This window comes from Diadema antillarum, unplaced genomic scaffold (assembly GCF_040938485.1).
Source record: "Diadema antillarum isolate AM-2024a unplaced genomic scaffold, OU_Dant_1.0 seq00000920_RagTag, whole genome shotgun sequence".
Taxonomy (NCBI): domain Eukaryota; kingdom Metazoa; phylum Echinodermata; class Echinoidea; order Diadematoida; family Diadematidae; genus Diadema; species Diadema antillarum.
The window spans coordinates 920,091-1,064,269 of NW_027271772.1; the positions used below are offsets into that span (position 1 = coordinate 920,091).

Sequence of the window (144,179 nt, forward strand, 5' to 3'; positions counted from 1 at the left end):
ATTAACAAAGATGTTTCTGGAATGAAAACCGAAATTAACCAAAATGCAGAAACTACAAATGATACACAATAATTAGTATACAATAACACAAGGAGGATTTGAAATGTTAAGAAAGAAAGAAGAAACAAGTGCATAGCTACTTTGCCACAAAACCTCTGATAAACCACATCCAAAACTGTGTTGTCTTTGTCTTGAAGGTATCATTTTTTTATCAGTGCACACATTCTCATAGCAAAACTGCAAACATGCAAGATAAGATTCTGATATTAAGAACTATCTTTTTTATAAGAGTTTCCTCTGTCGCAAAAATACCACTCAATTTGTGTTCACATAGTAACTTTGTATGAAAATATTATGTAGTACTGTTTTAACATTGTAAGGATTGTGCATGGCCTCTCCATGTGAGCTGGTTTTGGTCTGGCTCTTGTTATTTCGTCCAAATGTGCTCTTATACATTTGTATGCAAAGCCATTGCCTTCTCTCATCTGCCCTTGTGATTTTTGCAAGCACTGATCAGTGCATGAGAACTAGAATAATTAATTGTAGGGATAGCAAGCTTCAAGGTTTAGACCAGACTACATGTCCCAGTTTTGTGACTGATGTTCAAAGGATTATCAGTCTTGTTTCACTTAACGCGTTGAGGACGGTTTGATTTTGCTACAACATGCATTTCCCATAGACACCTGCCCGAGTATACTCGGGACTCGTCCTCAACGGGTTAAAATGTCAGCACTGCTACAGAAGGCCTCCTGTTCGCATCATATCCTTCTTAGGGGCCGTTCACAATTATCAACATTTTCACAAGCGAACAAACTGTACCCAGGGGTGAGTGGGTAAACATCCGGCGTACGCACTTTAATGGGGGGTCTTGTAAAGTGTATGGTTTGTACACTTGTGAAAGTGTTGATAATTGTGAACGGCCCCTTATATTGTAGCTGCACTTCAGCCTGTAGGGCTCATGTAATTATTGCTGATTATTATTATGCCATTCATTTTTCTGGTGCTTTCCACCTAGCAAGAGCACTGCGAGTGGTAATGATGATGATGATTATGCCAGCAAGATCTCCCTTTCAAAATGTCAGAGCTTTATCAACAACGCATGTGTGCTCCCACTGCTGAAAGAAATGAAAGAAGTTTATATTCACCTCACAAGATACACAATGTGGTCATTGGTGAGGGCATCTTTGATGACCTTGGCCACAAGGTCAAACTGGAGATGGGTGGATCCTGGGTGGACCAGGCATGGTGTGAGTGCGCCCTCTATGGTTGGCTTTGGAAATGCCCGGGTGAAATCGGACAGGGACGTCAAAAGAGATCTGGGAGCTGTCTGAGTGAGATCTTTCACCTACACATAATAGGGAAAAGGACACAAGAAAAAAGGGACATTAAAGGAAACGCAAACCCAAAGAGCAATGTGAATTGAGTGAAAGCAGTAACGTTAGTAGAACACATCGGTGAAAGTTTGAGGGAAATCGGGCAATCAATGCAAAAGTTATGAATTGGTAAAGTTTTGGTGTTGGAACTGCTGGGAAAGGAGACTACTAGAGGTTATGACGTATGAGTGGACTACAATATAAAGAAAATATAAAGGGAATTCAATAAAAATTCATTTTTCATAAAAATTACACATTCCATCAACTTGATACTGTCAAATGTTACGGGTAGCAATTATTCCCCCTGCTTTCTGAAAGCGATTAGTCAAGTACTTTTTCATTTTGCCAGAAAAGTGAATTTTTGTGGAATTCCTTTTATATTTTCTTTATATTGTTGTCCACTCATACGTCATAGCCTCTAGTATTCTCCTCATCCAGCGGTTCCAACCTCAAAACTTTTAAAAATTCATAATTTTTGAATGGATTGTCCGATTTTCCTCAAACTTTCACTGATGTGTTCTACTAATGTTAATGCTTTTACTCAATCCACATTGCTCTTTGGGTTTGGTTCCCTTTAACACTCTGGGTACCATAGTATTTCCTGTCCATAGGTACACTGTAGAGCAGTATGAGCATGAAATTGTGCACATTTCACTCATTGGCATGAGCGTCAAGAAGATTCAAGGCTTGAAAAGTGTTCTTTTTTCTCTCTCTCCTGTTCTTTATTTAGACATGGGCTTTTGGAGGCATGAACATTACACCTTCATGTGCACTGAATTGACAACACATTATACACTTATGATGGCAATATGCTCCATATTTCTGATAAACATACACCGTAGGCCCAAATTCCATTGTTGATACAATGGCTGAAGATTTTGTGGAAAAATGTGAAAGTCACCATCTTCTAATCTGCTGTTATCTAGTGACTATACCGCTGTATACTATCAAAATATTCCTCAGAAGCAGAAATGCTATTCAGGGGCCCGTTTCATAAAACTTGTCATCAGTGACAACTGCCACATTTTTATGACAAATTTTCACCCAGCCAATCAGATGCAAGGATTTCAGTAGCTTGTCACATCTACATGTATGACAACTTGTCACTGATGACAAGTTTTATGAAGACTCGAATGCACATGCTTCTTTGTACTAAACCAGCTGTAATGTTATTCAACACAGTAAATCATCATCTACAATGTACACATGTAGCTACACATTGCATGAAGTTGCTTTACTGGAGATTCTACACAATAACTTGCTGTACAGTGGACTCCTATTATGACAAAGTCCTTGAGATCAGCAGTTTTCCTTCGTTTTATCTAAATTTCTTTATAACCGAGCAAATAAACAATAAGAATATATAGAGTGGATATGTTGCAGCCTGAATTTAGACTTCGTTGTAACCGGAATTTTTGTTATAACCTTGTTCGTCATAACGGGATTGCACTTTACAATGTATAGAAGTTGGACAAGACCCACCGGGTTCCCATACATATGTAAGCACTCAGTTTATATTTGTGTAAGATATTCTGAATCAGCCTTGAACATCATCTACAAGGAGAAATGAAAATAGAACTATCGCAATGCGCACCTTCTTCAGATAAAGTTGCTCTGCCAGGACGGTTGCTGACGTAAGGCTGAACTGGGTTGATAGTGGAATCAAGAGCTGGCAAATGGCTGGTAAATCGGCCACAGATACAGCTGCAGTTCCGATGTAGTCGCAAATATCTGCAAGCTGGCGTTGCATATCATGCAAGCGAGTTGGGAGGGGGGAGAGAGGGCGAGAAGAAAAAATAAATTGTGGTTCAAATTGAAGAGCAGACTGCCTGACAACAATCTCCTAGAATGGTAGGGAGGCAAAAGTCAACGTACAAAGTGATGAAAGCTGTGATCTATAGACCCCATCGACCTCGTATATACTGACCAATTGTGGTAAAGGATTGGCAACATCCAACAAATGGTATCAACAGAGCACATACTTTCATAAAAGTAAATAAATTCATTAACATAATACATTACGTGAGTTACATTTTGTACATGGATCTCACCTGAGCCGGAGTGCAGCTAGCCATGTATTGGAGGGCTTCAATGCATGACTCAGATTGTCTCGAGGCACCATCATGCCAACTTCCCTTCAGGAGGTCAAGCTGTGTCTGTTTCAGAGAGGAAGAAGACTCGAATGTTTTCTGCCTTGTATGAACAGGATTCAATCTCTATTATCTCTGGAGAAACACACTTTTATTGTTACTGTGGTTTATCCCTCCCTAGCAAATCATCATTTCTGACATCCCCTCAACAAACCAAGCAAATACAAAAACCAAAGTACCTCAGGACATATTGTTTCTATAACCATGTCCTCTATGCAAATTTCTGTGTCCGTCAGTGGTGTGTAATGTTGCCCCAACAGTCCACAACTATAATCAAATGTGTGTCTATCTACATACCTATTCATAAAATATGACATAGTTCAATTACAGTGAAAAAGAAATTAAATAGACTGATCCATAATAAATTGTTATCAAAGGAAATACAAAGTTAGGTAAAAAAATAATAATTTAATAAACTGAAATAAAAAGAAATGAGTTAAAATAAAATGCATTTAAAACAGAAGAAAAGGAATTGATATCGATGGAAGTACACACACACACACACACCTTTATGTCACTTCCGAGGCTACACATGAAAGATTTCTCTGAGGCGCTTTTACTAGGTGGCTCTTGTGTATCATCTTTCTTTGTCACTAGGTCCTCATCAGTGTGGACTTCTTCAACTGAAAAGACATCATCACTACTACTACTGTCAGCCCTTCCACCATTGCTTTGTACCCCCTCTGGCAAGAGCACATCCAATGCAATCACATCAAGGGCTTTCCCATCAATTTCAGGGGGAGGTGCAACCAACACTACATCATCATCACTGAGAGCATCTTCCCCAATCTTTGTTCTCTTCGCTTCCGGCTCCGCCCCAGAGAATATCGGTCCATCCAAGATGCGCTTTTCACCTCTCTTGGAGCAACTTGGCACTCTTTCGCTACTTATAAGTGGGCTTGTCCGACTTGGATGCTCCTCTGCCTTCTGAAAGAGCTTTACAAAACTGTGGAAACCTCCAAATTGCGGGAAGGAAATGTTCGCTGAAGGAGTTTTCTGCTGATTTTCTACAGTTTTCTTTATCTGGATGGCTTTGCAGACGTCTTCAAACAGTGGCAGTGATCTGCTCGAGATGAAACCAGCACAGGGAGCCGATCCGAGCTCTGAACTTTGACCCTGCCTGGACGGGATGTGTGTCGCGACGTAATTCTGAAGGTTGTGGACATGATGGAGGCTCCAGTGGTCAGTCAGTTGTGCGTCCTGCAGGCATCTCGTCAACTTCTGGAGCAATGGAAGAGGGACTTCAATGGCATGGTGCGATATGACTGCAAGAAGAACTTGTCTGATGTGGAGTGGCAAGCAAAAGATGTGAGCCTTTTCACTGCAAAGACAGAGAGAGAGAGAGAGAGAGAGAGAATAACAGACAGACAGACAAAAAGAGATAGACAGAGACAGATGCAGAAAGCAAGTATGAGAGAAAGAAAAGACAAACATAAAAATTAACCTCCTTTTCATAACATAACATATTAAAAGGAAAAATAGTTGTTTTCATCAAATTATTTTGCTGTGTAGCAGTAGCCTATTTAACAAGGTTGGCTAAAATGATCAGATTGTAGAAAACTTATTAAATAAAGACATGGCTTGGTATTTTCATGTACAAACCGATTGGAGAGATGTGTCAAGGACATCATCACAATACCTGAGCTAATTTGCACACAATATCATGCTTGCCATTAAAATGACTTCTTAATAGTGGAATCATGCGAAACTTTTCATGAACTTTAGTTATAACTGTTTTTCCAAGTCTGATTTTGACAGAATTTTGCAATTCTGTTCACAGATCTCATTATTAATTTACTGCAATACTGGGTATATCATACCATGATCGCGTTGGTTTTAATGGATTATATCAAAGTCAATGTGATCACAATGTAGATAATACTGTGAGCAACATATCAGCCAACCAAAAAAAAAAAAAAATGAACAGTAAACACAAGAGCTGGTTGAAATGACTGCAATCGCACAGGTTGATGGTGCTGGCAACATTAGTATCTACCTCTTTCCTTCTGAATGTGTCTCTTCATTTGGTGATGCACAAACTTTCTCCTCCAGCAGGGCATCGATCAACTGTATCCAATCTGGATGATGTTGCCGGTCATGTGATGATACTCGGTTACCATGGAAACCATTGTCACTTCCCATCCCCAACAGTGATCGTTCCACAATCTCTGTGGAGCCCAGGAGAAGATCTGGAACTTGTTCTTTCGTGAATAGTTCGTGCCACGTTGTGGGGAGTTTTGATAATACTTCCTCTCCATCCATTGTAGGCACCTACAGGAGATTGGGTCTAAAGACAGGGTGTTGAAAATACAAATCATAGACTTTACCTTGGTAGTTGAAAGTGTTGAAGGAGCATATCTCTAGACTCTCATGTGTACAGGTGTAGATACTATTATTCTTGATATAGCTTTACCACTGGTACAGCTTAATTGTCCATTAAGGAACTCTTATCTGCATTTGTTACATGCCCTCGCCAATACAAACAGATGATGCTAAACATTGGAATTTTGATTTGAAAGAAGTATTCTGTATACGCCGTTATTTTTGCGTACAGACATTTTCGCAAATGACGAGGCCATAGACATTTTCGCGAGATGTGGTTTTCGCGAACCGACGCTTACGTTAATGCACTATTTAGTATTATTAACAGGGCACATGGAGACATTTTCGCGTTTTTAAATTCGCGATCCAACTGTGATTCGCGAAATTCACGAAAATTAAACCCTCGCGAAAATAACAGTGTATAGGGCCTACAGTATATCTATCAAGCATTCTTATATTTTCTTTACATATCATCGTGCACATATCTACGTAGCTATACGTGACTCACAAACTGCCTGTATCCTCTACAATAGTTTTCATCCAGCAGAGAAGGCTGCACTGCCACAGAAACTTTAAATACCCATTTGTACTTTTGAACAGATTACTGCAGATTGTGTAGTGCCACATGCCACGTACATCATCACTTAACCCCGGGACGGGGCGCTGTAAACCCGACTCAGTACGGGTCAAAGAGGTTTTATATATCAGTTCGGGAAACCCACTCACAAGGGGGGCCTCTCCTTATAAGTAACCCGTCCCCCTTATAAGTAACCCCGTCCCCCTTATAAGTAACCCCCCGGGCACCCCTTATAAGGAGTCTCCACGCTTTTTTGCAATGCAACGCGAAAATGAAAGGACTGCGGCAATTCGCTTGATTATGTCCATAAAGCTTCACAAGTTTCCTAGTTACTCACGAAATTTGAGCAAAATCGGTTTGAGGCATCATATCTAAAATCATGGATTTAAATGCGATGTCAAACGACCCATGCGAATGTTGAAATGCGAGCGATTACTGGCGTGAGTGTCGCCAGGCGCGGCGGCGCGGCAATGCTTGAGTGCAGACGTGGCGACTGAGTACCGTACGAAAGTCTCCGTACTCAGTCGCCACGTCTGCACTCAAGCATTGCCGCGCCGCCGTGCCTGGCGACACTCACGCCAGTAATCGCTCGCATTTCAGCATTCGCATGGGTCGTTTGACATCGCATTTAAATCCATGATTTTAGATATGATGCCTCAAACCGATTTTGCTCAAATTTCGTGAGTAACTAGGAAACTTGTGAAGCTTTATGGACATAATCAAGCGAATTGTCGCAGTCCTTTCATTTCCGCGTTGCATTGCAAAAAAGCGTGGAGACTCCTTATAAGGGGTGCCCCGGGGGTTACTTATAAGGGGGACGGGGTTACTTATAAGGGGGACGGGTTACTTATAAGGAGGGGCCCCCCTTGTGAGTGGGTTTCCCGAACTGATATATAGAACCTCTTTGGTATGGGTATGGGTTGGGGTCGCTGGTGCGTGTGCGGTTAGGCCCTTATCATCAACATCACCATCTTCTTCTCCTCCTCCTCCTTCTTCTTCTTCAACTTCTTCTTCTTCAAGCCTGTCTCCTTCAATTAGCTGAAGTCACAAGATTCTTGCAGACTGAGTAATTTAGTACAAATATGAAATAGTGGCAACAGCAGCTCATACTAACACAGCTCCATGCATGCCCACATCAAGCGACACAGATGCAGTGCGCTCATGAATGGAATGCATAGTCATCATGATCTGCACACCCATCCCTACTACTACTTTGTACTAGTACTAGTATACTGACTACGGCCTACAACAGTAAATTTACAAGTACAATGCGAAAAACATGGAGAACGAACAAGGCTGCAAATGAACAAACCACACACACAACCACGCAATATGCAACCGGGCTGACATGTGACGATTGTGAGATACCGACATGCGACACAACGTCAACAGCAAAAGAATCGCATACAGTTTTACCGACACTTTGCCGCAGTTAATACGAGAAGTATTGGTCAATGGTACCTGCAATGAAATACTGTGTAGTAAAGCAATGAGCCACGTGCATGTGGATACGTGATTCGGGGATCCGACGTCCACCCTGGCCCTGCCTAGCGCCTTGAATGGCCCGCGCCCTTTTACTAGCATTGGCGCCGCTGGATATGGATAGTAGTGTGGTCGCCCACGCTGTCGGGAACGTCCCCAGAGACACCTGCCAGGGGTGCGGATGCCGCAGCCGTTCTCGATCAGCTGCAAACAAGTGTTCGGCGTAGTCTACACCTTAGTCGTTTGTGTGTGTGCAAGAACTAAAGTGATGCAAGAAAACTACAAAACTTTTTTTTTCTGCATAATATTGTATGCATTAATTGTCGATTTCAAAGTATGCTGATGTTCAGTCCAAATATATCATTGTTCGAGAAAACAGTGGGTCTTTTTTTTCCTCCCATGCATGACTGTTTAAAGGGACTGTACAGTACTGGTTGAGGTAGGGATTCATGTTTTGAACATTCCTAGGTGAGATAATGAAAAGCCTCTTATGAAATATGAAAGAGCATGTAATTTTAAGAAGGATTCACCGTTTATTTGATGAAAATTGGTTTTCAAATGGCTGAGATATCCAAAAAAAAGTGCTAATAATAAAAGCTAGGCGACATGCCCCAACTTTATTAGTATCTCTTTGTTTCACCTTATTTTTGGATATCTCAGCCATTTCAAAACCGATTTTCATCGAATAAACTTTTGATACCCCTTAGAACTGCATGCTCTTTGACATCTCATAGAGTGGTTTCTGAATATCTCACAAAACGTTAAAAGCTAAATCTTCACCCCGACCAGAACTGTGCACACCCTTTAACTAGTATTGAGCTGGGTACTCAGTACATTTTGACCTTTGTCCTACGTACTGGGGGAATGCAGTAGTGTAGTGTTACTTTCAGTTTATAGACGTACGGTACGTACGTACGTACGTGTACGTACAATGCACGTGTGTTGCGGAGCGGATCAGCGACAGTGGTCAGGATTTCTTTGCTGGAACTTTCTATAATTCCTCTTTTAGACTCAAGCAACTCAGTAAGAGCAATGGAAGCAAGCACAAGACTGTATAACTTGCTCTCATCCCGACACATAAATTTCTTTCTCTCAGGAACGAGATGGCGAAAGCTGCACTTTGCTTCTTCAGACTCAGTGGCTGTTTCACGGTACGTTAGGTGTAAGGTGCGCCGGAGATTCGGTGGACATACGACGCTCCGTTTGCCTGGGGCAGCTGAATCACCGGCATCAGGAGTGACTTGTAATAACAGACGGCCAACTTCACAACTGGCTGTAAGAACAGCATTCTCATGCGATCATTCGGTCTCGTATTCAACGTCGGCACTCTATACACCACCGGCTGAAGGCGAAAACTTCCCATTTGTATTAAAACCTGAGCTAGACTTTGATGTTCTCTTGCATCAGCGAACGCAACTCGAGGAGAGTGCACAAGCCAGGAATATGTCAGGAATTGATATTTCACAAATGGTAAAATGAGCCAGCGAACACACAGACACAAGTAATTGTACAAGGTTAAAATGTTAAGATTAAGTGAAAGGGAGAGAATAGACGAATGATATATTCAAGAATGAATGCATTGCCATGGGGCATTGCAACTGTATGTGAGATTAGTCTGTGTAGAATCTACACTAGTGACTGTCCCTGGGCTGTATCACTATCAGTTTATGGTGTATGATTTAAATGTGTTCAGTTGTGAGTCAGCAGTACATCATGTCTGTAATTTGAGTCTACAACAATATGCCCTTCATAATCTTGTGATTTCAGCACTCTAGGCTAGCTGCAGCTGTGTAATAGTTTTACTTGTGGTCCACTTGATGAAATGTAGCAGAACATTAAGTGCAGAATGCGATATCTTGATCTTGTCAAAGGTTTGAAATAGAAAAGGTTACTTAGTAATTTGTGTTTCTGAGACATAATGAAATTTCTGTAAAATCTGTTTTTCAACCATTTTACACTGCCATTTCTTGGTTTGTTTGTTTGTTTTGTCATCCCATCTGTCAGTCATCATCTTCACCATTCATTCTTGGAATGCGTTTCATTTGTAGTTCAGCCTGTGGCAAGATGTCCGCCAGCTGGAAGAACGAAAGAAGGCGATGGAGATGGAGAGAAAATCTCTCAACTCGAGAGCAAAGGAGCTCAGCAAACAGGTAGATTTGTGAAAAGGGAAATTTAATATTAAAGGATGGCCTGTCATCAAGAATAACTAAAAAGTTGCCTAATAATACAGGGAACCTACTAACAAGCTCACTTACATCAAGGTACTGCTTTTAATAAGATAAATTTGGTGGTCCTGATTTTCTGTAGATCTCTTTAATAGTGTGTTTACAGGGATGTACTGGTTATATCGGGGCAAAATTGTCATTCTCGGTGAACTGTTCATACTATAGCTGGGTTTCCCTGTAAGCTTGATAATGAATGAAGACTTCCTCTATTATAGCAGAGTGATACAGATCTTTGAAGTCTTTCTAATTTTGACATTCTTGTTTAATGTATTTTTTGTGGCATATGCATATTATTTTCCTTTTTTTTTTTCAAACAGAAAGGAGCTGATCAAACAGAGAAAGAGGAGATAAAGCACAAAGGACGACAACTCAGAGAGGACTTGAAGGGTCTGAATGTAAGACTACAGGTCTCTATGATGATCGGTTTGCTCACCGTAATATATTGCCATGCTGTGAAATATAGAAATACCGTAAGGCAAATTCCTATGGGATACATGAAAACTCATTCTCTTGGAAGTGTGAGAATCACAACTTCATGCTTTTGAAAATTGTCAGAATATACTTTTTCATTGTACAAATTTCTTTTGATGACATTTCTGTGATCAGAGACAGAAAAGCCATTTTTCAGATAATTTTTTTTTTGAAGTACTGTTTCATGCTCTAAATTAGACTTGCAAACATACCTATTGTTTCAGGAGTATTCAAACTGTTGATGGTGTAAATGTGACCTCTATCTAAAGGAAACTATTTTTTAACATAGTCAAATATTGTATTATTTTCCACATGTAAAAGTGCCCTTCCCCATAAAGTTTTCAAACACTTTTTGAGAGCCAACATAAGGTTTCATTTCCATAGTCCCAAATCTGTAGCCTAGCTTGCTTATAAAACTTATTCACTCTTCACTAGCCTATAACAGATATGTCTGTGATGTGACTTTCCTTGTGAAATGTTCAACAATTTGGGATTTGTTCCACCTGCAGAGCTCCCTGTCTGACCTGATGAACAGCCTTTACCCGCTTGCCCTGGCCCTGCCGAACCACCTTCACCCAGATGTTGTGAGTTCCAATCTGTTGAAGACATGGTGAATCTCAAACATAGTTCACTCTGATGATTGATCGATTGATTGTTTGGTTGATTGATTGATTGATTGATTGATTATTGATTGATAGATAGATTGATTGATTCATTCTTTCTTTCATTTATTCAGTCATTCATTTATTCATTCATTCATTCCCTAATGATAATTTCTCATTCATTCATTCATTTGATGTGTCATTTGATGTTGTTTCTTTCTTCTACTTTTTCTACCCAGCCTCGTGGGAGTGAGGACAGAGTGATCGAAACAGTAGGAGGTGAACTGAGGCATGCATCAAGTGCTGACATAAAGCATAGTGGTGTTTCCTCAGAGTGAGTATGCATGGATAGTTTATACACAGAAACGAGGAAACCAGTGTTTTCACATTGCATTCAAGTAATGTTTTCAAAGCTGGTCTTCATAATTATTTCCCCTGGTCGATTCATGTTTTCTTACATGATGAGTTTCCTCTGTGTCATTACTATGTTTGATGATTTAGCAAAATGTTCATGTTTGATGTTTTGGTACTAGTATTTGTAAGCAAATTGCTGCTGTTATCTGTACATATTAACATATGAAGAACATTGCAATAAACTGTGCTGTATTGCTGATAGTATTTCATGATCACCTCTCAAAAATAAACCTTTTACTGTACTGTGTCTGTTAAAATTGTTGAAGAAATTCAGTTATAAATTTCAAACTTGTGCTTTTACGACTGTTTGGCTGTTCAGTGTAGAGTTGTTGCAAGATGGACAACAAGTGCACAGTCTTTTCTTATGAGTCAGGTAACCAAAGAACATGAGAGCATGATGAGCAATGAATGTATGATACACTGTAAGATATTGATAAACTACTAACATGCCAGTTTCATTGCATCCTCTCTTAACATGTTATGGACGAGTCGCGAGTGAACTCGGGCAGGTGTCTATGGGAAATGCGTATTGCAGCAAAATCAGTCCGTCCTCAACGGGTTAAGTTTTAACAAGTCATCTCGAGTCATTGTATCATCTCTTGATGCGCCACGGAGAAAACCCCCTGTGTGCCACATTATTCTGAGACAGCAACATAGTCTTGCTTTTGGGAAACATTCTGTTCTTCAAATCAATGTAACTTTTATAGATTTTTGTTACCCTGTACATGTGATGAGAAAAGTTGTAGAGGAAATGCCAAGCTTTGCTTTGATGTAAATTGTATGACGAATTTATGATAGTTTCTCTTTCAAATGACAAGTAGTTATAATATTGTGTAGAGGTATGACTTCTGCACACAAAACAGTGACAGAAACATAGAATTTACTCGCAAATTAGTAGGAAACACCACTTGAAAGTCAACTCACCACATAAAATGTAAGCTGTACATGTGACAGGAATGGAATCGCAAGAAACGCTTTCATTGTACTTTGGCATTTGGCGATTTATCGATCGGTATCGGCGGGTTTGTGCATTTGAGTAGAATATGCGAAGTTGGCACGTCGTCGACTGAGTCGGGCATGCGAACTTGGCACATGAAGAGTTAAACAATTGTGAATTAGAACATTCACTTCTGGTGCAGTATACCAAACACTTCTGGTATCGATGCCTTTGTTCCAGCCATTCACAGTTGTCAAAAGTGATGTTTCATGATTTTTTTTTTACATTTTATTATTATTATAATTTGTGTTCCTCCAGTCACCCTCTGGTCCACAAAGGCTATGCCTACACTGAGGGAGACCTGGTCTTGAGAGAGATGGACCTGGTCTCCCTTGTCTCAAGACAGCTCAGCAATGAGGGCTTCTCCAGGTTCTCCCTGCCAGACATGTACAAGCCAGTTGCCCTCGTGAGTGGTGAATTGGCGAATTACTATAAAACGTGATATATTCGCGGCATGAAATTTTCGCGAATTGGAGCCAATGGCCTTTTTTTGTGGCATGAAATTTTTTCGCGAATTGTCACTGGCATTCAATGCATATAGTGTAGTCAAGAACTTTTGTGTGCATTTTAATTTCGCGAATCTTGGCTCTCGCATAATTCACGAAATTTCAATACACATGAACATTCCTCATTTTACAGTACCGGTACTTGTGTTCAGCTCCCTTTCCTGCAGAGAGCGTTCCTTACACTGCATTTACAAAAATATCATCAAACTGTTGAGTTAAAGCAATCATTTTGCATGTTTATAGCAGAATTATTATTATTATGATTTTTTTAAATACCAGACAAAGTCTACTTCAAGGAGACTGCTTTTTTTTTTATGAGTGTGCATATTTTGTTTGTTTTTCAAACTTATCATAGAAAAGCCTCTGTTCATGCATTCTCCAGTCATCTCACATCTGTTTACAAGCTTGACAAATTCTGTGTCAACAAAGACGGACTTGAATGCGATTCAAGTAATCGTTGGCTATGGCATGTCGTTTTAAAACAGCCGCCTGAAGAAAACAAGTCTGAGTCATCATGTAGTGTAGACTGCAAGGCTGTATCACTCAGTAAAAACCAGCTCCCCTTTACAAGGTTACCTCGAGAAAGTAGAGAGTTATATCAAAAGAACAGATGAGTGAAAATTTTGTTCAGCTTAGAAACTATGAGACTGATATGGACTATGGAATGTGAGAGTTTCACACATTTTCCCAGAACAGTGATCTCTGTTATATCCTTGTGATATTATTCCAGACTTGACACTATTGTAGCACTGATGAATTGGTGGATGATTGCTGACAAAAATATATTTTGTGATCTTTTGAAGTATGATGCAATAAGAGACTTTTGAGGCAGTGACTTAATCTCCTCCTCTAATTTGCATAAATCTGCATATAAATATGGGGAAGGGAAATTGTTTTGTGTAAATGTGAAGAATTTCAAAATTTCCATGACTTTCTTTTTTATGTCCAATTTCAATTGAGACTTTGCCATATTTTGCGTTCGGTTACTCTGTCTTTGGGTAATAGTGAAATGCAGTATTTAAATCATCCGAATCACACTATGAAACATTTGAATGTATCTAACGTCACTGAATTAACTGTACAAACTGTATACTGTAGCTTTGAATATTTTTCCCCAGGCCCTTTTTTGTCAGTGGATGATATAAACCATAGCGTGCCATTGATACTTACTTCATAATCATCACATCATAACAAACAAGAAGGGAAAGAAATGCTGCCAGCATTTGATGAATCACTGAAAGTACAGCAATTAGGGAAAGAAACATCTTGTGTTAAAGTTACAATATGATTTTTTTACAAGTACATATTATCCATGTCCAATATATGATTTGCCAAAATAAGTTCGTGCACTATATTGATCTACAGATTGTGCACAAGTTTACCATTTTTATTGTCCCACCCATATGATTTGTTGTTCTTGCAGGAAGCCCTAGGAATGAGTCCAGAAAATGTTGATCAGGTGAGATGGTCAATTTCCATTTTAGATATCAGCTTTCAAAAGCACTCTGGACATTTATTGCATTTATTATTACTATAATTGTTATTTATTTATTTAGTGATTATCTTTAATGTGCACACAAACTCCATTTCCCCTAAGTGTACGATGTATTTGCTCTGTTTGTTACCACTGTTGTTTTCTGTTTGGCATAAGTTGTGATACCTCTGCATCCTGTGACAACTTGGTCAAGGAAAATATTACGAGTCACTATCCGTCAGCCTAAGGTGATAACTATTCCTGTATCCTATCCATTTTTTTTTTTTTTTTGGGGGGGGGGGGGCAAAGGAAGCTACTGCATATAAGCAACACAGTTCAGCTCATCACACACAATTGTGATTTTATTCAGTGATGGCTCCAATCAACAACACACTGACAAAAGTAATGAAGAAGAAAAAAAGAAACAAAGCAAACAGTTTCTAAGAAAAGAAGCAAACAAACAACAACAACAGCAAAGCCCACACACACTCCTTCACAAAAACCTCAAAATAAACCAATACACCAAGGACTTGCTAAAGATTATTCAATCTTATCACTGGAAATGATTACTTAAACAGTTCAATATTAAAAATCTTGCTCCTCTTTTATGTACAGTTGTAATAATGATTTTAAAAAGCTCACATAATTTGTATGTTAATACGTCACACGTCTTTATGACTTGAAACTCCAGGCAGTGACGCAGTTCAACATGGTCCCCAATTTTGGCCTGTTAAGTGAGTTTTGTATTTACTTTACTTTACTTTGAAAGCTTTACAAGAAAGATATACAGTATATGATTTCACCTATCATAAATCTCTCCTGCAGACATATGCCATAGAAACGAGTGAGAACGTCATGCACCTGTCTGGGACGACCGCTGTGGGGTTTTATGGTGAGCAAACTTTACTCAATGTTTAGATCCTCATAAAGCAATAAATCTCAATGCAAACTGCTTCAGACATTCGAGGCCTCTTAAAGACTAAAAGTAAACAAAGGATCTTCATTAAACTGAAAGACTTTAGAAAAGGTCAACACAGAATTCCTTGAAAATATAAAGACTTTTGAAACATGCAAACAAATGACGCATATGTTTGAATTGTGACATACATGTATTACCACTTTTATTCTTTCACTGTTTTTGCTGAAAAAAACAACAATGACAATATCATAACATGTGATGCTTTATTGTACAAGGCAACAATATGTAATGTATATGACTGTACCCCCACCCCCCTCAAAAAAAAAAAAAAAAGACAGCTAAGATTTTTACGTACATGAATCGATTTTCCACTTGTGATAATGAAGTGCTAATTTCTCTCTCTTCAATAGCTAAATAATAGTCTAGACCCTTGTTGCATTTTAACAGATTTGAAGCCGACAACAGCAAGAGATCTGGCTTGAAATTTTCAAGACTAGTATGCATGTGATATTTCAGCAGCAAATATATTATGTAATTTGAAAACTTGTCATGTGACAAGTTTCGCATTGTTTCTCTGACAAACTACATGTACCTCACCCTTTTACCTCTTTTCTCTAAAGCCTATTACATGATGACTGTGCTTGAGATGTCGGACTTGCCACAAAGGTAAGTCAACCTTTGTATTGATCTGTCACTTTACTGGAAGTAATGATGATGTAAATAATATTATGTAATTAGACTACGAGTGAACATCTTGGCTGTAAATCGTTGAAGTGAATGTCTGAAAAGAGCAGTAAGGAGATGTAAAAAAAAAAAAAAATGTGGGATGAATTGAGCCAACAAAAGTATTGTTACAGTCGATGTCCTTTCCTAATGTGACTTTTTCAAGAGTGTTCATTATCTTTTAGGATCAGGTATTAACTCTTTATTTGCCATGGTGGAAACCCCCTGTGTGCCACGTTATTGTGAGACCCGAAGGTAGTCATGCTTTGAGAAAGAATTCTGATTTTCCAATCTATATAACTTCTACAAATATCTGTTAAGCTGGAAATAATGGTGAGCAAAGTTGAAGAGGAATGCCAAGCTTTGCTTTGATATAGATTCTATGACAAATTTATTTCTATTTACCAGTTGCTACATTGCTGTAAAGGCATGGCTTTTGCACATGAAACCGTGAGAGAAACTTAGAATTTACACGCAAATTTAGTTGGGAACGCCGCTTGATAGTCAATCACCACTTAGAATGCAAGCTGTATGTAAAAGGAACAAAAGCGCGAGAAAAGCTTTCATTGTACCGCGGGATTAGGCGATTTATCGATCGGTTTAAGCGGATTAGTGCGTTTGAGCGGAATATGCGAAGTTGGCACGCCGTCGACTGAGTGGGACGTGCGAACGTGGCACATAAAGAGTTAAAGAGATCAGCAGCTGTAAAGCAGCAATCTCCCATTTATGATCATGTATGACCAAGAAATAGCATTGCACAGAAATACGGTGCCAGATTTATGGAAAATGTAGGGCATCTGCATGATATGTCACAAAATTATCATATCTGAAACCACTTTCTCGGACTTTGGAAGAATGTATTGCATGTTCACTTTTTACTGTGCATCATGAAGCTGGACCGATTTTTGCATCACAATGCGTATCAGGAATGCTGTGTTCACACTCAAGAATTAAATATCATTAGAGAGCATAGTGTATTGAAAGTGTAATGATATCATAACCTCAAGATGTTTGTTGACTTTACTAGGGTCTCAATAGTGATATATCACTGGACAGTAGTAACAAAGCACCAAAAGTTTGAATGACAAAAAGATATATGAAATGCTTTCATCACATTAAGCTCACCAAAATATTATCTACAAATCTTACTACCGGTATGTCTGTGAGTCATTAAATAGCACGTCGGCCAAAGATATCTTGGAAGTTGTTAGAGGAGCAAATGCCAGTGAGATAAATTTCATTTTGTTGTACTTATTTGATTCTGTATTTGTGTGTTTCTTTTCACTAGGTGTTTCGCAGTAGGAAGAACTTACGACCCATCAGAAGGTACGACATAATTTGCACGAAATCCTTTACTATGAAAAGTCTGGAATTTTTAAACATAAGATATTCTTTTGCTTGTTGTGATGAACCCATTAAAGTCGTGGGGAATTTCCTTCAGAAATTATCATTTTGTCATTCATCATTATTATAAAAGGGATGATATAACTTTGACTAAGATGAGGATTGAGCTTTTAACTCTCTTTCAAGATACTAAGAAACCACTTTAATGTGAAATATTACAGAGCATACAATTTTAAGAGGACTTCAAAGTTTATTTAATGAAAATCGGTTTTGAAACAGCTGAGATATCCAAAAACAAAGTAAAACCGTGTGATCCTAATAAAAGGCACTGATTCATTCTTTCATCCAATCCACAGAATCTCTAACCTTCCATGGTTTACATCATCAGTTCCAACAATCCCAGGTGAGCACTACCAATGGCCATGATAAATGTAGCAGACATTAAAGGTGCATGGTCCCAGTGTTTTAGTCAAATGCGTACGCAGGCGCACGGCGCAAGTTTCCTATAAAGACCTACGCTATCGACTCCTCTGTAGTGCTTACGCTTTGGCCCACTTCCCCCGAGTCCGAAGAAGTCAGATTCACTGTAGTCAGTGGTTGGTTCACAGTTTGGCTCATGATTCGGCTGAGGGGGATGACAGCTTTAGCAAACTTCTTTTGTGATGTCATAATAACAAGCACATATGCACGCACCCTGGCATTACTACAGACTGCGCGATGCGCAGAGAAGACAACGAAGGCAACGTTACTTAGCAACACCTACGCACTTTACTCTTGATGACAGCTCAACTTCGGTAATCTTCGTATCAATGCTAATGGTGATCGGCAGTATCATCAACAGCGCCCTCTACACTGCCGGGACTATGCACCTTTAAAGAAGGCTAAAACATATATCTCCCTCTCTACCTCTGTCTGTCGCTTTCTGTCTTGTGTCTGTTGACAATCTCTCTGCTCATTGCTGTAGGTCATGAGAATTAGCCTCATTCAAGACCAAAGCAGTAGAAACTAGATCCAGATGGTTTATCATGCTTTTGATTGAAATGTGCATGGAGCGTAGAAGGCAAAGTATATAAACCCTTGACTAAGGCTTAGTCTCACAATTCTCCATGCAATGATGTGGCTTTCTACCCACAAAACTTTTGCACATACTTGCTAAAAAAATTCTATCACGTATGCTCTTGTTGTTCTTGTTGTTGTTGTTGTTGTCGTTGTTGTTGTAGTCGTCGTCGTCGTCGTCGTCGTTGTGGTGGTGGTGGTTGTTGTGGTTGTGGTTGTGATTGTGACGGTGGTGATGGTTGTTGTTATTATTATTGCAGTTGTTATTATTATTATGTCATGGCATTTGCATTATGTTTCAAGAGCTCTTGGGCTGTAGTATTGTCAGTTACCATTCGATTAGATATTGAACTCTGATTCAGGATGGGATAATTGCTCCTTTCCATCAAGGCAAGCCAATAAAAAACACAGCAAAAGTAGAGAGAGCCTAGACCCTGTGTAATTTCAAGAATGTCTACGGAAAACGTGATTATTTTCTAAATGTTAGTGAAGCTACATGAATCACAAATGGTGGCTTAGCTTTGTTCACCTGATGGCAGTCATAAGTCGTGTGGTATTCTGCTTTGGAGGTGTTGGAGGAATCTTTCATGCTTTCCAGTGACTGGGCAGTAATGTACGTATGTAATTCTCATTTATGCTTTAGGGGGACCTCGTTATAACAAGGACCTGAAAACAATGACAATTACCTTGTTATGTAGCGAGGTTCCGTGACGCCAAATGACGTGTTGCCCGAGGGGCAAAAACAAATCACATGTGTTTGAATAAAGGGACTGTACAGTACTGGTTGAGGTGAAGATTCAGGTTTATAACATTCCTAAGTGAGATAATGAGAAACTTCTTATGAAATACAAAAGAGCAATGTAATTTTAAGAAGGATTCAACATTTATTTGATGAAAATTGGTTTTCAAATGGCTGAGATATCCAAAAATGTGATAATAAAAAAAGGCGACAGGCCACGACTTTTATTAGGATCTCTTTGTTTCACCTTTCACCTTGGATATCTCAGCCATTTCAAAACCGAATTTCATCAAATAACCTGTTGATTCCCCTTAGAATTGCATGCTCTTTGACATCTCATAGAGTGGTTTCTGAATATCTCGCAAAACGTTAAAAGCTAAATCCTCACCTCAACCAGAACTGTACACACCCTTTAACAGAAATCTCTAGATAAATTTACAAGATACCACTGTGTTATCATTATTTCATTATAAACCAGGTGGAGATGTTTGGTCTGTGCGAGGGATCTGAATCATCAAGTAGTGCAGTCTTCTCGCAGTATGCCCAGATTCTGCGGCGAGCTTTCAACGACTTCGGCGTACCCTTCAGGTAAACACAGAATTTAGCTTCAACAGCCCATGTGTGAACTAATAGTGTTGAGCCCCGACGTGATTTTTGTGTATAATCTTTGTATGTGAAATAAGTTGTTGTTGTTGTTGTTTTTTCTAAGCATTAAGACGATGACACTAGAAAGCAATCGTAGTATGTTACACCTTTCAGATATGTGTAATTTTGTTTCAAGAAGGACCACAAACCATGAGGTATTGTGTTCTCTCTCGTATATTGCTAAAGATAAAATATGTAATGACAACAAACCAACCATTCAATTATGCTGAATATTTGGTGTTTTTATTTTCACGAATTTCGCGAGTCAGGTGCTATTCGTGAATTTCAAAATGCACAAATATATTAACTCTGATTCCGACATTTGAAAGTGATGTGAAGGCATGAAATTTCTCTGTTCAGTACTGTACTCCACAATCATGGATTTAACCACCTGCGAAATTGTTGGGAAGACCAGATTCACGAAAAATTAAACTAGGTATTATGGCGTATACAGTACTACTTCACAAAATGGGGGAGGGGGGTGTCTTGCCTCTTTCTTGCAATACCATAATGATGTGTTGGGGGAGGTTGTCCAGTGGTGTATCAACTCTTATCAACTCTCATTTCTACACTAGACTTTCTGTAACACATTTTTTAGGCGTTTATGTCTGATTTGGGGAAATTATTGCCTCTTATCTCATTTTTTTGATCATTCCTGTGTTGAATCTGATTTTGCCGCTTATGTATAGTACTTCTGTGTCTGACAGGTGAATATGAAAATTGATATTAACTCGTGATAAAGTCACACATACTTTGATATGTACCAAATGTAATTAAAGTTTATTTATTCTGTCTTTTCTCCCCCCTCCCCCCAAGGATTGTGGATGTCTGTGGTGCTAAGTTACTGCCCAGTATGCACAGAAAGCAAGCATTCCAGGTGTGGATACCCAGTCAAGGAGGCTACGTTGAAGTGAGTACTTATCCTACAGAGCTACTTGCTGAAGTGTACACTCCTCCGGATGCAGTGCCATTTGTTTGTTTACCCAATGAGGATGAAGTGATTTTGCTGTAACACAGATTTCCCATAGACACCTGCCTGAGTATTCTGGGGATTAGTCTTCTGTGGGTTAAAAGCTCATTTCATTTGTCATCATCGAAGGTCTTTTTGCCCTCGATGTAAACTTTCCAAACCAACATCTCGCATAAATATCTAACCACTACAAATGTATACCAACAATCAACTATTGATGCTAACTGTTTCCTAAATGCAAAATTCTTTAGAAAAAAAGGACATTTAATTTGTGTTTTGGTGAAAAATTGAATAAATTTTGAATCATATTGAATTGAAAATAGTTATTTGTGCCTGTGTTCATCAATGCTGTATTAGTTGAGTTTGAAAAGAAAAACAAAACAATATGAAAATTATTCAAATTCATGAAATTCTTCCGTCGAGATGTTTTCATTGCAACTGATTGACAATGTCGATGTAGGGCAATTTGTCAATCAGTTGCAATATGAAAATTGGTGTCAGCTGAGTTTTAGTATACATAACAGCAATGCCACATTTTGATGATGGCGATGATTATAATACAAATGATAATGGTTGTGATGATTGTGGAAGTGATTATCATTGATGATGATGATGGTGATGATGATGATAATGGTGATGACAGTGCTGGTTGTAAAGAAAATAAGTATAATGATTTTAATGCTAATGATGACCATGTTACCATAAATAGTCGATGTTCTTTGTTTTATATTTGGTTCCAGTGCAAGTGGGCAATATCTTGCCAGCTGTCTTATAACAACACCACATTTTCATCATTGAGATATAATGATGATAATAATTTATCCAGTAATGGCTATAACCACAATCTTTTGGTCATATCCGATCCCAATGCAGGCTGGCAGTGTGTGCAGCTGCACGGATTACGTGAGCCGACGGCTGAAGATCCGCTACCCGGCCAACCCCAGGGAGAGCGCAGCACAGAGCCGACGGCGCAAATTTGTTCACACGGTAAGAGTGACCGCCACTAGCTGTGTAAATTTGGAATCCACCCAATTTTTACTTACAGTGGCACATTCAGGCGGGGTTGCACCAGGCGCATTCCCCCTTAAGTTTTTGTTGAAACAAAAGAAATAAAAAGAAGAATGGGGAATGCGTGCATCCCCTCGTCCTTACTTTTGTAAAGGCACCCCTCCTTTACTGAATTCCTGGATCCACCCCTGCTATGGTGTCAAAACACTACATGCTTTTTCCGGATCATAATGCAAATTTTTGGATGCATAACCACAGGCCATAATATTTTGCCTGTACAATTGTACGTGCATAAGCTTCTGTAGATGTTTGGATAGGTAGACCCTTTTAAAACAAGCTGCTCTCTTTACAAGAGGTACAGTGCACTCCCATTACAACGAACGCAGCTATAACAAAATTTAGGCTGCAATAAAGTAAAATTCCTGGCCCAAAATTATCATGTGGATATCTTTATATACTTAATTTGTTCGAAAACAAAATTTTGATATACCAAAAGAAAACTGCCAGTCCCTGAGGACTTCATTATAACGGGAGTCGCCTGTACTTCTTTTAACGAGGTGAATTCTGTGATCCCAATTTTCCATCTATAACAACTACCTCAAAACCATGACAACAGCCTGTGTAATATCATGTGTCTCACTCTATGGGGATACTAAAACAAGGAAATATATTAAAAGAGTTTGGTCCTGCAAAGTGACATTGTTATAAGAGGATTTTGTTACATCCAACCTGTTTTTAATGAGATTCCACTGTAATGGTGTGTGTACACCTGGCCAAGATGCAGCAGCTATGGCATTAATCCACTGAGGACGAACTAATTTTGCTTTAACACACATTTCCCGTAGACACCTATGCGAGTATTGTGACTACTGTTCAACAGGTTAATCCTGACATATGGGTAACAAGTGCAGTGCCTATTAGTGGAAGAAAGAATGCACTCCAACCCACGCTAATGTATGTGTCCCTGTGTCTTTGTGAAATCACAATCATTGTGTGCAGACATGGCATACTTTCAGTGAACTTTCTTTTCACCAAGATCAAGAAATCCAATTTCATATATGGTGGTCTCTCAATGTAAAGAATGCTCATATGGCCAACTCTTTTTATAACAAAGTAATATAGATATTTTCTACCCTGAAGTTTTAAAGTTTCTTTTTATATCCTTTTTTTTTTTTGTCTAGATTCATGGCTCAGCCTTGAAGACGTCCGTTGTACTGTCTTCAATCTTGGAGCACGAGGCACTGGGGGCAGTGAGGTGTGGACAACCATGACAAACACTATAGCCAGTATGTGGGACTATTTGAACCATTCTGGAAAACCTCAGGGACCTCCATGCATGCAGTGTGTCAACATCTTGGCTACACCGATTGAATCATGTTCATCATATTTGGGCAACCCGCCGAGTCACATGTTGGACAATCCTGAAGATCACAAGCGATTTTATAAGTCACTTCAATGCAGCTCGAAGCGTCTTGAATTGTGGGCGGCAGTATGAATGGTGTATACAAGGTGTAACTGGATTTCTGATACCAGTAACAAGAAGATGATGAGGCTTTATCACTTCCTTTAATAGAGCAAGGGTTACACTTGTATGTAGCATTTGTTGCTTTCTGTTGACATGAAGATGGGTAACCTTCACAATCATTCTCGAGTGGACGTACACTGCTGATACATACATGTATGCCAGAATATCCCACAAGCAATTTACTCAAGTTCTTAGATGTGGCTACACAGGTACGCACATCACCATCATTATAATTGTATCATTATCGGTTGAAGAAACAAATGTAGGAGTTGTGAATGTCAAAACTCACAAGTTGTATTTTTCATTAACTGGACAGAGGCAAAAAATAAACAACATAAAAAAAAAAAAAACACTGAATGGTCAGTGTGAAGAGTTTCGATTTAAAAATGGCGGTACGGTGGAACCTATTTGAAAGGGTAGTTATAATAGAAAAAAATAATAGCAAAGTGGTTTCTTTCAAGTACCACTTAATATTTCTCTGTATTTTGTACCCTGATATAGTAATACACAGTGATTGTCATGGTTTGTGGGTCTGCTGTAAAGCAAGGTACCCATGTATTGTTGGGTTGTTGAGATACTCCTGGGTCAAAATGTCATCAGCCAAAATATGTCCTAGAGGGTGAAGATATCAATGCGTCGAGGTCATTATTCCAGTTTGGATTATTGAACTTTGGCATTCTGTGCTATAACAATGTGTGATGGCATTCACATTGATAAAGAACTATAAAGAGCTTTTTCCAGGTTGTCATGAAAGTGTAGGAATACCACACTTTTCTTTTCTATGAATGACTGTTCATTCTGTGTTTGAGAGAGGTACATTGTACTATGTACAAAAGTACGTGGCCACTGCATGCATTGCCCAAGTACATGTACAGTGCAATCACTATGCAAAAGTGCCTGATGGTCACAATGTGTAAACTGGCTAGTGCAGTCGCGATTGACCAAGTTCGATTTCACTTTACTTTTGTTCAGTATATAAAACAGATAAAGACTGATTTTATTTGGGGCATGGTTGATACATATATTATTGCCCCTCGGGATCTCAACTCCATGCTTTGACTGTCAGAGCAATCTCCTCGGGTCATACCATGGAGTTGACATCCCTTGGGGCAATAATATGAACCATGCCCCGAAAAGCAGTCTATGTTTGTATATTTTAGTTCCTGGTTACTGGAATCAGAAAAACGTTTACCAACATTACACAAATTTAAACTCAAAGCATATTGAGTGGATATGAACACTGCATTTACATGGAAAAGCATTTACCTATAAGCGAATATTTTTGTGTGTGTGTACTATGTACTAATAAAAAAAATATACCATCTCTGCTATATTGTTTGTTCTGCTGTTATGAAGTGGTTATTGTGTTTGGGCATCATATTTATAGCCTTCAGACTATCTTGCTCTGGTTTACTTCTGTGGGTTTATTTTAGTTTATAGAGGAAGATAGCTGTATGTGTGTGTGTGTGTGTGTGTCCGCCTTCATGTTAAATGCGCATGGTAAGAACCGTCATCCACACATGAAACAAGATGAAAACACAATACAAACTGGTCACTTCTTTGCTCTTCTGTGTAATTTTGTTTTGAAAAATACATACATCTGATAACTTTTACAATCTTGCTTGCATTCAAAATGTCCACACAACAACAAAAGAACTCAAGACTGCCCTCATTCCCTGCAATATCACTGCATCATTCTCATTTCCCCTTTTTAAAAAACAAACAAACAACAAACTGCCATTTCTCATCATTTGCAAACACTGCTATGATTAATAAATAAGGTTATTAGGATGTACACTGTACAACATTGGTCATAAAGAAGTGTTTTTCATATACATGTACAATCACAAAAATGTGACACATTATTTAAGAGACCAAACACATATGTGTAAATATAGCTAAGATATTGATCTTGAACCACACAAGGAATAATACTAGTAATTTATATATATAAAAAAAGGTTGTTCATAAGTAAAGGATTGCTACACTGTGCCTGGTGAGTCCTTGAATAAAAACAAGATATGCTTAACTCCATGGTGTGAACAGGGCACGGGGAACAGTGAGGAGAATAGATTGAAGCCCTGCTTTTCCTCACCATAATGTCAAGTTGGATTATTTTAGCATTAAGGATAAGCCGTAACACAAAAATCCTGATGAAAGTTTGAACAATGTGATGGTACTAGCAGCAGCTTTTTTTCTGGGTAGATGCTGTACCTTCCATTAAAGAAACAGAAATGTTAATTACTTTCTAAACTTTTTAATAAATAAAGAAAGAAGAAAGATATTTTCATTAATGATTTCAGTAATTCAAATTAATCAATAGAGGTTAATTTTGAGACTAGCCATTCTCAAATAAATACTCCTAGGGAACTTAACGGCAGCAAACACAGGAATAGGCCAGCACTGTTTTTCAGCATGAATGAAAAATTTCAAAATGGGTACAATTTCTCACACTTTGGCAAGCGTTTTCTTCTGCTCAGGCACAAAGTTTTGTTCGTATTTCTTGTTGGCAAGCATGAGTGGCTTATGTACAAACAAACAAACAAAAGTTTGGCATCACCTTCAGTTACTTGCAGCCCTTTTTTTTGGGGGGGGGGGGGAATGAAAGTCAAACAATGTTTTCATTATCTTGGCATATGAAAAAGTACATGACTTGCTTCTTCCAGAAGGCAGGGGAGAGTAATATTACCATAAACATAATGTCAGTAATAATATCAATTCTTTTATTTTCTTTACTATCATTACACGCATGTGACAAACTGTTAGTAGCCTTTCCATCCAACGATCCATGTGGATTAATCCAAACCTTTAAGAATGCTTTTTTTTGTCCAATTCCCTCAAAATTCAGTGATACATTCACTAGATTCACATACATTTTTTAGAAAAAAAAATCCCTTTCACGCTGATAGATAACTTGTGCTCAAGAGGGATGGCTTATTTCAAACGACATATTTTCAGAAGCAGATATGTGAAAACATGAGAAAGCGGTCGAGTAATTTAAAAAATCAATTAGTGTGATTATTCATATTTCATGTTATTTGGATTCTTATTGGCTGTTGACATCAGCTGACCTTGGTAACATGATAAATGACTTCTGCATAGTTATCAATTTATTTGTCTGAAAATGAGGGGAAAAAAGTACATGAATGTTCATACAATTTTGATAAAAAAGTGAACTCCTCCATTTTTTGAAGATGCAAACATCCTGAGCACTGAATATTCTACCGAGTGTATTTCTTTCAAGAAAAAATAAAATTATGATTTCAGTGCACCCTAAAGAAGAATCAAACGAATAAAAATTTTGAAAGAAGAATTTGTACTTGCAAACCATACAGTGGTTGGTATGAAATCAAATTAACACTTTCCCAATTACATGGCTATCAAATAATAAAAATGAAAACCATTAGACATCAAAGCAGTGTAAAGAATGATTAATGGGAGGCTATTTTTGGTTTTGTGTGATTTCTTGCATTATATCACTTTGGTGAAATTGATTTATCACCGTTCGGAAGTCATCGGCTATTTTTTTCTTTTTGATCATCCTTGGTGGAGGTATTCCTATATCAAAAAGTTTGAACCTGTTTCAGATCTCGTGGGGCCTTCTTCTCATCTGGTAAGACCATGCCTGAATACAGCTTTGTTGGGGCAGATTCAGACACTCTTTCTCTTATTATACTTCTTGTTTTGAGATCTGATCGCGTGTAATAATTGACTTAGACTTAGCACATTTCAGCAGATTTTTAAGAGCTTATTGTGGGGTCATGTATGAATTATTACAGTATCTCCCTGCAATTATGAATCATTTATTATTCATCATTAATTATCAATCATCATTTCCCTGTTTTTTGAAGGGATTGTATAGTTTTGGTGGAGACCTAATTTCAGGTTTCTAACATTTTTGGTGAGATAATGAGAAACCTCTTATGAAATATGAAAGAGCATGTAATTTCATGAAGAATTCAACATTTATTTGATGAAAATTGGTTTTGAAATGGCTGAGATATCCAAAACAGAACAATTCTAATGAAGTGTGAGACCCACTTCTTACTATGATTGCTTTGTTTTACTTTGTTTTACTTTGTTTTTTTTATGTTTCAGTCATTCCAAACTTGATTTTTATCAAATAAACTTTGAATTGCTCTTAAAATGGTATGCTCTGTGCTATTTCAAAAGTGTTTTCTTGGTATCTCAGAAAAAGTTAAAAGCCCAATTCTCATCTCCACAATACTGCCCGTGGAATGGGTACGGTTCACATAGCCACACCTCTTCAGTGAGTTAAAATACACATTGTTTTTAATTCTTGACATTGCACAGAATAAAGTCATTGCCAACACGCCACAAGTGCTTTCACATAACAACGGTGAAGTATTTGTGCCAATAAAAAGAACGGGATTATAGCACATTTTGCCTCTCCAAGGGAATCTTATTTTGTAGGCCTGTCTGTTGCATGCACTTCTAGAAATTGCACTGAGAGAAAAAAGCTGCTAGTATTGCCTTAAATAAAAAAAGAAAAAAAATATTTTGGAATGCATCCTTCACTTTAAAAACTATGCACTTTAAGCACAGCAAAAACTTGACACTTTATGGATTTCCATCTTTCAAATGAACAGCGATCTGATTAGGCAAGATAGGCGATTGTCATTTGCTGATTTTTTTCTCCCTAAATGATAGAATTTTTTAAAAATTCCTTGGCAACGAGAAATAAATAAATACAGCCCTCTGTGGTAAACTGTACCTGCCTCCTACATTTTGGCATTGGCGCAGTTCAATATAGTACACAGATTTTATATTTCACTTGGGCATTAAAAATGTGATTCAAATCACACTTAACCCTTTTATTAACGTCAAGTGCCTAAAACTACGAGGAATGGAACGGATTATACTGGCAAGAAAAATTGTGGAATTCCAGTCGGGGAAACTCAAGGAAATACAGGAAGTTACAAGTCCTGTAACTCACAAATGCAAGGCGTAATACATTCTTCAAAATGACAGGGGAAGGAGTTCTTGTACACTGACATCATACAAGTTGTACCTGCAGAAGCAGAATATGTCTTCTGTCTGTTAACCTTTTGAGTGCTTCGAGTGCTGACTGGCACACACAAGTTTGAATTTCCCTTTAGCAAATGGGTTTCAAATAACGAAGGTGGGATTTTAGGAGCGAAAAGCCGGAAACATTGGTGGCATGAAGCTTTTGCGAAACATAGCTGATGGCTTTTTTCGCAGCACGAAACTTTGCGGATTGTCACTGGCATTCAATGCACTGTGCAGACAAAAACATTTTTGCCTGCATTTTACTTTCACAAATCTTGGCTCGAGAAATTTGCGAAAGTTTCTGCTTTTACAGTACACGCCTCAAGAGGAGGACAGCGCTTGGACCACATTGTCGATGATAGTAAGAGAGAAAAGCTAACAGGCCGAAGTCTTCATACTAGTACACTCTCCTCCCCGTCTCCCATACGTCGGGTAAGCCGAATTAGTTCCTCGCGCACTGCGTTCGTCACCTGGGGTGAGTACTGCCCAGTTGGGTACCTCAAGTTGCTTGATACGTCCAGCTCATCGTAAAACTTGTCCACCGCCTTCCCGACTCCGTGCTCGCGGCTGCTGAGCATCGCTCTGACTTTCCCCTCGCTTGGTGGCGTGGCTTCCGAACTGAGCGATCTCTCCGTCCGAGGAGGCTTGGCGACGTTGGCGACGCTCGCCTCTGGCTTGCGGGCCGCTGGCTTGGAACCGCGACCCCGTGACCCAGTCACGCTGCGGTCGAATGACCACTCGTAGTCGGGCTCACCCTCCAGCAGAGCCACGCTGCGCTTCCGCAAGGGCGCCCTCGTCGAGACTTCGGGGCTCGGCTGCTGCTCCGTGTTCTGCGTGTCTAACATGTCCTTCAGCATGTCTGCGTAGCGCTCCACCGCCCCCTGTCTCCCCCTCAGACTGTCCCCATCAGGACGACGCTCCTGGGCCGTCGCCGATCCAAACTGATGACCTGGCAACGACCTCGGGGACTCTGGAGACGGGTTGACCCCGCCCGGTATGGAAGCCTGCAAGTGAAAATGACAAGAAAAAAACAAATAAATTCTGCATGCGCTCTTTAACACAGAAATTATTTTCTTGTAATAGAAGCAGAAATACAACAGTACAGTGTCATAAAACAAGTAAGACCAACATCTTCCAAGCAGGCAAAAGAAAGGATATCAGTCATAATGCAGCTCATTCAGATGATGTTCCACTCCTGCCCACTGAGTCACATTGCAACAGCAACATGCTACTTAGTACTGACAAATGCATTTCTTTTACATTAGCAGGTCTGCCAACATTCCCACATCCAAATCAGGGGGATGCCACACAGCAATCCGGGAGATATCTGTGTGTTACATGCATTTCAATGGGTGAAAATAATTCCCAACTGATCGTGAGGGAGATTTTAATATTCTCTTATTCAGACATGAACAGATTTTGACATTTTCAGGGAGACTCCTGCAGAATCAGGGAGACTTGGCAGCTCTGTATTAGAGCAAGAGGGAGACACAGCAATACAAGAGCCAAGAAAGTTCTGATTTAAAAAAAAAAAATAGCAATGCTTTTTACCTACTCTTGTTTTGTTTGTTCCACTTCTCTTGTTTTTCTTTGATCTCCTCTGATCAAAAGTGATTAAAGCTAACCTTTGATACATGGACAGGCGTACATAATACCTTTAACAGATTTTAAAATTTGGTGTGAACTGGAAGGAAGAGAGAGCGAGGAAATAGCCTGTAAAAAATGATTGAACTTTACACAGGAAGCTTCCAGTACTTGCACCTCGTTCACACTCCTATCTTAAACCCTAACTAGGCCGGGGGGGTCTAGGCCGGGGGGGGGGGGGGCCTCCGAGGCCCCCCCCCCCTCGACGTTCCGTGCGGTGTATCGCAATCGCAAAAAGCTATCATGACGTTTCATGACTTTTTTCTTTCGAGTCTCCCGCATCTTTTGACACCAAATTTGCGACGCCCGGGCGCACGGTTCCGAAGTTACGCATAAATATGTACATGCATGTCAGACCAAAAATTGCTCAAAAACGTGAATTCGTGTACAATTTCAATGCAAACTGTGCTTACAGGCAAATTTCATAAAAGCATGATTATTTGGGGGTTTTATTGATTAAAATCAATGAATAACATATTTTCTTGTTTGGAGCGATGTCGCGGACAAATTTCATCGAAAAAACAATGAAAAACATAAAGTTGAAAAAACAACGAAATACATAAGAAATTGAAAAAACCAATAAAATACTTAAGAATTTTTTCTCACATCACAATTTCTTTTTATTACATTTGCTAAGGACACTAAAAAGAATATTTACACAAAAAATGTGCCTGTTTTGAGCTTTATTTTGTGATTTATACCAAATAGTCTGATTTCATGCATCATTATGCATAAATTAGCATAATTTAGCAAAAAACTATAGTTTTTTGAAAAATTAACTTCATGGTATTTTAGATTACATCATAGGCAATGTGTGTGCCAATTTTTGTCGCGATCGCGCAGTCGACGGCGGAGATCTAGAGGCTGGGAGGCCCCCCCCCCCCGGCTCTTTCAACTACCTAAATAGCCCGGCCTAGTTAGGGTTAATGCTGTGAACCCACCGGTTCCTGTGATGGAGAGAGTCTGGCCACCTCATCGCCGGCCTGGTAGGGACTCCAGACTAGTCTGCTGCCCTCCTGAGGTGGTTTGCTGACAGGGACCACCACCACTCGACTGGTGTTGCTCAGGTCCGAAGTTTGCGTCATTCCGTCTGTGGGATTGGACAGACATGGATTAAATAAAAACCAAAAAATCAGGGGTACCTCTTTAAGAGTGGATGACAGTGAACAGGCCACAAAACTACATGTACCGGTACCAATGGCAAGTTAAAGGGCTAGAGATAGATCCTGACTAATGTTGAATATAAAGACATCTTTGCTAGAGCTGTACTTCAACCAATCGAGTCCAAAAAATCACACATCTGGTGTCTTTTTTGTTGTTATCTTTTTTGTATAATCTTTTTTCACATTCATTGCACGAGTGCAAATCTTTAATTTTAGCCCTAATTCACTAGCTTACCACTAGTAACATCCATTGCAGAATTATTAAAATCCTCAGAGTTGCTTAATTTGCATCTGACCTTTAATTTGGCAACATATTTTTTAATACTAAAGTTAACATTGTCTTTTTGTCTTAAACTGGCAAATTTTTGGAATTTTTGGTTTCTAAGTTATTGTGTAGACATACTGACTCTACCCAGTCCAATCTACTGGTCTAACTTCTCAAATATAAAGTATTAGGACACGCAGTAAAATTTGTTGAGTTGGAAAGACAATGATTGGGTTATGGTGACGTACCATAGTTATGGGTGAACTCGACATAACGGGTAAACTCGGCCCCCAGCACGCGCATTACAACTAGCTGTAATGCGCGCGCTGGGGGCCGAGTTTTACCTGCTAGGCTGAGTCCACCCATAACTACGGTATAGGCTTCAACTCCAAACTTACTGCTTTTAAATTTCTAGAAGAAATATAGTGTGGCCGTCTTGCTTGCAAGTACAGTATTCTAACTAACCATCTGTCCCCTACTTAACCCAATGTCTGTTGGCGTCTGCTGGGCACTGTACAAAACCTATGGGGATTTCAGGAATTTTGCAAGGAACAGGTTAATGTGGCCCTACTACATAGTTTGCTTCCATAATGATGCACGAGACTGAAAACAGCTACTGCTCTTACTACAGTGTAGGTCTACCTACCTCTTAGCACATCTTTCTGTTTCCGTTTTGCGCTTGTTGGCACCACGTAGTCGCTGGCCTGCCTGCAGATGGGGAAAAAAACAACAACAAGCAAACCTTTAAAACAGGAAGAAAACCCTGCATAAAAGCACAGCTAGATGAGCTATTTGATCAGCCCACTCAAAATCGTACCAATTGTTTCTCATTTTAATTTGGCACGTATAAGCAGAGTTATGGTTATTCAACATCCCAATTTACCACATTGTTTTCCTACAGACCTTGCACATATCTCATTGTCAAGGCCATATGCCTTTGAATAAAATGACTCCTAATGGCTTTAGAACAATGATCAATCCTCTGTGTGATTTGAGTGCTGATTGACACAGAAAACCCCATAGTGATGTACACACTGTTCAAAGTCCCCTGGTACAGATAGGGTTAAAATCCATCAGGTCCATGAAACCAGGTTTATGTGGTTTGACACCGTTTCTTTTTGCTTCATCTTTGTCATTCACTGTTGATAATTCATAAATTATACTAAAAACCTATATTTCATTGAGGTCTCATCTTGTCCACATATCACTGTTCATTGTTCAAATTCTGATATCAAAAAATGTCTAAAATGTTAAATTCATAATTGATCTTCAAATTGGCAACAAATTTTAGAAGAGTAGCAGTAATGTTTCTGACTCACATTGGCAGATATTTGTATACATTTTTTCTGGATTTTGTCCACATTTATCGAGTTAACCAGCCCATCTCTTCTCTATCCAAAGTAGGGTAACAGTACGGTATATTCAGAATTGATAAGTCAATTTCTGAAGGAAAAAATCCCTCAATTCCTGGTCATTACATAATAAAATGCTGAAGAGAGAATTCAACTCAAACACCAAAGGAGGACGAAAGAAGACACTTTCTCCAAAACATGGTAAAAATCATATGGTATTTGAAAACTACCTTTTTTCTCACTTCAGTTAACCCGTTGAGGACGGTTTGATTTTGCTGCAACACGCATATCCCATAGACATCTGCCAGAGCATACTCGGGACTCGTCCTCAGCGGGTTAACGTTGACAAAGAAAATCTAAACTTATGCATGTGACTAGATAGTACTAAGTTGACTAAATCATAGTATTGTATTTTAACTTTTTTTTTTTGGTTAGATTTTAGTTTTTCCTGCAAATTTGCATTGTAGGTATGAACAATTTCAGAAACTTCTGATACTTTGCAAAAGCTTTGAATAAAGTGAAAATGATATTCTTTTTAGCTTTTTATATACAATACATTCAAAGAATTCATTCTGACTACAATGTGAATTCCAATCCCACTCCTCCAAACTCATCTTTTGTGTGCCATTGATGAAAAACTCTCTTGTGTTTCACATTATTCTGAGTGAAGGGTACTGAGACCACAATGCATGAGCGCTTTGAGAAAACATTCTATTTTTCAGAGCCATGTAACTTTAATACCATATTTTATAATCGCTCATGCTAGATGTGCACTCCATCAAAGTTGTAGAGAAAACTGCAAGCTTAGTTGTGATGTGAATTTCATGACAGAACGATGGCTATGATACCAGTACTACCATGTTTGGCGGCATAATTGCGATTTATCAATCGATTTGTGCATTTGAGCATATCTACTCAAAGTTAGCAAGCCATTGACAAAGTCATGCACGCCAATGTGGCACATACAGAGTTAAAATCAAACTATGAGGTTTTCTTACTCTACATGATTCTGTTCTCTGCTGGAGATCCAGCCTTCGCTTCTGCTGCTGTTAGGTTCCTGAGGTTTAGAGGAGAAATGAATTGGAGAACAAACATATAAAAAACAGTGACAGCAAAATTGTGACAGCTGAAGACGCCACTGATCCACAGACTATGACTTGCTTATGATCCGCTTATCGACCATCACATGATCAAGGCGAACACTGGTCATTCAGCAGATGAAGGCCGTAGCACTGACAGTTGAAAATTTTGAAGGTTAATAATCCGTATTGAGATCAAAAGTTTAACACCACTTTCAGAATAAATTTCCAAATACGAATGAGTTTCTACTCTAAAAAAAAAACTATTCAAAATAAGTTTTTCATCGTAATACACAACATAAACATATTCAACATGTATGAAAACTACTGACATTAGTTAGGTACACATGTTTAGCATAACGTTATCTCTTTTTTTTTCTGACGAGGGGAAGAATAAGGTATGACACTGTATTATCACAGTAGAATACATATCCACAGTGATAAATCTACTTATATCTATTCAAACTGAAGATACTATACAGAGTTCGCATCAACCTGCATCTGCGCCAGTTTGGCCCTGGTGGGTGCCACCGCGTTTTTCGACGGACTGGTCTTCCCGACCAATGAGAAGGCCTCGTCGATGAGGGCGTGCATCTTTTGTTTCGTCTCCTGGAGCGGCTCCATTTGGATGTCCTCTTCTTCCTACGTAAACAACAGAAAATATATGATTTGACTTGATTGATTGATTGGATTGGATTGGATTGGATTTGACCTAATTTATTCCCAAACACATTACATACATATATACACAAAAATATGTAGCTGGTTTGCTCATGGAATAATTATGTTATGTAATATGCATTTTTGTTTGGGCCGTCATAAGCTTTTCTATGCTTGACTGGGACGTCCAGTAGATATAGCTTATGTCTCTAGGTACACAAACACTTTACAAAAACAAAAAATGTAAAAAAAAAATAATAATAATTACACACAGTGGGCATTCAAACCAACACTGACAGCTAAAGGGACTGTATCTTGGGGAGACTGACAGTATGAATTGCAAAAATTGGCCCGACTCAAAATGTATTGGGGAATCCCTCTAATTCTGTGGAAAACGCACACACAGAGCCCTTTCTGTCTCTTGCAAGCAGCCCCATTCGGAGAAGATGTTGAGGGGCTACAAACTTCTTATTGCCCAACTTCATCTCTGTGAGGGATTTCTGCTGTAATTCGCTACATTGCACATATTTGTTGACAGACAATTGTATTCTATAGCAGGTCTGTGCGAGTCAAGGTATTTGAATGTGCCTGACATGGCAGGCAGCGATTGAGAATCAATTCAATCGGACAACCACAATACATTGTACCGTCTAATCAGCTTCCTTTCAGAAGAAATCATTAGTTCGGAAGAACATTAAGCATATCATCATTAATTGCTGGGGATGGGAAGGATTTGCATTTTCATGACATAATAAATTCCGTGATCGTGGGCACTGTTGCATGAAAAGCTGCAATGAGCAGCAATTCAAAGTTTCACACAGCAGGGCCCTGTCTATTTGTTTGTTTTTTTCTTATCTTTTTTTTAAGCTGTTCTGCCTTGAAACTATAAAGCTATTTCATAATATAATCAAATGTACTCAATGTTCAACAAAATGCACAATTTCTCTGACAGATTAAGAGTGCAAGCAGCAGGTCTGGTTCATTCCCTGTATAGTCATACAAATACATCGCTGACTAACACAGAGCTATCATAGCAACAATGTTGCACATCAAATAAAAAAAAAAGACATAAGAAATGCAAAGAAGCCATGTGTCCTATTCACTTGGCATAAAAACTCATGATTTATGACCAAATTTGGGGTTGTATACAACATATAGAAATGTTTGCGTCAGAGTTATGTTCAGGAAGAGGCGTAATGAGATCAAAACTGATTGCCCGCTCTTTTGGAACAAACAATTGGGAAATGTAGGTCATCAGAAATGTAGGTTACCGCAAGGCCCCTAGAGCGATATTCTACATCTCATTTGAGGTGGCTCCGCAATAAAAGATATATACATGTAAGTAGTACTAATAGTCAAAACCCCCATATACACCAAATACATGTGCATGAGTTTCCGATGAGGTGGGGGTTTCATCAGAACAATAACAACCCCTCCCGATGGTTTTGTCCGTCAAAAGTATCATAAAAATCAAGTTTCTTGGCTGATGATTTGGCAACAACTAACCCTTCCCCCCTAAAACTCGCGAGAGAAAAGTTATGGCCGAGCAACCAAGATGTTATGCAAAGGATGTACAAGTTTCCCTTTTTTCTATTTCTAATCTCGGAAAATCTCATGAAGATCAGTGTTGTGTAGTTCCTCAGAAGACTTGTGAGGCCATGACATCATAGCCTCATCTAATTACCTCCGCCAAGGGAGGAGGTTACATTCATTACCGATGGTTTGTTTGTTTGTTTGTTTGTCTGTGTGCAAAATAACTCAAAAAGTTGTGGACGGGTTGGATGAAACTTGCAGGAAGGTTTGAGAATGACAGAAGGAACAGATGATTAAATTTTGGTAGTGATCCGGACATTTTTACAGATTTTACGAAGAATTTTCAATATTTTGGCAGGTAGGGCAATGAACTTGTGAGGTCAAGCTGCACATTTTTTGAGGTTTTCATACGCGCACTAAAGTGTGTGCTCTAGTTTCTGCATTAGAGTGAGGCGTGCCGCGCAGCTGAGGGTTTATGACGTACAAAAGGCTTCTATACTGGGAAATCGGGCGATTTTTCAGCATGCATAGGCCTACTTATGGGTGGAAATCACTGATCTCTATGGAAGAACAAGATCATCGGTGGAAAGTAGCTGCTTGGCGGAGGTCTGCACTCTCAGAGTGCTTTTCTAGTTTGCACTATATGAAGAATTTGATTGCAGGATGGGTTAAGCACCTTTTTGAAACATTTTGAAGTAAGTCCATCATCAGATGGAGCAAAATAAGACCTTTCCAATGATACATAATGTACCTCACTTGTCACATTTAAAGGAATATTCTTGAAGTCATTATAGTACGAAAATCCCATATTTTCTTTATTTTTACGTACTTTGGGTCTTTTTTTTTTTTTGCAGCTTTAAAAGCAAATATCTCAACTTAACAAGAATGGAGTTTTTTGGTTTTTTTATTGCCAATATAAGATATGCAATAAAATTCAAACTTGCACACTATTTTATTGACAACAAGATGAAGATATATGTGAAAAAAAAAAAAATCCCCATGGATATGACATTTACAATTCAAGAAGAAAAGGGAGGGGGAGAGAGACATAGGTGATGGTAAATTCATTGGTAAACACAGTCAACTGCCTACCTTCAACATTTTGCAATCATAAGGCACATGTCTAGACATCAGTGCAATTCCTCACATTCTCTCCCTCTCTCTCTCTCTGTCCCTTTCACATACACACATCTTTACACATGTGTGTATAAACACAGACACTCATGCATATTCATGATGATGAGGCTTTGCCATACCTTCCCCTGATTGGCTGCTCTGTCAGCAGACAATTTCCATCACAACAGTTTGACACCAAGTGCAGACCAAAACACTACATTAGTCTTCACTACCAGACCCTGCATTTGCCAACATACATGTAGTGGTCTTTTCTGATTGGATGCATGCATGCTTGTGAGGTGTGTTTGGACATTTGCTTTTCATGTCATAGCGTAAAGAGCAACTGTCTTGGCACATTGTTCATGCTACCATAACAAAAATCTGACTGAAAGTCAAACCACAAACAGCAGTCAAAAGTTGCACAAGAACTTGCTATTCTTTTTTCTTTCTTTTTTTTTTTTCTGGTAAATCATAATACCACGCAAACTTCTGCTACGAGCTTGAACCACCCGAGAATTCAGTAGCACAATATGACAAGTTAAAAGTAAATATATCTATCTTTGTTTCCATGACTATTTCGGGCATCGTCTCGTCCACAGAGACAATGGGGTCTGATTCATTGAGACTATTCCCAAAGTGACCTCTGGTGAACTCTTGTACAATGATGTGCTTTGTTCCTACATTGATGCAATCATCTTAACTCTTTGCATGCCATTATATATATTGACATGCCATTGCCGCTGGGCATATCTAGGTTTCTGGCAGAAGCGAAAGACATAGGCTCCAGTAAGGGATGATTGTTGAGCTCTGGTGCTGATTAGCAAATCATCACAAGTTGCAAAGAACATCAATCAGCTTTTACAAAACATATTTTTCTCTCTGCATAGATTAATTACGGCATGCCCTAGCTCTCATCAGGGCTCCATTCCCCACGAAGCTGCTATGGAGCTACCAAGTTTAATGCAGGAGGGGTGAGTCTCCCACCTCACAGGGGTCTCTCTCATGCTCACACTCCTAAAAAGCTTTTCCTTGCACCGCACAAGGTCAACATTGCCACCCCCCAAAAAAAAACAACAAAAAAACAAAAAACCAACAACAACAACACACAAACAAACAAACACATTACTAAGCCTACCAGTATACACACAAAAAAAAAAAAATCAACCACCCAAAAAAAAAAATTACATCTGAATAAATACATTTTTGTTTTTAAATCAGACTAAACAAAAATATTACATTTAGTATGCACCAGATCGCATAATTTACAGCTTAAATATCTTAAAGCTCCTTAAAACTCTCAGAGGGGACACCCACCCACACCCACTCGCACCCTCACCCATCTGGCCGATACACTACAAAATTCTCACATGTACAAATGTACCTGTTTTCTGACCTTGCCGTCTCTTTGACTATGATAGCAACTCTGGCTGCGATGGCAAGTGTCATGGTTAACGACAAGAACGACTGCTGCCTGATTGGCTGTTACTACAAGAAGATGCCAATCTTAAACAAGAAGTGTTATCATAGTTGCATCTTTTACGAAATGAGACCCATGACAGTTGAGTGAATCTGTGTGAGCCACTGGATCACAAATGATGGAAGAACGAGCGCAACAACGGCAAGCACGATGACAGATTGTGCAATGAATGTACGCTAGTGCATTATGAGATCATCAAGGGGGGTAGTGTCAACATACATTGCATTTAAAATTTGGCTATGAAACAAAACAAAATGAAAAACAGAACTAAAAAAACTTTCGGTTGGAGAGCATCACCTGCATAAAAGGCAGAGCTGTAGGCAGACTGGTAGATTAAAGAATGAACATAATCAACATCTATAAAAGATAATATATAAATACTTAACTTTACCTCTCACTTTCTCCCCCCGCCCCCATGTATACCCCTTCTTTCTCTATGTGTGTGTGTGTGTGTGTTGAGTGCATGCAGTATAGAAATACCAAGAAAGGTTAACAGGTGGCTAGAAACAGACAAAGTATAAATTCATTGAAGATTATACACGTCTAAATTTATGTACAGACACACAAAGGAAGATAGGGTGGAGAGAGATCTAGAAGGGGGAGAATTACAGGAGAACAATTTGAAAGAAAATGAATGGTAGATAAATGGGAATATACTCTAACTGGAATAATATTCTCAGCCTGCAGAAATGAAGAGGGGGGCGGGGAAGAGAGATTCTTTTGAAAGGAAAATTATCAAAAGTAACTCGATACATCTGTGGTGGGATACTGGGTACCTCAGTCTCAATTCTGTTTCGGTATAAACAAGCAAGAAGAGGCTGAAAATTCAAGACTAGCAGCCAGCCAAACGAGAACATATGACGGACTTTTGCCCCCACTGATGACGGCGGCGACGGCTGTAATGGTTGTAGCACACATTCTGCATCAAAAGATCTACATTGTACCTGGGGACTTTAAACCCAGTCATCAGACAGAGCTCCACACACAAATACCAGTCCCCCCTCGACGAATCTCTAGCTGTCAAGGCGCATCCAACAACGACTGGGGCGTGCTCGCCGTGCCTGGGTATGCAGCCTCTGTGGATGATGGCAGGAAATTAATTTGGCAAACAAAAAGAAAAATGCAACATTCTTTTCAATTCTCTGATTTCTTCATCCTCTGCATTGGTTCAACGGAAGAGTCCGACTATTGAGCAACTTTGCTGCTCTCTGTGGTTTACACAAACTGCAACAACAACAACAACAAGAAAAACTCATCCATTGATGGTGACTACTGATGCGGACGCACGGCCGAGGCGAGTCAAATAAATAGGACCGGTCGCTCGCACGAGATTCCACTTCAGCATCCGACACTGAGAGGACGAGGGTCGACGCTGCAGCTTCAGCGCGGTGGAGAACTCCAACCAAGCATTGTGAAGCAGTGTCTGCATCGTACGGTGACTGTCGTCCATCCATCAATGGGCTGTCGGGTTCTTCTTCATCACAGATTGACCCATCGCATGTACAGTGCTCAAATCATCACCAAACAAATTGAAAAGAGATTCCTACCCTTTCACGGTAAGATGCTTGGATGAGTATTTCACGAACCATGTAGCATCCATAATTTAGTCACACTTGTACTGATATTGATGTATACTATGTACATGCATTTGCCAACGAGCACTGTGTGCAGAGTTTAGGAACAACCAAGTACGTTTCATGCGGGTGAGTGTGTTTATAGTATGTACCGAGGACATGCATTAATTATTTCACTGGAGTATCATTTCTTTACCACAGCATGATGTCAGGAATTCTGCATGTACGTGCGCATGGATAACCAACATACTGGTGGGCATCGCAGAATAAATTTTCACACACTTTGTGATCAGGGAGGTGCTCTCACACCTCCCTGGTGTGATGACGTAATAATCCTGTCTCTAGGTGGTTGTCATATTATGTAGTATTGAAATGCATATTATGTGTACACAGTAGCTACCAACATTCACACATTGTAATCAGGGAGACACAGTCAACCTTGCTTAAAGGGATCATATATAGTTTTGGTTGAGACCTAATTTCAGGTTTCTAACATTTTTTGGTGAGACAATGAGAAACCTCTTATAAAATATGAAAGAGCATGTAATTCTACGAGGAATTCAGCATTTATTTGATGAAAATTGGTTTTGAAATGGCTGAGATATCCAAAATAGAGTGATTCTAATAAAGTGTGGGACCCACATTTATTACGATCGCTTTGTTTTACTTTGTTTTTGGATGTTTCAGTCATTCCAAACCCGATTATCATCAAATAAACTTTGAATTCCTCTTAAAATGGTATGCTCTGAACTATATCATATGTGTTTTCTTGGTATCTTGCAAAAATGTAAATGGGCATGTCCATGAAAAAAGTTACCTCAGGGTGAAAAAATAAATTTCACAGACATTAACTGAATTTATGTTCAAAGTATTCAAAAAAGTCTATATTTAGATAAATATAAAGAAAATTTGGGGAAAATCTAGCGAAATTGATTTTTTCACCATGTCAAATTAAATTTAGCTTCATTTTGAATGTAGTGTTCAAAAGCACTGTTTTGCACATATTTTATTAATGAGAGAAAAATTAGAATGTTTAAACCCATCTTGGCTGCATTTTATTTTTTTTCTATTGTCCATGGAATGAACTACATGAAACAAAAAGAATTTTTCAAAAATATATTATATTAAGAAAATCACAGCGTATTGAAATTTGGTGATTTCTACCTTTTTGAAAGTGTAATGTCCGTGACGTTTTAGGTATAAAAGTTTTTTATACAGAGATTAAAATTGATCCAAGTAAGTTAAAATTTGGTTTGCAAAGCTAGAATATGGTGTTACACAAGATTACAAATTACATTTTGAAACACATGAATACTTTTCCAGTTAAATGCGACACGGACATTACAATGTTATAAATCCCATAGACGTCACGGACATTACCAAGTATAAAAAATTTAGAAATACTTTTTTAAAAATGCTGAAGTTTTGCAATTACACAATGTTTTTCTGATTATTAATCAATCTGTTACACAAGACTATCAATTAAATTTTGAAACACATGAATACTTTTCCAGTAAAATGCGTCACGGACATTACAATGTTATAAATCCCATAGACGTCACGGACATTACGAAGTATGAAAAATTTAGAAAAACCTGTAAATAATGATGAAGTTTTCTAATATTGCCTGTAATCTTTCTTTGTTAGTGTGAATGTGTGTGTGGGTGTGTGTGTGGGGGGGGGGGCATGTATATGGGGGGGGGGGGCAGGTATGTGTGTGTGTGTGGGGGGGGGTAATACCTTGTTCATCAAATCTTTACCCTTGCCTTTAATATGTTTCTACTTTCATTATCTCACCAACCTCACAATGTTATTGCAAGGTGATTGCAAAGACATAAATGTTACAACACTGATTACATTCATGAAAAGACAGGGTACATCTAATCTGTTCGTCTATAGCAATGAAGAAGAGTTTTTCATCGAGAAGACACAGATTATTGAGTGTCTGTCTTCTCCAACAATGGACAATCGAAATAGATGTTCCGTTCAACAAAACTTTGAAGCTGAATAAACAAACTTTTTTACAAAATAGTAGCAGTAGCTCACAATCTACTCTGTAGACGAATTCCATCTAGGCATTTTTTGCTTTTGTTAATATGTGTTCTCTTAACTGTACTTAATTTTGTGGTATGGGCAATTCCACGGTAACTCGCGTTACAAATAATGGGTACATTTTTGGGATAATGTGCCAATATCTTTGTAATTGGTAGGATCTACAAGTTACTTTTTTCATCATGGGTTAAGTAGACATACACCAACTAAATGAATCCAAAAAGAAAAATAAAGGACAAACATGTTGGGATTCTTGAATCATTTAATTTCGGTAACTCGCGTTACACAAAAAGGACATGGTCAATTCTATGAAGACCTCTTTTTGGAAAGTCTCCTCATACTAGACAATCTTGATAAAAGTTTTCCTACCTTGAATTGATAGTGGGTTAGGACTCATAAATTAACAATATCAAAGTTGAGTAACAATGACCTGGAAAAATGTAGGGAGCCTTTATGTCGGTAACTCGCGTTACGGTAACTCGCGTTACATTATGTCCACTAACACAGGGTGACACAAATTGATGACATACAATTGTTCTGATGGCACTGAATCTTGTGTTGAATAATCTGAGAGATGCTTATTTGTGTAGATAGTAAAACGAATAAATGTTAAACAAATATTTTACTAATAAACCCAATAGAAGAGTGTGTTTAAGACTAGTAAGAGCTTCACTCCTCATAGAGACCTTGAATATGTTTGAATATATACTAGATGATATGGGTGTGTTATTACATTGTAAGTTTCAGAGTGTAAAGATGAAAAATGTTGAAAGTCTTTTTAAAACAAAACATAAAAGTATCAAACCCTATATACAAGTTTACGAAACAGCTTACAATCTTTCAAAAATTCAAATCCTATCTTTGTGAGGAGTGAAAACTAGTACATTTCTTTGTAGCTGATTGACAAAAAGACCAGTTCGTAATTCCACTTTGTGCATGAACGAAAAAAGATCATTTGTACGAACAGGCATTTTGGTTTGTAAATTCACTGACATTTAGCATGTGTGATGCGATGATTATTCATGCGATCCTTATCTAAATGATGCTTGCCAGCACATCCACCTGACAGCAAGAATGGTATTTTGCAATATAAACGGAAATAAGCTGTTACTGCATTCAATACAAAACAATGAAATGGATGCCTGCTAAAGGGCAAGTCCAAGATAATGTCCCCTCAGATGCTCAAAATTCATCTTGATTTAATCAAAAAGTTATTGATATCATGTTGTAGCCAAAGAGTTAAATTATATATTTCCAGCAAAGAAAATATTTAATTATGCAAATTTATGCAAGAAATATGGCCTTAATTTGCATAAATTGAAAACAAACCTTACGTATGGGACAAATTAAAAATATTAATCTAAAATCAGTTGCATTTGTCATTGACCTAGTTCCTTTATGGACATGACCCCTGTATGAGCTAGTATAATTTCCAATTGGTAAGACAAGGTCAGCACATTAATTATGCAAATTATGCTCTTTCCCAGAACGAAGTGTCCCATACGTAAGGATTTTAGTATGTTTTTTTAAGTTTTTTCTGAAGATTTCTAACATTGACCAATCATACTTTAGGAAGTTCTAATTTATTCATTTTAACTCCAGATTAGCAAAACTTAATGTGGAAATTCAATTAGTCCTTCATCTTATAACTAATTAAAGTTTGCTTACGTATGGGACAAATGCCTTACATATGGGACATTACATGCAAAGTGAATGGGAAAACCGCCTCTTGACATGGATGCTATGTCCTTACATTTGTTTGGTTAATGGTTATCTTTGCACCTACTCTGAAGGATATGTCTATATATCTACCTCTCCTACTTAGTTGACCTCAGGGAGAGTGTAAGAACAGCATTATTGAGTCATTCTATGATTAAGAAAGGAAAATAAAGAATATTCATTTATACTTGTATTTTCTTATTTTCATTACAGGCTGTGCAGCTGGTCCTCAATTAACATTCCTCCTTTTAACATTGTGATGTTGGACATTTTCTTAATTCAGTTATAATTTTCAACTTAACCTCTCTACAAAATGACTTTGTCCTAGAGAATGGGATTCTCTGAGTGTCATTTTAGGTGCAGTACACTGTTCAGCATGTACTACACGCTGTACAGCCTAAAAAGGGAAATCAAAACAATTGTGCTTGTGGCGCTCATCAATGTCAACATTACAGGTCTTACTGAAAAGAAAAATCACTTTGAGGTGACAGCAGGTAACTTTGTCAAATTACTTGAGTTGATAGCAAAGGAAAAACCCTATGAGAATTCTTTTTATTTTGATATGATGTTTAATATGTCAACTACACACCCTCAGAATATGTCATGACTTATCAAGGTCATGAACATGATTTCTGAAAATCCTGTAAAATGAAGACTATAGTTCACATTTGCCATGAACCACAATATCAATACTGGTTCTGTGGTTGGAGTGCTAATAACACAACTTACACAACAAATAGGGAATTGAATTTTCTTTTCTATATTGTGTTTGAAGAGACAGATGTGCTCTGAGACACCTTCATCAACTCATACTTTGTACCCCACATCTACACAATTATTAATAAGCATTGCAATCTGGTAGTGTATGATCAAATTAGGTTATTAGAATTTATCAAAATTGTAAGTTTCAGATCAGTGAGTTACTTAAGTGTTTCAAATCTAGAGTTACATTTTTTTCTTAAGATTTGAATGTACAAATGATAATCTTTCCTGTATCACTACACAAGCATGTATATATGTACAAAGTATTTATAAACACAAATTTTGTCGTCTTTGGTTTCATCGACCCGAAGCCAAGCAATTTGAAAAAAAAAAAAGCCTGCATTGGCACATACATTCTTCTATCTCTTTGTTCTACCACGGCTTTTAAAATCTAAAAGTTTCATTAAAATTTAATTGATTTTGCAGAAGCTAAAATTCACATGGCAAAACATGATGATTACAGAGCAAAATTAATTACTCTTGTTGTTGTTGTGTTTTGTGCTGCATTTCAAACAATTACAAAGCTCTATAAAAACTTAGACAACTTGCAAGGTAAGCCTAGAACTACTGAAAGTACCCATTTCAAACTGTATTTGCAAATTACACTGTACATGACATTTGATTTTACAATTGAAATAACTAAATCAAGACTATAAATTAGTCATGGTACATCTGCATGTATGCTACAGTGTACATCAAGGTCGCAAGCTAGAATTCGCACATTTTTTTTTTTTTCATTTGATAAGATATATTGACCAGAGTATTACAATGGGCTAGAAATAGAGTGTCAGTATACTGTATACTGTGTGTGTAGACATCATGAGGACAGTGTTAATGCATGATGGAATCCAAACTAAGACATTTAATTGTAAATTGGTAATTACTTTTATTTGTCTTATTTTAGCTTTTGTTAGGTATCTGAACCGGGAAAGTACCCACTTCTGTAGTAGTCTACTTCATTTGTTACATGTTGTAGTGTGATTTGTGGAACTGAATATGACACTATGGGGAAATTTAAAGTCATTCCCATGAATACACTTGTGCACTAAAGACAAATGTCCCATACGTAAGTTGAGCCATGTCCCACACGTAAGGTGTACTTTCGTTAATTAAACCAACTTCATGAAAATATGCGCCATTCTTTTGCAGTGAAACTTTGCTGAAAGATACTTCAATATTGTACCTTTCTTCTCTTGTAAACAGAACTTGATCAGTAAGGTACTTTCAGAGAATTTTCCATTCAAACTTTATTTTGAAAAATCCAGTTTTTCTCTGGTCCCATACGTAAGTTGCCATATTTTCCTTAATAAAATAATTAACCGAAGGTCAAATGACATCAAACTCAAACACAATATTCTTCTCAGGGCTACCAGTCCTCCTGATGATAAACAGTAAAATCCAAGTGCTCCTTCATTACTTTTCAGAGGTTTGAAATCTCTGAATGTCCCATACGTAAGGTACGCGATATCTTGGACTTGCCCTAAATCATAAACTGATGGGAGTATTCTGATCCCCTGATCTAAATGCAAGTTCATTCTTTTTTTGAACAGAAGTTCCATAAATTGTTATGTCATGCAAGCTTTGTATGCATTATGCTGCTTTGAAAACAAGTGAAGTGCCGAACCAACTGAGAAAAAAGAAAGGTCATTTGTACCAATGTGTACATGAGCTACAGTGTATACGAACTGGCTTATTACCCTACATCGACGTAAATAAGTAGTAGTAGCCATGATAAAAAAGTCATGGGCGTACATACTCAAGCAGTATTCAAACTTACGACCTCCTGATCACCGGACCAGGTGTCATCTCCACTAGACCACCGTGCTTTCGCCCGACAGCAAGTAGTGCTGATTCTAATCCTTATAACATGCAGTGGGTACTGCGTAATTATTCAAATTCATGAAATTCTTCCGTTGAGATGTTTTCATTGCAACTGATTGACAAATTGCCCTACATCAACGTTAATAAGCTCACTGAATTGATCAGTGTTTTATTAGTAGCCATGATAAAAAATCATGGGCATACATACTTGAGCAGGATTCGAACCCACAACCTCCTGATCTCCGGACAGGTGTCATCTTCAGTAAACCACCGAACAAGGATTAGAACCAACACTTCCTGTGCTTTATAGCATTCTGTAATAAAAATTCTGTAATACTGATGCAGGAAATTCAAAAGATAAATCTAATGGTCTCATTCACTGCTGGATAAATGTACACATGCAGTGAAAGCCAGGCTAGACTCTTCAATGTGGCATGTGATCAGTGGCCTTGATGCTAATCACAGTTTATTAGGCTACCCTCCTTTGTTTCAGTCAAGCATAGTGTGTATAGCACTGCAATTGATTGTTTTCACCACAATCTAGCTCAATTAAGTGCTAAAATTTGCTTATGTTGGGGGAAACTTGTGTTTATAGTTGGTAACTCGCGTTACATGCCGGTAACTCGCGTTACATGGTAACTCGCGTTACACTTTTCATTGACATTTTTTAATGTGATAACAGTGTTTATTCAAGTCAACATCCTGTGTACAGTATCAGGGTGTGATGAATTTAGAAAATTATGATTCCCAACAAATTACCTCCACTGCTTCCTTCAGAATGAAAAATATTTCTTGTTTCGGTAACTCGCGTTACATGGCTCAAGGGCTGAACTTTCATGTGGTGATTAGAATTTTTTGAAGGTGGCATAAAAATTTCCTCATGGGAGACTGAAGTAGAACCAATTTGCTTCTTTAAAATGAACGAATTGAAGTGCTAGCAGAATTTTTCTATTAAAAAAAGTTATATCAAGTTAAGCATGCATTTTAGCAATTTGGATGACAGAAAAATTGTCTTCAACATTTGTAGCTGTTTCTCGGGAAATATTTGACCGATTGATATAATTCTTTGAGTTTCTTTAACTTCAATATATGGGTAATACATAATGAGTAATTCTTTTGCAATATGATAAAGTTGAAATTTTAGTGCCATGTCCACATTCCCATGGAATTGCCCGTATAATGAACCACTTAGATTACAAATTGTAGTCTGTATTGTACCATGATTGTACATTCAGGTTTATTTATAATTATATTATTAAAGAAAATCATGTATCAAAGAGATGTTGTAAAGCTAGCTCATACAAAAAAGATGTCAGCAGAAAGAACTAAACAAAAAGTTTATCACTTATTATGTTCAAGGTTCATCAAAGGTGTAATATCTGTAACATTCATAGGCTTGTTCCTATATATAAAAACGTTGTACATGTATCATCAATATCATTCGAAAATCAGAGATGAATATTAATATTACTGATTATGTATTCTTCATGTTATGATTTACTTATGAAGATTGTTTCATTTGTCAGTATTGAGCCATTGTTACCTCGCCAAGGGAGGAGGTTATGTTTTCGTTACTGCTGGTTTGTTTGTTCATTCGTTCGTTTGTTCGTTCCTTCGTTCGTTCGTCTGTGCGCAAAATAACTCAAAAAGTAGACAACGGATTGAGATGAAACTTGCAGGAAAGGTTGAGAATGACACGAGTAACAAACGATTGACTTTTGGTAGTGATCCGAGAATTTTGGGGGAATTTATGAAGGATTTTTGATATTTTGGCAGGGGGGGTCAGTGAACTTGGGAGTTCAGGTTGCGCGTATTTGAGGTTTGCATGCGGGCACTAAAGTGCGCTTGCTCTAGTTTCTGCTGAGGTGAGGCGCGCTGTGCAGCTGAGTGTTTATGACATAACAAAGGCTTCTATATTGGGAAATCGGCGACTTTCAGCACAGCATGGGTGGAAATACATGTATCTCTATGGAAGAACAAGATCAGTGGTGAAAATGATTTGCATGCTTGGCGGAGGTCTGCGCTCTCAGAGTGCTTTTCTAGTTTGATATCATTTCATTTTTGTATCATTACATGTGTCATTGCATCATTCATATAACATGTTTATTTTTACCTTGAAAGGTGAAAAGAGAAGAAATAAATATTTCAGAGAAATTGTTTAAAGTTGACATGATATATTTCATGGCATTGTATGTTTAAAAAAATGAGAAAAAATGAAAACAAAAGAAAAAGAAAGTAACTAACTGACTGATATTTCACATATTTTCAAAGTGCATAAGATTGTAATGTCTGTGACGTTTTAAGACTTTTCTCTTTGAGTTTTCTTTTCAGTTTAAGTTTTAGGGATTGCTTCAATTACAGTGCAAATGTATTCTTAGATGATTGTAGAAGACATACCATGTAGAATAGTCTAAATTGTGAACGTACTTTCATTTTACCATATCTATATACTTTTATTAAATAATATTGAGTTGTTTATTGTTGCCATGGAAACTTAAAAACACTGTTTATTTCACAGAATGGACATAAAAGTATCTTTATGTACCCTACATTCCTTTTGCTTCAGAAAAAGTAGAAAAAATAGTTTTTCACTGAACTTAATTTCAGTTTTTGATAAGTGGACAAAAGTGTAATGTCCGTGACGCTCAAAATGTAATGTCCGTGATGCCAGATTTCTTTCCATCATTGTCATTTGAAACACTTTTTTATTCAAATTTGTTTAAAATATGTTACAGCAATATCAAAACATTCATTGTAAAGGAAAAATGTCTTATTAAGATGATCAAACTCACAGAGTTTGTAAACTATTTGTCGGCATGTAAAAAGTTGTGTCCAAAAAATGTAATGTCCGTGACGCACAACATTTTCTGTCATAATGAAACAACTATTTTATATTTTTTTCTTATATTCACAGTGTTGTTTTATCTAGATGAGTGGTGTGTGATCACCAAATATTAGCTTCAAATAAATGTTTTCTCTTTTAAAACTAACCTCACAAAGTGTCAAAAAATGTCTGAAATGTAATGTCCGTGACGCTGGACTTGCCCAAAAGCCAAATTTTCATCTCCACCAATACTGTACTATCCCTTTAAAAGTCGACCTCACATAAGTCAAATAATCGCCTAAGTCAAAGGTCTTTTCAAGTCCTCTTCTCTTTATATTCTATTGATTTTAACCCCTCATAAGTCGAAGCTATTTCTTCAGTCCAAATACAAACAAGGAAAAGTAGAAATTACGCGGTGCGTAACATATGTCCCCGCCGGAAGTAGCATTTTGTAACAAAATGTGCAATATAGGTAAAAAATCAAGGTCAAAGGTCAAAGAAGTCAAAGGTCAAAATTCTGTGTAGAAGTTTTGAAGCCCTCACCTAGTGCCATCACATAAAGCAAATGGAATCGAAATTGGGTTAGAAATGGCGAAGGAGTAGCATTTTGTAGCCAATGTACAATACAGGTCAAAAATCAAGGTCAAAGGTCAAAGAAGACAAAGGTCAAAATTCTGTGTAGAAGTTTTGAAGCCCTCACCTAGTGCTATCACATAAAGCAAACGGAATCGAAATCGGGTTAGAAATGGCGCAGGAGTAGCATTCTGTAGCAAAATGCACAATATAGGTCAAAAATCAAGGTCAAAGGTCAAAGAAGTCAAAGGTCAAAATTCTGTGTAGAAGTTTTGAAGCCCTCAACTAGTGCCATCATATAAAGCAAACGGAATCGAAATCGGGTTAAAAATGGCGAAGGAGTAGCATTTCGTAGCAAAATGTACAATATAGGTTAAAAATCAAGGTCAAAGGTCAAAGAAGTCAAAGGTCAAAATTCTGTGTAGAAGTTTTGAAGCCCTCACCTAGTGCCATCACATAAAGCAAACGGAATCGAAATCGGGTTAGAAATGGCGAAGGAGTAGCATTTTGTAGCAAAATGTACAATATAGGTCAAAAAATCAAGGTCAAAGGTCAAAGAAGTCAAAGGTCAAAATTCTGTGTAGAAGTTTTGAAGCCCTCACCTAGTGCCATCACATAAAGCAAACGGAATCGAAATCGGGTTAGAAATGGCGAAGGAGTAGCATTTTGTAGCAAAATGTACAATATAGGTCAAAGGTCAAGGTCAAAGGTCACGACTGAAATTCTGTGTAGAAGTTTCAAAGCTCCCATGTAGTGCTATCATATAAAGCAAACAGAATCAAAATTGGCTCATAAATGACAGAGAAGTAGCAAATTGAAGATTTTGATCACACACGGACGCACACACGGACACACGGACACACGGACGGACGGACGGACGGACGGACGGACGGACGGACACACGGACACACACACGTACGGAGCCCGTTTCATAGTCCCCTGCTCGAACTCGTTCGGCGGGGACAATTATGGATTTGACTTTTATAGGCAAAGGTTGACTGTACTTGCATGTTCCATACATCTCAGTAGGCACATGGAATTACTCCCAAATCAGAAGGGCCTTTTATACTCTTCTTGTAAGGCACTAAAAAGTTTAAATCTACATTTTCAGGGTGCCTCCTGCAAAATCAAACTGTAAAACACAATATTTTCGCGGCATGAAATTTTCGCATATTGGAGCCGACGGCCTTTTTCATGGCATGAAATTTTCGCGAGTTGCCTCTAGCATTCAATGCGTATAGTGTAGACAAGAACTTTTCATGTGCATTTCAATTTTGCGAATCTTGGCTCTTGCAAAATTCGCGAAATTAAAATGCATGCCAAAACATTCCTCATTTTACAGTAGACATGGCATCTCTGTATGCATCAATCCAACACAGCTCCTCTCTTTGTACAAATACACGTGTACATGCACTAATCCTATACTATAATACTCGAAGTTGTTGTTGTTGTCGCGGCCTTATGTATTTCCTGTTTTATTTCGGCGTTGCTGGTTTCTCTATCTCCTCCCGAGCCGTCGGCTCCGGGCAGTTGCGACCGGTGCCGTCGGCCGCAGGAGAGTATCCTACATCGAATGGCGCGGGTTTCGTCCCCTCTCCGCCTCCGTGTCGACGTCGAGGACGAAAAAGAAAAATTAATTAGCTACATGCATAATGCATTTTTGTGCATGACGAAAGAGCCGAGCGTTTCAATATTCACGGAACCTGCGCTGGCATCCTGCTTTCTCGATCTTCCATCTTTTAGCTTGCAGAGACACTGGGGGATACTAAAGATGATGGTGCAGCGAAATCTCTGACATTTTCCGGCGGACGCGCACGCACACACACAATGTACCTCGCAGAACTGTATACACACTCTACACTGTGTATATAGTTCTGTGATGTACCTTTGCCTTCGCCTGTTACGTGTACTGAATGTATTGACGATGGTTACACGAATCTGTGTGTGCGTGATATGGACTACAAGGGCATTTACGTACAGTTCGCCATTATTGGCGTCCCCAAATGAAAACAACGAACGTTGTTATGTAATTGTATTTTGCACAACTGCAGAATACTATATGCAGCTCAGGTACGTCATTTAGTTTGCTCGCCGTTTGCTCTCAAGTCCGGTGTCATTGTACGCAGACTGTTTAGGACGCGGCTAAATATATCTGCCGATCGTACCCTTACATATCAGATTACACGCGCAGCTGTGATGTCCATTCGTTTACTGCAGAGCTGCTGTAATCATACATATTCATAAGATGAGCGGACGTAGAGGAAAACCTCGCTTTGCCGACCGCCTATTTTTAAAATTGCAAGTGGAAATAGAATGTGTGGTTCTATGGTCTATCAAACCAAGTTTTGGTGACAAAAAAAGAGGGAGCAAATGAAGACGAATGCAGTGATTCTTCTTTCTTCCATAACATGGGAAAAATATTAAAGAAAAAAAAATACGAGGTCGTGAGAACCTACTCCCACGGGTGCCTATCAAACCTGATGACTATGATCTCCCCCTCCCCAAATACTAACAATGATGATAATAATAATAATAATAATAATAATAATGATAAGGATAATAATAATAATGATATAATAATAACAATAATAGGAGCAGTAATTGTAGGCCTAATATTAATTATGATAATGTACAATCTGAAGCAGATGTAGTTCTATATTAATATGATATATCAAGCCAAGTTTTGGTGATTAAAAACAAAAAGGAGGGAGCAAAATTATGAAGACGAAAATATCTCATTTTTCTCTCATAACGTGGGGAAAAAAACATGAAAAAAAAAACACAAAACAAACCGAGGCCTTGAGACCAGCCGTGGATTCCCGCGGGTGCCCGCGTGGATGCAAGAGCAGGGGGTAATCAAAGTCATAGTGTTAATATCTTCCCGTTTCGACGGGAACAACCTGTGGGCAGAACTTTCGGGGAATCTCATTTGCGTTTTTGGTAATTTTTCCCTGAATGTTTTTGTTTTTTTGCCCTGCGGAGGTGGAAATGTGTGTGTGCGTGAGTGGGGGGGGGGGGGAGGGGTGAGGGGCAACAAGACAACTGTTGGACTTCAGCGGGTGCAAATAACCCCTCGAAACTCAAGTTCTATAATAAAAGCAAGTAGTGGCGGGAATGATCCCTACCAATGGACCGGATCGCCTGGCATATACTACAAAAATGTATTATAAAATTTCTGGGAAGGGTGGTCACTTAGAAAACAGCACTATTAACGAAAGAATGAGAAGACTTTTTTTATTTCTTCAATAAAAATGTGCAAAATCGTATTATGAGAAAAAAAAAAAAAACCCTCAGACCCGTGGATTTCCACGGGTGCCAGGCGCGCCGGAAGCAGTTTTGGATTGGGGGGGCAAACATTGGAGGGGGCTCAAGATTAGACCATGCATATGTTACACAATATACACATACATACACACACACACACACACGCACACGCACACACACACACACACACACACATCTATTATATATATATATATATATATATATATATATATATATATATATATATGTATATATATATATATATATATATGTACTTTACACACACACACACACACACACACACACACACATATATATATTATATGTGTGTGTGTGTGTGTGTGTGTGTGTGTGTGTAAAGTGGCGTACGGTGGGTCGAAACATGGGGGGAACCATAAAGTAATTTTGACGGTCTGTATCAAGTGCGTGTGTGCGTGAGCAATAATGGGACTACAATACATTACGGAATGTGATACATTCAACAACGCAGTCATTGAAGAACATTGTAAGTTTTCCTTACGTGGATTATGGAATGACGGTGTGAAACGATCGACAAATTATATACTGTCAGCAACATAAGGTGAATGGCATAACTATAAAATGCGAGCGAGCGAAGCGAGCGAGCTTGAAAATTTTGATATTCTACAGTTCCAAAACTGGAGTTTTAATTGTAGCTATATATTTCGCTTTGAAATAAATGGGGGCGCATCGGGCGCAACTGCTGGCAATTATTGGCAGCAACATTAGGAGAATGGCATAACGATTCAATGCGAGCGAGCAAAGCGAGCGAGCTTGAAAATTTTGACATTCTACAGTCCCAAAACTGGGGTTTGTAGCTTTATCTTTCACTTTGGAAATTAATGGGGCGGCGCATCGGGCGCAACTGCTGGCAATTACTGGCAGCAACATTTGGAGAATGGCATAACGATTCAATGCGAGCGAGCGAAGCGAGCGAGCTTGAAAATTTTGACATTTTACAGTCCAAAAGCTGCCGTTTGAAGCCATATTTTTTCCCTTTTATTCATATACATACATATTTATTTTATTTTCTTTGTTTATTCATTTATTATTATTATCATTATTATTTTTTTTTTTTTGGGGGGGGGGGGGCTTTTTGGGGGGGCAAAAATGCGTTTTGCCCCCCCACTTTTTGGATTGGGGGGGCGGCCCGCCCCCCCTGCCCCCCCCACTTCCGGCGCCTATGACGGGTGCTGCTAGTATGTGAATGAATACGTTTCTCTCATTTTGTTTGTGTTTACCAGAGTATCTTTAGTTGTACCAAAAATCTCACAACCAAGTCACTGCTTGCCATTCTCCCCATTTCAATGGGTAAACTTTGAAAAAAAAAGGACTTTTTCAAACTTGAACCTAGGTCATGCCATGTTGCAGGCATTCGGTGTCAAAGTCTGAGTTGTTTACGGCTCTTGTCTGCAGGTTTTCACACGGTGGGCTCACATTCCGACCAATCGGTTGAAGCGATGGACTTTTTGTTATTCAAAAAGCCTGCTCATGCCTAGTGAAAAACTGTGCCACACTGTCTTTCTCTCCTTAAGTTACTTTACCCCCCCCCCCCCAATATGCTGGAGTACATACATTGTAGCTTACAACCTCACTGCTGAAGGTGCCAAAGTTTTCTTGTTTATATTGATGACAGCATGAGAGGGTAGACCATCGGATGATTCATAATCTGGTCGTCCTTGCAGTGAAGGTCTGTTCTACTCTCCTTAATATCAGAGAGCACTGAAATATTAGTTCTAGTCATTCCATCTGCCTTCAGCAATATCCTGACTAAACTCAACAGGCAGAAGCTGTAAATGAACCCCCCCCCCCCCAAAAAAAAAAAAAAAAAAAAAAAAAAAAAAAAAAAGGCTGACTTTTGGGGTCCAGAATATCACAGAATGTTTTGTCTCCTCAGAGAGACTGGAAGTGATGCTGAAAAGAGAAGAATTTGACAGGGAACATTTCTGGGCTGGAGCTCTAAAGGATAATTGCTTTACATTTAACAGCATCTCCTCTGAGCATATCGAGGAAAGTCTGCTCACATTTTATGCTAGCTTTGATACATTTTCATAGACAAACAGAAGAAGGAAAGCTTCTATTCAAACCTACCATGTTGTCTCGCATAGAATGAACATTGATATCCAATCTGCTGCCTCCAATAAATGGCAGCCTTGAAGAGAGTTCAAACCATCAAGTCCTGAGGAAAAGACAACAATTTATGCCACAAAAGCACACCAGGACTTGATGGGTTAAGCTCTTTTCAAAGTTGCCATTTTTTGGAGGCAACAGATTGGATACTAATGCTCTTCTATCTGAGACATCAAGATAGGTTTGAAATGAAACTTTCCTTCTTCTTCATCTTTTCTTCATTAAAGGGATGGTATAGTTCTGGTTGAGATGGGGATTCAGGTTTTAACTTTTTGCAATATAAAGTAGACACCTCTCTATGGAATATGAAAGAGCATACAATTGTATGAGAAATTAAAAGTTTACAAGATGAAAATCGGTTTGGAAATGGCTCTGAGATACACAAAACAAAGTATAAAGTAAAACAAAGTGGTCCCACCTTTTATTAGAATCACTTTGTTTTTTGTATATCTCGGCCATATAAAGAATGTGATTTTCATCAAATTAACTTTGAATCCCTCTTACAAAATGTATGCTGTTATTTATTTCATATAAGTGTTTTTAAATCATATCTCACAAAAAGCTTAAACCTGAATCCCTATCTCAACCAAAACTATACTATCCCTTTGATAAATACTTGCAATGAATGATAAGAATTAAAACAAACAGATACAACATTAAGCGCCTAAATGGGGTTTCTGGGACTCAATAAAAGAGTTTAAAAAATGCCTCATCTGGTTCCTATAAGCGGGTTCATTTAATCAACAAGCTTATTAACATTCCACACATTGTTTTCAAAGTAATCACACATTTATGACTGTACATTTTGTAAATGTGTGTATGTTTTCCCCCTCAAATAGGAATGCCATTCCATCTGTAAATTTTGGGCTATATCACCATTACCTAGAACACAAAATAGAGTTTCCCTTCAATGCCCCACTCCCCCCCCCCCCAAAAAAAAAAAAAAATATATATATATATATATATGTGACTCTGCACCTCAAAACAAACAAAAAGTCGCCAGACACGAATTTGTAGTTAAGACCATATTTTGAAAGAGCAGAGTTTAAGCTTTAAAACTAACTCAAATCAAACGGACTCTCCTAACCTATCTAAATATTGGAAAGAAAGCACAAACTCAAGAAAAGTGTGAACTGAGAAAAGAGGCTCTGAAGTACAGTGTCTATTCAAGCGCTTAATATTTACCAAACCGTGCTGGCTGTGCGATGAACGGGACAAAAACAGGAAGTAAACCACCAGAGTAACAACAATGAAGGGATTATCAGATTAAACTGAAATTAAGCATGCCTCATTAACACATTCTGTTCATAATTAATGCAACTTTCAAAGCAGTAGCACTATCCTTTCAAAAGTTATTAGAGTTGAAGTGAAGAGTGTGGACAAGGTTTTTCAGAAATGAAAAAGGGATTCTAAAGACACACCTAATCACACTATTCTACCAAAATGTTCGAGATAAACTGCTAAAAAATGCACTTTCCTGCCCGTTTTATGATACCAAATTTTAGCATAATGTTAAAGAAGACCCGCTCTTTCAGAAAATATGAAAAAGTCAAGATCGGCTAGGTTGACCCATATCACTTATTTTCAGTCCTCACGCAAAATCAGTGTGTGCGACTTTTTGTTCGTTTTGAGGTGCACGATCACATATATATATATTTATATATATATATATATATATATATATATATAGATATATATATATATATATATATATATATCATATATCCCTTGATTTGATCATTCTGTGATTCTTTTTTCAGCAGGTCATCCTCTTCACCTTGTTTCTGCAACACATTTCAGGCACAAAGACGAAGAGTTCCATGCACTCTTATTCAGTTTAAAAGAAGTTTTGCTGCTAAAACTCAATTTCTGTACATTTACAAGCAGAATGCATAACTTTACATACAATGTGCAGCATTTTAACCCATTGAGGACAGACTGATTTTGCTACAACACACATTTCCCATTGACACTTGCCCGAGTACACTCAGACTCTTCCTCAATGGGTTAATAAAGCACTCCAGTGTGCATGCAAAATGGCAAAAAAAATCCCAATAAGGATTAATAAGGGGTGAGAAGAAATTCCACAATTGCCCAATTCCACATCTTGCATCACAGAAGACTTTTAACGCTTCAAGGTCACAAGCACCAGATCGACCATCATTCTCTCGGGATTCTAGATCATTCCGCATACGCCCACTGGTCGTAAATATGTCATGCATTAATCACACCCCCACTTATTCTGGGATTCCCCAAACAAACAAACAAACAAACACACACCAAAAAAGATATGAGCGGAGCAATGTTATCTCCTATTCAAATATCAAAGCTAAACAACATTCCTGCACTGAAGTTTACATTGATTTTGATACATGCTAGTAGTCTTCTATTCAGCTAATTTGGAATTCCCAAAGCAAATCAGAACTTATAAATATGTGTATCATCTGTTTCAGTTTCTCTATCTACAAACCAACAAAAATATTCATAAATTGTTCTAATGAACTGTGGTGCTAAGTTTTTGTTTGTTTTCCTTTCGATTGTTTTCTTTTTAATCTGAAATCGATATCTGAGAATGGATAGCAAATGGGAAAATATACTACACAGAATGTGGCAGTTTATACATGTATTAGTATATTATTGTTGATATTGGAAGCACTATTCAACTACTAGCCGAATGGAACCTGGTTTGTAAACACTCACTTGACATTAGCTTCTGCTTTTTCTTAACAGCTGCATCATAACAAGATCTTGATACTTAGGTTGCTTGTTAGGATATCTTGTTTCGTGTTTGAACTCTCCACTAACAAACAAGGAATTTTAATAGTGTTCAATGGTTGATTTTTGGTCAAATGTAATGAATTAGCTAGACCTCTATGTTTTCCCCATAAATGCAGTTATAGCAACAAGTGTAGTCTTATTGCTATTGAGTCTATCAAATGACATGTGAAACCCACTACAAAGCTTTCTATTCATAAGACATTCCTGTTGTCCAAGGAAGTGCAGCAGAGCATCGAACAAAATAAGACAGTGGAAAAAAAAACTCAAAAGACGTAACATACGATAAAACACACCAGACATTAGGGCAGCTGCTGGTAATAGATGCCAATGTAGTTGCTTGCCCCCCCCCCCCCCACCACCACTATCACCATCACCTCCCGACTTGACTAGCTTTTTCAAACAGCTAAACAGTTGAATAGTTTTGGTCACGGACTGCAGATTATCTCCAATTTCTTTCTCTTTCTTTCTTCAGAAACATCACTACCCATGCAACAAGACACGCCTCACGTGACACTTTGAGCACCTGGTAGGATTGGGTGGGAGGCGACTTGGCAGGTAAGGGTGTGTGCGCTCAGATCTGCAGGCCAAACTTCAAAGCCTTACTTCTCATCGCATTCAGTCGGCTGCACGTACGTTCTCAAGGAATTCTGTTGCCAGGGATGCATGTCTGCAGCTGAAATCGACATCGGCTTTCTTAAAGAGTCCATTCAAACTGAACTGTCTATAAAGTGTTGCGGCTAAATCAAGCAAGCCTACTAACTGCTGCCACAAGTGCTGCTACTATTGCTATCGTATTGCCGCACATATTAGTTCTAGGACAACTCCGACCTGATCAACTCTTCCTTTGAGTGAGGGTCGACGATATTAATCTCTCCTGGACTGTGTGTAGTTGTAAGTAACAGCAATTGGTTCTCTAAACTTGGGGAAATCATTCGTCAACAGCTTTTCTTGTGTGCGTCTGTGAGCGGTGAGAACGAAGAGCTGCTACATCATGAACAACTCGTCGAGTAAAGCCGAGGACTTCTACCATTTATTCCGTAGCAGCAATACCACCGAGCTGCGCAAAAACCTGCCGCGCATCGCCAACAACCGGGACCTAGACCGACAGGACCTGGCCCTGTTGGTCCTCCTACTGACCAACATGCCTCAGACCCAGATCAGGCGACTGGTCCGAGGGACTCCGGCCTGCAGCCAGGCCCTGCAGGATGTGCTGGACAGGGTAGTGGCCAACGAGGGCGCCAGGGGCGCAAGGCCATACGATGCGGACGTCCGGGAGATCGAGACGATACTGTACGGGCCGCCCCTGAGCCCCGACATACCGTAGCCCCCTCCTCCATGATGAGCTTGTGTTTGAGCACAATATTGACTGTGAGAACAGAAATGTACTGTGAGGATTGGTTCAAGTGCCTTTCTCTATTTTGTATAATAAGGTTCATTTTGAGTGAGAACAACAACAACAACAAAACTACCAAGGAGAACAGTAAGGCCACTGTACCTTTGCTATAGTGTTGTAGAAAACATAACGAGAATATAACAGCCTGCTTTATTCAAAATAGTTTACATGTGACCACTTTTAACCTGCATGAACCGAGTCTGACATGATAGGCAATACAAAAGAGTAATATACATGTAAGAATAACTATAAAACATTGACATTATATCAATGTTTGTACGCATAGAGAGAGAGAGAGAGAGAGAGAGAGAGAGAGCAGAAGAGAAAATATTTTCATGTACGTTATATAACATAAAATGTATTTTATGATCCGTCGGTTTTGTCACTCTATCTCTGGTTATGTAATAAATGTATTGTATTATTATTGTATTATGACGTGTCTTCATGTGATGAGTTGTGATACGTGCACACAGCACACTCCTCGACATTGTAAAGTTCACAAGCAATATTTAGACCTTGAGGTTTTTACCTTGTTCCTTTGTGTGGTGTGCTTGTCAAGTGTACAACCTCTTGCAAATGTCAATGCAAAATCCAGATGTAAAACTTGCCTCTCATGTCCATCTCTGAGACTCCAACTCTTCCGCCTTGAGACCAATTTTCTCGAAATCTCCCGCTCAAGTCTGAATTTCTCCCATTCTAGGTGTACACTGTATGTCTGATCTCCAGCTTTGAATAAAGGGATGGTTTAGTTTTGCTTGAGATGGGGACTCCAGCTTTACAACTTTATTACGAGATAATCAGAAACCTTTTATGAAATATGAAAGAGCATGCAATTCCAAGAGGAATTCAACGTTTATTTGATAAAAATTTGTTTTGCAATGGCTAAGATACCCAAAGTAAAAGTGATACTAACAAAAGGTAGGACCCATCTTTAGTAGTATCACTTTGTTTTACTTTGTTTTTGGATATCTCAGCCATTTCGAAACCAAGTTTCAACAAATAAACTTTGAATACCTCTAAGAATTGTATGCTTTTCTATAATTCAAAAGTGGTTTCTGATTATCTCACAAAAAAGAAAAATACATAAAATCTGAATTCCTCATCTCAACCAAAACTATACCATCCCTTTGAGATGATTAATTCTCCTGCTTAAAAATCAGCTTCCTGAAGCCAAACTTCAGTTTTAATAGTCATATGTGTTTAACAACAAGGCTAAGATAGCAGCAGAGAGGCTCGATAAGGGCTTGAGCTCCCAGGGCCACGATGTGGGCCCAAGACCCCAGCCACAAGGGACATTGCGACTCAAATTTGTGTTGGTTAGTGGGTGCTATGAGCTCATAATATTTTTAGTATGCTTTTGTGCAATCAGAGTCTCTAATTCGCCAGGGGTTACCCAGCGGAAGAATCTCATATTTATTTTATAAGAGAAGCTTGCGGTTGGACTTTCTGCTATCTTATTGTGGAAATATGCTTGTTAAAATTTTTATCCTTCTAGGTACGGGATTTCTTTTTGTGACACATTGACTTCCACAACATTTCATTTTTTTTCTTTCTTTTTTGTAAGAAAATTGTAGCACAGAGATTTGAATATCACAGTTTCACTTTTGGCACTGTATGTGCAAGAAGCTCGACATCTTTTGACATAATTTTTGAAAGGTGTGGGAACCATTTCAGGAAGCAAGTGAAAAAAAAAATTGAAAGCTGTTTCGATCTGTCCATTGTGCAAACAGCATTCAAGGATCTGATTACTATTAACATGAGTACAAGTTATCAACAATGCTGACTGTTGTTGCCATGGAAATGCCAAAGTTGGCTGGAAAAATATAGAATTGCAAACTTTGTCAGAGATACACTCCATACTTTCTGAACTGTTTTTTCAAGAAAATTAATTTTCTCTGAAGTGTTTGAGCGATAAACAGCACACATGATTCAAATCTCTTTGCAAGTGTTGCCATGGAGATTTGGGATTAATTCCTGATTGCTTGTACATGTAAATAAAACTTGACACTTTAAGAAAACACATCATGCTTGCCAATCCACTTGTTACCTGCATTATGTCAATATAGAATGTCTGCACATTGTTTGGATTTCTTGGTGTCTGCATTCATACGGATCAATGTACGCTGCAGACTTTTAATGGCTCTCTGAAATATTTACCAATATTAAAGGGGTGTTGCTTTACAATATGTCTAGTCTGAGAAGTCTTGGATGCAGTCTTTAATGCAAGAAATGCTACCCTGTGTTTCCAGTATTGTAGTACATAGATGAAGAGCTACAAAGAGAAAATACCAATAGTGTTTACCGAACGATTATCAAATGCTCTGGAAAAAAGAGTGTAAACTTCTGGGTTACCAGATTTACCATGCTCAATATTTATGGACATCTCTTGGTGTCTGCATAATTTTCACCCCCCCCAAAAAAAAAAAAAAATCATGCTTGAGTATCCTTTTTTAAATTCATTTGCACATCATCAAAAGGAAAGGGCTGCCATTACATTAAGCATCATTATGTATGTTTGTTGTGACAGCCCCCGTAACATGGAACATGTCATGGAACCAAAAATGCAATTTTATTTTGTATCTATAGTCATGTACTAAATTTGTTTGTAAAACTTGATTTTACAATCTAATTTCACCAAAATCTTTAGGTTGTTGATGTAATTTCATTAACCCATTGAGGACAAGTCCCGTGTATACTCTGGCAAGCGTCTATGGGAAATGCGTGTTGTAGCAAAATCAAGCTGTCCTCAACGGGTTAAGACATTGTAGTCTTGAAAGAAAAGATTGCAGAAATAGAATGAAACTGAAATTGAAAACAATCATGCAGCTCAGTCAGCAAAGTTAGAAAAATGTTTTGAAATGTTCAAGACTGAGCTACCACAACATCCAACCAACAGTGCCTGAAGAATTTCTTTGTCACCAATGACTTCATATGACCTTTAAACACAATGGGGCATTTGACTTTCATTTTCATTACGGACAAGATGAGGATCGAAGCGATTGAAAGGAGTTTAAATGTTTTTCGTGTTTTCCTGTTAATCCCATAAATGGCTCTAATGAAGTTTTGAAGAGGATGCAGTTCTCAGAAAATGTGTGAATTCAAGAAATACAAAATATGTGAAGAAATCCAATCACAAAATATCCCAATGCAATTGGACAATCCATTATGAGATGGGTTTTTTTTTTTTCAAAGTAACCATTCATTGAATGGAGTAAGAATATTTCCAGAAACAATTTTTAAGTTATAGCAGCACTGTCATCAGAAAGTATGTGAATTCATTGACAAGCAGAATATTTGAGGACACAAATGCACGCAAAATAATGTATATAAATATGATAAATTCAATTTGACAATCCACTAGAGAGATACATATTGTATTTCATGAAATCCTTACTCAATTCAAACGTGACTTGGCAATGATTTGAAGACTCTTGGATGCGCTGCTCTACATTGGTTGTTCAAATGCATGTGTAGATTTTCACAAAATAATTGCTTCTCATTTGTACTAAGCAAGTGGTAAAATCCCAGATTAAATTAAATCTGGAAAAAAAAACTGGAGGCTTTCATTCTTCCTCTACCCAAATGCATATAATGTAAAGGCAGAATCAATTTGTATTTCTGAAGAAATATACATTTCTGTCAATTTTGTGTATGAATTTCTAGTAGAAAAGAGTGCATCCATAATGTTGCAAACCTTTAAGGGTGCCATATCAATTGAATGTAATCAAAACTTTGGAAAATCATATCCCTTGAAAGGATTGTCCAATTTTTGTCTCAATCTTCACGTTGGCATCTCCTGAAATTTCCTGCATTTATTCTGAATGAATCCGTATAATTATTTTGAGGATTAGACATTGGTATTGCATTCTTCCACAATCAAAGTCTATTTTCTCTGGCAGACATGGCTTGACTCTGTGAACCATTTTGCTCAATATGGCAGATTTCACGACCACAGTCGCTGCCAAACGTCATGCATCTTCATCAACAGCCAGCACCCTGGAGCGCATGGGGTCTCATTACATAGCAGATGTTAGGATAGCAATTCTGGCTGGAATAGCATCTTCTCCTAGTGGCAGCCAATCAGGCAGCGGGATTCTTGTCGTTACACCACAACACTTGCCGCTGCAGACAGAGCGGGTTTCATAGTCAGCTTTCTATGAAATGGAGCCCCGGAAGATGGCAGTCTCAGCTGCAAGGTAAACATTGCGCAACACACGAACACGCACAGAATGCTTTGGCAAGACATACAAATTTTTCCCACAGCAAGAGACAGAATATTGACTCTCTCTTTCCCTCTCTCTCTCTCTCTTTCTATCTTTTTTTTTTCAATGATATTTCATTGATTTCATTCAAATCATTCATAAATCAATCCATTCTGGGTGTAACATGAACGTAAAACAGTACAAATGCCATTCAAAACACAAATCCATTTATCAACTTATACTGCCAATCATCTCTCTTCAACATAACAACTCAATTATAAATAAAGATTATTGCCCCTTCCTTCTCTCTCACACACACACACACACACACACTATCTCCTTTTCTCTCTAGATGCAGGTTTCATAGTCAGCTTTCTATGAAAAGGAGCCCCGGAAGATGGCAGTCTCAACTGCTAGGTAAACATTGCGCAACACACGAACATGCACAGAATACTTTGGCAAGACATACAATTTTTTTCCACAGCAAGAGACAAAATATTGACTCTCTCTTTCTCTCTCTCCCTCTATATCTTGCCCCTTCCTTCTCTCTCTCTCTCACACACACACACTATCTTTCTCTCTTTTTAGATACAGGACTGTATATACAAGCGAACTTTAGATCTGCAATGCAAACGCTAACAAGGAAAAGTAGAAATTAAGCGATGCGTAATATATGTCCCCGCCGGAAGTAGCATTTTGTAGCAAAATGTACAATATAGGTAAAAAATCAAGGTCAAAGGTCAAAGAAATTAAAGGTCAAAATTCTGTGTACAAGTTTTGAAGCCCTCACCTAGTGCCATCACATAAAGCAAACGGAATCGAAATCGGGTTAGAAATGGCGAAGGAGTAGCATTTTGTAGCCAATGTACAATATAGGTCAAAAATCAAGGTCAAAGGTCAAAGAAGTCAAAGGTCAAAATTCTGTGTACAAATTTTGAAGCCCTCACCTAGTGCCATCACTTCAAGCAAACGGAATCAAAATCGGGTTAGAAATGGCGAAGGAGTAGCATTTTGTAGCAAAATGTACAATATAGGTCAAAGGTCAAGGTCAAAGGTCACAACTGAAATTTTGTGTAGAAGTTTCAAAGCTCCCATGTAGTGCTATCATATAAAGCAAACAGAATCAAAATTGGCTCACAAATGACAGAGAAGTAGCAAATTGAACATTTTGATCACACACGGACGCACACACGGACGGACAGACGGACGCACGGACGCACGGACGGACGCACATACACACACACGTACGGAGCCCGTTTCATAGTCCCCTGCTCGAACTCGTTCGGCGGGGACAATTAGGCCAAAAATGGTATTCTGCGTGTGCACGAGACAACTGTTTCCATTGTCCAACCCGGAAGGCTGCGTCGTCTTAGTGTTTAGGTCTATGAGCTTGCTACTGTCAAACCTGCCACAACAACTGTGAGTGCACGGAGCAACGCAAGGCGCTAGGCTTAGCCCTAATGGCAAAAAATACTTTTTGGTAGCATACAAGCAGCAGCCAAATCCAAGAGCGTGGACTCGCATAAAAGTTTAAAAGTTAAAGTTCGCCCTGTACAATTGTTCTGCCAGCACGCGGAACACATACACGTACGTGCGGAGTGAAGTCTGCTGTTAGTAGAGCATTTCAACCCTCCTTGAGAATAGACATTTTAAACAGTTCGCCCTCTATAGGCAGTAAAGATATAACCTCTTTGGGTTTAAGCCACTGTATGCTGCGCCGCACAGAGATCAATCTTAGAGTCAAATATAATTGGTATTTTTGACACAACAGGGGATGTCTTATGCCTCACCTGTGAATTGACTCCGCCCCGTGCGTAGTGGTTGTCCGGCAACGACTCCATCTTCTTCAGCTTTCCCTTCCCGCCGCCGCCGGGGCCACCGATGCGCTCGCTCTCGATCTTCTTGTCTTTCAACTTCTGCACGGCACCCTTCTTGGCACTGGACTTGCTTTTTTGGCTGCAAAAAAGACAAGAAAATCTGTGTAACCAAAGACAGTAAATCAAGTACATCATTCCCCCCTCCCCTCATCTTTAACTCTATCCTTCAGAAAATTCCTCCTTCTTACCTCTTTCTCCCTCCATTTTTTTTTCTTTGTGATCCCTGACCTCATTTCCTCCAAGACCACTTTCTTCCTCATACCTTTTTTCTCTCTCTATTCCTATCTTGCTCATCCCCAACCCACCTCCACCCTTCAGACCCTTTCCTCATTCTTTCTTCCACCATTGCCCCCTCATCATCTCCTTCCCCTTCACCTTCAAACGCCTTCCTCTGTCATCTTCTTTTTTATACTTCTTTCAATCTGCTTCTTGCCCTCCAACCAATCATCACCCATCACCCTTCAGAACACTTCCTCCTTACTTCTTTCTCTCCATCCTCCCCATCACCTCCCACCCCCACTTCCTCCACCTTTCAAACTCCTTCCTCCTTTATACCTCTTTCGGCCTCCATCTTGCCCCCCCCCCCCCCTCACCTCCACCCTTCAGACCCCTTCCTCCTTCTTTCTCCCTTCATTTCTCTCCTCATCACCTCCTCCCCCTCCACCCTTCAAACTCCTTCCCCCTTCATACCTCTTTTGGCCTCCATCTCACCCCCCACCCTTTGGACCACTCGCTCCCCCTTACCTCCATCTCTCCACTACCCCTCCCCTCATCACCTCCTATCCCCTCTGCTCTTCCATCACCACCTTCCAGACTCTTTCCTCCTTCTGAAATACTACACTGTACTTACTCTCCCATTACTTCACCCCGACTCCTTCATACCTATTTCTCCCTCTGCCCCTCCTCCTAACCTCCTGAACCCTCACCTTCAGTACCCTTCATCCTTGTTTGTTTCTCTCTTCATATCCTCTCCTCTTATCAGACTCTTCCCTGCATCATTTAGACCCCTTCCTCCTTCATACTTCTTTCTTTCCCCATACCTCCCCACCCCCTCCTCCTAACCTCATCAACCCTTACCGTCAGTCCCTTTCCTCTTCGTTTCTTACTCTCTCCATCCCCCATCACTTCCTCCTCCTTCCACTTTTCAGATCCCTTCCTCCATACTTCTTCCTTCTCCTGTATCATGTTCTCCCTCCCGTTCCTCCTTTGTACCTCTTCTACCTCCATTCTCCTCCCCTCCTCACCTCTCTCGCATCATCCCCTCCCCTCCAGACTCCTTCCTCTTTCATACCTCTCTCTCCCTAGATCCATTTCTTCCCTCCTCACCCCTACCACTCTGCCCACTTTCCTCTTTTTAAAGGTTTTGTCTACCATTGGGGGCAGTGATTTTAAAAATGTTTCGAGTTATCATATCCAATGCATATGTATAGGTTAGTTGTATCACAAACCATCCTACCATATAAAAATTTTGCAATAAAGCCTAAAATATAAGGAGATACCACTATTTTTCTCAATAAACCATATCTGTGGACAGTTTATTCTAGAAACAATTTTATCATGACTAATGTTCACATTTTGTAGATTTTACAATACTTAGCATTGATTATACGGATAAACATTTTTACATTGGTTGTTTCTATCCCTAACTCACATTTAAGAACTATTTTGATGCACTAAAGCTGAGTTTTTGTTTCATCTGCAAATGGTAAATAATACCTTAAAAGAGGAAAACCAGTCCAAACATAAGTTAGTCTGATAAAAAAGAGTAAAATTTTATGAGTTCAATGTCAAAAATTTGACTGAAATCGGATGAAAAATAAGGAAGTTATGAAATTTCGAAGTTTTGGTAATTTTGGCAAAACAGTTGTTGTACAGTGGGTATGAATATGAAAATGAGTGAGCTAATCATGTCATACCCTCACAATTTTCCATTGATCGTGTACAAAAAAAAAATGGCGAAAATTCAATGTTTCTGTCATTGAAGTCTGAAACATGTTATTCCTTGTTGAATAACTTCAGAATAGTGATCAGTTAGATATATGAGGATTTCAGCCTCGGGCATAATTGCGTTTGTATGAAAACCTGGAAATTCCAAAAATTGTATGTACAAACTATATGGTGCATGTAAGTTTTAAGGGAATGACATGCTCACTTTGCCATTTGCATACGTATTCATATTTCCTATTCAAGAACTGTTTCTCCCAAAACTAGCTAAACTTCAAAATGTCATAACTTCCTTGTTTTTCATCCGATTTTGATCAAATCTATACCGTTGAACTCATAAATATTTTACTGATATCCGCTTTACGGATTTCCGCTTTAAAGCTTTCCCATCCCCTTTCATCCCCTCCCCCCCCCCCCCTTAGACCTCTCCTTCCTTTCTCACCTCTTTCTCCCCATGGAAGAGAAGAGCTCTGGTTCCAGCACCCTGCTGATCTCCTCCTGGGCAGCCATGTACTCCCTCCTCTGCTTGTACAGCTCCTCCCCAGCCTCGCTCCCACTCATGCTTGAGTCTAGCGCCCTCTGTGGTGGCACCTTTGTCTGTACGACAGGCAGAGAAACAAGACTCTAGATTGAAGTGAAACTTAAAGTCTTACATCTTAGTTTGATTTTGACATGACGGAGTGAAAATCTGACGTAAAAAATCTGACGTAAAAAAACAAAACAGGACTGTGAAAGTTTTGATAAAATTGGTCAAAATCATTCAAAAAATAATGCCTCCAGCACACTTCGGGCGGAGGCATTAAAAAAAAAAAAAATGACATGTTTTCCAGAAATGGTAGCATCGTTCAACAATGTATTAATCATTAAAATAAGTTCCTGTTATGGCATCATAGCCCAGTAAGACTTTCCCACAGACTTGCATGATAACTTCTGCTGAATTTCCTCAACAGAAATGAATAAAAGAAGGGGAAAAAAATAAAATTGTCCACATTAAATCATCCTGGTGATGTAACAATTTAGTGATGTTGCGGTCTTTAACCCTTGCAACTACTTCAACGGGTTTAAGATTAAACCCATGGGAAAAGAGCAGTCTGAATGGGCTTGTGTTAGACATGCAACCGCTCAGTATTGACAAAATGGAAGGCTGCCATCTAGAGGTCAGACGTGGTACAGGCATTCTACCCACTAAGATAATAAGCGAATGTCACCACAGAACTGCAAAAGGGTTCATTAAGTCAGTGGGTTAAGGGTCAAACGTGTGTTTTCTGGGACTTGAAGAGTTAAGGGGGGAGGGCTGGCAGTGTAATATTTCACAAGAAAAACAACAGTTAATATGTTAGCTTTACTGCTCCAAGACAGTTACTATCTTTATAGTCCAGACTGAAGTGAAGATTAACTCATCTTGAAGTATCAGAGATCCTTTTTTTTTTTTCTTTACCAGCACTGGCATACCAAAAGACTGTCCTAACAAGCTTTACTTCGATTTTGTTTGGATGAGCACTCAGTTTGTTCGGTTTGTGTGTGTGTGTTGTGTGTGTGTGTGTGTGTTCCAAGGAGAAAATAACATTCTGCAAGATCTTAACTCAATTTACACCCATAGGAAACCTCTAGAGGAAGTTTGAATGAATTATGTACTTTAACCCGCTGAGGACGAGTCCAGAGTATACTCAGGCAATTGTCTATGGGAAATGTGTGTTGTAGCAAAATCAGTCCGTATTCAACGGGTTAACATTTCACACGATATGTTATTTTTTTCTCCACTACTATTATACTCCAATAGTACACTGTAAGTTGTAAATGAGTCATAAGTTTTCATAAGTTAGAATAGGTATGGCATGAACGAATTTATTTCTTAAGTCCCCTATTAACTTCTTTCCAAGAATTTATTCTCGGTCAAAGGCCAGTCATAAGGAAAACAAAAGAAATGGCAGTCAGAAAACCACACAACTCAAGTAAGGCCACAATAGACTATCAGTGCATTAAAAATACACATCTAGGCTAAACATTCACCATCGATACTGTAACTATGACAACATGAGTAAAACATAACAATGGAATGTGTATTGTACTACACAGGAAATCTGTAACCACATTGTACATGTGCAGCTGAGTGTACAAACATCAATGGGGGGGGGGGGGGGGGGGGGGAACATGCCAGAGATGATTACTCTCATTCAAGACTGAATGGCATTTATTTGAAGGAAATTTTTCACTTTTGATACCAGGGCATACACATTAATCATCCGATGTACATATGTAGGGTAAGTAATCTATTCTATGACAGAGCCTCTCTTTATGAACACAAAACAAAATAAAACAAAACAAAGAGGTTAGCAACTATTCTAAGTTTCAGTCTCAGTTACCATGGCCATAACAGGGACGTTCTCGACTGACTGCTTGTTGTATAGCTGCTGCCAGGGCAACTGCAAAAATTGAAGGTGGCAATGATAGCGAAAGACCCTTGAAAAAAAAAAACTGGGGCCTACAAGGACATTTTATAGACTATTTGATGTTGCTGATGTGAAGAAAAAAAAAAAAAAATATATATATATATCTGCATCTAAACCTGGCTATGTGATTAATGTCATAGCCTATATTTAGGCTCTACACTCTGTTGTGTGGTCTACCATAACAGGTACTTAAAATCTATCACACCATGGCAGTGTCTGCACAAAGAAATGCAAGATTTGTCTTAACTTTATAGAAATACAACATTTTTCTAATAAACAAAAGGTGATATTCAACGTGTATTCATCTTGACTTTAATGCTATATTCCTCATGGTAGACCAAATGGGGTGAAAAAATTGCCCTGTACTCAAGAACAGAGTGTTTAAGAATAATTTCTTTTAAAAACATCATACATCTGTTCCTTGTTGGTATGAAATAAATATGTGAAGAGGAGGCCTTGCAATGAAATCATGGCAATATGACACCGCTGCCATTTTCACTTTCCCACAGGATGACGTATTGATGAGCAGCTGCTATTCAAATAATCTTATTTTTTCTTGTTCTTCCCAATTTCACCCAGAATTTTGAATGCTTGTGAGTGAAATACACTCCACGATTTCATAAATGTCGTAACTGCACCATTTCATAGCGAGTTCTGTTAAAGGGATCGTATAGTTTGGGTTGAGACCTGATTTCAGGTTTCTTACATTTTTTGGTGAGATAATGAGAAACCTCTTATGAAATATGAAAGAGCACGTAATTCCATGAGGAATTCAACGTTTATCTGATGAAAATTGGTTTTGAAATGGCTGAGATATCCACATTAGGGCGATTCAATAAAGTGTGGGACCCACATTTTATTACGATCACTTTGTTTTACTTTGTTTTTGGATGTTTCAGTCATTCCAAACCCGATTTTCATCAAATAAACTATGTGAATTCCTCTTAAAATGGTATGCTCTGTACTATTTCATAAGTGTTTTCTTGGTATCTCACAAAAAGTTAAAAGCCCAATTCTCATCCCCACTAAGACTGTACTATCCCTTTAATGAAGTACTGAAATTTGAGTTTTTCCGCTCCTCACCCTAAATGTCATACATTTTACGTGAAATATTTTGCTATATATGGAAGTACTAGCATGTTTTAGGCAATGTGATACCACAGCGAAAACATGAATGAAATGTTTCAATTATGCATGTCATGATTACTATTTTGTAATGCGCAATAGAGTAGGCCTACTATATCATTATAGTAGCTGCGCAACATAAATGTTCTTCAGTATCGAAATTATGATGTGAAGGTATTTTGCATACAATATGACATCTTGTTGAATTCGAATTTCTACTCTCTGTAATACAATTACACCACATGAGAACAGAATTCATAAAACATATTGTCGCTGGGGCGACAAGACCTCGTATCTACAAAATGTCAAATGTTCAGGAGTGCAAAAACACATGGCAGCCAAAGCACTACATCCAATGGGATATCATTTCCTTTGACATGCTGTGGTGGCTTCATTTTTGGGGTATGACATCTAGGATTTGGACAGGACATCACTTAACTGATTATTAACTGACCATTAATCCAAAAAAAGTCATTTTCACCAAATTGCAGATACAAGGTCTTGTCAATCCAGCGACAATATGATATTTGTATTTTCTGTGACTGAGTCGGACATAATGAGAATCTATAGAGAATATTTCATTCATAAGGTGTGCACTCCAACATACCTTTGGGGGTAGGGGCGGAACCAGTGAAGAGTTAGAAGAGCCGCTTGGCGTGGGGGAGTGGCCGGCAGTGTAGTGGTTCTTGGAGGAGTGTAAGATTGGGGATTTGTGACCCTCTACTGACCTGCATGGCAAAATATAAGAGGAACAATGACGGGTAAGAAATAAACACATTGGGGTTTTGTGACACCAAAGAGTCTCAGCGAGGCACTTCATTTTTTTATGAGGAGGCAAGATTGGCGACTTACAATGTACCAAGGTAATATCGAAACGAACTGAATGGTGAAAGCTTTATTGAAACTCTAAATTTATGATTGGTTGCATAACCATTACAAGTTTACAGGAATTTTAAAGAACATTAAACCGACAAAGATTCAAAGTGCTCCCTCCAAGAATTTTTGGCACTGTCTTTCATGGCTTAATTTTCTGGTGTTTCCAATTCATTTGCACACCATGTTGCCCTCAGTGAAATATTCATAATTTCAACATATCAGAGGGACCAGACTCATTCAAAATAATTAATTAAGTACGTCTATCATGTCATTTTGATATTCAGACAAAAGTATTCCATGTTGAATTGTTTGGCTACTGAGGAAACTTTATTAAAACAGTATTTTGCTCTTCATATATATTCACAGCACAAGTGGATAAATATGGATTGCTCCTTGAAACAAGGCTAATACCGCTATGTGTTATGACAGACAAACAGACAGACAGACAGACAGACAGACAGACTGACAGAGTGTCACAACAGTACATCCACTGTCTGCTCGGGCTGGCCGACGATGGCTCGTGTTTCACACTTCACACCAAAACTAAATGTGACTTCTGCACGCACAGCGTCAAATTCCCTCCGAGATCAAACACACACCGCCAGCTGATGAGAATTTGTGACACCAAAGGCAGCCGCTCTCTCAGAACACAGCAATAAATCATTGGTCAACAGAGATTGAATAAAGCAGAGCATATTTTCCCATGCTTCCAGGAATCGATTAAGGCCATTATGTTCATTTTCAGTTCCTCACACTGGTTTCGCTCAACACTGCTCAGTAGAATGATTATACCTTTCACATCTAATTGTTTGACTGAAACGCATATAAACTCAGGCTTTCATTTTCAACACACTGCGATTTGATGCAGATGGTTCCGTGACATTCGCTCCTGCGACAATTGCTCCCATGAAATATCTGCACTCTATTATTTAAGCCAAACATAATTTCTTAAGCTCTTCTATCTCTTCGGTTTACAGTCCTTTTCAGGACTACACACACTCCAGAAAGAATACTGTCACTCAATTTCCTACCTCTTATCCGACCTTTCTTTCTTCTTTTCTCCTGTCATTCCAACAGTCCTAAGGACTACACATGGTGAACCGCAAACTGAGTATATCTTATGTACTACACCATGCAAACACCTTCCTTCAAAAATCAACATAATTTCTACCCACAAACATAATCCTAACCCTAATCCTAATCCTAATCCTCACATCAAACTAAACCTAAAAGCCCCAGCACAACCCTAACCCCAACCAAAGTCGTTGGAGAAAATATGACTGGAACATTGTTGCAGGAGTTAATGTCGTGTTATCAATGTGGATAACACATTATAAAAGCTGACATTTTATGCAAGTCCTGTATGACACATGTCATTGCACAATTTTTAGACTGAATGTATCAAAAGAATCTGTCTGAGAGTTGTTAGGAATGGAACAAACAAACAAACTATTAAGAAATTTTCAGCGCACTAAAGTAATCCTGAGTGCTTACACCCAAATATATACAAAACAACCACACAGAATGTGAGATAATTCTAATGCAATCATGTCCCAAATCACAAATCTTAATACATCTGACTGATCATTATTTTGAAGTTATTCTGCTGGGAATAACATTAATGCTTCACACTTTTACAGCAGAAGAATTTATATTTTTGTCGGTTTTTGTACAAAAATCAATGAAAAATTTGAATTCGGAATTGATCCCCTTTAATCCTTTGTGTGCTTAAATTGAGTGCTGATTGGCACAAAAACCCATAAAGGTGGCCTCACACTATGCGTTTTTTTCGATCGCAGTGCTTGCGATCAGTTGCAGTTGCCAAATCGCAATCATCGAGTCGCATAGTGTGAGCGCAACGACCGCAAGGCTTGCGAAATTTCAGCCGGTCGAAAGGGATCACAGAGGCAACCGCAGACGATCGCAAGGTTTTGAACATGTTCAAAATTTGACAGCAGCCGCAAGGAGGTCGCAAGGCTTGTGGACGCCTCCAAGTCGCGAGAAGTCGCATGCGGTCGAGAACCGCGTGCGACATCTCGAAACCGCAAGCAGTCGCAAGAAAAAACCGCATAGTGTGAGGCCACCTTAAGCGTTGTACACACTGTCCAAAGTCCCCGGCACAGAAAGGGATAAGATAAGGTCACCCTTGCCTTGGCGGCAGCTCCCTCTGTATCATCACTTCCGTCTCCTCGTTCCGTCGCTGTCTCTCCGTGGTGCCGCCCTCCATGCCGAACGCGCTGTTGGCGTAGTCCTGCTTGACGACGTCGAACCCCCTGGGCACCGGCTGGAGATGCTGATCCTGCTGACTGGGAGGGTAGGGCCTGTATGGATACTGTGGACAGATGGAGAGACGTGGGGAGCAGCGAAAATTATATTAAAGGGGGACGTTACAAACACATGCAAAACTGCACTTTAATTTTTTTTCTCTTCATGCAAAATGAGGATGAAATGTAATGTCTTGAGATAATTATTTACGTAAAAATGGTTAAAAAGATAGAAATAGATGTAAAATGTTGGTGAATCAGTAAAATACATGTAGATGTACACAAGAATAGAAGAATATTTGGATATGCAGTGGGGTCTGAATTATATCACTGTCATGCCTGTAAAGCAAATCTATGCCATTATACATAAATTTGCCTCGTCCCTTATTGACGCTAATTACATGACGTACAAGAGTCGATGAAAATACAATCCTCTCTATCTTACTACAAGTTTATGTAGCCCTACTTTAGAGTTGGGTAATATTACCCAACAGCTCATAAAATCCAAACACAGAAATAGCGAGCCTAGAAAAGCTGGGATAACCTTCGGCTTTTTTTAAGCGGCCTCCGTGGGGAATGAATCAGACCACGATACAGGGGTATGTCGAACGTGGCTGAGGCAAGTTTTCTCATTATGACGAACAATAAAACAAAGACAAAAATTAGAACCTAACAATGATTAGTCAATTATCTTCTCTGTATCTGCACCTTTAGAGACAGTAGCATTTTAACAGAAACTACAAGGATATTATGCTATTGCCTCATTTACCGAGAAATGTATTTGGTAGTTTACTCCATTTCCTGTCTAAGTTGACTTTCATTAGAAAAAAAAAAATCCAAACAAACAGAATAGTTTCAGTTTCTGTTTGTTTAATTTCTCCATTTGTATGAATGAATCATATCACAAATACAGTATAAAACGATGACCTCATCAAAAATAAAAATAATGAAACTTTAATACAGGAATTGATTTTGGTATGTTTATACGAGAATATATTTTGGTATTTTAAAGTCATAATTCACCATTTGCAGATGAAACAAAACCCAGCACTGGTGCTTTAAAATAGTTCTAAAAAGTGAGTTAGGGGTAGAAACAATCCCCGTAAAAATTTGAATCTGTATAATCGATGTTAAGTGTTGTTAAATATACAAAATGTGAACAATGGTTATAATAAAAATGTTTTCAGACTAAACCGTCTACACTTACGCTTTATTGATAAAAACACTGATATCTCCTTATATTTTAGGCTTTATTGCAAAAAATTTATATGGTAGGATGTTTTGTGATAAAACAGACCTACACATATGCATGAAATGTGATATCTTGAACATTTTTTAAATCACTGCTCCCAAATGTAAACTGGACCTTTAAGGTATAGGCGGAAGAGGCCTTCATCAATATAAAGCAGTTTGCTTGACTGGGATAATGGTCTCAGGGTGATATGGTTTCCTTCATTTCTCTCTCTTTCTTTTTCCTCTTTTTACCACATAATAGAATTTAGCCAAGGAGGATAACATAAAGGGGACATAGCTAGACAAGAATTAATACTAAGGGACATACATCTGTATATAGACAAAAATTAACACTAGGGGACATAAACGTGTATACCAGAATGTGGGAAGTTGAGAGACAATCAAAGAGTACTGACAGGACAATGTCACAATATTTTGCTCAAGCATGGTTTATGGTAGTCAGTTGTGTTCATCAATATTCAGGGTACTACGTGAGGTTGTTCAGAACCAGTTTTCATGGCAATGAAACAGCTACAGCATGTATGATGTCACACTTCAGTACTCTATACTGCTACTTGTTAGATTAGAGACAAAAGAGAGAACCTGTTTGAAATTTTCTTGCACCAGCCAATGAGAGATTTGTGAGCTGATGACATCATCACTTCATCTCATTTGCATATTTGTACATGTGCACCAAATTATCATCACTTCAAGAAAACGTGTGCAACTTGGAATGTTCCATGACTTTTTCATGTTTTGTTCGAACTGAAGAACTTATTCACTGGTCTTCTTGTTCATTGATACTCTGTTACAGTAATTTAGGTCAAAGTGCACATGGAGAGCAGAGTGTCGCTTTAACCCTATTCCCACCGGGGGGGGGGGGGGGGGGGGGGGCCCCCCCCCCCCCCTTGACGTTTCGTGTGATTATTCCACAACGCGTGATGCTCTCGCCGCGACATTTTATGACTTTTTTCTTTCAAGTATTGTGCAACTTTTGAGACTAAATTTGTCGCTCCCGGGCATACTGTTTTGAAGCCACGCTCCTTTGAAATAAATTCGTTGACCCAAAAAATGCTCAAAAATTTGATTTTGTGTACAAATAAAATGTAATTAATTGCAATTAATTCATAATAAAATAAATATTTTTACTTTCAATGGCTAATAATGATTTATTTTAGCCTGATTATGGTTTAAAAAGTTTCTGTGACAAATTTTGACAAAAAACAACAAAAACAAAACGTAAAAAAAACAGAAATACATGAGAGATTCAATAAACAATAAAATACATAAGAAATAATTTTGGAGCCGAATTTTTGCTTCAATATTATTGTTGAGGATATTGAAAAGAATATGTTCATCAAAAATTCATTAGAAGTCTTGGAGCTTTATTTTTTGATTTATAGGCAAAAAAATATTTTTGCATAAATTAGCATAAATTAATTAATATGAAATACATAAATTGAAATTTGAAAAATCTAACTATACAGTCTTGTAGATTACAGTGGCCTCTACATTAGCGCAAATTTTCGCGAGGATCACGCGATCCATGACCGAGATCTGAAGGGGTGCCAAAAGACCCCCCCCACCCCCAGACACCTATCCGAGTATACTCAGGACTCATCTTCAACAGTTAAAGGGATCGTATAGTTTTGGTTGAGACCTAACTTCAGGTTTCTAACATTTGTCGGCGAGATAATGAGAAAGCTCTTATGAAATGTGAAAGAAAATGTAATTCCAAGAGGAATTCAACATTTAATGGCTGAGATATCCAAAACAGAGCGATCCTAAAGAAAGGTGGGACCCACCTTTTATTACGATCGCTTTGTTTTACTTTGTTTTTGAATGTCTTAGCCATTTCAAAACCGATTTTCACTGACTAAAGTTTGAATTCCTCTTAGAATGATATGCTCTGTACTATCTCATAAGTGGTTTCTTGGTATCTCGCAAAAAAGTTAAATACCCAATTCTCATCTTCACCAATACTATACTATCCCTTTAATGTTCCCCTGCCCTTCTTTTGTTTCTTTACTTTTGCCTTGAACTGGAGCATCTTGAAGGTGTCTGGGTCCATGGGTCCTTCTTCCTTCGTGGGGCGCCTGTTGCAGCAGCAGCAGCAGCAGCAGAGGCAGAGCAGCATGAGGAAAGCCAGGGGGCCCAGGACGGCCCCAATGATCCACAGCCGCCTGTCTGGAGGGGCCGTTGGCATCTCGGTGGTCTGCGGCTCATATTCTGTCAAAAAAAAAAAATGAGTGCCAAAGGGTTATTTTTCTTGTGGGGGAAAAAAAAAAAATCTCTTCCATCCTGTTTTGGTATATGATAAGAGCAATACATTATCTTTGTTTGTTTGTTTTGTGTGTGGGTGTGTGTGTGTGTTTTGGTCTTTTTTGTGTCCCCCTCAGCAGATTAGTTCTGTCCATGTCCAAATATTTGAGAATAATGAAATTCAGTGAAATTTTGTGCACAACACAAATGGAGAGTTTCTCAACACCTACAATACATCACATGGAGTTGCCAATTTGTCTTACTGCAAAGTTTTACAATGCGTAACTTGTTTTCATGTGTCTGATTTTTCCCCAAAAAAAATTCTTACTGATTTACTTCCTCTAATTATTTTTTTCTTTGCATTATTGCAAGATGATTAAATTTCTGTCCTAACAAGTATTTGCAATTAGTTGTGAACACCTATGCCATAGTTCTCTCTATTTACACACTTTTGAATATCTCCCCAAGGTCCACAATATTCATTGAATAATTGTCTGTATTCATTTGGGAGTTTCCTTTTCTTTTCTATTCTTTTCTCTGCATCATGTATGCTCTCTTTGTGGTGTTTTTAACAAATGTAGATGTAAACTAAACAAAATACTGAAACTGAAAGACCAAGAGAAGATACTCTCAGTATAAACAGCTGCTGCTATGATGTGAAATGAACACATCGAATCTGAAAAAAAAAACAAATTTTTGTGACTTGTTACAACTGTATCTTTCATACATATTTTCTTCTTCCTTTTTAAAAAAAAAAAAAAAATCTATTGTTAGGGTACAGACAAACATTTCTTTCATTCCAGCTATGATATGAAATGACCACATCAAGTCTTTAAAAACAAATTTTTGTGATTTGTTGCTGTATCTTTCATACATATTCTCTATTCTTTTGTTATATCTACTGTTAGTATTTCAGAAGGTACAGAAAAAAAAAGTTTTCCATTCCAGTCCTTCTGTTTGTCACACACGTTACAATTATATATTCTTTTCTAATTGTTGCAGAATTCTGAAAAGCCTGTGATCACTACACGATTGAATTTCAAATTGGCAACACATTAAAGAAGATTACAGTTACTGCTTCTCTCTGGTTTTTTTTTTTTTTTTTGTTATTTGTTTGCTTTTTTTAATTATTATTTCTACCTGATTTTTCAATCAACGCAACCAGTTCCATCAACTATTTTTCCAATAAGAGATAAGCGGAAAATTAAGAGGTGCCAACTTTTAGTAATGATGCCAAGATAGTAACTTTGCATTAACTTTCCCCTTGCCAGGACTAGATGGGTTAACAAGAACTTCAAAAGTTTAAAGAAAAGTTGAGTCACCTGCTGGCAGAGTGTATACAGCAACTCCTAGGTACAGTGTCATCTCTTGCATGTTCAACTCCTGGAGAACCATGCTGGACTCCCCCGCGGGAACTTTGGTTCCGTCCTGCACCATGTAGAAGATCAGTGTGGCCATCCCTGGATCCTGTGTGTTCCTGGTCACGTCTATTATCTACAAGGGGGTGGGTCACAGACATGGAAACAGTGGAACTTAATCATGTAAAATTATTCTTATACTTCCCCCCCAAAAAAAAAAAAAAAAACAACAACAACAACAAAAAAAACAGAAAAGTCAAAATGCTAACTGCACAACCAACAAAAACACATCTTAAATTAAAGAAATGCACAAATAAACTTTAAAAATCTGAATACAAAGTAACTAATACCTTCACCTGGTAATCTTACAAATTAATAGACAATTGACCGAGAGCAGGTGTTTCCAATCTAAGCCCCTTAAACTAAAAAAGAAACAGAAGAAAAGAGTTTCTGATGTATCCAAATATCAGAAAGCTTTTGCCTCAATGCCTGCGTTTAATAATTACTTCATTGCCTCTTCTTCTTCTTTCATCTGTGGTTCTCAACCTAGGGGAAATTTGCTTTCTGCAACATCATCTGTGGTGAGATCAGGTGGGGCTCACCACAGTGCAGTAACATGAAACCCTCTAGAGGAAGTCTTCATTTATGAAAATGTAGTAATGTTAACACTCTACCTAGTCAGAAGAGCAGTTCATTAAAGGCAATGTTTACCAATGGAAGCAGTAAAAATTTTAAAAAAATTCGAGATATCACATTTGATGCATATGTGTGTAGGTCAGTTATACGTATCATAAAACATTCTACCATGTAAAAATGTTGTAATAAAGCCTAATATACAAGGAGATGTCACTCTTATCTAAATAAACCATAACTGTTGACGGTTTAGTTTGGTAACATTGTTATCATAACTATGGTTCAGATTTTGTATATTCAACAATTACTTAACATTATTTATACTGATTCAAATTTTAACGTCGGTTTTTTTCTATCCCTAACTCATATTTTAGAACTATTTTGAAGCACTAAAGCCGAGTTTTTGTTTCGTCTGCAAATGGTAAATTATGCCTTTAATGAATACAGCAAATGGCCTGCCAGTTTCTGCAGACGCAAACTCACATATACTGGTATTCATATTTTTACATCTTTATTTAATTTATTCCTCTACAGAGCTGCATATCATGCATACTATGTTTTTGTTCAATTTGTCCTCATCTATTTGTGACTTGTAACAGTCAGAAACAAAATCGTCCAACAGTAGTTTCTGGACAAAAATAAGTGTAAATGCTGAATATTTTGCAAAGTTGTTATTTTCACAAATTTTGCAGGTAAATCAGGTGTAATTCACAAATTCGAAGACACGCAAAAATATTGACTCTGATCCCAACATGAATGTGAGGTACATGGATACATTTCTCCCTGGTCAGTACTGTACTCCACGATTGCAAATTTAACCACTTGAAAAATCGTTGGGAAGTCCCGATTCACAAAAAAAAAAGACTTTATAACTTATTCATAGTTGTTCACAAAGATGTAAAAGTCTGAAAATCATCTAGAGGTCCCCTTTTTGAGCATGCCATACTACTAATCAAGACATGTATAGGAAGGCTTGTACAAAGTGTACAAAACGTGTATGGGCAAGTCCAAGATATCGCGCACCTTACGTATGGGACATTCAGAGATTTCAAACCTCTGAAAAGTAATGAAGGAGCACTTGGATTTTACTGTTTATCATCAGGAGGACTGGTAGCCCTGAGAAGAATATTGTGTTTAAGTTTGATGTCATTTGACCTTGGGTTAATTATTTTATTAAGAAAAATATGGCAACTTACGTATGGGACCAGAGAAAAACTGGATTTTTAAAAATAAAGTTTGAATTGAAAATTCTCTGAAAGTACCTTACTGATCAAGTTCTGTTTAGAAGTGAAGAAAGGTACAATACTGAAGTATCTTTCAGCAAAGTTTCACTGCAAAAAAATGGCGCATATTTTCATGAAGTTGGTTTAATTAACGAAAGTACACCTTACGTATGGGACATGGCTGAACTTACGTATGGGACATTTGTCTTTAGTGCACAAGTGTATTCATGGGAATGACTTTAAATTTCCCCATAGTGTCATATTCAGTTCCACAAATCATACTACAACATGTAACAAATGAAATAGACTTCTAAGTGAGTACTTTCCCGGTTCAGATACCTAACAAAAGCTAAAATAAGACAAATAAAAGTAATTACCAATTTACAATTAAATGTCTTAGTTTGGATTCCGTCATGCATTAACACTGTCCTCATGATGTCTACACATACAGATACAGTATATTGACACTCTATTTCTAGCCCATTTGTAATACTCTGGTCAATATTTTTTATCAAATGAAAAAAAAAAGTGCGAATTCTAGCTTGCGACCTTGATGTAGCATACATGCACATGTGCCATGACTAATTTGTAGTCTTTATAATTTCAACTGTAAAATCAAATGTCATATGTACAGTGTAATTTGCAAATACAGTTTGAAGTGGGTACTTTCAGTAGTTTTAGGCTTACATGTACCTTGCAAGTTGTCTAAGTTTTTATAGAGCTTTGTAATTGTTTGAAATGCAGCACAAAACACAACAACAACAAGAGTAATTAATTTTGCTATGTAATCATAATGTTTTGCCATGTGAATTTTAGCTTCTGCAAAATCAATCCAATTTTAATGAAACTTTTAGAGTTTAAAAGCCGTGGTAGAACAAAGAGATAGAAGAATGTATGTGCCAATGCTGGCTTTTTTTTTTTCAAATTGCTTGGCTTCAGGTCTGTGAAACCAAAGACAACAAAATTTGTGTTTATACTTTGTACAAACATACATGCTTGTGCAGTGATACAGGAAAGATTATCATTTGTACATTTAAATCTGAAGAGAAAATGTAATTCTAGATTTGAAACACTCAAGTAACTCACTGATCTGAAACTTACAAGTTTGATAAATTCTAATAACCTAATTTGATCATACACTACGAGATTGCAATGCTTGTTGATAATTGTGTAGATGTGGGGTACAAAGTAAGTATGAGTTGATTACGGTGTCTCAGAGCACATCTGTCTCTTCAAACACAATATAGAAAAGAAAATTGAATTCCCTATTTGTTTGTGTAATTTGTGTTATTAGCACTCCAACCACAGAACCAGTAATTGATATTGTGGTTCATGGCAAATGTAAACTATAGTCTTCATTTTACAGGATTTTCAGAAATCATGTTCATGACCTTGATAAGTCATGACATATTCTGAGGGTGTGCAGTTGAAATATTAAACATCATATCAAAATAAATAGTATTCTTGTAGGGTTTTTCCTTTGCTATCAACTCAAGTAATGACAAAGTTACCTGCTGTCACCTCAAGTGATTTTTCTTTTCAGTAAGACTTGTAATGTTGTCATTGATGAGCACCACAAGCACAATTGTTTTGATTTCCCTTTTTAGGCTGTACAGCCTGTAGTACATGCTGAACAGTGTACTGCACCTAAAATGACACTTAGAGAATCCCATTATCTAGGACAAAGTTATTTTGCAGAGAGGTAAAGTTGAAAATGATAACTGAATTAAGAAAATGTCCAATATCAAAATGTTAAAACTGAGGAATGTTAATTGAAGACCAGCTGCACAGCCTGTAATGAAAATAAGAAAATACAAGTATAAATGAATATTCTTTATTTTCCTTTCTTAATCATAGAATGACTCAATAATGCTGTTCTTACACTCTCCCTGAGGTCAACTAAGTAGGAGAGGTAGATATATAGACATATCCTTCAGAGTAGGTGCAAAGATAACCATTAACCAAACAAATGTAAGGACATATAGCATCCATGTCAAAAGGCGGCTTTCCCATTCACTTTGCATGTAATGTCCCATACGTAAGGCATTTGTCCCATACGTAAGCAAACTTTAATTAGTTATAAGATGAAGGACTAATTAAATTTCCACATTTAGTTTTGCTAATCTGGAGTTAAAATGAATAAATTAGAACTTCCTAGAGTATGATTGGTCAATGTTGGAAATCTTCAGAAAAAACTTAAAAAAACATACTCAAATCCTTACGTATGGGACACTTCCTTCTGGGAAAGAGCATAATTTGCATAATAAATGTGCTGACCTTGTCTTACCTATTGGAAATTATACTAGCTCATACAGGGGTCATGTCCATAAAGGAACTAGGTCAAGGACAAATTCAACTGATTTTAGATGAATATTTTTAATTTGTCCCATACGTAAGGTTTGTTTTTAATTTATGCAAATTAAGGCCATATTTCTTGCATAAATTTGCATAATTAGATATTTTCTTTGCAGGAAATATATAATTTAACTCTTTGGCTACAACATGATATCAATAACTTTTTGATTAAATCAAGATGAATTTTGAGCATCTGAGGGGACATTATCTTGGACTTGCCCGTATATATGCAAGGAAATGCTACAGGTTTGAATAGAGGATGAGTTATACACAATCTTCCTGATTGATGCCCCAGTCGTAGGTGAAACTAGAGAACCACTCGCTCACAATATGGCCTCTCATCATGCCCACTTCATTTGCGTGTCATCGCTGACATATCATGTGTTACTTTGATAGTTGCACGTCAGCTTTGTTTATTGATAGCCATCCAGGGTCGTTGAACGGCTACATGTAGTTACTTGCATACTGTGCAAGCCATCGGCCTATAGTTCACGAGGATACTCTAGATGATTCGTACTTGGCTAAGACAGTTGCGTGAGTTTCATGTTTCATCATTTTCACAACTGGTAAATGAATAATAACCCTCCACTCATCCACAAAAGATTAATTGAAAATAACACTACAATAACGTTACATGTAGTTACTTGCATACTGTGCAAGCCATAGGCCTATAGTTCACGAGGATAACTGTAAGATGATTCGTACTTGGCTAAGACAGTTGCGTGAGTTTCATGTTTCATCATTTTCACAACTGGTGAATGAATAATAACCCTCCACTCATCCACAAAAGATTAATTGAAAATAACACTACAATAACGTTACATGTAGTTACTTGCATACTGTGCAAGCCATAGGCCTATAGTTCCCGAGGATAATGTAAGATGATTTGTACTTGGCTAAGACAGTTGCGTGAGTTTCATGTTTCATCATTTTCACAACTGGTAAATGAACAATAACCCTCCATACATCCACAAAAGATTTGTTAAAAATAATGCTGGTGAAAATCTGGTTAAGAAGCTGAGAAAATATAGACATATACCATATGTTCCCCAAAATTTATCATTTGCAGATGAAAAAGAAAACTTAAGTGGCTCAAAATAGTTCTAAAATGTGAGTTATGTATAGATGCAACCTATGTAAAAATGTCAGTAAGATCAATGTTAAGTATTGTTGAATATACAAAATGTGAACAATAGTTTTACGAAAACCATTTACAGTTTATGGTTTAATGAGAAAGAGTGATATCTCCTTATATTTTAGGCTTTATTGCACAAAATTTATATGGCAGGATGTTTTGTGATACAACTGACCAACACATAATATATACATCAAATGTGATAACATTTTTTTAATCACTGCTCCCAATGGTAAACACTACCTTTAAAGAAGAATTGTCCCACTGCGTGGTTTCTCTAAAAACTATGAATAAACTTTATCTCCCCAACCACCCCCCCCCCCCATCTCTTTCTCTCTTTAGAAGCACAGCTCTCTCACCTGCTAAGAAAACATCAACCTATCCTTTGTCACCATAATATGGTGCAATTAGCCCCACCGGATTAATCACAAGGTGACGAATCATCGATGAGTGACTGAAAAGTTTGTCGGCACTCAGAAGGGGAAAAAAAGGAGAGCGAAGAAAAAAAAAACATGCCGCTAGAGTACACGACACCAAGTAATATTAAGCACACGAGGTATATATTTATCGGACAAGAAAAACCCACCACCGCCTGCTGAGTGCATCATCATTGCCGATGACACATCTCTCCATTAAGATGTAATCAGAGACTCCCCTTTACACATCCGATATGTAACTCACTGTAGCAGCATGGGTGTCTTCTTTCCTTTTAATACCTGCTACCCCCCCCCCCCTTTTTATCCCATCTCAAATGAAATGTTATCTACATTAGCTGCCAGAGAAAAATTCAGGAGAGATGCAGTTTGCAGAAGAATTATAATGCCTCCATTGCAAAACAACCCCCCCCCCCCAAAAAAAAAAAAAAAAAAAAAGAAAAAAGAGATAGTCAAACTGAAACCAATGGTTAATCTTAATTTGGTGTATCTATGGAGTGCCACATGTAGACTGGACATTGCCTCACAGGTTAATGATAGACACTAAATAACTAAATCAATAATAAAATCACCCTGCCCAAAACATGATCTCGCTATGCAATTCAGAAATTACATCTTCTTTTCTTTTCAAAATTGAATTAAAATGTATGTCTCCTTCTCAAATTTCCTTATTATTTAGGGGTGATTTTGTGCAGGTTTCATGAATCTAATCAGTTCCACATATCTTCAGTACAGGATTCGCAATTAAATTTGAAGTTGCCAACTATCCCTCAGATAGGACATAACATGGAGATCCCGTATGTCAAAGAGTTATGAATCGTGCACGTAAAAAGGTCCCACTTCATTCATTCACCGCAAAGAGCAGGGTGCATAACCCAGTAATGTGGTCTGCCTCAAGTCATGTACATACAACTGGACCCCATGGAAGAACAGCTATCCAGCCATCTTGCCAGATGGAAAAATGAAAAAAAAAAAATAATATTGTGAGGAATATTTATATTATCATCCTCAATATTTATCCTTAATATTGTAAGGATAACATGATCTTATTACTATGACACAGTAAAAATCATCCCAGGACTTGATGGGTTTATTTTACAACACGATATCTGTAGACGAAGGAACACACCTGTGCCGTGCTGGAGTCTACGGTGGCAGCCCTCCTCCTCCTGCGGAGGGTGGGGCCCAGGGCGGGGTTGTTCTCTGGGTTGAGGTCCTGGAGAAGCTGTTCCACCTCCGCCTCACGCTGGGTGTTCCTCCGCTCCGCCTCGGCATACATCCTGGCAAGGTTCGTCTCCAGCTCCAGACGGAACGTCGGATCCTTGTCGTTGGTGTCAGTCGGGATGCCGATGTCTGTTTGAGTGAGAAGCAATGCATGAATGAAACATGGTAGGAAAGAGGGCCAAGTAAATTTCAGAGTTTAATACTTTAGAAGAACAAGTCCACCTTCATAGACATGTGGATTGAGTGAACGCAGCAGTATCACTAGACCACATCATGAAAGTCTGATGAAAATAGGACAATCCATTCAAAAGTTCTGAATCTTTGAAGCTTCTGCTCAGTCACTGCTGTATGAGAAGACTACTACAGCTTGTGATGTCAGATGTGTAGAATGATGTAAGGAAAATATCAAGAATGGGAAATGCATGTTGTAGCAAAATCAGTCCGTCTTCAACGGGTTAACAGGTGGATTTGGCTCACCTTGCCTCATAAGGTATAATGAGAACGATAATATTGAAAATGTACTTTTTTAAAAGTTTTTTTTCCTCGCATTGAAGAAAGCTGTGTTTAGTAGACACCGTCTATATGTAAACATGCCATACTTCAATATTCGCACGAAGAAGAACTGAAGTCAGGGGTCGAGGTATCCGTGTGAAGACCAGGGGGGCATTTCATGAAGGAACTTGTCGGATAAAATGTCCGACAAATCAATTATATCCGACAAGTTCAGAGGAATCAGTTTGGGGGGCATTTCATAAAGCATTTTTGTCCGACAACTTGTCGGACAAATTTGCTCTCAGCCAATCAGATGCAAGGATTTCAGTAGCTTTTAACATTTTGTCAGACGAAATATCTGACAAAACGCTTCATGAAACGCCCCCCCTGCCAATCAGACTAAAGAATTTCTCAAAACTTGTCGGATAAAAGAGACTTGTCAGATATTTTATCCGACAAGTTCCTTCATGAAATGCCCCCCTGCAGGAGAACACAACGGTGTGATTGGCATGAGGGGCTGTCCCCCTGTCCTCTTGGGCTCTAGATATAATGTTCCCTTAAGACAGTGGAGCCCAAAATTTTCTCAGGCTGAGTGGTCTGGAAAGTGAATTAATATAAACCAAGATCATCCTTACCATTTTTCTAATTAAGACACCAGAATAGTACACACATATTTAGTCCTACACAAGATGCCCAGCATTGCTAGTATGGAGCATACGTCTGAGAGACCCGTATCTAAACTTATTGTCACTATCCACGACTTTTCCACAAAGCCCAATAATAGAACTGGATACCATAAATACATTTATTTCCAATGACAATACCAGTCATCACAATGAAATGAATTATGAGACAGATCATATTTTAGGAAAGCAATATGGTAAACAAAGATCTTTGTATCTTTATGATTAATATCTAAAAGATAATGGCTGACTAACAACAAAAACACATGTAACTGTGAAGATAGGATATCAAACTTACTAGCTGATGGTAACTGGGAAATCAACTGATGAAGATCATATAACAGTAACTCTTTTATCTTTAAAGTGAGATATCTTTCTCTTTGTCAAAAAAAGTGATGTGATGATTGGGATCGACAATGGGCATCATAAAACATATATTAAAGTCATGTAACATATAGGACATGTCAACTTTCTATGATAAGAATGGAATCAATTGTAGATGACTCTATAAATATTGCACCCGAGTTTCTATTTCCATCCTCATTGCCTGAATGTCGGTCAAGCTAACTATCTGGGGGGTTCCTCTGTCCCCACGGCGGTTACTCGCTTGGAATCTGATTGTATGCAGAAACAATTTCCTGTATGACAAAGCCCCCGCCACGCTGGCCTTGTACGACGCTTTCCCCCCCTACTTCAAGGGATCCGATAAGCGATGAGCAGCGCACCAGGTAGAAAGAAAAGGCCTTGAGAAGAATCAGGAGAGGACTCAAATGTCTGAAATAGCCGATATGATGCGCCGAGAGATGGGACGACTTAAAGGGGGATGCACATAGCTCACAAGTCCCATCACTGATCATGTGATGTTGTCCTTTAAAGTGCAACTCTATGCCAGGTTCAAGTTGGTTTCAGCAAATAGAGTAAACTACAGACAAAGGGAACAAGAACACTACAGATCTCTTCAGAATCGGACCCACAATTGAAAAGTAGGAGGAATTTGTGAGTTTGTGGGTTTTACACTTTTCCATGAAACAATTAAATTGACAGCTATCCTGGTCATGGGACTTCGATTTGTGGTAGTGACGTCACAATTTCAGGAGTCTCTCAATGACTTTTAACCTATACAAAAATCCTCAGAAAATTTCCCTTTCAGACATGAAATGAGAAAGACAAACCCATATTGCTTACATTAAATTTACGTCTTGCTGCAATACCCAAGGAGGCGAAGGGTTGTAGTTGATAAATCATCCACCAACAACTTGATTTATTTTCTTCAATATATCTGTAAATCTATAAACCAATGAGATTTGAATTGATGACATTATCACCCCAGCTAGTTTGCAAATATGATGCCAAATTAACATTTGTATGACTCCATTAAAAACTGTAGAACGTTGAATTTCTATTACTTTATTTTCATGTCCATACTTCCATAATATTGCTCACACACTTTTTGCTGGGTTTCACCCTCCCCTTATCAAAATTTCAAGTTGAACATAACACTGAACTGTGCGGTAAATGCAACCAACAGTATCACTAGCAATCATCATTTATGAGAAGTCATTGGTTTTTCATAAGAATGGTCCTTTTTGTAGAGTAATGGCCCTTTTTGATTGAACAGCAATTAGCTTTATCATGGTTAGCACATGTAAGCAGAATTTTTTTCTCTTTGGTAATTTCACATCATAGGACCCTTGACTATATAACTGTTCAGATTTAAATTCCATTGCAGGATCTTGTGTTTTGGAAAGATTTTGCATTATCAGGTTGTCAGTTCAATCATAATGCTGACTACCTCCCAATGCATGTGGAAATCATGTCTGCCATGTATACATATCAAATCTGTTGGGAATCAACACGTCCCAAGTATTTCAGATTCAACATATCAAACCAGTCACTTCTTTAATAGATGTTGTAATTGCCACAGGGAATGACACTAGGCACACCCTGCTTCAGTAAATAATGGGTTAACTATAAACAGTTTGATATTCTCTTTTAACTCTATCACTGCCATCTGCAGTTCATCTATGCGCAACGTCAGTAGCATTTTGAGAAGGCAGTCCCTGATCTGTTTAAGATTCAATGCCAACTGCTCTCGAGAGTCATTAGAAGATGCTAAGTGCCTCTGGCTACAATGGGGTTAATTATGGAGCACCCAATATCTCTTCTCTTCTCCAACACCTGTGCCCCCTTCTTCTTTCAGCATCCTTTTCATAATTGATCTCTGCCCTCTCTCTCCCCTCCACCTCTCTCTCTATTTATTCCTCTTTATCTTACTCCTGACTACATATCACATCTTTTCTTCCTTATCATCTGTCACTCGAATTCTTTTTTGTTCTCATCATCATCTTGCTTTCCCTGTTTTTATCAACTATATACCGGTGTCACATCTACCCTCTCCCTTCATCACCCCACCCAATCTTCACCTCTGACTGTTTAAAGGCACAATTTACCATTTGCAGATGAAACAAAAAACCAGCATTAGTGCTTTAAAATAGTTCTAAAATGTGAGTTAGGCACAGAAACAACCACTGTAGAAATGTTAAGTATGTGAAGTATATTGAAATGCACAAAATTTGAACAATAATTATAATAAAAATGTTTCCTGACTAAACCGTCTACAGTTACAGTTTAATGAGAAAAATACTGATATCTCCTTATGTTTTGGGCTCTATTGCAAAATTTTATATGGTTAGGGTGTTTTGTGAAACAACAGACCTTTACATCTATGCATCAAATGTGATACCTTGAACATTTTTTATACTACTGCTCCCAAAGGTAAACAGGACCTTTAACATTCTATTTTCAGTTCAATATCATTCTCTAGCTATTTCCATCACTCTTTGCATATACAGTAAACCTCACATAAGTGACGTCGACACGCACCAGTCCAGAGAAAATCTGTTGACTTTAATACGTGAATGTCAACTTACACTGAAAGTCAACAAAATATCTAAAAAAAAGAGACTGCTGAGAAAATATCTAAAAAAAAGAGACTGCTGAGAAAACATTAGGACCTTTGACATATCACCATCTTACGTGATTGTTGAGTAATGCGATGACGACTTCATGAGTTTTATAGTACTACTTGAGCTTTATATCTCTCTCTCATCTTTTCTCTATATCTTTCCTTCCTACCATATATGTTTCCATCAATCTCCCTTGATCATTTTTCCTCCAATGCTCTGCTCTATACCTTATTGTTTTTCTTCAATATCTTCATCCAAACAGTCTGTATCTATATCTATATCCATTGATTGCCCATTTTTCATTACTCTTTTTCTTCCATACCTACCTATCTCTCTCTCTCTAATCACTCTATACTCATCACTCTTTTATTCTATCACTCCATCTCTTTCTCAGTCATCTCTGCAGTGTCCTCACTCTACTGTCTCTTTCTATCACTCTATCTTTATTACTCTTTTCATCTACCACTCAGTCTCTATCTCTTTCTCTCATTATATATTTATGCATTCTTCACCCCATTATATGTCTCTCCACTACTATTCTTATATTCTCTCATTCCCATCTTCATATCTCTTTCTCTCCCTTCATATTTCACTCCAACAATCTATCCCTCTTCATCTTCACCCACTCCCCCTCCCCCACCCTCCATACCCCTTCCCTCTCTTAATCTGTATCACCGATGCTTCCACAGTATGGTATCTAAAAATAAATGTTCATAACATCATCATAATGTGCCATATACATGTAGGTCTAGGAAGGCAGCAAGTTGGGGGTAAAGTAGGACATAGATATGGACTCGAATGGTTTACCAATCAGACCTGAAGGCATGGGGCATTTTGATTTTGTTTTTCTCTGTATTTTTCAGCGCTGGTTTGACAGTTATCAGAACCTTGTTTGCAAATCTGACATTTTGATACACATTAATACCAGACACTGTCTACATAACTTCCCGGTAGCTGTGAGACATTTCATACAAGAGTGCCTGTCAAACAGACCTGCTCCATTGACACACAGCACCATTCAATTCCCGGGATTGAAAAGATTGATCTAGAAATATCATTTGTAAGGTTAAATAAAATGCTTTGATTTTGGGTAATGTATAGAACTATTGATTTTGCCATTATGTTACCATCTACAAAATATTATTCATAAATAACATGCTTTTGATTTGACTTGATTTGATTTGATTTGAAAGGTATTTTATTGAATAACATCCCTTGCAGCCCGCAGGCTGAATTGTGGACATATCTTACATGCATCAGCATTTATGTATTCAAATATAATACAAACATACTTCTACTAAAATGAATATTTGTTGATTTTGCCAATAGGTAACCACATTTCACATCCAATTATTCCAATTACTTCTTCTGATTAATGACCACCTATATTAGCAGTTTGGTAATAATGGCAGCTATTCATGAGAATGTCACCCTATTGCATGTGAATTTGATGTAAAATGAAAAGGAGTATGTAAATGAACAAGACTTTAAAAACAGCAGAATCTCTAAAATCATTCGGACAACTTCTCCATGAAAGACTGCACACAATTTGGTACTCACATAATAATACTAAAAAAACAATTAAGTACATAGGAACTTGAGATTTGTTCATTAAATTTATCTGATTTTTCTTTTCCAACGAGTGGGAAAAACGGGCACATTTTGAAAATGGTCCTAACATTTCTTCAATGAATGCATCCTCTGAATCAAGTCAAATCAAATCAAATTAAAGGAAGAGCAAGAATGTAATGCCCATGATTCATATCTCTAGCTGTCATTTTATTACTGTTGGATGCCAACTTCTTCTAACTCTCTTTTAATACACAAAACATCACACTATGGTCTCTGATCCTCACTAAGTTTTGTTTTGTATTCACGCAATAAAAGCCACACAGAGTTATACCTACTCAATTATCCTGTCTTTCCCAGCGGGAGCATGACTTATGGAAAAGATCATATCAATAATCAGCCTCACTGCAAATATAGTCCATCCATATGTATCATATCTTCATAATACATTGCCCAAATGTGGCCTCCGGTTGGGTTACGTAAATTCTCAAAAATCAATCAAATCAGATATTGGAGAAATCATGCCTGAAGTATGAGATCAATACCACGAGGACATATGTGGATGACTTTTGCAAACGTATCAAATACAAGAGCAGTGTTGTTGACCAAGCACTGATTGTTTGTCTGATGATTAAAAAAAAAATCCACAACAAAAAAAGCAAGAACAAAACAATTGCATATATGAATCTCATGGCCAATTACATAACTACCAATCCTGCTCATTTGCAATGCCTGCACACGGTAGGGATTCGGCTCAATCCACGGCGACGTGCTCGGCGTGATTTCACACAGCGTGTTTTGTCACACTCTCAAACAGTATCAATCTGCCCTAGCTCACTCCCAAGATTCAATTACAACGTATCAATATATGGCCTTGCGTGCTCAAAATGAGACTTGGCCACTCTGGGGGTGTGCGTGTGAAGTGGCAATATTTTTACCGACACATGATAAATCTAATGAAGTCAGAAAGAGAGAGGGGGAGGAGAGAAGGGACATTATAAGAAAGATCAGTTAAAAAAAAAATAATAATAAATTGTTGTGAGGTGTGTGTCCAAGTGATAAACAATATCTCAATTGGAATAGATTGAAATGAGACTAAGACATGTTTATATCATTTGAAAAGGTGAGATTTGCCAGAATTTTTGATCAAAGGTAGGTAGCACACACATACATATATGGTACTAATTTTATGGAAGTCTGTGAACATGTGTCTTGCCCCCCCCCTTTTTTTTTTCTTTTTCCTCTCATTCTTCTTTTCTACTACTTTACATTTTTTTGTATGTGTGTTAGTCATTCTTGTATAAATTTTATTCACACTATTATTTCATATGGATAGGGGCATCCTAACACAAGTTAAATGTTCTGTGTAACTTCTTAGGACACAGCCTCCTCATCAAATTACTGTTAGCTAAAAAAAAATGTATCCCTGTATTTTGTGATAGATCTGATTGGTATAAATGTACCTGGATTGTAAAAACAAACAAAGAATAACAGCTTTTTCAGCAGAAAAGCATCTTATAATACATACAAAGAGCATTGATGTATTTCATGTGCTTCCAAATATCAAAAAATACTTCATCTTTGACAGAAGACAACAGCCCGAAAATGCAAAAAAACAAAAACACACAAAAAACAAAAACAAGAAAAGCATCAAATGGTGTAGAGTCAGGACAAACACAAAAAAAATGTCGCCCCCATCAATATCTTCTCCTGGCTTGACCGCAAGCAAGGCAGGTGAATAGCAAAATTTGGTTGCTTCTGAAGGAAGAACCACAACATCTGCAGCCACAAGCTCTCAGGTGACGGACAATCACTGTCCGTCTCCATAGGGTATGGGGTTGTGCTATTATCGGACATTAAAGGGATAATACAGTATTGGTGGAGATGAGAATTGGGCTTTTAACTTTTTTGCGAGATACCAAGAAAACACTTGTGAAATCGTACAGAGCATACAATTATAAGAGGAATTCAAAGTTTATTGGATGAAAATCGGGTTTGAAATGGCTCAAACATCCAAAAACAAGGTAAAACAGAGCGATCGTAGTAAAAGGTGGGTCCCACACTTTATTAGGATCGCTCTGTTTTGGATATCTCAGCCATTTCAAAAGTAATTTTCATCAAATAAACGCTGAATTCCTCTTAAACTTACATGCTCTTTCATATTTCATAAAAAAGTTTCTCATTCTCTCACCAAAAAATGTTAGAAACCTGAAGTTACAAATTTGTAGGTCTCTACCAAAACTGTACGATCCCTTTAAAGGGATGGTATAGCATCACTTGAAGTGAGGATTCAGCTTTGAACCATTTGGGAGATACTTGGAAACCACTTTATAGAATGTTAAAGAATATACAATTCTAAGAGGACTTCAAAGTTTATCTGATGAAAATCATTATATGTTCTTTTTTATTTCATAAGAGGTTTCTCATTATCATTAAAAAATCATCATCAACAAATGCTGGAAACATGGAGCCCCATCTCGACCGAAACTGCACCATCCCTTTAAAGTCTGCAAAATATTCACAAAACCTCAAGGGATGGACGTCCATATGTCCTTGTGAGGCCATTACAGCACAAATGCCATGCCATGCTTGACTTGACTCTACTGAAAAGAGTCTCTCGCAATTGAATTATTTTTAAAACAAAATGCAAGAAGTTTCATTGAAGACTGAAGACAAACAACAAATTTACAGGATTTCAATACTTCACTATGCTTTCATCACAGCAATGGTGCTAGGAACAACCACTTTTTGGAATAAGCAAATTGGTTTATGCACAAAATATCATTAAATCTGACATTTTTGGTGGATAATTTCACAATTATAACCCCTTTCCATCAAACATCATAGCTGCGAGGCTATTATAAAAGACATGAACTCTTTTTCTACTTATTTAACGTCAAAAACAAGGAAATAGAGTAGAGATTTTATGCAGGTCAATGGAAACTTTGTTACTTTGTTAACTATGTAATCAAGCCAACTTGAACACATTGTGGAATTGCACTTTTACTCTTTTTTTGTGCATTTAATGGATGAAATGAAATTCAGCTTCACTCTGTCTTTCTGTAGAGCACCAAATTTCCACTGATACTATAACTTTTGATTGTACTCACCCATCTTCAACCAGTAAGGGCTCGTGGCAAATGACGTATCCAGTGTGGTGGACATCTTCCTGGTGGTAACAAAGCTGGTCGTCCGGACGGTTGTTGGGATGGTGGTCGCACTGGTTTCTGCGTGGACAGAAGGAGGTGTTGCCTGCGCTGGCCCATTGGTCGTCACAGTAGGAGTTTCCTGTGAAGCAGTTGTCGATGGATTTGGGCTAGTTGCCATGGAAACAGACGATGACTGTTGCGGGTTCTCCGTCATGGAAGGAGATTCTGGTGAGTCAGTTGTCCGTAGTCCGGTGGTCGATGAAATGGATGTCGGAGACTGCGGGCCAGTTGTTGTTGGAGAAGCTGAGGATTCCTCTGCAACATTGGACTCGGTTGTGATACCAGCCATCGTTGATGATGGTGGAAAAGTTTGAGACTCTGAGGCCATCATGGCTGCCGAAGGTGTTGTGACCATAGACTCTGAAACAATAATTCCATTACTCATTGGAGCATTTGCACTAGATGTCAATGCGAGCGTAAGTGAAGGTGAGTGTAGTATGGGTGAACTCGCAACCGAAGGGTAAGTGGATGAAAACTCCGGTTGCACTGATGGGGTTGTCACGCCAACGCCTGACATTGAAAACACTGGGGAAACTGACTGCAGTAGGATGCTGTTTGGTGCTGGAAGACTGGGCGTGGCTGTGGCACCATCCGCTACTCCACTGGCATATGATGCCATTGATGAAGGTGTCGGGGCAAGCGGTGGCAAGATGGATGGAGAGGGACTTCCTCCTCTAATTGATGAGGAGTGGGGAGTCATCTGACCAGCAGATGATGATGGTGTCGGCAAAGTTGATGATGACATGATTGTCGATGTTTGGACTGCTTCCTCAAAGCCAGATGATGAGAGTGGAACAATTTCTACACTGCGACTTGCAATGGGTGATTTTGGAGCAAGATCAGTCGCCGACATGGGGGCGACAGTTGAAAGCAAAGTTTCAGAGTTTGTTTGCAATAGTATGACGGGTGACGAGAGCAATGAGTTCACACTCACTGATGTGGGCAAAATTGTCCCAGCGACATCTGAGTTTTTCAAGCTATTGATTGGCGGGACGACAAAAGGTGTCGAGGTCATTGCATAGGATGGCACGCCAGATGAGTTTGTCTCATCGGCGACGCTCGTGGTAAGCGTAGGGAGAGGTGAGGTGGCATTTTCAAAATAAATAATGCTGCTTGTAAGATATTGCACAGATGATGAAAGCACTGGGGTGACGCTACTTGATGGGGTGGACTCCAAGAAACTGCCGGAGGGTGGTAAAGGAGTGGGCATGGCACCCACACTCTCACTGGATGCCCATCTCCATGACGATGAAGGTGGAGAATGCATCAGTTCACTATCTGGCATTGGCGTTGGCAGAATGGTCGCAGGTGATGCAAGCTCTGTTGATGACAGAATGAGAACAGAATTAAGAGGGGTCCCGACCGGTAGGTGGGATGCGGATGAAGGTGGAGAGGGAGATGTCACATCAACAGTCACATCAGATGTCAGGGTTAACATAATCATCCCCGTGGAAACAGGAGCCGGGAGGGGCATGCTGGACGGGGAGAAGGCATCACTAGCTACTCTAGCTACAGACGAAAGCAAAGCATGCATCGAGCGGGTTGACCCATGGCTAGGAATGCGTGAAGCTGACATGCCGGACGTACTTGGCGACGGGGTAATCTCGCGGGAGGTGGGATTGACAGATCGGGTGAACCCTGACGACAGGGCAGCTGTCGCGGGAAGCCGAGTAGGGAAATGTGAAGCGGGTAGAGGGAATGAGCTATAGCTTCTCCATAATGATGATGTCACAATGGCAGACCTTGACATCATTTGCATGCTAGCTGATGAAGTTTGTTTGGAATTTGTTATTTGATAATATGTTTCTTCTATTGTTGAAATAAGCTCTATGACAGAAGGACCAGATTGCAAGGTTATTGTTGTGGTATGAGGAACATATGGGGTAAGCACATTAGAAGAAGATGCCAGAGTTAGTGTGTCAGTCACTGGTGGGTGAGACATGGTTAGTACACTTGTGGCCTTTGGTATTACCACAGATGGAGAAGGCACTACAAAGTCACTTGAAATAGGGGGAAATGCAATAGTAATATCCTCTATATATGAGGAATATAAAGTCTGGAAGTTGTATGACATTGACGTGTATAGCGACTTTGAGGGAGTTGCTGCCGTCATATGAACTCTCGATGTTTGGTTCGAGAGGGTGGAGAACAGCTGACTTTCGGGTGTGCTGCTCAGAGTCCTCAAGGAATGAGAGAGCTCAGTGATGCCAAATGTGACTGAAGAATTCAACAACAGACTTGACTCGCTTGCTGATGACAATTGTGCTGGTGTGAAGGAGGCAGATGGAAACAGAGGGGAGTTGGCCACTGCAGATGCTTGGGGAATGTTCACACTTGAGATTGCCGAGCTAGTCAAAGTCTGATGACTGACAGTAGTGTCTGCCAAAAAGGGGTTCGAGTCACTGGTGATGAGGCCTCCTGTCGCCATGACAACATCAGACAAGAAATATATTAAAGATGATGATGATGATGATGTGGGGGAAGGAGAAAGAATAGAGGTGGTATCAAGCAAAGGTACTTCTATCAGAGGAGTATGGGTGGGGTCTACAGTTGGTTTCGAGGAGACGGGAGAATTAGTTACGGTGAGGGGACCAGCAGGGACGGAAGAAGTGATATGATATTGGAAAGAGGGCATCATTGATGGTGGTGACAAATCTCTCATGTTAGATAGAGTTGATGAGGAGCCATTGCTTTTATGTGTAAATGAGCCGGAAAAAGGCAATGAAGCGGCTTCATGCGTCGTCAAGAGAGAGGACGCATAACTGGAGCTTTGGAGGGGTGGAGTGCTACCAGGAGACGAGGGATACTCATTTGGCATTGCAGTGTGAACGTGATGGGGTGAGGTGACAGGGAGTGACATGTATGTGAATGGACTTGTTGGGAGGGTGTTCAGACCAGTGGTTTTAATGGTTGCCGTGGAAGCCAATGATGCATGCGCTTCTGGGCTGAGGAGAGGAACATTTGCATTAGTCAGAGTGAGAGGGTGTGTGGCAGAAGCGGAAGAGTTTTCCAGGGATGTGGAGCCACTATTGGGTCGAAGAGCAAAGGAATTAGATGCGGGGACCGAAGCAGAAAGTGTTGAAATTTCACGGACAACTGGCACAGCAGACGTAACATGGGTAGCAAGTGGTGAAGGCATGATTTCATGCATAACTAATGATGAGCTAATGCCCGATACAGGAAAATACCTAGCAGATCTAGATGGCACTGTTGCAAATGTAGTTGCCAAGGAAACTGGGGGTGATGCTGAAATGTCAAGTGATGAAAGAAGTGTCCCAAGAGATGCTGATGATGATGAAAATGACAATGATGATGATGATGATGATGACGATGATGATGATGATGATGATGATGAAGATGCAAAGAGATATGATGATGATATCTGTCCTAATGAAAGGACAGTGCTGGATGTGTGAAATTGTGAAGGGTTCTGAACACTGACATCTGGTGAGGATTTTATGTTCAAGGAGTAGTGCATGCTATTTGAAATCTGGTGTGGGAATTGAACATCCTCAGCGGATGACAAAGAAACAGTTGCCATGGCAACAGGACTCAGAGAGCCAAAATTGGATGAATGATTGAAGCCTGCCACAGTGGGCAATTGCAGGACTGTGGCAAAAGAATTTTGCGTGGGGAGGAGTGATTTAAAGGAGAGGCCGTCCCCAAGGGAAGATGAGGGTTGAGGAGAAGATGATGAGAGGAGTTGGGATGGGGACAGGGCAGAGGTGGTTACCGGGAGAGTTCCGACTTGAAGAGGAGTTGGCATTGTGTCAACAACCGGAGTCGAGTGGTGGTTAAGGGATGGCAATGAGTGATCTAATGAGGGATTGGGTGGACTTGCCGGCAGCAGAGTATCTCTTGATGACAGGAGGGCTCGAGTGGGGGTACTGGCAATTATCGCCAGGGATGGGACAGGTGTTACAAATGAGTGAGAGATGTATTTCTCAGTCGCAAGCCCTGTTGACAAAGTCATTATCTGGGATGAGAATTTTCGGGTCGGATTAATTCCATTGACTGAGGGCTGCAAATATGACGCGGAGATGCTTGTCTCGTCTGACGGGAGAGCAGCTTGGGTAGGAATGATTGATTGGTCGCTATTGGCCCGTTTGGTGGACTGGAAGCGAGGGGAGAATACGTCGGGGCTGGTCATTGGCTGGAATGTTGGCGATAGCTCTGAGGGGAAACTCTCAAGAAACAATAGGTCTCCTGTGGCAGATTGCGAGGGGATATCGGTTACAGTGAGGTAATTAGTCGGGGATGAACGTGAAGAAGCAAAGTGATTAGTTACAGGCAACTCGGCAGAGGACGGACGGGTATGCTCGACATGAGAAAAGGCATGCAAAGATTCATGCGTCGGATTAGAAGAAACGTCAAGAACTGAAATTGGCATCATCAGTGAGGGAGCTACAGTTGTGGGCGTGTCTAATGACTGTGTTGCTATCTGAGTGTAATGCATTGCTGAAGTTTGTGGATTAGCACTGATTGGTCTACTGTCTGAAAGGAATGATGTCATTGGAGGATGCAAGGAAGGGGAAGTACTTCCAGTGTCTTTGATTGAATGCGATGACAAGGGTTTTAACGTGTGACTGTGGGTCCAACTGTCTGACAGGGTTTGGGTTGGAACCATGCTATTAATGGTCAAACTTGAACATCGGCTGGTTACGTCATGCGAGATTAAAGAGTCATGCAAGCTGACCGACTTGGCAACAAGAACGTCATGCATGCTGAAGGAGTGTGAATGAAGAATCGAGGATGGGAGAAGGGTTCCAATCAACTCCGAAGGTCTTTTCTCGGGGGGTTCCTCCGGATCCCGAGACGGGAGGAAAGGGGTGGATGACATAGAATGATATGTGGATGATGTCCATGCAGCATGCAGAGATGGGCTGGAGGAAGGCAGAAGCTGGGGAGAGTGAGGTGGCTGATTGGTTGAAAGTTTGGTCGCCATGGTAGCAGGCACAAAGGTACTGTGATACTTGCCCATCGTCGGAGTCACCGCGATCTCCTGCACCGTCTCTGCAGAGAGGAGATAAAGAATGAAGAGAAAGATAATCATTATGTCTCTTTATAGTGTTTACGGCAAATGTGAACTAAAACATGGATAGACGGTTGGTTTCACTGCATTAAAACATTAGATTGTGCGAAAAAAACAACAACACACAGACCTTCTTTATAAACGACTTGAATAAACTTCAATGCAGGTGGGCAATTCCACGGTATATAGGACACAGGTGCCAAAAATTCAAAATGATATTTGTTTCAAACACCATACATTTTCAGACAATACTTGAGTTGAAGTTTTAAGAATCATTATGTTTTTCAATAAAAGCGGCCATTTTGATTTTCAAAATGGCTGCCAAAATATGCCTATAACTCAGTGGTAAAAAGAGTGTATTGTCACATAACTTACTCTCTGTATATCCACTATACTAGTAATCTAAACAACAATCGTTTACATGTATGCAGTTACCAGAGAAGTCTTTTACCACATAGTAGAAAAGAAAGCTGGTTGCTTTAAAGAATTTGATAAAAACTTTTAATTAGTTTGACAATGATGGATGTAACGTCAGTTACCAAAAACAAGGAATTTTTAACTTTATTCATCAAAGAAAGTGAGCTGTATGATGTAACTTAGGATTCCTAATGTATGCCCATATGCCTTCCTTCTAATACCAGAAATAAGGATACTTGGCATACTGGCGACTCAAAATGAACACTTCAAAATGTGTAACGTCAGTTACCGAAACGTCATACACCAGTATGTAACGTCAGTTACCATGACAGTAATTATAACTGAGGCAAAATTTTTGACTTTAGGCCATTTTCAGTAAATCTGGGAAGTCAAAGGTTATCAACAAAGAGCAGCAATCCCTTTGATAGGGAATGATGTCATCACCATGGTACAGATGTACATGTATGTCCATGGATACATTTTGCTTTTCCATTTTATTCATTTTTTTTTTATTCATCTAAATCATGATTATCTTCTCTCTTTTTTTGGCTTGAGCTTTTGATTTTTGACTCAACACAAGTTTTAAAAGTTTAAATCATATGGAAGTTTAAGTTTCCACATGCAATTCATATGCACTCAAATTACTACAGTACATTCACAGTCCTACGGGATGAAAAAGTTACCAAAGTTTGTAGGCCTAGTCAATGATATGGTTGCATGGTAACCACCTTTTCTATAAAAAAGAAAAAGCTTGTGTACAGCTGTATACCAACATTTTTATAATCTTTACTAATGATTGCTTTTGCTAGCATTTTTCTTTTCTTTCTTGAAGCTTAGTGAAGTTTCCACCTCAAGGTAAATGCACAAACAGATACATTTCTTCACTTGCACTTAAATGTGTGGTTTTGTAATATGACACATCTTGTATTATGGTACATAAGGCATGTACTGTCATTACTGTTTGAAACTTATCACTGATGTTGCTCAACATTTAACACTGATGTTGCTCAAAGTGAGAGGTGATTCTAGGGTTAAAAAAATGTTCATATTTGTTGATTACTTTATTTCATTCATGCAGGATAATTTTGTAATACATGATAATTATGAACAGGAAGATTTGTTTACAACTGTATATTGATCTTAGAATTCTTCCATTGCAAAGTCCTATTTCTTAGGATCTGGGATATACATGTATTTGCAAGCCTTGATATACCAGTGAAAAGGAAAAGAAAAACAGATATTACTTCAAGCAAGGAATAAACCAATAATGCTCTTTTGACCAAAAAAAAAAATAAAAGTGCAACACTTTTCATCAAATCAATTGATGATGGAGATCATTTGTTTTTAATTTGTGGCCCTAACAATGACTTGAAGGAGAAGGAGTAAAATAAAGAATTTATAGAAGAAGAAATGTATCACAGTAGAATTCATAAATATTTATGTATATTTATGAGTTGATATTTGTATGTATGTGTTTTTTCCCCATGACCTGATTTTTTTTCGCACACTAAAATATCTGTGTTTTCTGTAGTACTGCAGGGTATTATAGGTGGGGCACTCTCCGCTCATTAAAAAAAACCACCCTTAGTTATGTCAATATATTTATACTTGGAACTGCTGAATCTAAATGGCTCTGTGTAATCATAACAGTTGAATAAGCATTCAGTCTTAAGATAAATGTCAAGAAATATCCTCTGGTGCATTCATATTAGTTTTGCCCAACTGTGCTATGGCATGGGGGGGGGGGGGGGGCTTGCCCCCTAAGGGCCCCACCCCATTTGTGTCTTTATATTTTGTTTTAATTTGTTGCTAAATTGCCTGGGATTGTTATTGGCATACTGCAACAGTCATAACCTGTTTAAAATAAATTAATTCTCTGTAAGTCCCATAGCAAAAGTATGTGTAACGTCAGTTACTGACATGTTTACCTTTAAGTTTTCATAGAACACAAAGAAAATGTACAAATGTTTCATTTTGTTTGTGCATTTGTAATTGATGAACCAAGGTATGATCCCATATCAAACATATCACTCTGAGAGGTCAGAATTATAAAATATCACAAAACTATTCCCAATCATGATTTTGCGTGTGTAAACCCTATGGCAAATGTAAGCGTAACGTCAGTTACGTAACGTCAGTTACCGTCATGCCTTCACTGAAATTGGCATGGTGCTAAAAGGAAATATCTAAAGTGCACATTATTTTGCACACCTGTTCCTAAGAACCTAGGTGTATTGCCATATTAAACACATGAAGGGTAGAAGTCAGGGACATGAGATATTTCCATTTAAATCTACACCTTAATTTCCCATGTCCTTTTTCCGTAACGTCAGTTACCGACACATTTTCACTTGCTATGTGATAAGAAATACAGTTTGAGAGAAAAACTTTCCACCTATTTCTTCGTTCTCATGAACTCATTCATCAATGCTAATTGCAAGCCCCAGGTGCTTTCATTCACAAAACTACAACGTAAACAATTTCATGAAAATCCTTACGCGTAACGTCAGTTACCGTGGAATTGCCCAGATGAGACAATGCATATATATGATATACCTTTTCAGGTGTATACTACAAAAACACTAACCTTTAACCCCCAAGACAGAAACCTTTTGCTGTAAATATAATTCCCAGAATGCTCTGTACTAAAACACTCAGATATGCCACATTGGTTTTTGTCTCCCTGTATATTGTGTGTATCTACGATTAGTAATCACATATTCATATTGTCCTCCTGTAGTGTGGTTTCATGGTGATACAGTTACAAGGTAGATTTCTTTTGTTCAAGATTTGGAAATGAGTTTACTTGCATATCTTGAACTAAGCAGCCATCAATATCACAATCACTTCTTCTTTTATGAAAGGTGCTTCAAATCTGATCAGTCTGAAAAAAAAAAAGATCATCAATTCTATCCCCCTAACAAACTCTTAGCTGGGTGTTTTGTTTACCTCAGTCCAGGTCGTTTAAAAATCAATTTAAAAAATAATGCAAATTATGTGTATTCTTGGCAAAGAACTTGATGTCTGCTGAGAAAACACTTTAATACACAAGACAGAAGCCAGAGGACTCAAACCTCTCCACAAGTTCAGCTATCATTCCACAGGAAAAAAGAGAAAGGGCAATGACCCCCATACAATTTGCATGATTCCACACTCCAGTTAAACCCCCTGTCTCTTCAACCGACTTGATGGGTGCTTGTAAGACAAGTGCCCACAAGAGGCTTTCTTTATACAGCAAGCTATGCAGAGAACAACAACAACAAGTGATTCAATAAAACATGAATATCATACATGGGGCTTAAGGAAGCAAATGCATGGCAAACGAGACTAACAAACATTTATAGACAGCATTACAGAATACACAGAGACAAAACACACACATACACTAAAACAGACATTATTCACAAATGTTCTCTGCCTGAATTTGCAATAAGCTTTAATTGTCTTTTTCTTTTTCCTTTTTTTGTAAGGGGTGTGTTCTGTTCCGTCATTGGCAGATGAATTTGCTTCCTGACTGGGCATTAATACTACTTTAAAGGGATGGTACAGTATTGGTGGAGATGAGAATTGGGCTTTTAACTTTTTGCGAGATACCAAGAAAACACTTATGATATAGTACAGAGCATACCATTTTAAAAGGAATTCAAAGTTTAGTTGATGAAAATCGGGTTTGGAATGACTGAAACATCCAAAAACAAAGTAAAACAAAGCGATCGTAATAAAGTGTGGGTCCCACACTTTATTAGAATTGCTCCTTTTTTTTGATATCACAGCCATTTCAAAACCAATTTTCATCAAATAAACATTGAATTCCTCATAGATTTACATGCTCTTTCATATTTCATAAAATGTTTCTCATTATCTCACCAAAAAAATGTTAGAAACCTGAAATAAGGTCTCAACTAAAACTGTACGATATCCCTTTAATAAATTCATAAAACTGAGCAGCTATTCAACGGCCCGTTAAGAAACCAACAGCGGGAAAGAAAGGAATTAAAGCAAACAAATCTTTCGCACGAACGAATCAAAATGTCAACCTCAAGAGACTGAAACTTTTGCATGTCCCCCTTGTGTCCGATTGGAAAGAAATACATGTTCTACTGCTTCTCTCCTGAGCTCTCCTTCTCTATCTCTCTCCGTCTCTTTCTCTTTTCTTCTCCTTCGTCTTCTTATTTTCTTATTGATGCAAGAACACGCAGACAAAATTTGATTGCATTTCCATGGCGCACGTCACTACGCCATCCCAGAAATGGTCCTGCGGCTGCAGGCTTGCAGAGTTCGGCGGAGGTAGCTACAAATGCTGTAGCTGCCGACGTATTCCGTATCACCTTCTGCAGGCATCCGTAATGAGCCAGGCAGAAAATGAGAAAAACACAAGATTTTTGCTGCCCCGAAAAGCGCATCAACCCGATAACGCGAGGCTCTTCGAGGAAAGAGAAGTCATGCAACACACACACACACGTACACACAGACAGATATTAGCTGACAAAATGAGTAGAGCAGGAAATTTGAACTTAACAGAATTTTCAGGTCATTAGATGCTAATTACATCATTAGCTTTTACATATCATAAAGCGGTAAAGATAATTTGTCTCCCCAATCAACGTGTAACATTCCAGCTGGTTTTTAACGATCTTACAATTTGTTCTTTTTTTTTCTTGATGAGTCACAATGTGGAGCTATGCATGCTATGCCATGTTAAATGGCACCAAAGTGTAAACTTAATAACATTTCCGATAATCATGTAAAGAAATTCATTTCTTTACACAGATATCAACCTGCCTCTTATGTTCTTATGACAAACAAAATGAAAAGATCACTTTGTCTTCCAAATGGGCAGACTACAATATGTTTTCTTATTGCTTTAAGGTCTGCTACAATTTTGGTGATGGGAGTCTATTGGAGCTAGAATAGCTTAATTTTCTTTTCCTAAATGGTATTTGAAATGGGCATACTAGTTCTCTAATGGCTCTGTGTTGAATGGCAATACTGCTAAAAAGAAAAAAAAAACTCAAATTCAAACATTTCAATTTAAAAAAATACATCCATGTAATTAGAAAGAAAAAAAAACTTCAAGAAAAAGAGAATATCAATATGTGGGATCATTTCAGATATTTCTGGATATCTTACTGATTTGATCAAAAGTAATCAGAATTATTTTTTTTTTTGCACACTCTTGATAGTTTCAGTACTTATTTTGTCAATAATGCGCCTGTTTAAGAAGCCATATCATCTTCAATGAATTTTCCTATGTAACTACAGTGTATATGCTTTCACAAAGATGCGCAAAAGTAGATAAACTCTCAGACCTCTTTAACGCTTGTAACTTGCCAAGCTTATTCATTAACTACTTTTGTAAAATCAGTAGTAATCAATTCAAATTTGACTTGGTTTGGGATAAGTGTGCCCACTCAGGCATTGCAATGTGCCTCAGTCCAGCAGGGAGGCCATAGTGACACAAATGGGATTAGGGGGATTAGATAATCTCTATTTACTGACAACTATTTAGTTTCCTGTGTGCGAACTCGCAATCAGTGAACAAAGCGCAGCAAGGGTTAATATCGCTGGCAAATTCACATCAGCATAATATGGAGACATGTCGCATTTGCATGCTGATATGAAATCATTGTTTTATATGTCAAAGAGTCATCATAAAGTCCATTGCCATCATCAAGGCAAAATTTCATATAATCCCTCCTAGTTGAATACAAGGGCCATCTTTAATAGGGCATTTTACTGCACTCCACAGCATACAGGCTGTAAAGCTAACTGCTCTCAAGATTTGGAAAAGTGCATCAAAGTGCTGATGACACCTCCTTTCTAGTGCCATGCTACCAAAGATGATTTTATTTTATTTATTTTGTTATCATTTTTTTTTTGGTAAGATGGGGGGGGGGGGGAGAGTAAGAATAAGTCAGGTGACATCACCAGATAATCAAACTGTGTCAAGCGCAAAATCAGATTTTGACTCTGTTTCTGTCATGAGTTTCGACAGTGCAACTGATGTCATATCACGTATTAAAAGTGTCACGTGGGGACCGCATCAAATTCGGATCGGCTGGAAGTGGCACCTGAATCGACCGTCACCCTTGCTGCTGTGGTCATTACCATGAGTGGAAGAAGGGCGTTAATGCAAGATCCGGTAGCAAGGGGATACCATGGAGTGGGAAGGTTTGCCCAGCTCGGATATCATCAAGAATCCCTGTAACAAATTGCGTACAGCTTTATCACTGATTTCTATGTAAATACATGTATACACAGTCCAAGAATCTCCACTGGGGTCGACTGTTACCAATTAGCGTACGCTTCCATACACATTTATTTGCTGACATGTTGTAGCCGGCAAGTGCTGTTCATGGTTTTTTAATGTACATCCTGGTGGGTAGTGAGTGAAGATCAATTTTATAATGGGACCAGCCATGCTTCCAACATTACCATGGCTTTAACCTCCACTGACTTTGTACAGTGCATTTACAAAACCCTCTTACTCTTCACGTTGAACAGAAGATATAACTTTCAAATAAAAAGCAAAAGTCGACTCAAATACAGTAACAGTTCAATATCTAGTGTATTTATTCATCAAGCAAGCACATGTTCATGCTCAGGGATGATTATTGAGCATATGAAAGGTGAGGAATAAATTTCATTTCATTCAAGACCAGGTTCACATTGGAAAGTGTGTGCATGTGTACCTTTTTGTACGTGTGGTCTTCTTGTTTTATTGTATGTCCTGTATATTTTTAATGCTTGGTGCAAAGTAAACTATTAAAACTGAAACTGAAACTGTGTGTGAGATTTCTAGTTATGTTTCCAGCATGTGGATCATTTGATAAATTACATGCACAGTATTTCAAAGTTTTAGAAATTTAACTACTTTGACCTCTGACCCTAAACACAGGAAAAAATTTGTCACCCATTCTCACTGGTTAACTCTTAAAGCCTCTAAACTTGTACTCTACCCTTGTCCTCCTTAGCTTGATAGAAATTTGATCTACTCTCTAAAAAAAAAATCGAGTGAAAATATTCACTCTTAAAAGAGTGAATTTAGAGTGAAATTGGAGTGAATTTTGAGTGAAAATGTTCATTTTCACTCGTTTTAGAGTGACCTCAGGGATCACTCCAAAATCTTCGAGTGATCCCTGAGGTCACTCCAAAATGAGTGAAAATGAACATTTTCACTAAAAATTCACTCCAATTTCACTCTAAATTCACTCTTTTTTGTATTCACTCTTTTAAGAGTAAATTGTATTCACTCTTTTAAGAGTGAATATTTTCACTCGATTTTTTTTAGAGAGTACAACATGATACACTACAAGTATTTTAGGAGTTATACTGAACAAATGTCATCAACTTTCAGCTCTCAATTTAGCTTTGTAAGTGCACATTATCAAAATCATGTTTTGGGTCAATCATCAAGTGAAAAGGAGATACTTCAATGTTCTTAAATGTGCATATTATGACAAGGTGAATGGGCAGAAATTACATGATCTAAAAACCATACTGCCTGTTTACCTGGTATAGACAGTCATAACTATACAGTATAGAATAACAGCTTTTTAGTGTCTATCTAGACAGAGAATCGCACCCTGAGAACAAGAAATAGAAGGTCATCTCTAAGTGGCAGGCATCATTTCATATCATACCGTCCAACTCCTTTCATTTTCTAAATCTTGTGACACTACCATCTATGAGTTCTGCATTGCTAGCACACAATGAAACAGGTTGCAAGTGGCAATATTGAAGTGTTAACAGCAAGTAAGACCTTAAGACCATCATGCAAAACCACTCCCATTGTTTGCAAGAAGACAAAGCCAAACTTCCCTGATGTTCACAAATAATGCCTTCAATGCACAAGCTCTCAATGGTACAGGCGTCTGTTGCTATGACAATATCCTCCAAATAATGCCCAGCTGTATAAAAAGAGAATATTATGTAATGACACAGTGGATGGTGTCTCATCATTACTAGCATTTAATACTGCTCATATTAATCACTACAAGTTTTGAATAGATTAAGTGCATAAATCATCGAGTCTGTGTTGCCAGTACTTTCTGAATATAAATGCCATTGTTCTTGATGGAGCTGCCCCAGATTAAATACAACTGCCCAGCCAGCCTCTCTGCAGCGTGCATCAGAAGCTCCATAGGACATTATTAAGCAACTGTTGCCCATATATATGAAAACAAGATCTCATGTAAAATTCCTTCCCTTTACTGGTATTAATTCCAAGCACAATGCACATCATAATTCTCTCAGATTTCCTCTGGATCAATATATATTTCCGCCCATGATGTCTTCATATCAAACTTTCCCTTACGCCATCATGTGCGCACGCGCCCGCACACACACACACACACACACACGTACACACAGAGAAAATGTGCCTGTGTTTATCTTGTAAAGTACTTTTGAAGTTAACAAAACAAAAAGGAGAATGAAGCTCAGTACTGGTGATCTTCCCTTTCTGTTGAGAAAGAATACAAAGAAAGCTATTTTAAAGATATATACTGTATGTAACAACATCCTCAGATAAATCCCAGGGACTTAAGTCAACCTTGGAAGGGGAATATTCCAACTTCCCTTGATAAAGAATATGCCACAGTATCTCCAAGTTTTAGCTGTTTTGATACTTTGCACTTTTGTGTTTAAAGACATATATTATATGTGTTTGAACTACAAAATGCATTGCTTAAACAAGAAAGTTTGACACAGACATACGGGAGACACTAAGACATTTATTCGGTTCTAAAGAATGGTGGTTTTTCCATGAGGCGGATATGAAAATGAAATACCATCAGTTGCGAGAATGGTGGTTTTTCATGAGATGAATATGATACTGAAATATAAGCTTGAATAATGAAATGTTAAAAAAAAAAAAACTGGCACAGTATCAAAGCTTTTCAGCCATCATGTAATTTCATTCTACTTCTAATGAAATATTTTAAGTCAATCAAAATATGATAAAATCACACAGAAATTGAAGTGGTTAAAAGTGATGTAATATTTCAATCACAATTTCATAAATGGTCCTCTTTTATACCTTCAAAGAAAAAGAAAAAAGTCATTATAATTGAATGCTATAATCAAATAGAATGTCAATATCTTTGGTAGAAGTAGAAGTACTACATTCTAGCAGAACAACTGATGCTGTTAGAAATGAGAAAGCAGGTCCTTAACTGAACTTTTCCCTATCTTGATATTCCTTAAAAGAGTTGTTGGTCAAGTCAATTAATCTCAGAGCATACCACTGGAAGAATAGTGGCATAAAGGAAAAGAAATTGATATGTTGAACACATTGGGTAAGGTGAAACAATGGATGTCCAATGCTACAGGTCAACAAACACTAGACTTTAATACTCTTCAACTTTAATTAAAGAAAAGACATACGAATAACTTCTAAATCTTCTTGAATGAATGTAAGTTTCCCCCTTTCTCATAAAGAAGAATCTTTGATATGTGGCTGCACACACACAAAAAAGATAGCAAATATATTATATTTAATCTATTTACTTTAAAAGGGGATTAAGGTTCTCAAATACTGAAGTGGTTGACATAAATCACATACATATTCACTGACATTCAACATACCTTGAACAGTTCTAGTGTATAGTTTATGGCATAATTATTTGAGAAAATAATCAAATATAATCTCTAATGTAATTTTCATGTGCTGCTTTGTAGGATAGAATTCAGACATTCAAGTTGAATATGTGCCAAATTTCATCTTACGAGCAGCACATAAAAATTACATTAAAGAGTATATTTGATTATGTTCTCAAATATCAACAGACCTCGAATACTATAGCATCTGGTTTTAAATGGCATACAATCATTTGACGAAATATTCAAAATTACACTTTTTAATGTCATTTCTATGTGCTGCTAGTAGAATAAAACTTCCTGACATTCAACAGACCTTGAACACTATAGCATCTAGTTTATGGCCACAATCACTGAGGAAATAATCAAAATGATACTATTTTTAATGGCATTTCTATGTGCCGCCAGTGATATAAAGCACATGGAGACTGCTCCATCAGATCTGTTTAGTGAGTCATCCCTGAAAATGGGAAACCAGACAAAGAAATCCATGGGTCCTTGGTAGACAGGATAGAGACAGAACAAAAATTCAGAAAGAACTTCGTGTGTGGCAGCCTGCAACATGAAATGCAAGCATTACATTCATTTCATACTACATTACAAACCACTCTGGCACTGCAAAATATCTTGTGTGTCCCTTTGCTAGACTCCAAGACGCATTCCTCTGATAATATTCTGCTTTTAATATTGATATACAAACACAAAACTACAGCAACACAGAAGCAAGACACAGAAACATGCTTGCCCACACAGTTTCTTCCAGTGCTCTTATTGGTTTCAAGGGAGACTTAAATTATTGACAAGAGCGAATGCTAACATGCATACAACACACACAGAGACACTGGAAACTCAGCAGACCCCCACCGACCACACCCCTTGCTCCATCTCACACGTTTACTCCCTAAAGGGTGGATATATTTTAAGAAACAAGAAGATTGTTCACATTCTTTCTTCTAGGATTTTTCTTTTCGAGGAAGATTGGAATCAAAACACGAGAGAATACAGTGCTTATCTCCACACAGAGATATTGGCAGCTTGGTAGACCCCCTCCTACCACACCCCTTGCTCCACCCCAACTGCACCCCCGCTCCTTAGGACACAAAGTTTATTGGGGTTAATACATTTTGGCCTTCTATATACCGTATTTAGGAGCAGTGCCTCAAAACGCCAGTGACATTGTACACAAATAAATAATCACCAATGGTACTGAGGGAGTTAATTGACCATGCGAGGAATTTCAGTAATGGTGACAACAAAATATTGCAGCTAATAAATGTTCCCCTCCTGCAAAAGAGTCTCTTTGTTTATCTTCTTAACACCATGCCCTATTCACATCCTTCCCAAGAGAGGGGGAAATGGCAATCACGAACATGGAGGCAGACGCATAGCTTGAACACCTTTGTGTTCACGGTGTCATTTTGAATCTCACTGACTAAGATTACACGGAAGAGTTGGGAGAGAGACAGACAGATAGAGAAAGAAAAAAACAAAAAAACAAAGAAGAGATAGAAAGAGATTAAAGGGATGGTATATTGGTTGAGATGAGAATTCAGCTTTTAACTTTTTTTCTGAGATACTTAGAAACCACTTAATATGAAATGTTAAACAGCATATAATTCTCAGAGGAATTCAAACTTGATTTGATGAAAATCGGTTTTGAAATGGCTGAGATGTTAAAAAACACAGCAATCCTAACAAAAGGTGGGTCCAACCTTTTATTAGACTCACTTTGTTTTGGACACATCTCAACCATTTCCAAAACGATTTTCATCAAAATTTAATCAACTCTGAATTCCTTTTAGAATTATATGCTTTTTCATATTTCATAACAAGTTTCTCATTATCTCACAAATACAAAAAAAAAGTTGGAAACCTTAAGTCCCATCTCTACCAAAACTACACCATCCCTTTAAGTGATGGTATAAGAGAGAGAGAGAGGGGGGGGGGGGAGCTATGGAAAGAGAGAGAAACCAGAAAAGGGGATACAAAGAGATGAAGTGATGTTGTAAGAGATCAGTAAGAGAGAGGTATATGGAGAGACAGGAAGAGAGAGAATAGAGAGAGAGAGGGGGAGAGAGAGGGAGAGAGAGAGTGAATGAGACAGAACCATGACCCGAGGGGGAGAGCAGATTTAATAATTGATACAACCATAGGCAACGAGGCTCAGATTTCCCAGCACGATTATACTTCACACCCCGAATTATCGTCCGCACATCTAAAATTAACGGCACGTCTGGTCTGATTTCACCTCACAGGCCTTCAGACGTCCAAACTAAAGGGGGGGGGGGGGGAGTGGGAGAGTGTGCCCCTAGTCTAACCAACCGCAGACCTTTTCCCCAATAATCAGTGGAATTTATTTCTTACCATTTGTACGAGTTATGATTGACTTAATTGCGATTTGGTGGAGTATAATAAAAGAGACAACATCGGTTGTGATCGAAATCCTTCATCTTTCAGCAATGAGCGAAAATACTGTCGCGTAGAATCGCCTCATGTATTCTCCTTCTGACATTAGACATTTCTTGTCTCCTTGTGCGAGGTTGCCATCTCACGCAAGCGGCCAGAGCTGTGCACGAACCATCCGTGCCTGAAACGCTGTGACATTTCCAGGCATCCCAGTGTTTGGACAAAGAGTGTGAACAGGGGAACAAAACCTTTTTCTATCTTAAAAGGGATTTGCCAGACGAAGATGGTGGTCATAACAGTCCTCATAATACACGACCCAATCAGACAAAACCTCCAACATTTCGGGCAGTTGCTAGAGGCAAAACCAAAAGGAGATGAAAATACTGGAGTATCAAAAGGGCTTTAGATTTGACTTGATAGCAAAATACAGTCAGAACAGCTCTGCTGTTTCCAGCACTGGTTGCAAAGACCTGTACAAATAGAAATAGAAATACTTTTTGTGCACCATACAAAGGAATACATAAGGTGTCGTCACCTTGGGCCCCTCCCCCCCCCCCACACTTTTTTTAACCCGGAAGTACGTAAGTGGCACCAAAAAGACCCCCTTTTTTGGGGGGGGGGGGTTGGCAGCTAAAAAATGCGGAAGTGGAAGGAGAAAGATGAGCTGAAGACTTTTTTTTTACATGAAGTTCACAAAGTTTCCGTTTTTGGCTATTACTTGAGCAACTATGACCCTGTTTACAGTGCGGGGCTGGGCCGAGCCGAGGTCGAGCCGCGGCCGAGCCCAGCCTCAATTGTGAGGCCAGGCCCAGCAATTTTGTCCGTTTACACTGCCGGGCTCGGCCGTGCTTTTGATTCAAACCTTTCAATATTTTGTCGTAGTGGCGCTCTGCTTGCAAACAAAATGCAATTTGGTATTGTCTGGTTTTCAGACCCTTTGCCAAATGAATACCATGGCAACGAAGTCGCCGTTCGGGCAAAGGCCTTTGCCGAAGAAAAAATCCTTTGCAGGACAAAACCACCTTAAACTATACTCGTTTTCGACGTTGAGGGGGTTAATATCTTGAACAGCGAAATAGTACAGGCAGAGGGTTTGGAAACCAGACTAAAATTGGCCGCGCATTTGGCCCAGTTTGCGTTTACACTGAGAAAAGGCCGGGCTCGGCCGCAGCTCGGCCGCAGCTGAGACCACCTCCAGAGCGTGGCCGAATGCGAGGCCAATTTTGGCCTTGCATTTGGCCTTTTGCGCGTTTACACTGAAATGAAGGCAGACTGGGCCGCGGCCGAGACGCAGCTGAGCCTCGCACTGTAAACGGGGTCTTTAACGCTGGAAGTCACCATTGCTAGGTTTAATATGGGAACACAACAAAAATGCCAGGTGAAACATACATCTTCTTATAGTGTTCCTGTCGCATTTTTAAAGCATGACTCAACACTATTTAAAGAGGTATGCCCCATACAACATTTTTGGCCTTGGCATGGGTTTTCATAAACGTTTACTCATCATATTCCATCTGATGCCTTTTCTCATGAAATTGTCAAATAACTGCAAAATTTTTCCTCAATTCTGCTGGTTTAACAAATCCAGAAGCACATTCTCAGTTTGTTAGTTATCTGTTCTCCTTTTTTTTTTTTCTTCTTCTTCTTTTTTTTTGGGGGGGGGGGGATTGAGAATGCCTTGATTTTGTTACACACTTTGTAAAATAGGAAGTCAAATTAGATCAAGCTATATATCGAATGTCTGAATAATGAGACTAATCCAGCACCCTGCCTGTCTGTCCAGACACGAGAAGTAATTGGAGTGTCTGGCTTTGGAATCGGAGGTTGGAAAGTAAAATCAAACGTTGATTACTCGTATCTCTGCATTCATTTTTTTCTCTCTCTCTCTTCTTCCCCCCCCCCCCTTTCTCTCTCTCTCTCTCTCTCTCTATTTTGCAGTCTGTCTCTTTATCTTCCTACAAATTCAACCCTCAGTCCCGTTGTGTCTCACTATCTTCCTCATTGTCTAGAATGGTTCCATTCCTCTGCGGCTTTCTTTTAATACCACTGTCCTCTTTTCCCTTCTGTAGAACCCCTCCCCCCCCCCCCCCCCCACCCCTCCAGTCATTAGCCCCATCTTCCAGCCTGATAATGGATTGTGGATTGAGGATGATGGCTACGGTGATGATGATGATGATGACGACCAGGTAAGAGTGGGCCGCAGATGCTGCATAAAAGGGGGACAAGCCACTACAACACAAAGGGTCAACGCCCATTAGGTGGAAAGTGATGGGCTTTGACTAGTCTACACATTAAGACTCTTTACCTATTATTACATATCAAAATACAAAATTTGCATACAACAAAATACAATGAGGACAAGTTTGTAATAACATCAATAGAAAAAGTCATAGTCAAATGAATAGGCCTACAGAAAATGTCAGATATTTTCAATCAAGTCCATAACTGAGAATGCCTATTTCTCTGAAAATTTTGAGAAACAGGCACACAGATTGCATACAATGTATTACAACTGTACATACAACATTTTTGTCGGTGAGTTGGTAATGCCATGATATAGTGTGTTTGGTTTACCATTTCAAGTTTGTCATACAGCAATAGTTAGTCACTATAACAAACACAAGAATTTGATTTAAGGTGAAGATTTCATCACATCTCAAGTCCAATGACCTGCACTCCAATCTCACTTAATATTGCTTTCTACATACCAGGGGGGCATTTCATGAAGCATTTTGTCCGACAAAGTTGTCGGACAAATTCGCTCTCAGCCAATCACATGCAAGGATTTCAGTAGCTTGTAACAGTTTGTCAGAAAAATATCAGACCAAAACGCTTCATGAAATGCCCCCCTGATTTATAAAAACATATTGTATTAGATTATATCAGAATTTTAAAAGAAATATATTATATGCATCACTGACTCAGAAGGTGATGAAGAGTTTTGCTTTATCACACAAAAACTATCTTTTCGGTAATATTTTCACATGATCCTTCAAACTAACAAGACAGTTGTAAGGTGAAGACATATCCAAACCTAATTTCATGTGATATTGATCACTGTTTGGTGCAAAACAAATTAAACTATAAAATTTGATGAAGTCCTTTCATATCTTAATCCACTTTTTCCTTTATGAACTTCAGACATTATCTTTGATGTTATGCCTATCATGAAATCTAACTTGAACACGGAGTAGTATTTTCCATTTGTAACTTCCCTTTTGATTTTGGAACACTATCAAACACCATAAAATGATTTTTCCCTGTCCTATGATACTCTTAAACCAGGACGGCTTAACGGGTGTGTACAGTTCTGGTCGAGGTGAGGATTTAGCTTTGAACGTTTTGCGAGATATTCAGAAACCACTCTATGAGATGTCAAAGAGCATGCAATTCTAAAGGGTATCAAAAGTTTATTTGATAAAAATCGGTTTTGAAATGGCTGAGATATCCAAAAACAAGGTGAAACAAAGAGATCCTAATAAAGTTGTGGCCTGTCGCCTTTTATTATTATCACATTTTTGGATATCTCAGCCATTTCAAAACCAATTTTCATCAAATAAACGTTCAATCCTTCTTAAAATCACATGCTCTTTCATATTTCATAAGAGGTTTCTCATTTATCTCACTTAGAAATGTTCAAAACATGAATCCCTTACCTCAACCAGTACTGTACAGTCCCTTTAAAGGACAAGTTCACCTTCATAGACATGTGGATTGAGTGAATGCAGCAATATTAGTAGAACACATTAGTGAGAGTTTTCAGAAAAATTTGACAACCCGTTCAAAACTTATGAATTTTTGAAGTTTCTGCTCAGTCACTGCTGGATGAGAAGACTACTACAGCTTGAGATGTCACATGTGTACAATGATATAAAGAAAAAGAAAAGAAAATTCAACATATTTTCACTTTTCTCGCATAATAAAAGACTGCTTGGCTTGCCTCTTTCAGAAGGCAGGGGGAATGATATTACCCTTAACATACGTCAGTGACAAGTCGAGGAAATGTGCACTTTTTACAAAAAATAAAAACATGTGAAAATCTCTTTATATTTTCCTTATATTGTTGTACGCATACGACATCATACACTATAGTAGTCTTCTCATCCAGCGGTGAGCGAACAGACACTTTAAAAATTCATAACTTGTAAACAGATTGTCCGATTTTCCACAAACTTTCACTGATGTGTTCTAATAATATTGCTGCATTCACTCATTCCACATGCACATGCAGGTGAACTTGTCCTTTAAAAAAAAAATGGGGGAAATGCCACGGTTGGCTGTGAATACAAGCTGTGACGCAGGACGCACCAGACTCATTATCTCCGGCGAAGTAATTCCTCTCATCACGGGTGAAACGCGATCCAACGACGCTCGCGCCAAGCAATCAAACACCGGTCACGGATAACTGGGCTACCAAAATAGCGGGTTGGGTCCGCTCCGGCTAAACAGCTTGGATAAATCATTTTGTAATATGGTAACATGTATCAGATTACTGAATAATCATCTTTCCCCTCTTGCGCTTTCTCTGAATATTGTGGCTTTCCCCTGCACAAAGTTTCCACCACATCCCTAAAATTGAGCAAAGTTTTGCAGTAGGTAGGCTGTGCACCAGTAACTCGGTACAACAAGGTCCTTTAGACTTTGGGAGATTTTATTCAGTATAACAAGAATTTGTCATATTTGTATCAGTATCCAAAGGCAATGAAACTACATGAATTTTCAATTGTTTAATTTGGACCAAAGAAAAGAGATTGTTGTATCAGGTGTTGCACTATGGTATCTCTTTAAAACAAGTTTCCATGGTAACAGTGACGGTAAATGCCAAAGGGAAACTACAGTTAGAAGGATAAAATAATTAGGTCTGCTGTCTGCATTCATTGGAAAGTAAATACTTTCTGATACATGTTATACACAAGCATCATAGTGCAGTCTCAATTTTTTTTTTGATAGTTTTGAAAATGATCATTTGGACTGAATTTTATCTACCTGTAACATTAGAACTCTTTGCAACGGCAAGTTTATATAGATTGCCCGTCATTGTAAAGAGTTGGAAAAATGCACTCAACAGATGCAATATATGCATCATGAAACCAACTCATCACTGCTGCTTGCTACCTTGAAGTTAAATGGTCATGGACAGGAAGTTGTCAAGACCGCATAATAACCAAAGCCGCAGGATTCTGCAACCATCACCATACAATGGCTTCCTGTAATCACCTCGACAACAACAACAAAATCATCTCAGATCAAGCAACCTTAATACATTATAAGAGTAGATTTGTAGACTCATATTATCAGAAGACAATGCATTATCATCAAAAGAATTAAAAACAATACAAAGAAATATCCAAGACTTATCTTCTTCAAGTTAGCTAATCCTGCCTATCTATCTATTAAATGCTCATCCATTATTGCTTTTTTTTCTGAGTCTGTCTTTGTTTGTTGTGTTTTCTTGTTCAATCCACTTCTTTATCATTTTATTTCAGGGATTCCATTGTCAATGTAACAACTGACAAATAGAAGGAAAATAAAAGGAAAAATAGGAAAAGAAACAGCTTTGTCAGAAAGAAACAGCTTCATACATCAACGAAGGCAATGTGACATGTCCCTTGAATGAAACTACATTGAGTACCAGACTGTCAAACGAGGTATTCTTGTTGAGAATAAATTGGTGTGCTTGATGAGTCTATGTACAATGTGCCACTCTACATGTCACGATACAGAGTTCAGCACAGCTAATGCACACTACAATTGTCTGTTACAGTTTTAATCATCTTCTACAATTTGTATTTGCGCATGCATTGTATGCACAGTATTATCTGCCATGTACTTTATTAGAGCATGACCTTACGCGAATCTGGGCTTATTGGACAATTTTGCAGGTGACTGACTTAACAGTCAGTCTAGGTCAACACCCTTCACCCCGAATAAACTTTTCATCCCTACACCAATCAGGACTCCTCATCTTTACCCCCATACAAAAACCCTTAAAGGTAGGGAATCCCATTTGCACGCCTTAAATGAAGAGTTGTATAAATACAGTGGTATGTTGAAGAGAATATCATTTTAAAAACTCCCATAAAGTATTGAAAGTGGAAGGTAACATTTAGTACATTTTTTGACGGTTAGATTTTGAATTGAATTGTTTTCGGGGCTCACCGTAAATTCCAGTACATTACTAGGCTACCTTTGCAGACCCATGTACTGCATGTGTGTCCATCATGTATATTTTGTGAAGAAAGTTCATCAACACTTACAAACATTTCTATATACATTCTTACCACACACTCTATATGTTATTACATCAGCTCTTGTACTTTTAGATTTGTGTTTATAGATCACAAATACAGAAGAATGCAACAAAAAGGCTTAAGTGTGGCTGACACACAGAACTACTGAGTAGTTGAGTTTTGTGCATTGTTCAAATTTTAGATAACTGTTGACTTTCAAATTTCTAAGCAGTGGCCTAAGCAAGTCCCCTGAGGTTCATATTTCATGTTTTGCTGCATTTTGGGAGGTCTGTAAAAGGTATCCCCTACCTTTAACCCTGTCTTCACTTTAACCCACTGAAGACGAGTTCCGAGTATACTTGGGAAGGTGTCTATGGGAAATGCGTGTCATCGCAAAATCAGTCCATCCTCAACGGGTTCACTTTCATCTTCAATCTCAACACAATTTTTCACACTTTACCCTCATGCTCACCCCTACCTCTAGTTTATCCTTAATTTTACTGACCCATCTCAAAATGTCCTTTCTTCACCCACACCCCTGTCCAAACTTTAAAGCCCGGTCATACTGACCGCTTTAAAGTCCTCACTGCTCGTTGAGCAGGGGAGCAAGACTCCACTGGTATTTCCATTTTCATCTCGCTTCTCCACGACGACATCTTCGCCCCACATCTCCGGCAAGAATTACACGAACAATAAACACTCCAGCTCACTTTGGTCTGCTGCGGATGATACAAAAGGCGCCTTCAGCAGCGCTGCTGTATTGAATTAGTCTATGCTCACTATACCCACATTCATTACAGCATTGAAGCACGATTGAGGAATTCATACAAGCTTTGATTGAATTTGAAGACAAGTCTTACAGCCAGCTGATGATTCTGACAGACAGTCAAATACCGCTTGACTCGAGTCACATTTCATTTTAAACTTTGAATGAACTCTGCAGCACCAAGGGGAAAGTCCTTGATCATCAAACCATCTTTCTTGATGACAAAAAACAAACAAACAAACAAACAAATACAAAAGCTGAAAGTGATTTCAGTGAGCACCAAACTGCAGCCTACTTTGACAACTTTCTCAAGATGAAAAATAAACCTGCCAATGACTTTCATAGTGCAGGACTTTTTAACCTGTGGGCCATGAAGCTACAGTAGAGGGGCGCAAAGCTCTCATAATTGGGCTGTGAAGTTGCCCAAAGATGAAACTGAAAAAGAATCGTATTCAATCTATTTGGGCTTCAGTATGAATTTGCAGGAGCCAAAGTGGGCCTCAGGTTAAAAATGGTTGAGAAGCTCAGTTTTGATTCAAAGAGGTTTCCAACTGATGATACAGATGACAGAGAGAACTTGGATGATATGATGCTATACCATCAATGACTAGACTGATGCAACATCAGATCTCAGCCCCAACAACGGAATACCTAAACATTGTCCTCCAATTCTCCCACATGCTACGGACAAGGGGTCCCAATGTCAGCACATCAACAACTTTCTCAAGATCAAACATCAACTTGCCAATGACTTTAATAGAGGTCCCTAACGGTTATGACAGAGAAAAACCTGGATGACCAGATCGATCTCAAACAGGTCTCAAAGAACAGACGGGTCTAAAAATAGTAGACTACTGTTCACCGGCTCACTTTTTCCAGCTAGAAGCACCACCGTCAAGGCCACTCAGCCGATGCAATGTACACCTTTGTCATTTGCACCTTGTATATGACACTAGGCAAGCAAAAGCACTCCGGGTCGTAAATTGATGCATATGGCCCGAGTTTGCAATTCTGACAGTTTGCATTTTATGCGTTTGCCACGCACATACACAACGTACATATAAAATGAAGCGCCCGGGCCCCGAACGACGGGGCAGCTAGGATGAGAGACCAGTGCAAGTACAAGGCTGAATGAGGTTGGACCACTGGAGTGGAAGACGAAGAGGCGGATACGATTTCGGAAGCTGAACAAATGGGCAAATTGACGGAACGTAATTGGAGTGCCTACTTTATAGTCGTTTCCTGCCTCCTCATAATCCCCCCCCCCCCCCCTTCATGACCAACAATTACCCTCTTTCAATGTCCCTGCATCTCTTATTTTACACCATCTCCAATTTCCCCCATATTTTTCCAGTCCCCCCCCCCCCCCTTTCCAATCCTCCTGCTTTTGGCCTTGGCCTTGCCACATTCTTCCTCGTCGCACCACAAACATAATACTGTTCTCCAGAAATAGAGGGAGAAGTTGTCTTGTGCTAGGTGATAGGCATTTTTTAAAACCAGTCGACATCAAATTCCTGGCAACAATTCTGCATTCGTGAAGCATACCTCAAGTTCCGTATCATAGTCTGGACATTGATTTGTCCACAGACGCACACACCAGTCCGGTGCAAACCGCAGTGAATTTCCAGCAGAAGTACTGTACATCATTCATTTGTCAGCTCAGACCATGATCAGCTATGGCCGTTGAGAGTCTGGGTGAAAATTTGTCAGTACTTGTACACTTGAACCATTATGCAGAATTAAACATGATTAAAATGGGGAATTTCCCTCAAAGGGCTGTTTGTAGTTGTTGCATCACATTGCAATCAGCGAAATGAAAGTGACACACATGCCCAACTTTTTTACAAAGTGACCTGTCAGCGTAAGAGAGTGATACTACAGGGCTCCACACTAACTTTTTTATTTGGTGGCCCGATGGGGCCACCAAAATCATCAATTTCAAATTTTTGGTGGCCCGAGAGAAAATTTGGTGGCCCCCAAAAACAATAAAAAACATTAAAATTCCTGCTTTTTTTTTATGAGTCAAATATTTAAGATTTATCATAGTAAGAATTGGAAGCTGGACATATCTACTCATAAATAAACCTCGACAAACTCGCAACACTCACTCTCAGGCACTCACTCAGTCCTTTTCATCCATCCTTTAAACAAATTTAACTGCTGAATGGTAAGACTAAGTATAAATATTCATTGACAGGCACATGGGTTGCAACATCTTAACATAAATAAATGACACTTTTCAAAAAAAATTGGTGGCCCGAGGCAGGCCACCAAATTTGCCCTTTTTTTAAATTTGGTGGCCCGACTTTCCTTTTTGGTGGCCCCGGGCCACCGGGCCACCGTTAGTGTCCAGCCCTGTACTAACAATTTGAATCTCAAGGAATCATCCAAATCAAGTATCTCATCTGGGCACTCAGGTATCTGAAATGGATGTTTAAAGGGGAAGTCTACCCTGAAAATTAGTTTGTGTGGACAGCAGCAGAAAAAAGAGAAGAGGACAGTGGGAGTTTGAGTACACAATATAAATCCTGATCAAAACACAGAAAGTTACGATTCTTTAAAAAATCAAGCACAAATTGGCAACTCCATGATGTAGCATGTGAGCCATCTTCCATCTACCCTGTGAATAAAATTACTATATGATGCACTGTGTATAAAGAATCTCTTTCTCTCTCTTTTTAATTTATATTAATGGAAAATAAAAATGGTAAGTTGGGGTTGTATAGAAAAATATTTACAATGATTGTATTATTAAAGGACAAGTTCACCTTCATAAACATAAGGATTGAGAGAATGCAACAATATTAGTAGAACACATCAGTGAAAGTTTGAGGAAAATTGGACAATCGATGCAAAAGTTATGATTTTTTAAAATTTTTGTGTTGGAACCGCTGGATGAGGAGACTACTACAGCTTGTGAGTCATATGCGTACAACAGTATAAAGAAAATGTAAAAGAAAATTCAACATATTTTCACTTTTTTCGCATAATAAAAGAGCTCTTGACTTGCCTCTTTCTAAAGGCAGGGAATATATTATTGCCCATGACATTTGTCGGTAACGAGTCAGGGGAATGTGCACTTTTTTCAAAAGATGGAATTTTGTGAAATTCTCTTTATATTTTCTTTATATTGTTGTACGCAAGTTATTCATACACTGCAGTAGTCTTCTCATCCAGCGGTTGCTGCACAAAAATTTTAAAAATTCATAACTTTTGAACGGATTGTCTGATTTTCCTCAAACTTTCAATGATGTGTTCTACTAATATTGCTACATTCTCTCAATCCTTATGTTTATAAAGGTGAACTTGTCCTTTAAGGCTCCATGTACAACTGGCTGGAAATTTACCTGATGGAAAATGAAATATTTTTTATCTTACACTCTGAACCAAATCGGGGGGGGGGGGGGGGGGGGAATCTCGCATGTGACATTACAAAATTCCCAATTTGTGCTTTATTGATCACAACTTCAAAATACATGTGTCATAACTTTTTTTTTCTCATGTTTGTGCTTGCATTCACACAACAGCAATGACACTAAGGTTTGGGTTTTTTTAAATAACAGGAAATCAAAAGTGATATAATAAGTGATTTTAATATGGAGATAATTAAATGTATTGACTTGTGTGGAAAAACACAGAATGAAACTACACTTTGTGGCAGAGGAATAAAAATAAAAAACTCCCTCCCTCTCTCCCTCACTTTCTATTATTATTCCGCTCAGCTAACTTTTAATGAATATAATCTGCCATACTGTCAAATTCTTTGTTCTCTCTTGAAAATATGATACCCCCCCAAAAAAAAAGAACCCCAACCATAACAACATTTCAATAAATTCCCTGTATTTTCTAATACAAAAAGAGCATACAAACTCGTTACACGCAAACACACCTCACACAATGTAGTTACAAGCAGTTCACATACTAGGCATTGTATACTAGTACATAATGTGCAGAATATACTGTGTATACCTCATAGTGAACATGCAGACCGTTTCATCCTCCCCCTCCCCCCGACCCCCCCCCCCCCCCCCATCCTCTCTCTCCTCCTCTCCCCCAACATTGCACACCTCATTCATCTTAACCTGGGATCATGACATCACACCGTGACGATAACATGCCGTTGCCATGGCAGCACGGGCATCTCCCCTCTGAGGCACGCCTATCTCCATAATTCCCCTTTTCCATCCATACTCTCGATCAGCACACATACAGCATTTATCATGTGTGTATGATCATGTGTGTGTGTGTGTGTGTGTGTGTGTGTGTATGCATGATAGCGCATTATCTAATTTGACACAAAATGATGCTTTCACACTAATTAATGGGCCGGAAAGATGCACATCAATCAATTTAACTTGATTTTCTCCCACCCACATATGTAGCACAGAACACAGAAAAATAATGACAGGATGCATGGAATACTGGCATAGAATTACTTACAGTATAAAAGTGTTACTTGAAATATAAAGACCAACTCTAATTAATTATATAAACATTGTTAATGTCATTCTACATTGTACAACTTCCAGCAACTTTGTACATCATGCAGTTGTGCCTTTCTTGCTCAAAATGTCTGCACCAGTGTCACTTTCCTTTTAATCTTTTTTTGTTTTTTTTTTCTACCAAACTGCTGACTGAGAGGTGAAAGCAGATTAAGAATTCATGACCGACCCCCAATGGAGATACAATTGATGTTGAATGGTCATCACAGTATATAAAAGCATGGTAAACCACACCCACCGATATTGGGAGAATAAATGCCTACAGGTATAAAGACCACACCTACAGGGTACATTACTGACCACACCTCTAGATATATAAAGGTACATTAGTGACCACACCCTGGCTAAAGAGTGGACACACCCACACTGTGGATTTGTTATGTGACCTACTGGTCAGCATAAATAGAGAATTTCTATGTAAGCATTCACTTTGTAGGACAAGTTGACCATGTGCATGACTATCAAAAGCCTCTTTATGAATAAACGTGCAACTGACCCTTAAATTGGCAACATATTTTGAATATTACACCGAAAATGTTTCTGTCTCTCAAATTGGCAACAGTGTCTGAATCATTTCTGATCAGTGTAAATTCGATGAATTTCAACTGTACAGTAGTTTCATTTGATCTTATCCCAGTATTAAAGGATTATACCACAATAAAAATTCAGAGTTGCCAATTTAGTGAAGACGACAAGGTGGTAATTCCTGTAGCTAAATCACTCAAGGGATTTGACGGGTACAAGATCAAAAAACAGTCTCTCTCCACATCTACACGCCTATATGTTCAAAACCACTTTCCATTTAAAAAAAAAAAAAATGAACATCCATCTTGGGGGGATTATACACGGCTTCTGCTTGCTTGTATCAGTCTTTAAAATAATGCAAGTCATGCTGTCTGTGCCTTTGAACTGAGAGTAGCAGACATTTCAGAGACTTTGTGGCTCTTTCAGCATTGATGCTGACAATGGAAATATTGAGAATATTTCCTGACCTACAGTTCCAATAGTGTACAGCCGTATGACGCAGAGAAGGCATGAAAGTGGGCCATTTCACCTTTCATACTGGTGACACAATATACTATCTTTTTTTTTTTTTCAAAGCCATGATCATGAGTACAGCTAATACCTGCATGGCACACTCATTCACAGCATCTTCAAATGCCTGCATTTTTAAGGCTTATTTTCTTGATGGACAGAAACAGAATTTATGAGAAGTGAGGAAGAATAGCAAAATGGCAAACAAAAACAAAAAAAAAAAAACGTAGAGAGAATTACTTTAATAGGGCTATTATCTATGCTACAAGCAAAATGTCTCTATTCTATTTCTCTCAGAATGAAAATGTTCATTGATCAGTTCTTCAGATTCTGTTATTATAGTCTTTCTTCTTCACATCCTTGTCTACCCTTCATTTCTTCTTCCCCTTAAATATCATCCTCCATTTCTTCTTTGTTCTGTCTTCTTCTCCATCTCCTTTTCTCACTTCCTCCACTAGTCTTCTCTTCCTCCTCTTACTCTTCCTTCTTCATTCCTTCTCAGCCTTGCTCTCCTCCTCTGCCTCCTCCTCTCCCTTTTCTTTATTTCTTCTCTTATTCTTCTTTCTTTTCCTTCATTGAATACTTAACCTTTAAAGGTTACACCATATACTCTCACAGCCATTTTAACAATGTGTGCATCTTCCACAGATGGCGAAGGCAGATGAAAAGAATATCAATGTTTTATGTTTTAAATATATAGCCACACCTACTCTCGAGGATAGTTGTACCTGGTACCATTCTCCTGCAGTGTTGTCAATTTGTTGCTGTCGTTGTTTCAATCTGTTTCATGCTGAAAGCACAATAACACACAAACCCAGACACATGCGTGTATACATACATACACACACACATCTATGCATACCATACAAGACACCAAGGACTGGTTTCCAAGAATAACAATCGGTGTTGATATCACAGTATTCAAGTGGGGGGAAAGTCTCACTGGCATAATGCCAGAATCATATATTACAATCATATGTTCATACAGTACATTGTATACAATTCTTGCTAGCCTTGCCTTCAGACTGATTGATCAGCATGCATTTAATAATATCATACACAAGTTACCACTGGTGTTCAGTGGGTGGTGATACCGATGATACCACCTTTCCTGTTCATTTGTCACAATTTGTCTGCGGTGTTGGCATTTATCATGACAATCTTTTATTATACAGCATACCTACAGTTCTGTAATCTTTCTATCACTATTGTAAGCTTCTAAAAGTGTAACTATTCTTTACATCAATCTATTCAAATATCTTTGTGATATAATAATATATAATATCTTTAATATCAATCATCTATCCATCTAATTTAATAACATCATCACTATTTTGGCTCTACTTGCCAACTCAAATAAATGACACAAGTTTTTGAATACGAAGTAATATTCTATACATGAGAAGGGTTAAAATCTATAGCCTAGTATACATCTGAGGGCAGGAGGGTTTTTTGATTTTCTCTCCCTCTCTCCTCATATTTTCTTATCCATCTTTCCCCCCCCCCTCTCTCTCTCTCTCTCTCCCTCTCTCTCTCTCTCTCTCCCTCTCTCTTTCAGACTCTCTACCCTCTATCTTTCCTCTCCTTAACCTTCTTCTATTCAAATATTTTTTTCTTTATCTCTCTCTCTCTCTTTCCTTTCATCTTCTACCACATATAAACCACATTTGTAGCTCAATCACCTCTTTGCGGTAGGAAATGGCCCTCACGGAGGCACTTTTCACAAGAGCACTTGACTCTTTAAAAAAAAGCAACCTATGACTATCCCTCATACATTGTACATTGCTAGTCTATATGACGCTTATGAAAACTTTAGGTCGTTTAAGGTAGTCAATTTTATGAGCACTTTCTATCAACTACCATTTCCCAAGCAATAACAGTTTAGCCTGCCCCCAGTGAATTATTCTGAAGTCCCCGTAAACCATATCACATGTACCTTTATTGATGAGAGAATAAAATCCATTTTCAGTGAAGCAGCACATTATGAAAAGAAAACACACACACACATGGTATAACAATATAAGAATGAATGCACACACACAAACACACGCAACACATGGTTAAACTGTAACAGAGTAATTCATTCTCTAATGTACTGTACAGGCTCTCGCACACACACAGTGTATAAAAAATAGAAATTTATTGAACGCTGAAAGAACAGATTCCATCTAGATCCATGTTGGAAATCACCACAAGAAATGCTTGACATTTTAATGTTATCAAAACATTCTTACTTTCTGGTTTTGAGCTTGATCCCTCAAGTGCTCAACAGCTCAAATCCTGACATTGCTATTGAAATGTATTCTGTGAAATTCACTAGGATGAAATGCTTAATCATACTTGACTTTATCTTGACCTTCAATGCATTGCAAAGGCAGGCAATAAATGCTAAAGTGTTATTTTGATATCTTATGATGCCCGAACATTTTCTGGACATAAACATCGCACTGATTGTCGTAAATCAGTTGTCCTTGAGTAGAGAAATGTACAATACTTGCAAATGTCAAATATCAGCTATACCTATAGGCCTACATACAGTTGTCAAAATTGTCATTTCATGGCATATTTTCTTTGTGTGAGGACACTTTCCTCGAGAGTACACCATCAAATAAAGCAATGTCAACTCTCGTGGCAATATTATCATGGATGAAAAGCAATATTTGGCATGTAATATTTTGAGGTATCCCACAACGCGGGGTAGTACACTGGATTTAATTTCCCACTTTCACTGACTACTGCTGAGCTGACCATTTCAATATCTTCATAAACCCAAGATCTACGGGAAAAAGTGACAGGAACAATAAAAAAACAACATCAAAGAGCAAAACATTTTTTCTTGGCAGCTTTCCACATACAATAGTGCATTTCGTCAAAAAATGCCTGGAGGCAAAATGTCGAGGTCTGTCAGTACGGTAGATATCCACTCCAATATAATGCGGGTTCATTTCCATTTTTGCCCCGGCCACTGAGCCTAGGGACTGGCTGCCCGTACACTCTTTGCTTTCGGGGGCTCCTGAGGAATTTCAATCATCAATCGCGGAGAGACAAAACATAGAGTTCGGGGCTTCTCTCTGCACGCTCCCTACTCCTACGTCAGAGACCCAATTCTGGCCATGTTGACAATCACACAGGCACACGCAGGCATGCACAGGGAGAAAAAAAAAGAAAGAAAGAAAGAAAGAAAGAAAGATAGAAGGTGAGACTCCTAGCCTCGCATCAAGGCACTGCATAATAATAATTTGCTGGAAGAGGTCATTCACACACAATATACTTTCAATGTATTAGAAAATGAAGTTTGATGACATAGTACTACGTAGTCACCAGTATGCAGTACTGTACTTGACTACATTTTGTACAACACAGGGATTGCGCTCAATGCTTTCTCATCTGTATGCTTGAATAATGATCACCTTTTGGACTAACTGTAAAACACAATATTTTCGCGGCATGAAACCTTTGCAAATTGGAGCCGACGACCTTTTTCGCGGCATGAAATTTTCACGCATTGCCACTGGCATTCAATGCATATAGTGTAGACAAGAACTTTTGCGTGCATTTTAATTTTGCAAATCTTGGCGCTTGCGAAATTCGCGAAATTAAAATGCACGCAAACATTCCTCCTTTTACAGTATTATGATGTCATTTCTTCTTTTAACTGCTGATGGTAGAAAATAGCATTATAGCTCCTGTAAAACTCTTGGAGTGCTAAAAAAGAAAAGTTTGGATTCTCTGTGTTCAACCATAAAACAATGATCAAGTACTTGATTGTGCATGCTGGCAAAAAAGGAATCATGCAAACTTGCAAGAGACAATATATTGTAGGCCTACTGGCAAAAGATTTTTCATCTTTGGATCACACGTTGATCACAGAAGTCAGTGTTCAAAAGGAACATATCTAGAAGTAGAACCCTAAAGTCTCCAGGGCCCCTGAGCAGGCCCCGGTCCCCAAGTGCAAAGAATTTTGCATTCTGCAAAAATTATTACATGTTCAGGAAAAATGCTGTATATGTTCTTTTTAACACTAAACACTGCAACGTAAATCCATAAACATACTAAAATTTCAAGTGGTGGACCACCTAGATTCAAGAAAGAAAAAGATGTTTGAAAAAGAGTCACACATTTTCTGGTTGTTTCCCCCAAAACTTGTATACAACTCTGCACTTCATCCGACCTACAGTCTATGTGTATTCCTCACAAATGACATTCTGAAATTCCAAAACACTTTAAATCCAGTATGCTATCAAATCTGGTTTCAATAGTCAAAACGTTCAAAATTGTATACTGGTTCAGAAAATATCAAAGTGACGCAGTGAAGCACCATCTAGAGCCATCTTGAGTGGTCCTGAAAGTGCTTGTGAACCTAGTTACAATTGATAGGTTCCGTCAAGTAGTATGTGAAGTAGACTACAAGAATAATACCAAGTATTCTTCACTCAGTCTATACTCTATTTTAAGTGCGAATGCCACTTAAAACCTGTTCTAAGTTTTAATACTTCAATGAGGAGAGAAAATTAAACTACATTGTAACAGAATGGAAATTACAATTGTACATGTGTATTAAGTTTCACACAATTCTGATATCAAATAATGAAGATTTTAGACGCCATCCTGAAGTTTCACACATTGCCATGTTTACAAAGAAATATGCTACCGCATCGCTTTACAACCAAACCCAGCTTTACACAGATATCAGAATAGTACTGTAAAACAAGGAATGTTCGCGTGCATTTTAATTCCACAAATTTCATGAGCGGCAACATTCGCAAAATTAAAATGCATGCAAAAGTTCTTGTCTACACAATATGCATTGGAGGCCAGTGGCAAGTCGCGAAAATTTCATGCTGCGAGAAAGGCCGTCGGCTCCAGTTCACGAAATTTTCATGCCGCGAATATATTGTGTTTTACAGTACATCAAGGCATTTCCTATGGTAGTGCTCAGTGAACAATAAACCGACATTCTTTTGACATTTTCTTTGACTCGAGGTTTTGAAGCCTAAGTTGAGTTCCAGTGGACATACATACATGTACAAGTGTACATCAACTCTTGTCGTTTTCATGGATCACATAGACTGGATATCTCTATTACTTGTGATTCAAATTTGTTTGTCCACAAATGATAAAAACAAAGCTTTTATTCTGAAAGCAGATTATATCCATTTGGGTGCCTTTAACAGGCATTGTTTGAAATGTCATTATAAATAAAATCATTCTTTTATACATCATACCTAGTATTTTAATATACCATGGTATACCTGGTATTTTAATATACTTTATGACTTGTAGCACTTCTTTCAAATTGTTAAACAATATGACTTCTCAAATGTATAGTTTGTATTATGTACTCTTTATAGTTGGATGGAAATGAAGTAGAAAATAATTGAATTGAATTGAACCAAATTCGATTCAATTCAATTATCTATCCTACTGTGAAAGTGGAAATTTTCGCGGTGTTGAAATTTTCGCGCATTTCGCTAACCAGACACTAGAGCGAAAATAAAAGCACGCGAATATTTTTGTTTGCCATTTGTTCCTGTGCATGATGTCTTGATTCCGCGGAATTAAAAACACGCGAAACTCTTCTGACACGGCCAAGCGCGTAAAATTAGTCGCGCGAAAATATCCACTTTTACAGTATTCGGTCTTCCCTCTGCCTCACAAATTTTCTGTTTGTTCATCACTAGCGAGATTAAAAAAAGAAATAATAATGAAAAATCAGCAGGAAAAAGTCCCTCTTAATACTTCAGATCTGACCTGGAGTTAATTTCCTACAGCCCTGACCCAAGAGTAGATTCGGAAGAACAACTGTAGTGTAACGTTAATGGTACAAATATATGCCATGATCTCCAGACTTTCCATCTAGAGTAAAGAACTATAAAAAACTTGTGTTCTTCTCCCCAAGTGCCGCATCCTGGAAAAAAAAAAATCTGATGTGTAACCGACGACTTCCTGGTAAAGGAAACATTAAACTTTAAAGAGGTGCAGCTTTTCTGTAGTGTGTTGTAGTTTTGTTATGTTTCGTGATGTTCTGTTTTGTTCATAATGCTTTTTTGGGTGTCTTTTTCCAGACTTCACCATAAATGATTAAACACCAATGTATTATTTATGATAATGTCTTCAAATTGATTCTCCCCAATGAGATTTGCCGTTCCAAATATCAGTCATTTCCAGTATCATTCATCACCACACGGTAAACTCATGCATACATTTTCATACTAGTTAGCAACATTCACGCTCTATTCAATATCTATTCACCCTCTACACTAGACATAATTTTTTTTTTCAAAGCAAACATACCGTATGTAAAGATGGGGATCAATAAACACTATAAAAGTAGATTTTGCACGACACCGTAGTACATGTGTAGGTACCTGCATGAAGTGATCAAATACTAGTAAACATTGGAATACATGCAGTATTAAACAAACTCTTTCATATCAAGAGCCTATCACAAGAATTCCTCCCTCTAAATACTGCATTTTAATACAACTCATAAAATATGTTTAACCCGTTGAGGACGAGTCCCGAGTATACTCGGGCAGGTGTCTATGGGAAATGCGTGTTGTAGCAAAATCAGTCCGTCCTCAACGGGTTAATTCCCTTAGAACCAAAAATACATCAGGTGCAAGCACAGCTGTAAAAGAACTTTGTGAACAGGTGAATTATTGCAAGCATTTGAAATGAAAAAAAGAAGAAGATAACATCCACTATAAATATAAAACCATGGATGACATTTAACCTCAACGAATTGATGCCAAATTGATGTGCACAAATTGCCCTTTTGTACTGGTTTCGATCAATTCCCACAGTAAAGGCAAACCTCTCCGTCACTTAGCATGGGAAGCCAGCGGTATAATTCACTTGGGTATATGAATAAAATATATGGATTCATGCATGGGTTCTGCCACGGCGGCGGGAGACTATACACACCAAACTCTCCTATAAAACAGCTCTAGGCTTCCTGGAAAAAGGCAGACACACAACATCAGAAGCAGCTAGAGCTACTTTGAGGATACAAAGGGCATCAGGTTACCACGGAAATGGGGGCAAGCCGAAACGCCATACCACCCGCCAGCTCTTTTTTTATCATCAACGGGTACGATACAAGGGTCCTGGGTGATTTCACCGGCAACATTTTTCGCGGTTTCCCATTTCTCGGCAAATTAGGGTAACATGAAAACCTCACTCTCGCTCTCATATTTTTTCCTGCTCTCAACCCACTGCTCCAATTACAGGAGACATTTCCCAAAAGATGGCCCAGAATATACATGTACTATCCGTAATAACTACCAAACTACATATGCACACATGTGCACAAAGATTGTCTATTAACCTTTCCATCCTATTCCCTTGATATTGTGCATGTGATAAAAATGTATACATGTAAACTGTCGCATACTTGGTCATGTAAATTACTGTACTACATTGTATGTACAATGTACCCCTTGTATCAGCACTGAAGATTCCTGATCAGTATACACTGTACAGTTGTATGGTATGTGAAGTAGCTTTAAAACTGAATTGATAGAACTCTGTTTGATATATTGTATAATTCAAGGATAAGGAGTTACTTACAAGTTGTACATAGAATTTGTAGAAAGCTACATGTACCTTACCATGTGGACAGACCATGCAGCATTCATAAAAATACAAACCAAGACATTGCTTTACAATGTAAATCCTTGAAAGACTCTTTAAATCTTCAAAACTATGATGAAAGATTCCTGTGTTTAAGAGTACAACATTTCAACATACAATAGTATGTAATGTTTAGACATGGCAGATTATGATAATTTCATTGTAAACATACACTGTACATAATGTTTGAAAAAAACACTAAAACACTCACATTTATAGCAAATTCACACAATAGTTGTATATGACCCTTGTAAAATTGTGTTATTGCCTTTATGAATGAAAACTGTCTTTTAACATGGTGGAGAAAAGCAGGGTTTTGCATTGCCTCATGTTGTCATTTGAAAATTTCAAGGGGAGCTTGATGTACCCTAAAAGTGATTCTGCAACATTTCCTGATTTGCCTCACACTTACACACACACACACAAACACACAAGTTTCCTCTGTTTTTAAAAACATCCTAATTTGATGCAATGTGTGCAATCTTCTTCGACAACTGATGATGTCACTACAATTGGTCATGATCGCATCCCACAACAAATCAAATCAAATCAACCATTTGGCCATAACAGCTCTTCACAATTTTTACACTCACATATATGTACATACAACAGTGTACAGCTGTACAACAGATCTGATTGTCAAGTTTCAAAATCAACAGTTTCAGTTTTCAGAACTGGCAAAAAATGTATTGAAAGCAAAATTATCTTTCAGTTAAAAAAAAATATGAAAAAAAAAATACAATCACATGTCACATCAAAAATGCAAGGAGTGAAAAGGACAGTAAGGTGAATGACTATTAAAGAGAGGAAAAAAAAAAGGAGGGTGTGTTCTATTATGGCCTGTGTTGAATATCTTTCATTTTATTGTATTCAATGTTATATTTTTCTAAATTGTTCATATTCTTTTTCACCCTGAAAATGAAAAATCCTCTAGTCCCACATCCGTAGCTATTAACATTTAGACTCAAGATATCATTGTACTCAGTCATACCGTAGTGCATAACTTATGGTGTGATAAAAACTTCATCCATACTCCAGTTGTCAAGTCAAGCTCAAGTTGGGGAGACTGCGGAATTGGGGAGACTCGTAACTCTGCTGCAATACACAAAGAAGATAGTAACTGTATCCTGTATTAACCCTCCAGGCTTTCCAGACATCACTGGCTGGCAGTGCAGTCGCCACTAGTAGCAGCAAGAGTTTTAAAAACTCTTCCTCCAGAACATGGAATACGGGTAATATTTCAAGAGATCTGAGACAGAAATGAAGGTGTGTTTATATCTATACACACCTTAATTTCTATTACATACACACGTTCATTACTGTCTCAGATCTCTTCAAATATTACCCCACCCTCTTGTCTACACCAGTTATGCTACTTACATGTACAATGTACGCTAGGCTAAATTCTAAAGGGCTGCTGTCATTACAGTGTGCTCTGCAGGAAATGAGACGTGAACAGTGGAAAATTGCAATCTTCTGCCAATAACCCTTTTTTCCCAGAACTTACTGGAGCATCAAAACTGGAGTTGACATGCTTTATATGGCACGTGTACATCTTGTCATCAAAGTTTATTTGTACAATTGTACGTCGCAGGGCTTAAATTGCCCAAGATGTTGCTCACCAACTTGGAGAACGATTCCCATTCACAGCGCTGTCTCTTTTCATTATTCACTCTCTTTGCACTTTTCTTTATCTTGCATTTAATCTAAAAAGGTAATATCTTGCACTACATGTGCATCTATCATAACATGATGTGCTTCATTTTTGCCATTTGTCTGAAGTATCCCTGCACAATAAGAAATTTCTTTAAATCTAGCACATTTTGGCACATGTGCACAGTTCAGTTGTAACTACTCGAAACAAACTTGTCAATATTATACAAACTAGAAATGTCGCTATGGCGACTGGTATGCCTCCGCCATAATGCATGATTCTCCTAACAGGTCTAAATAGTACATGCGGACAATGTGTGATTACATTTTCACAAAATTGGCAAAATGTTAAAATGACAAGTTTGTCACAAATGTGTTGAATGCTCACCTTCCTTGGCCTAGGTTTAATTGGATGAATAGGAGAGCATGTATTTGGGATTTACAGACTTTAACTTGACTTTGACCTATTCATACATTTATGCATGGGGTAATTTTCAAGGTATGGAGAAAAAGTGCAATTTCTGTATTGAATAGTAAATTGTTACCATTTTCATCTGGCCTTTCACCCTAAAATTCATGAGATAATCACTGTCAGGCAATAGATGCATGTAGTATGTTTCAAGATAACTTGAGCCACTTCCGAGATATGGAGGAAAAACTTAGTTCAGCACTTTCACTCTATCTTTGACCTTTTGACCTTAGAGGCAAAAACAAAAGGAAAAAAAAACTTTCCAGAGAATCTCTATTAGGTTAAACATGCATACACCTAGTGTAAAAAAAAAATAATCCCGCTGGCATTGCATAAACATGAGGGAAATAGTAAAATTTTGAAGTGTTGCCCTTGACCTTTGACCCCTGACCTTTGACCACATGAATCCAAAATTCTCTAGATAATCACTACCAGTCAGTACATGTAACTTCCATGCAGAGATCTTGAACAATTTCCAAGGTACAGAGAAAATAGGTAAAGTTTTAATATTTTTGCTTGACCTTTTGACCTTTGACCTTTGACCTCATGACCCAAACTTTCACCAGAGAATCTTAATTGGTTAATACATGTATACACTAAGTTTCAAGAAAATATCTTCAGGCATTGCAAAGATATGATGGAAATAGTGAAATTCTATGTATTTGACCTTGACCTTTTGACCTTTGACCTTGAGCATGCACCCAAAAGTTGATAGGCACAACTTCACCCCCTAATACACATACATGCCAAGTTTCATTAGGATACCTCAAAAGGTTTTGATAGTTACCTTGTCCACAAAATTCATTACGGACGGACGGAAGGACGGACGGACGGAAGGACAACCCGAAAACATAATGCCTCCGGCACCACTTCGTGGCGGAGGCATAAAAAAAAAGAGAAATTTCAAAGACCAATGAATAAGAAAATGCTTTGTGAGTCACATGCATCTGAAGTATACTTATTACTCCATTAATTACATAATTTACGGAAAACACACAGGTCTGTAATTCCCAAATTAGTGAAGCTTTTCTACATTTCATGTCAAGACAGCTAGTAAAACGATACAGTATTGACAGTTTTCAGGGTGATTCAGGCCTGCAGAATTGGGGAGACTCGCAACTCTACTGCAATACTATACAGAAGATAGTAATTGTATCCTTAACCCTCCAGGCTTTTCCAGACATCACTGGCTGCAGCGCTGTCGCCACTGGTTTTAAACAGCAAGAGTTTTAAAAACTCTTCTTCCAGAATACAGAATTCATGAAGCATCCCGAGTTCAGTGAGCGTGATCATGCAATAATTCAATTCCTCATAAACTGGAACATTCTGAAATTTGAAACAGACTACACGTACACTGTACATGCCAGTATAAAAAATGTGACTAGCAGTCTTATTGCAATTTATTAAACTGTATCACACCATACAAGGTGATACCTGGGTAATATCAAATCTCACTCCGTGGTGGCACCTTAGAGCTTGAGTAGTTTCTGAGGAAGTCATTAAAAGAAAAAAAAAAGGTTCCATTTCCTTCTTCTTTTCAAAATCATAAAAGGGGATGAAAACACCATGAGTGCAGGAAAGGGCTCTGGATTTCTGGAAATTCATATATGCTGAGAAATATGATGAAATTACAAGCAGATCGTTTTCTTGTTCCATTCTACTGCTATAAAAGCACAACAAACAAACAAACAAAATATATATTCTAAGTAGCTATCAACACACCCTTGACCACTATAAACAGGGGGCATTTAATGTTGTCTCCAGCATGTTGTCTCCAACAAAATTTGTGGATAACCTGAGTCAAAGTTCTACAAATGTACTCAGAAATTCACATGATGAATGCTGTGATAATGATTTTCATCTCGTCCTGTTACAGTCTTTTGATTTAATACCTGATACAAAATTACTGTATCTACTTCCAGCAAGATTTTGTAAAAATCAAGTTTCCATTGTATTCATTCATAAGCTCAAGATTTGAGTTGGTGATCTAGTCATTTTATTGTCAGTGTTTAACACGATGTACTTTCTTGATTTCATCTTTAATTACTTCATCATTCAATAGAACACATACATGTAGATGTCTTGAAGCTCAAACTGTGGCAGGGCTCGACACTAAATTTATTTTTCGGTGGCCCGATGGGGCCACCAAAATCATCAATTTCAAATTTTGGGTGGCCCGAAAAAAAAACATTGATAAAAGTCTTTCTTTTTTTTTAAATAAGTCGCACACTCACTGCATGTATTTATGCATTTCCGGCGCAAAAAGTTAAGAATTTATTGACTCACTTTTCAAAAAAATTTGATGGCCCGAGGTGGGCCACCAAATTTGCCCTTTTCTGAAATTTGGTGGCCCGACTTTCATTTTTGGTGGCCCTGGGCCACCGGGCCACCGTTAGTGTCGAGCCCTGTGTGGTATATTAAAGCTTTACAAAGAACTTGCAAATTACATGCACATGTGCACAGTGTACATCTTGGAAAAGGACTACCCAAACAAGAACATGTATTTAATATTCAAAAGCAGTGTAAACAGTGAATCTATTTAATTGCCTACAGGGACAGGATCTTTCAACATATTGAATCAATAATCAAGATTTTCATTTCTTGGAGAGAACAGGTTAGAAAAGGGATTCTTATTATAGTTACTGTACATTCTACAGTGTACGTATATCGCTCTTGTTACTGCATGTTGTTAAAAGGTCATACTTTCGTAGCCTCTACAGAGAAAAGATGAAACATTTGCAAGCATGTAATAAAAGTATGTAGACCGAGTGTGACTTGAACTGAATGTATTAAATCCAAACATAATATTTTTGTCAAGGGGGCACACCCACAATTAATTTGATATGAGGACACAAAGGCAGAGGATTGTCAAACTGGTCATTATCAAAAGTGAATATGTGGACACTGCATTAAGTGGTCATTTCCACATTCATAATGGCCAAACACTACTCATAGTTGGTCCACTGACATCACCACACCCAATAGGTGACCAGGGAGATCCCGACTATTATGATTTTAAAGGGACTGTATATAAAAATATACAACTTGTGACTGGTTGAGGTAAGGATTCAGGTTTGTAACATTATTTTTTTTTTGTGAGATAATGAGTGACCTCTTATGAAATATGAAAGAGCATGTGTAATTTCAAGAAGGATTCAACATTTATTTGATGAAAATTGGCCTTGAAATGGCATTATTATATTAATATCCAAAAAGTGATCATAATAAAATTGACAGGCCAAGACTTTTATTAGGATCTCTTCGTTTTTCCTTGTTTTTTAGATATCTCAGTCATGAATTTCAAAATCGATTTTCATCAAATAAACTTTTGATTCCCCTTTAGAATTGTACATGTATGGTCTCTAACATTTCATAGAGTGGTTTTTAAATATCTCACAAGACGTTACAAGCTGAATCCTCACCTCAATCAGTACTGTACAGTCCCTTTAAAGGGGCAGTTTCTCCACTGGCCTTAAATCATTAAGTTTCTCAGTTTCTCTGCTATGACGATAATGAAATTAAAGAGTCCTGAGGTATTTGCTTGAATAAAGTGTAAAAAAAAAAGAATTGTTGAGTTGTTTATTGAAATAGGACTATTAAATCACAATGATGATTTTCTATGGGGGCAGGGATAACAAGGCTCTTGAAGTTGTTTTAGAAAATGTATGACTCTTGTAATTGAATGCAGGCAAAGTGATGGGAACGTTGTGGGCCAAAGACATCACCACCACACCTACAATGTATTTGGAAAAATATCGTCACTGACTTTACCATCTTGCAGAAACTTGTTAAACTTTAAAATTCTATAAAATTCTTCATTATAACAATTTTTCCACTATAGTAATAATGAAATTCTTACAGCCCAGTGTGTTGGTTGAGGTTCATGCATGTGTACATGTACTTTATAATATTTTTGTTCATATGTCGACTTCAATAAACTTCCACATACATTGTAGAGTTGAATTTCACTTTAATAACAAGCAAGCAGGCAGGAGTGTAAACAGTGCTCACATACAACCATAGTCTACATTTGCAGACTGGTGTTTTCTCTCTAATAGTCTTACAGGCCAAACACTTCAGGGTGCTAGGATGTTTACTATTAAACGTACTGTAGGTTTGCCCATGGTAACCAAGATAATAACTTGAGCAAGTAATTGTACAAAATGTGTATCTGGGTAGGGGTGTACATGTGTGTGTGTGTGTGTGTGTGTGTTTAGATAGGGGAGGTACTAGTAGGAAAGAAAGGATATGACTGCATGAAAACAAACTCTGCGAGCTGAAATTTTTGTGAATTTTGGAAATTGGTTTTGAATTGCAAAAATATCAATGTATACAGTAAATGCGAAAAATATAATTTCACCCCCCCCCCAAAAAAAAAAAGAAGGATAAATAAATAAAATGCTTAAAGTCTTCATATTGTATACCTAGAAGCACAAAAATGTGAGATTTTACTTATAAAAATTACTTTCAGTATATGGAGAAAAACACTGCCAGAAGGTTCTTGGTGCCAAAGGCTCAACAAGCATAAATGTCCCCCAAGAGGTTCAAATATTGGGTTTTGCTGCCTCGATGGGACGATGACTACTTTCCTCAGATGCAACACCTACATGGATGTAAATTATGAACTCGCAAACAACCTACACGACAACACGTACTTTGCCCGTGACATGTCAAACAAGTGTAATTGGTAGTCTCCTTGAATCAGTTACCCAGAATGACATTACAAATTGGAGGATATCAGGCGGAGTCAATTAAACCCTTACGTTGCACGCATCCAGTACATCTATCCAATGCTACACACAGTGTCAACCATGCAGTACTGAGCCCTGTATCCTCAAATACACAGCATAAAAAAACAAAAAGATGAAAGACTTTGCATACTGTACCATAGCTAATTAACACTTTAAGGGATTGTATAGTTTTGGTTGAGACCTACCTAAGGTCTATAACTTTTTTTCTTTCTTTTTTTTGGTGAGATATTGAGAAACCTCTTATGATATGGGCAAGTCCAAGATAACACGCGCGTTATGTATGGGACATTCAGAGACTTTTATGACCTGAAAAATAGTGTTAATGGCTTCTGATCATATTAAACTTTATCATGGTGATTGATATCTAGGAGAAGTATAATCATGCAAAAAATGGAGAAAAATGACCTTCACAATTATATTCTAGAAGAGAAAATAAGTGCCGTTACGTATGGGACCAGAAAAATTTTGTTTTTTTGAACATCTTTTTCAACCTCAAAACTCTCTGAAAGTATTTCATTCTACAACTTGTAACTCACTGTGATGAAAGTCACAACACTCAAGATTATCACAGGTAAGTTTCGTGTCATTAGGTAAAAAGCTCTAATTACAGGTTCTAATTAAAGATAGACATGACGTGTTACGTATGGGACAGTTACGTATGGGACAGTTTGTCCCCCATTCATTTAATGTGTGAAGAACCATGTTTATGGGTATTTTGCATAATTATTGAAGTAAAATCAGTTGAAACTACTCAAATACTGATCCAGATTGTCAAGGAAACAATATTCCCCAAGTATTCACCATCCTAATCATATTCAATCATATTTTTATATTTTTATGACCAACCTGAGTATGCATGCCCTTTGTCCCCCATTCGTTTAGTGTGTGGAGAGACATGTTTATGGGTATTTTGCAGAATAATTTTGCAAAATACCCATATAAAATTTTTTTGCATAATTATTGAAATGGAATCAGTTGAAACTACTCAAATACTGATTCAGATTGACAAGGGAACAAAATTCCCCAAATATTTACCATCATAATCATATTTAATCATTATTCTATATTTTTATGACCAACCGGAGTATGTACACGTGTATGCCCTATTTCTATCAGGATAGTTAATACTGAAAAATTGAATAGTTTAAAGTGTTTACTTCCATTGATGATGGGCAGTTTGCCATTTCGTTTCGATAAAAAACAACTTGTCACAAGAAATATTAATTTTTATAAATAAGCAATACCTGCTGCGTGGAACCTCAGTGATCGAGTAGATACATGTATATGATGTCTGTCTAGCAGTCAGGTCATTGATTCGAGTCACACCTCAGTATGTATACCCATGAATTTTGTTGTGGCTATTATTGAAACCTGAATAAGGACAATTTTTGTATCACTTGCAATAAAAAAAAATCATTTTACTTTATATTTTTTTTTAATATTTATATCACAACCATTTCAAATTGGATCTCCATCACTAAACTTTGAATTCCTCTTGTCTTAGGATTGTATGCTCTTTAGTAATTCATATTATTGGTTTCCAGTCATCTCATTAAATGTTGAAAACTGAATCCCTGTTTCTACAAAAAACTATACCATTCCTTTAATGCTGATTTTTCATTGTGTATTTTGCCATTTTCCACTCCCCCTTTCTGAAAATTGTTCAGTCAAGTACATGTATTGTTTAAAGTGTCTATAACTCAAAAAGTAGTTACAATGTTGGGATGCTTTCTTCAGGATGATTGAGCATTTGGGCAATTCCACGGTAACTAGGACACAGGTGCCAAAAATTCAAAATGATATTTGTTTCAAACACCATACATTTTCAGACAGTACTTGAGTTGAAGTTTTAAGATTCATTATGTTTTTCAATAAAAGCGGCCATTTTGATTTTCAAAATGGCTGCCAAAATATGCCTGTAACTCAATGGTAAAAAGAGTGTATTGTTGCATAACTTACACTCTGTATATCCACTTTATTAGTACCCTAAACAACAATCTTTCATATGTATGCAGTTACCAGAGAAGTCTTTTACCACACGATAGAAAAAAAAGCTGGTAGCTTTAAAGAATTTGATAAAAACTGTTAATTACTTTGATAATGATGGATGTAACGTCAGTTACCAAAAACAAGGGATTTTTAAGTTCATTCATCAAAGGAAGTGAGCTGTATGATGTAACTTGGGATTTCTAATGTATGCCCATATGCCTTTATTTTAATACCAGAAATAAGGATACTTGGCATACTGGAGAGTCAAAATGAACACTACAAAATGTGTAACGTCAGTTACTGAAACGTCATACACGAGTATGTAACGTCAGTTACCATGACAGTAATTATAACTGAGGCAAATTTTTTTACTTTTGGCCATTTCAATACATCTGGGAAGTCAACTTACAACAAAGAGCAGCAATCCCTTTCATATGAAATGATGTCATTACCATGGTATGTCCATGGAAATTTTTTTTTTTTTTTTCTAAATTCATTTATTCATTCATTTACCATGATTATCTTTTTTTTTTTTTTTTTTGGGGGGGGGGGGGGCTTGAGCTTTCGATTTTTGATTCAGCACAAGTTTAAGGTTAAATCATCTGGAAGTTTAGTTTGCCACATGCAGTATACGCACTCAAATTAGTACATTCCCAGTCCTACGGGATGATAAAGCTACCAAAGTTTGTAGGCCTAATCAGTGACATGATTCCCTGTTAACCACATTTTCTACAAAAAAAAAAAAAACTTCTGCACAGCTGTATAGCAACAGTTTAACAATCTCCACCAATTTTTGCTTTTGCTGGCATTTTTCTTTTTTTTCAGGAAGCTTAGTCAAGTTTCTACCTCAAGGCAAATGCACAAACAGATATTTCATCTCTTGCACTTAAATGTGTGGTGTAGTTAACATGGCTCATCTTGTATTATGGTACGTAAGGCATGTACTCATTATTGTTTGAAACTTAACACTGATGTTGCTCAAAGTGAGAGAGGATTCTATAGGGTTTAAAAAATATTGTTCATACAATGTGTATTTGTTGATTACTTTATTCTATTCATGCAGGGACATTTTGTAATACAACACATGATATTTATGAACAGGAAGAGTCTTTTATATTGATTTTAGTATTCTTTCGTTGCAAAGTCCGATTTCTTGGTATCTCGAATGTATTTGCAAGCCGTGATATATCAGTGAAAAGGAAAAGAAAAACAGTTAAATTACTTCAAGCTAGGAATAAAACAATAATGCTCTTTTGACCAAAAAAGCATTTATTTTTCTTCTTCACAGAGAAATATTAAAAGTGCGACACTTTTCATTCAAATCAATTGATGATGGAGATCATCAGGAGTAAAATAAAGAAAAGAAGGAGAAATATATCACAATAGATTTCATACATATTTATGCATATTTATGAGTTGATACATGTTTTTTCCCCCATGACCTGGAAGATAATTTGATATTTTTTTCAAGCACAAAAATATCCATGTTTTGTGTAGTACTACAAGGTATTATGGGTGGAGCACTCTATGTACAATTTGTAGATAAAAACTTTCCTGTTCATTAAAAAACAAACAAACAAACAAAAAAAAAAGCCCTTAGCCACGTCAATATATTTATACTTGGAACTGCTTAATCTATTAATGGCTCTGTGTAATCATAAATGTTGAATAAAAATTAAATCTTCAGACAAATGTCAAGAAATATCCTCTTGTGCATTTACATTATTTTTGCCCAACTGTGCTATGGCATGGGGGGGGGGGGGTGCCCCCTATAAGGGCCCACCCAATATTATTTGTGTCTTTAGATTTTGTTTTAATTTGTTGCTGTAGTTGCCTGGGATTGTCACTGGTACATTGTAGCAGTATAATAACCTGTTAAATAGATTAGTTCTCTGTAAACCCCACAGCAAAGTATGTGTAACGTCAGTTACGTAACGTCAGTTACTGACATGTTTACCTTTAAGTTTTCATAGAACACAAAGAAAATGGACTACTGTTTCATTTCATTGTGTATTTATGACTGATGAACCAAGGTATGACTCCATATCAACCAAATCATTCTGAATGGTCAGAATTATGAAATATCACATAGCTATTCCCAATCATGATTTTGCATGTGTAAACCCTATGGCAAATGTAAGCGTAACGTCAGTTACGTAACGTCAGTTACCGTAATGCCTTCACTGAAATTGGCGTGGTGCTAAAAGGAAATATCTAAAGTGCACATTATTTTGCACACCTGTTCCTAAGAACCTAGGTGTATTGCCATATTAAACACATAAAGGCTAAAAGTCAGGGACATGAGATATTTCCATTTTCATCTACACCATAATTTCCCATGTCCTTTTTCCGTAACGTCAGTTACCGACACATTTTCACTTGCTATGTGATAAGAAATGCAGTTTGAGAGAAAAACTTTCCACCTATTTC

At 38.2% G+C, this 144,179-nt stretch overlaps 4 protein-coding genes across 4 annotated transcripts in view; 2 read left to right on the forward strand and 2 right to left on the reverse strand.

Annotated features, from left to right (window-relative positions):
- The window catches only part of LOC139741329 (uncharacterized), a 7,866-nt gene extending 2,081 nt beyond the window's left edge, over positions 1-5,785 (reverse strand). Inside the window, exons 1-6 of the mRNA XM_071651912.1 lie at positions 5,520-5,785; positions 4,031-4,844; positions 3,425-3,529; positions 2,968-3,111; positions 1,146-1,345; positions 1-16 (exon numbers count right to left, since the gene is read on the reverse strand). The exon at positions 1-16 is cut by the window's left edge and continues 60 nt beyond it. Coding sequence (XP_071508013.1) covers positions 1-16; positions 1,146-1,345; positions 2,968-3,111; positions 3,425-3,529; positions 4,031-4,844; positions 5,520-5,785 — 1,545 coding nt within the window. The remainder of the gene's footprint in view (positions 17-1,145; positions 1,346-2,967; positions 3,112-3,424; positions 3,530-4,030; positions 4,845-5,519) is intronic.
- Positions 5,786-7,981: 2,196 nt separating this feature from the next.
- On the forward strand, positions 7,982-23,282 carry LOC139741331 (serine--tRNA ligase, mitochondrial-like). The gene is made up of 16 exons (XM_071651913.1): positions 7,982-8,079; positions 9,065-9,374; positions 9,953-10,054; positions 10,447-10,524; positions 11,110-11,184; positions 11,442-11,536; positions 12,872-13,019; positions 14,543-14,578; positions 15,419-15,485; positions 16,133-16,178; positions 17,524-17,561; positions 17,936-17,982; positions 19,853-19,962; positions 20,836-20,929; positions 21,863-21,976; positions 23,179-23,282. The coding sequence occupies exons 1-16, from the start codon at positions 7,982-7,984 to the stop codon at positions 23,266-23,268; spliced, it is 1,548 nt and encodes a 515-aa protein (XP_071508014.1). The 3' UTR covers positions 23,269-23,282.
- A 5,663-nt stretch (positions 23,283-28,945) lies between these two features.
- Positions 28,946-95,452, reverse strand: LOC139741332 (uncharacterized). The gene is made up of 13 exons (XM_071651914.1): positions 95,166-95,452; positions 86,251-86,474; positions 79,306-79,477; positions 77,751-77,950; positions 74,375-74,556; positions 71,956-72,076; positions 68,216-68,370; positions 65,743-65,908; positions 34,552-34,698; positions 33,976-34,034; positions 32,272-32,333; positions 31,139-31,287; positions 28,946-29,557 (listed from the first exon to the last, which is right to left on the reverse strand). Exons 1-13 carry the CDS (start codon positions 95,416-95,418, stop codon positions 28,946-28,948), a joined length of 2,502 nt encoding a protein of 833 aa, XP_071508015.1. The 5' UTR covers positions 95,419-95,452.
- LOC139741338 (uncharacterized) lies at positions 59,317-60,679 on the forward strand. The gene has a single exon (XM_071651919.1). The coding sequence runs from the start codon at positions 59,349-59,351 to the stop codon at positions 59,679-59,681; it is 333 nt and encodes a 110-aa protein (XP_071508020.1). The 5' UTR covers positions 59,317-59,348; the 3' UTR covers positions 59,682-60,679.
- Positions 95,453-144,179: the final 48,727 nt, after the last annotated feature.

Bases quoted from the DNA above. Each gene is read 5' to 3' on its own strand.
- LOC139741338 (XM_071651919.1), top strand. From the start codon at position 59,349: ATGAACAACTCGTCGAGTAAAGCCGAGGACTTCTACCATTTATTCCGT.
- LOC139741332 (XM_071651914.1), bottom strand. From the start codon at position 95,418: ATGACGGAGAACCCGCAACAGTCATCGTCTGTTTCCATGGCAACTAGC. The intron at 74,557-77,750 runs GTAAAGAAACAA...ATCTGTCCACAG, and splicing joins TGCTCCAGTTCAAGGCAAAA to TATCCATACAGGCCCTACCC. The intron at 34,035-34,551 runs GTTGATGCGAAC...TCTAAACCTCAG, and splicing joins CCAAACTGGCGCAGATGCAG to GAACCTAACAGCAGCAGAAG.
- LOC139741331 (XM_071651913.1), top strand. From the start codon at position 7,982: ATGGCCCGCGCCCTTTTACTAGCATTGGCGCCGCTGGATATGGATAGT. The intron at 14,579-15,418 runs GTGAGATGGTCA...TCTCTCCTGCAG, and splicing joins GTCCAGAAAATGTTGATCAG to ACATATGCCATAGAAACGAG. The intron at 15,486-16,132 runs GTGAGCAAACTT...TTTTCTCTAAAG, and splicing joins GACCGCTGTGGGGTTTTATG to CCTATTACATGATGACTGTG.